This window comes from Notamacropus eugenii, chromosome 5, assembly GCF_028372415.1.
Source record: "Notamacropus eugenii isolate mMacEug1 chromosome 5, mMacEug1.pri_v2, whole genome shotgun sequence".
In the NCBI taxonomy this organism is placed as follows: domain Eukaryota; kingdom Metazoa; phylum Chordata; class Mammalia; order Diprotodontia; family Macropodidae; genus Notamacropus; species Notamacropus eugenii.
The window spans coordinates 67,546,437-67,690,615 of record NC_092876.1 but is presented as its reverse complement, the minus strand read 5'-3'; the positions used below and the strand labels follow the sequence as shown (position 1 = coordinate 67,690,615).

Here is a 144,179-nt window from a genome sequence, read left to right as displayed (position 1 = left end):
TCCAGCCATCCTGATGAATATCTGGTCACTGCATTCTGATGGCTCTGGAGGAGAAGTGAGGCTGGTGACCGGCACAGCACTCCCTCACTCAAAACAAAGTCAGGTGCAAGTCATGTCATTATTTCTCTGATGGCATGGTCTTCTTTGGCAATGAAGGATGAGCTCACACATAATTTATATATAACCTACATTTAATTATGCTTACATGTTATGTCCTTCAGTTTTACTAAGCTGCTTGAATCAAGGACTATCTCACTGTTGTTTCAGCCCATTGCTTGGTACATGGTATAGGCACTTTATAAATGTTTGTTGAATGATTGCAATTGCAGAGGCAAAAGGTATGATTAAGTAATGTGTGATGATTATAGGTGAAGGAGATGCCTAAAGACTTTCCAAAAGATAATTTCCAGCAGTGTATGTTAACTGGTGGTAAACAATAATTCCAAACAGATAAACTTATGTGATGGCAATAACAGTTCATAGACATTCTGTAGAATGCCAGTCAGAAGGAACTTTGGAACTTAGACTAGGTTCACAGAGATCATCAAATCTAGCCCTCGCATTTTACATATTGGAACTGGAAGGAAGCATCGGAGGTGGGATATTAGAACACAGAATCATTGAGTATTTGAGTTTAAAGAGAACTGGAAGATTCATTTTACAGATAAGGAAACTGAGGTACAGAAAGGTTATGCAACAATCTGGCGAGGTGGTTCACTTTGAGTGAAAGTACCACACAAAGAAAGCCAAACAGTGATAGGAGGCTTGACTACCCAGTGAACTGAACTTGCCCTGTGTGAAAGGAGCATAGGTCACTGATAGGACTTTGCATTTGGAGGAAGCTTTCTGCTAAATGAATAATCCATGGATAGTCACACTATCTTCTTCAAATAAAGAGAGGAAGCATTCTTGCAGGGAGCAGGAGGGAGACAGTGAAAGAAATATATAATTCACTGTGTGGAGACCTGAGAGACAGGCAGGTAGATGAGTATGTGATTGTATGGAGATCACACGATTGCAGATTTATAGCTAGAAGGGATTTAGGAGGCCATCTGCTAATTTTGCAGATGAGACCAAGGGCCCAGGGAGGTTGCCCTAAATCACACAGGAATAAAGAACAAAGGTGGAATTATGGTACCTTTGCCTTCAACATCTGAAGCTCTTTCCACTGTACCACACTGTCTTCTTTGATAGTTGTATTCCATTTGGAACCTAGGTAGCTTTTTGGATCCAAGAACTGGATGTAAAAATCCCTTGGTCTGATGTAAGAAAATAAATATCAAAATAATTTTCTTATGCATATTGGAGAAAGGCTTCCAGCATGTTAGAAGTATCCTCTGTAGTGAACTTTTGGGAGGGTATAGATAAGAGTGGCCCAGGATGGATAGGCATGGATGAATCTTGATTTGCCTTACCGTAGGGGACATTGATGAGATTGCAGATCCATTTATGTGTTTTTAAATTCTTATGATCCTATGTCATTTCAGCAAATCAGATATCAAGACTCAGGAGAAATAAACAACTGACCCACAAATAGGCAGTTTGGTGCAGTGGACAGGGCACTGCACTTGGGTTCAAATACAGCCTCAGATATTGACCGACTATGTGACCTTGGGCAAGTCACTTCTCTAGGCCTCCATTTTCTTACCTATAAAATGAGGGGATTAGGTCTCTAAGGTCCCTTTCAGCTCTAAATCTATGACTCTATGATTCTGTCTAAAATTGATATCCTAAAGTTCCTCCACAAAGTCCTGCTCCCATATCTCACTCTATTTACAGGGGACCCTGACTTCTCCAGGTATCTGCCGGTGGAACATAGGCTCTGGCAGGTTCTACCACCTTGGGAAGACTTGTGTAATATAGTGTTGGCAATCGATCAAGTTCACTTGCTGAAGACTAACCTCAGTGGTGAGAGGTTCATCACCGGCGGCTTGGCCTCTAGGTATGAATTTTTTGACCATGGCAACCCATGAACCGAAGGGATTAAGGCACAAGAGGGAGAGCCCATATCTCTCCATCTCAGTATTTCTGCTATTAACTCTGCAATATCAGAGTCCTAAATTATTATACAAGCAGAGAGGGGAGCCATGGTGACCATACTTATTCCCCTTTTCCTGTCCCCCACCCCCATCCTAGGCAGGTCAATGAAGGGAAGAGAGTTTGGGGCCTTCACAATTCACAGGGGAGAGGGGTTAGGAGGGAATGGCCAGTGCCCTTACTGCAAATGTGGAGTCAAAGATGCCCCAGCCCTGCTAGGCTCTGTTTTCCTCTTCATGCTTTAATCATTTTGACACCAAGCTGTACAAAAGTAATTTAAAATTAACATGACTGACACTTGGTAGATAGCAGAAGCTGATTCTGAGCCCCTCACCCTCTCTCCCAGCCAGTCAACAGGCCTTCATCCATTGGCTGCAGGTCCTGTGGCAGCTGATGAGAGGCCCAGGAAAACGAGTCAAACAATTAATTTGCTAATTTAGTTTTCTGTTTAATTTGAAACCAGAAAATTGTCAATCACCTGTCAGCCCATGAGCTCAGCTCTCTGGCTCAGCCAGGGGTTACTGCAACATCTTGCTCAGCAAACTGGGACACCCTGCAATAACCAGGGGAGGAGAACTTTGCTCCCTGCACCCAGCCAGGCTAGGCTGTTCTCATAGTGAGTGGCCTTTACAGTCACATTTTGCAGTGACTTTTATTAAGAGAATAGGAGACAAGGCATACACTTAACACTTGTAGCCCCAAAAAAACATAAAGTGTTCTAGGAATCCCAAGTTTGCCTCTGAACTTCTCTGGACCAAGGTGTGCTGACCACAGACAGCACTGCTGTGGAGTTGGTTCAGTCCTCTCTGACTTTGTCATTTCCTTCCCTAGCTCATTTTCCAGAAGAGGAAACTGAGGCTCTCCCCAATCCTTCACAGCAGACGACCTCTTACTTTAGTGAGAAAATAGAGACCATCTGTGATGAGCTCCATTCCCTTCTCCACTCTGTGTCTCAAAGTCCCTCATCATTTCTTGTTCCCTCCTTTACTCCAGTTTCTGAAGGACTTTCTTCTTGCCCAAACTCTGTATGCTTAGTCATTTTTCAGTCATTTCTGACTCTTTGTGACCCCCTTTTGGGGGTTTCTTGGCAAAGATACTAGAGTGGTTTGCCATTTTCTTCTCTAGCCCATCTTTACCCATGAGGAAACAGGCTTAAGTGACTTGCCCAGAGTCACACAGCTAGTAACTGTCTGAGGACACTTTGGAACTCAGGAAAATGAGTCTTCCTGACTCCAGGCCTGGCACTCTATCCATTATACTATCCACTGCTCCTTTTGCTTCTGCTAAAGCCAATCCTTCCATTTATTTCCTTCCACTTCTGCTAGTAGCTGGTTCCCTCAATCATTCCCTTACCCAGTCTTTGACTTCTCACTCTCCACTGGCTTCTTTCCTGCCACCTACAAATATGCCTTGGTTTCTTCCTTCCTTAGAATCCTGACATTCTTTCAAGTTATCCTACATGTTTTATGCCTTTCGTGGTCAAAGTCCTAGAATGAGTGGTCTGTATTGGTGGATCCCATTACTTTATTTCCTACTTACTTGTCAGTCCCTTGAAATCTGTTTTCTAAACCCACCATTCAATTGAATCTCTTCTTTCCAAGGTTACCAAGGATTATGTTAACTCCAGTGACCTTTTCTCAGGGCTTATTCTACCTGACTTCTTTGCACATTTTGATAGATAACCATGTATCCTCCTAAACATTCCTCTCTGTGGCATAAGGGGGAGAATTGGTCTTTAATGAGCAGATTTGTCCAAAAATCACAGACATAATGCAATATAACAGATATAATCTGTTATAACAGATTATACAAACAGATATAATATATAATTATATCTGTGATATAACAGATATAATCACAGACAATGAGGTTTTAATGTGTTAATGAAATATAAGCGCTCTTTATCCCTTTAGAAAGTATAAACATCTTTCTCTGATTGCCTAGGAGAACTTTGAGGCTGAGCTGCTCTGGTGGTAGGGGACACTGTATCCAAGTAGGGAATGGAGAGACACTTTCTAGGCAGATGAGGCAAATGTTTAAGCAGCTTCAAGGAGTGGGACCTCTGGCAGTGAAGAAGAGAGCTAGATATGAACTGAGGAGAGGATTGACCTGGGCAATTGAGAAGGAAGCCAAGGACAGGTGCAAACCTTGGGAATTCAGCAGAGACTGTGCCCAGAGGGAAAGCTTGAGTGCAGTAAGACCCTTTCAGTTCCTTTCCTCTCTGCCCTCGGTGAGCTCATCTACTCCCATGTCATTGACTGCTTAACTTCTATATCTCACCATAAGCTTTCTTTTCTGAACCACGGTCCCATATGACCACCTTTGTACTGGACATCCTCCATGGATGTCCTATGCCATTTTTGCATTCAGCCAAGTTGAAAATTCTTAGAGTCATTCTTGATTCTCACCTCCTCTCTCATCTTCCATATCCAATTATTTGTCATCACTTATTGTCTTTACAACATCTCCCACATCTACCCCCTTCTCTCCATCCTCCCTTCTTTCTTCTAGTTCAGGCCCTTATTATCTGTTACTGGAACTATTGCAGAAGCATCATATTTGGGGTCTCTGCCTTGGTCTTTTCTTTCTCCATTCCACCCTCCACATTGATGCCAAATTTCTATCCCTAGGATGCAGATTTGATCAAGTCACCACCCTTTCTGCCTCCCCCTCTTCTCCAATTCAGGCATCTTCAGTGGCTCTCAATAGTCTCTAGAATAAAATGCAAACCTCTCAGCTTGCCATTTAAAGCCTTCCACAGTCTGGATCCCACCTTCCTTTTCAGTTACATTTCATCCTTCTTGTCCTATATGCTTAGATTTCCATCTCCTGCCCCTGTGCTCCCCTACATCTGGAATGCTTCTTTCCTCTGCCTCCCTGGCATTCCTGGCTCCCTCCAAAGCATAGCTCAGGTACCAATTCTTACATAATATCTTTCCTTACCGTCCCTGGTTGTTAGTGTACTCTTCCCCCTTATTTAATTTTTGTACACCCAGCATAGTATTTTGCTCAATAATTATTACTGAATTGAAGAGCTCACAAGATTACAATAATAGATTTATTTTCACTAAGTCAACAAGACAGAATACCTCAGTTGAAAGCAGACATTGAATCAATTAGCTACTCAACTAGCTAAATGACAAAAGTCACCCTTCCTCAATCCTAGGGGTGTACTCTTCCATAGATTATAATAAAATCATACCTTTAGAGCTAAAATCCAATAAATGAACATTTATTAAGCACCTCCTGAGTGCAAGGCACTGCTCTAATCACTGAGGATACAAAAAGAGACAAAAGACAGTCTTTTCCCTTAAGGTGTTTACAATCCCATGGGGAAGACAGCATGCAAACAAACATATACAAAGCAAGCTATGCTCAGGATACATAGGAAATTATTAACAGAGGGAAGGCACTAGAATTAAGAGGGGTTAGGGAAGGCTTCCAGTAAAAGATGGGATTTCAGACATTAGAGGTCCTCTAGTGTCCTAATTTTACAAATAAGGAAACTGAGGCCCAGGGAAGTTAAATTGATTTGCCCAAGGTTGCACCACAGAATTCAAATTTGAACCCAGGTCCTCTGACTCAAAATTCAGCACACTTTCCATTCTACCATGTTGCCAGTGGAAAAATATGTACATGCAGAGAATGCGCATGACCCAGGAAACTGTAATAGAATAGGAAGTCATCATACTATTCTCTGCTGCTCCCTGCTGGTCATCATGTTGCCTTGATCTCTAGATGTGGTGTTCACTGAGCTGCTCTAAACTACCATGAGCTGATCTTCAGTTATTTGACCCCTTTTGGTCATCTGCTACTATATGTCGAGTTGTGGTGGCTAGTAAGCGAGTTAAAGCTCTTTTAGTTTGCATAGCCTAAGACCACTGCATCAGTAAGGCTACCTCCATAAATCAGCAGATGCCCTTAGACTAAATTCTCTCTTGCCTTCACACCAAGTCTCCAGCCACACCTTATGTCTGACTTGGGGTTAGAGAATTGCTTTAACTCCTGTGAGATCCCCACTTGTCAATGTGCAACCCTACAAACCTCCAACCCACAAATTAGTATAAAAGCTATATGAGGCAAGAGCAGGAGATTCTACTTAGTCTCATAATGCTTGTCAGGCAAGTGAACCTAGGGGCATGAGCAAAAAGGCTAAGCGAAGTTGGTTGGGATGGGGGAGGAGGGTGGCTTGTTAGCCTCTTTAGAATCTTTGTTCTGAATTCTTACTTTTGCATCCCTGCCAGTAACAAAATATTTGATCTTTGTTAAGCATTTTTGATAGGAATGGGGATAAATTGTTCAACTGCATAGAGACAAAAGGATGTGGAAAAATGGAAACATAGCTAGAGTTCTTGTCTGATTAGACAGAAGAGTGCTTAAAGGGGAAGAATGTGAAGTAAAGCTGGAAATGTGGTGAGAGCCTTAAATGCCAGGGGAAGAAATGTGTATTGTAGGGGGCCACTAAAGGTTTCTGTACATGGGAGTTAACAGTCAGACCCCCATACTAGGAAGATCATTTTGTCAGCTTTGTGAAGAAGAAATTGGAAAAAGGGAGACCATTATAATAATCAAGAAAAAGGCAATGAGGATTTGAACTGGGGTGGCTATTGAAAGGATAGGAAGGAGAGGACAGATGAAAAAAGCAGATTCTATAGGACTTGACAAAACAGTGGGCAGAGGAGTGAGAAAGAGAGAAGAGTCAAAGACTGCAGAATTGTCACCTCTAAGTGACTGGATGCTGGTGCCATTAACAGAAAAAGGAAAGCTGGAAGGAGAGGTAGATGTTGATATGCGAATGTTGCTTTAAACTCCATATGACCCAAGCTGAACTCTGGGTGAATATGTTCCATAGGCCATTGGAGATGCAGGATTAGAGCTCAGAAGATTGGGACTGAATATACCTGTATAGATTTTTTAAAATAAACTAAATAAATATTTATTAAGCACTTATTATATGCAAGATATTGTGCTAGGCCCTTGGAACATAAAGATAAGAAAATCATCCAGGTTCTGCCCTCCAGGAGCTTACATCCTACTAGGTGGGTAAACATGACCTATACGTAAAAAAGGTAAGTATAATGAGTGCAAAAGAGGGTTCTAGAAAAAAATACTCTTGGAAAACTGGAGGACAGAAAGAAGCTGTCAGCTTTTGGATTATATCTGGGAGGGATTTGTCCAGAGGCTATAATGAATTGTCAAGAGAGAAAGTACAGAGGGAGAAGAAAAAAGGGCAGAAGATAAATCTTTGGGGGACATCCATTCTTCAGGGAGTCAGAAGAGGTCAGTGAGCCCTTGAAGAGACTAAGAAGGATCAGCCCAACAGGCAGAAAGAGAACCAGGAGAAAGCAGTGTGATAGAAGCTAATGGATGAGAGTATATTAAGAAAGAAACAGGGGATGGGTAGCAAGCAAATCAGCTGCAGAAATGGCAGAGGATGAAGGCTGATAAAAAGGCCATTGGTGAACTCGCCATTGTACCACTTTTATAGTAGTAAAGAACCGGAAACAAGATCCTGTCAGTCAGAGAAAGGCTGAACAAGTAGGTAGTACATGAATGTAATGGAATATTACTGCTATGGAAGAAATGAATATGGGAAGATTTCTAGGAACTGACGCAAAGCGAAGTAAGCAGAACAAGGAAAACTATATACATATATATACACACATACACATATACATACGTACAAAGACTATAACGTAAATGGAAACAATGAAATGACTGCAAGTGACTGGTTTGAAATGATAATGACAGAACTTGGCCCTAAAAGAAGAGATCTAGTGACTGAATCTCCCCTCTTTGCAGAGGTTGGGAATGGATGTAGAACATTCCATATAATGTCAGACTTGGCTGATGTGTTAATTAGCTTTGTTGAACTACTCTCTCCTTTCCTGTGCCCTTTACTTTGTTCTTCCTTATTAGGGATGGCTTCTGGGAGGGATATATTGAAAATGAAGATGATATTTTTAAAAAAGATGTAAATAAAGATTGAAATTAAAACAAAGACAAAGAGGTCATGGGTGGCCTTGAGGAGAATTCAGGGGTACCCCAACAGAAAAGTGTCAAAGCATATGAGCTGGAAGTATTCAAAGGAGGAAATCCAAGTAAATCTGTCATAACTGAAGAAATGCAAACGTAAACAACTCTGAGGTCCCCTTTACACCCATCAGATTGACAAAGACGATAAAAAAAAAAAGAAAAAAGCAATTGTAAAGCAGCTGCAAGAAAATGGGTGCTCTGTTGCACTGTTCGGGGAGCTAGATGGTGCAGAGGATGGAATGCTCAGAAACTCAGGAAGACCTGAGTTCAGATTTGGTCTCAGACACTGTGCAAGTCCTTTCACCCTGTTTGTCTCAGTTTTCCCATCTGTAAAATGAGCTGGAGAGGGAAATGGCAAACCACTCCAATATCTCTGCAAGAAGACTCCCAATGGGGTCATGAAGAATTGGACATGACAGAAACAAGTGAATTACAACAGCGTTGCCTTGTTGATGGAGCTGTGAAAAATTGGTCAAGCTATTTTGGAAAGTAATATGGAATCATGCCCCAAAAGTCAGAGATACTATGGATAATATCCTTTGACCCACTGATACCACTACTAGACCTATACTCCAGGGAGATCAAATAAAGAAACAAAGAATTTATCTGTACAAAAATATTTATAGTAGTTCTTTCTGTAACAGCAAAGAACGGAAAATAAGCAAAATCAGTAGTACAGTTATACAATCATGACAACATTGCAAAGACAAATAACTTCCAGAGACTTAAGAATTCTGATCAATGCAATGACCAGTTACAACTTCAGAGGTCTGATGAGAAAGAATGTATTTTCTGACAGACAAGTGATAGACTCAAGAGGCAGAACACAATTTCAGACACAACCAATGTGGCAACAAGTTTTGCTTTCCTATGTGTTTTTTTTACATGGTTTTTACTTTTCTTCCATGTCCCCCATCTTCTCTCACTCCAGTTTGGAAGTGAAGTGGGGTACTAGAAATAGGGGAACCAAAAACAAAAAGAAAGGAAAAGAAAAGGTCATTGAAACATTTTTTTTAAATGCCTAGAACAGAAGGAAGGCCAGAAAAAATCACAGACAAGCAAGAAAGTTTTATGCTACATGTTTAGCTAATTATATATTTTAAAAGAAAAGCAAACTGGGATTAGTAGTTTCATGGACAGTTATCTGTTGTTTTATGCATGTGAAAATGTTTTATTTGATGTTGAGTTCAGAATATAAAAAAAAATTCAAGAGGTCAAGGATTGAGAGGCCAATCCTTCCAAGAAGATTTTAGGGAAGGAAAGACCATGGGATCATGGATTTAGAGCTGGAAAGGACCTTAGAGGTCATCTAATTCAACTCCCTTTTTTTATATGAAGAAACTGAGACCAACTTGGCAGAAAGGGCTTAAGGCTACCCAGGTAGAATGCTAGCTGGAGGAAATGGCAAGGTTAAGGAATGAATTCGTTGTTTTTTAGGTTAAAGGAGACCTGAGGATGTTTGTAGGCAAAGGGGGAAGGAGCCAGTAGAGAAGAGACTGGAAATGAACATATCACAGAGCATAGAGGTTTTATTCCAGGGTGCTATTGGGGGAGGGGTGGCTCTGTTTCCTTCCCCAGGGATCTCCCTCCTAGGGGTGGGAAGAGAGGGAGAGAGGGAGAAAAGAAGGAAGGGAAGAAAGGAAAAAGGAATGAGGAAAGGAAGGAGGGAGAGAAGAAAGATGGAAAGAAGGGAAGAAAGAGGGAGGAAAGGAGAAAAGAAGAGAAGGGAACAAGTATCTTTAAAGCACCTACTATGTGTCAGGCACTGTGCTGAACATTTTATAATATTTTCTCGCTCATTCTTCACAATCACCCTGGAAGGTAGCTGCCACCTATCACTGTGGTTAGCTGATGTTTGCAGTGGCACTCTTTCATTGTATCAACTTACCCCAAACCCCAGGAGCCCAGACAGAATCATAAGAACATGAACTCCTAGAGGGCAGGTGCTCCCTTTCTAGTTGTGTTCCTGGTGCTTACCATAGTGCTTTGCACATAATAAGTGCTTCATTTATTCATGGGGGGGGGGGGGCGGCAAGCTGTCTCCAGTCCTACTGTCACCAGGCCTACTGATCTGACTGCCCTCAGGACTGACTGTCCCTTGTGCGGCGAGCTCTAATTTTGGCTCTAGGAGAGAGTGAAGATGCAGGGAGGGAGGGCACGGAGGAAGAGGAATAGTGTATTACATGGGAAATGATATCAAGGTCATGGGCAGAGAGGTTGGCCTTGTCAAAGAGGAGAGTCCCCTTGAAAACAGGGAAACTGACATAACAGATGAATGGACAGAGGCAGGTTTTGAGGTATGGGGGGTGAATGAGAGAGGAAAGGACCTTTAGGGCAGTTAATCAAAAGAATGGAATACTGGTGTTTTTATGTCCTTGTCCAAAGGACTACTAGGTGGTTTAATTCCTGGATTCTTGCTACCTTGACAAAAGACTTGGATTAAATAAATTCCATGATTTTATGAGCAAAAAGGAAAGGAAGGAAAAAGACACTAAGAACATGGAACCAGCACTGGCTTCCCCTATTTAAGAACTAAAATTGGTTGTATCACAACTCAGGCAAGAAATATAATGACTCTTGTATTTCTTTCTCTCCTCCTTGTTGGTGCTACTTCTCACTAACCCTTCTTTGATGATTATAAATTCTTCTCCATTGGCCTCCCTGCTTGAGGTCTCAATGCTTGTTTAATTGAATCATGACTTTGGACAAGTCATGTAACATCTATGAGCCCCACTTTCCTCATATATAAAAAATGAGAGGTTGAACTAGATGACCTTTTAAAGACCCTTCTAATTCTATATCTTAATATTTCTTTTTATTTAAAAAATATTTTTTCTTTGAGCAAATATCTGCCTTCCTTCTCTCCCCTTCCAACCCAGTCCTTTTGCCTCCTCCAACTTCTAATTGAGAATGAAAGAGAAACCAAACCTCATTACAAACACGTCTAGTAAAGGAAAACAAACTTCCACATTGGCCACATGTAAAAAAATGTATATATGTTATTCTATACTCTGAGTCCTTCATCTTTATCAGGAGCATGTTTCTTCATCAATCGTCTGGAATTGTACTTGGTCATTATGTTGATCAGAGTCCCGAATTCTTTCAAAGTTGTATTTCTTTACCATGTTGGTTTTTGTTGTTGTATATTTTGCTCTCCTGGTTCTGTTCATTTCACTCTGCAAGAGTTCATATGTCTTCTCAGGTTTCTCTGAAACCACCCCCTTCAACATTTTTATAGATAATAGTATTCCATTCCATTTATATTGCTTGTTATATATACTTGCATTCACCCATTCCTCAGTTTGTAGTCACCCCCTCAGAATACGATTCTTTGCCACTTCAAGAAGAGCTATAAACATTTTTGTATACCCTTAGATTTCATTTTGCTTAGGACTAATCCCTCCTTTAAAGTACCCTTTCTCTAATTCCCTCTCCTTTATTCTCTCATTTCCCTCTGATATCCCTGTTGAATGAATTTTTGTACCCAACTGAATGTATGTGTATGTTTATTCTTGCCTCCTTTGACCCGTTCAGATGTCAGTGATATTGTATTCCAAGTTCCCCACTCCTTTATGGTAGTGGTTGCTAAATCATGTGTGATCCTTACTGTGGCTCCTCAGTACTTGAATTCTTTCTTTCTGGTGTTTTTCATTTGATCTAGAAGCTCTGGACTTTGGCTATGATGTTCTTGGGAATTTCTATTTTGTGGTTTCTTTTTATTTTATTTATTCTTGGTTTGCTTACTCTTCCAGCTTAATACTTAACTTCGGACTTGATGTTAGGGCCAGGCTCTGCACACTTCTGGAGGGAAGTTGTAGGCTTGTTGCTGCTTTCTTGGAGTTTTGAGCTTAGGGTTATTCCAGGCTCTCAAGGACAGCTAATACTGGGGATCTGCAAGCTTTCAGTATTCCCAAAGTGACCTGAGATAGGGCAAAATCTGATTGCTGTCTTCTGGTCTGAATTCTGCTAGGTCCTTCCTTGTGTCTGGGTCTGAATAACAGTGGATACTCTTGAACTCAGCCATTATTAGTCTCCTGGGAAGGTCTGCTAGTTCAGAGGAGAGAATTACAGGTTCACTTTTGGTGTGAGTTTCCTACCCTGGTTATTTCTCTACAACTTTCAGATGGGACTGCAAGCTAGACCTGAGATGCTGCTTTGCTCCTGGGGCTCTAAGCCACATAGTTGCTGCTTGTTTCTGTCATTGGTCCTTTTCATTTCCCAGGGACATCCACAACTCCTTATCCTGAACCCCACCCCTGGGATCAGGTTCCCTCCACAAGCCACCCTACATTTGTAACTTAGACCTGAGTAATGGGCAACCAAGCTGCCAGACTGCACCTGTTCCCATCATGGTGCCCTGGCATGGGTCTGAAATCTCCTCCTGCCCTTGAATACAGCCTTTCCCTGGGCAATGGAATGCTCTGCTGGCAGAGTATTCTGGGCCAGACTCTGTACCCAGTGTCTCAGTGTCTCCAGATCTCTAGAGCTGTCTCCCTATGCCCACCTGGGATGAAAAAATGAACCACTGTGACTTTTTCTTGGATTTTCCCCAACAGAATTTGGTCTGGTGCATTTTAAAAATCTGTTTGGAAGAGGGTTTTTTTTTGTTTTTGTTTTTGTTTTTAGGGGATGAAGGAGCCGGAGCTTGCTGTCCTGCTTCCTGCTACTTGGCATTGCTTCCTGTTACTCTGCCATTCTGGTTCCTCCTCCATCCCCTCTCTTTCAGCCAAATAAGAGTTTATTAATGTGGCCCATCTCTTTATATCTTTAACCTACCTCACAGGACTTCTGTGAGGATCAAAAGTAAAAAGTACTTAGGACAGTGTCTAACACATAGTAGGAGCTATATAAACGCTCCCTCCCCTTCCTTTAGCAGAGAATGTCAGAACTGTAAAGAGCCTTAGAAGGGGGAATGATAGAACCAGAAGGGATGAGGCCAGCTAATCTAATTTCTTCATTCCACATTTGAGGAAATGGAGGCTCAGAGCATGGAAGTGAGTTACCCAAGGTCATACAGCTAAATTGTTATAGGAATCATAGATTTAGATCTGGAAAGGAACTGAAAGTTCATTTAGTCTAACCTAATTATATAGATGAGGAAACTGAGGCCCAGAGAAGTGACAGAGCAGAGACTAGCACCCTGGTCCCCTGTCTTCCAGTCCTGTGCTTTTCCCAAATGTGCCACATTGCCCTATTTTTACTGGGAACAGTTGCCAGGTGGCCTCAAACTACACCTACTGATTGGTACTGGTGAAATGAAGCTCACCTGACTTCTGGACTGGATGCCCATGCAGAAGTAAAATGATTCTTGCTTTTTTCCTCTTGCTGGCCCACTCCCATTCTGCAGCATCTCCATATGCTCTGCCGTTTTGGAACATTCTTTCTTGGTCACTCAGGCAGTGGGGTGCTAGCTGGTGCCCTGTCTGTGGTTGGGAGTCTATAGAGGGAAAGTCAGGCAATTAAATCAGGATGAATTGAATTCTTAATTGACACAAATGAGACAGACAGACAGCTGGAGGAGTGGGGGGTGGAGAGGGAGCAGGTGTCCTGGATATGAGAGAGTGAAGAGAGAGAGAAATAAATCTAACCTAATGGGACTGAATTCAGTTCACTTATTATAGCACTGAATTGTAAGAGATGCAGACTTTCATACATGTTTGCTACAGCTTCCATAGTCCACAGGATGTCAGGGGTGTTAATTATAAGGGTAGTGCAACTGGTCCTTTCCAGTGGCCATTTATAGCCTTACTTACCTACTTACATCAGGTGAGGCTTCTAGGGGAATCACTCACTCATTCACTCACCCCCAGTTTTCCTGCTTAAAAATAAACCTATTGGATGATGTTAGCTTGGAAGAAAGTATCGATCTTTCTCCCTTACCCCTTCTTAGCCAAAAGGACCTCTACTTCATCTCCTGGCCTAATCTCAAGTACCATCCCACTTTCTACAAGAAACTTTTTCTGATCACCCCCTTTTTAAAGTCAATTTATTTATTTTTAGTTTCCAACATTCACTTCCATAAGTTCTAAATCTTCTCCATCTCCCTCCTCCCCCCAAGACAGTAAGCAATCTGATATAGGCTCTACATATACATTCCTATTAAACATATTTTCACATTAGTTTATATTGTAAAGAAGAATTAGAATGAATGAGAGAAATCATGAGAAAGAAAACAAAACAAAAAAATAGTCTGCTTCACTCTGCGTTCAGACTTCAAGTTCTTTCTCTGGATGTGGGTGGCATTTTCCATCATGAGTCCTTTGAAATTGTTTTAGGTCCTTGTATTGCTGAGAAGGGCTAAGTCTATCAAAATCAATCATCACACACTGTGGCTGTTACTGCGTACAATATTCTCCTGGTTCTGCTCCCTTCACTCAGCATCTGATCACCCTTGATGCAAGTTCCTTCACTTGTGATAAGCTCTAATTTTTCCTGTACATATCTTGTTTTTACATAATTCTTTGTATGTTGCCCCCATTAGATTGTGAACTTCTTGGGGACAAAAACTGTTTTTGCCTTTCTTTTGTAGCCCTGGTGCTTAGCACAGGGCCTGGTACGTAGCAAGCCCTAAATAAAGATTTGTTAACTTGACCTAGTATGGCAAGCTGAGATCCAGAGCATCCAGAGCATTCAGCAGAGTTGGAAGTACCTTGAGAACAGGGACTATTTGACCATCCTTGTCTTTGTATCCACAGTACCTTGAACATTCAGCAATTTAAACAATTGTTGGATTGAACTGGGGCCTCTGAGCATAGGTTTCAGATGGGGAAAGGAGAGGAAAGTGTTCAGAGATTAGAAACCCCTTGTCTGAAGCCATCAGATCAATAAGTGGCAGAGGCAGGAGTCATAGCTGGTGGGTTGTCTGCTCCACCATGCTGCCTTCTGCTGCTGAGACACGCAGGCTTGAAAATGAGAAAGAAAGGTGGTCTGCTGCATCTGCGTCAGCATCAGGAATAAGCAAAAACATAATGTCAGGCAAGTCTTCCATTTAACAAGCATCTACCATTAAATGTCGACCACGGGCTTTCTGCTGGGATTCCTCACCCAGCTTGCAGACTGGTGAGAATATAATAACCCATTCACAGATAACCTGTGATATACAACAATGCATTGTAATTGAACCAGAGAGGTGCAAAAGAGTGCTTTCTGAAAGGTCCAATGGGGAGACTGCTACTAACCAGGAAAGACTAGGGATGGAAGGGATTTTTAAAGGATGGATAGCAAGTCAAGAGGCTGGGTTCAAATCCTGGGTTCAAATCACGTGTTTACTATCTGGGGGTTCCTCATTCAGAGTTATTTAAATCATTTGCCTCATTCCTTCACTGTAAAATGGGGATAAAAATAGAACCTACTGCCCAGAGTGGCTGTGAGAATTAAACACGATGATCTTTGTAAAGCACAAAGCTTTTAAACTGTCATTATTATTATTAATGTGGAGAGAGTGGTACCAAATACTCTAGGTAGTTTTCTAGAATCAATCAGCAACCATTTATTAAGCAGCTCCTATATTCTGAACAACCAGAACACAGAAGCAAAAATGAAACAATTGCCCTTGAGGCATTTATATTCTATGAGGGGAAACAACATGTATACATAAGTGCATGCAAAATAAATACCGTGTAATTTGGGATCCCTTCCCCCACTAGCCAGGGGAGAAGAGGGCTGGAAATCAGGAAAAGGCTCATGGGAGCAGGTGGTGCTTGAGCTGAGCTTTCAAGGAAACGGGTTTCTAAGAGGTAGAGTTTCAGTAAGACAAGATGGACCCATTGTCCCTCCCCCACTGCCCAGCCCAAGTGAATTCTCTGATAGTTGATTCTAGGAAGGCTTTCTGGGGAAAGTATCCTTATCTGGATGCAGAGAGGATCATGGAATTTCATTCCAGCATGCTGGGGAGAGACAATATCCATTTTTGTTTTGACATCAAAGCAGCCTTTTACGTTTAACCAGATTCATTTTTGTTAGTGCAATAAAAAGGGAGGTCAGGGAACTTTTGCTGCCTGACAAAAAGGAAAACTGTTGTGCATTTCAAGTTCCCAACTGAAAAGCCTGCTTTTAAAGTAACTCACTGTGCTCCATCACGCCGGGATGTCAAATTTACTAGGAACAGAACGAATTATCTTCGAGTGCAGTGATCCCAAATATACACAGGTAGGACAAAGGGCTGCAGGGCAGCATTTCCCACCTGCTTTCAGGTCAAAGGTCATTGCTTTGCTGGCCTCAGCCTCTCCTCAGCTGCATTCAGATAATGGGGCAGAGAACCCTGAGGACCACCCAGGTGTAGCTGGAGAAGCACTGACTCTCAAGTCAACTGATCTGATTTCTCCAGTCTTATCTCCAACACTTACGACCTGTATAACCTTGAGCAAGTCACTTAACTGTGCCGTGCCTCAGTTTACTCACCTGTAAAATGAGAGACTTATGAGGGCCCTTCTAGCTCTAAATCGATAATCCCATCCATGGCTAAAAGCAAACTTGACATCTTTTTTCCATAGCAAGTATAGCATTGTGAAGGAGCAACTCTCTAGGCTAATATGTCAGAATTACAAAGTACCAGCGGGAACACACAAAGCCGGAGACAGAAAGAAGAGTCCTCAGAAGTTACTTAGGCAGATGGATGCAAGGCTTCATAGAGGCTTTCCACAAGAGGAGAAAGTAAGAGGGAGAGAAAATAATGTTTGTTAATTGAAAAATACATATATCACATACATAATAGATATTATTTATAAAAGAAGCTTAGCGGCCTAGAAACCAATAATAATAACAGAAACACTGAAACAGCAATCCAAGGCTTGCAAAAGACTTTAAATATCTCATCTGAGTTTGACCTCATAACACTCTATGAGACAGCCACTGTTATTATCCCATTTTAAAGATGGGCACTAAATGTGTTATGTTTTGTTTGGGTTTTTCTCATGGTTTCTCCCATTCATTTTAATTCTTCTATGCAACATGACTAATGTAGAAATGTGATTAATAAGAATGTATGTGTAGAACCCATAAAAGACTGCATGCCATCTAGGGGAGGGAGGGGGAGAAAAATCTAAGACTTACGGAAGTGATTGTAGAAAACAGAAAACAAATAAATTAATTTAAAAAATAAAGTAGTGACAAGAAAAAAAAAAAAGGTGGGCACTGAGGCTGAGAGATAACTGAACTAATGCAGGGCCACACTGCTAGTAAGTGTCCGGAGGGAGGATTCAAAGTGAGGTCATTCTCACTTCAAGTCTAGCACTCTAGAACCTGGAACCCCATATTTCCAATCCATGCCCTCTCTGCTATGTCATGTTATCACATTTTAGATTAAAACAGAGAGCTTCCAAGTTCAGTAAGGAGCCAAGTGTATAATCTGGTCTGTTCCAATCTCTGTCCATTTCAGTCCATTGTTAACTGTCCTGTCCAACTCTCCATGACCTCATTTGGGGTTTTCTTGGCAGAGATACTGAAGTGATTTGCCATTTCCTTCTCCAGGTCATTTTACAGATGAGGAAATTGAGGCAATCAGGGTAAGTGACTTGCCCAGGGTCATACAGCTAGTAAGTGTCATACAGATGAGTCTTCCTGACTCTAAGCCTGGCACCCTATCCACCATTACCACCTAGCTGCCCTATTTCAATCTGTAAGAAGGCAAGATTTTCCCCCGCTTCCCCAGAATTAATTTGGTTATATAGCAGAACTTTTCAGATACTGAAGAAAATCAACATAAAAACAATCCTGAGAAGCTGTATCCCCCAACTCCAAGTAACATCCATCCAATGATGGCTTTAGGGCGCCAGTTCTTCCCCTTTTTTGTCATGAGCTCCTTTGAAAGTCTGGTGACACCCATGGATTCCTCAGAACAATATCTGGGGCTTCCGCTGACAACGAAGTTGGTGGCAGTGAAGTCAGGAAGGCCTCAAAAGCTCACTAATTGTGTGATTTGCTACAGTTATTTAACCTCTGTCTAGAGGCTGCTGATGGACGGTGGACAGAGCTCTGGACCTGTAGTCAGGAAAATTTGATTTCAAATTCAGCATTAGACAGTTATTGGCTGTACAGCCATGAGCAAGTCACTTAACCTCTCTGTTTGCCTCAGTTTCCTCAACTGTGAAATGGGGGTGACAACAGCAATGTCCACTTTGCAGGGATATTTTAAGTATAAAATGAGATAGTATTTGTAAAGTGTTTTGCAAACCTTAAAATGATATATAAATGCTAGTCATTACTACGATTATTGCTAGATATTAATAAAAATGCTTAATTTCAGTTAGACATTAATGAAAATAAAGATTTGATTTTTTTTTTCTGACCCAAGTTCACAGTGAAAATTAGTCAGATCTGGGTGATACATGGACCTTAGGTTAGGAACCTCTCCCTAGTACTTCTGAGATAATCCTTGGGACTTTTCAAACATTCATGCTCCAAACATACAGCCTTTCTCAAAGGGCATCTGTTAAGAAACCAGGGAGAAAGCCAAACAGACTTTGTCAGGAGAGCCAGCTCACTTGGCAGTTGTGTGGGGAGCAGAGAGAGTAGTTTGGGAAAGAAGAGTGTGGGAGGAGGGAGGGAAAGCATTTAGAATCTCTGGACGATGCGTGTTAGTCACAAGTGTTTTGTTTTATTCTCAGACGGGAGGGAAGTAAGAGGGAGAGAAGGTAGATTTTTGTTCATTGAAAAAAATTAAATAAAAGACAATATAAACCTTTGTGTGATCTGGAAATCCCCACTCCCTCTTAACACTAACAATTATCATGGAGTGGGGGTGGGGGGAACTCTTTGCCTTTCTCTCTAGAAACTTTTTTTTTTCATTAAGTGGGGAAATCCAGAAAAAATGGAATTTTAAAAAAGCGATTCCTTCTCCTACTGGCTTCTCCCGACCCCATTCAGCAAAAAAACCAAAAAACCAAAAAACCAAAACCAAAACAAAACAAAATCCTCTTAGCTCACTTTGCATTAGTTTTCAATAGCTAATCCAGCCTTTATTTTTCCCACCTTGAAAATAGGAGTGCAGAAAGAAAGCAACCCATACTTGGAGCCCCATTTTCCATGTTCTCCCCAAATGACATTCTTTGCACAAAAGCTGCCTCTTCCATCCATCTCTCCCTTGCCAAGCAGGGGCAAATGACCCCTTGGCTGTTTACTTAAGGAAAGAAATACTTCCAGGGAAAGGACTTTCCTCTCTTCTCTCTCATTCCACCGATGCGCTTCCACCTGCTGTGGGCTTACACCACCATCTGCTGTTAAAAAGGAAGACAACAGCCCAGCTGAAGCACTAGCCTCCCTTCCAATCCACAGTGGATATCTTTTAGGTAGTAGATCATCTGAAAAGGGAGGGAAGGCGTGGTTGTATCTGGCGGCTTGGTTTAAGGTTACTAACGAGTTTGGTCAGAAGGAAGGGCTTGGCATAATGCACATGTTCCTTCTTTCAAGGATGTCAGTGAATCACTCTTTTTCCTTGAAATTAAGTGAAGGGAAATGGTGCTGTGTCATGGAAAGGGGTCTGGACCAGAAACCAGGAGACTTGATTTCAAAGTACCATTTGGCTTTGATCTAGATGGGCTGAATCAGGCCCTGCAACAACCCTGTTTGGTTTATAGAGTGAGTGTTTTTGATTCATTGGCTTAGGAAAGGGTTGAGAGAAGGGAAAGGCCAGAGCATCTGACTTACCAAAGATGACACAGATGCCAGAAGTTCTATGTAAACCCAGGTCATCCTGCCTGAAGACAGCCCATTATCCTCTCTACCTGTGCTGCTTTTTACAGTCGAGGAAACTGAGGCAAGGGCAATGTGTGGAAGTTACAAGGAAGCGTGTTTCTGTTTGACATGAAGAAAAACTACTGAGCTTTCCAAACATGAAAAGTAGAGCATGTCTCTGTGGATAAGTCACTTCTTGGTTTCCTCATCTGAAAAATGGGGAAAATAATGCATATTCTACCCACATCACAGGGAGGCTCAAAGGAGATAATGCATGTAAAGTGCTTTGTAAATGCCAGGAAACAATACTACCCTTTCCACCTAGATTCTTCCTTCCTTGGGGATTTTCCTGATAATTCTGACTCTACTTCTTATCTGACCTTTCCTTCTCTGTCATCTTTGTTGGATCCCCATCTACATCATACCCTTTAACTGGGGGTGTCCCTGGAGACTCTGTCCTAGGCCCTCTTCTGTTCTCTCAGCATTCACTTAATGACTTCTTTGGGTCCCATGAGTGGTTATCTCTATGTAGATGACTCCTAGGTTTCCTTATCCAGACCCAGTCTCCCTTCTGACTTCTAGCCCTACACAACCAACTAAATATTTTGAGTTAAATGTCCCAAAGGCATTTCTAACTCGCCATGCCTGAAACAAAATTCATTATGCCACTGAGTAGTGGCCTTTTCTAGGCTCCCCCTGCTGCTACTGTCTTGTCTTCTATAGCTACCTTCTACCTAATCTGTGTGCAGCTCGTATGTATATATTGTGTCTCTCGTTAAAGTATAAGCTCCTTGAGGGCAGGAGTTTACATATCCACAGCAGTTCCTGGAACCTAGTAAGCACTTAATATGGGATTAGGGTTGTTCAATGGTTTCCCAACTCCAACCCACCCCTCTTTAAACCTCCCTATATTTATCAAGGCTTCCACCATCTTTCCATAGGAATCCTGGTTGAAACCATAAAGGTATCCTCATTCATCACCATGGACAGCCACTTAGCTGCCAAGTGTCAATTCTTCTTCCTCCTCTATGATAGTAGCTCACATTTATATAGCACTTTTATGGGTTACAAAATGCTTTACAAATAGTATCCTATCTTATATTCACAACAACCCTGGGAGGGAAATGCTATTATTATCCTCATTTTATAGTGGAAGGGACTGAGGCAGATAGAGAGGTGAAGTGACTTGCCAAGTTTCACTCAGCTAGTAAGTGTCTGAGGCTGAATTTGAACTCAGATGGCTCAATCCACTTTGCCCCCAGCTGCCTCTCATTCACATGGTCACTACCTAGGTGTTGAAGCCACTCTTGCCTAACTATTGCAATAGCCTCCTAATTGGTCTCCCTGTCTTGTCTTTCCCCTCCACAAGTTACCAAAATGATGTTTCTAAAACACAGATCTGACCACATAGCTTCCCTGCTCAATAAATTCCAGTGACTCCCTAATATACATAGTATCAAATACAAACTACTATTTAATCTTTCAAATTTTTCACAACCTGATTCCAACCTACCTTTCTATTTTTTTATGTCTTACTTCCCTTCACACACACACACACACACACTCCAGTTAACTGAACTTTGTTAGTTAACATTTTTAAAAAAATAATTTTATTTACATTTTTGAGAAAGAAAAAGGAAACCTTTCTAACAAATAATCATAGTCAAGAAAAATGAATCTACACAGGGGTCATTTGCACAAACGTATGACTCTTTCTTCACCTTGGGTACATCAATCACCCCTCAGTCAGGAGGTGGATAATATGCTTTATCTCTGGTCCTCTGGAGACATAATTGATCAGAATCCTTATTTCTTCACTCCTCAGTTCAGGTATAACCTCTTCAGTGAAGGCTTTGTTAAGACCTCTCTCTCTCTGGTGCTGCATTTATTTGCGTGCATTAGAGAGACTATGGTGAAGTACATCAAGTCTGTTGTGTATGGAAGTCAAGAATCCCTTTTCAGACACTTATTAGCCATGAGAACCTGGGCAAGTCAGTTATTCTCTATCTGCCTCATCTTCCTCATCTGTAAAATGAGGATAACAACATCTGCCTTACAAGAGCATGGTAAGGATCTAATGAGATAGTCAGAGACATTATGGGTTAACTCTCCGGGAGAGATAGGGGAGAGATACTTGGAGAAATTATGGTGATTAAATAAAAACATTGATAAAAACTTATTTGAAACAAACAAAAGGATCCTTTCCCTTAACTGTAGCTGTAAAAGATACCTCATCTTGTTCTCTTCTAATTTTTTCTCACATTCAAGTTATATGTCCCTTTTAAGTTTACTGTTGCACATGGTGTAAGATGATGGTCTAAGCATAATTTCTGCCAAGATGCTTTTCAGTTTTCCTAGTTGTTCTTGCCAAATATGGAGTTATTTCTTGTGTGATTGTGTTTGCTACCAATCTCTATTTTACAGATGAGGGAACCGATGCCCCGAAGGGTGAAGTGATTTGCCCTTGTCATACAGGTAGTCACTGGCGAAAGAAGAATCTGAATCCCTGTCCTCTGACTCCCCACTTTGTTGTACCAGCTGGTACAGTAGAGCTCTAAGCTCAATCCTAGGCCTTTTGACTTTATTTAGAGTTATAGATTTTCTTCAGGCTTATCTCTCTCTACTGATATTTCCCCCTGGATCAGTGGGTAGGAATATGAAACCTCATTCTTATCCTCCTCTCTCCATGGGAAAAAATTCTGGAATGAATTTCACTGGCCGGTGTGCAAACCTGAAGAAAGCTGTGCTATGGGAGCTCAGGTTTTTGCTAGTTATCTGGAGAATTGGCCCTGTGCTAAATGTTACCCACTTTCATGAAAACTAGAGCTGAGTAAGTGGGGCGGGGTAGGCCAGGCTGATATCAGTTCAACTGGTCCCAAGCTGCCTAGCTCAGAAATATCAGAGTTGCCCTCAGACAGAGCTTGGGCAGGGAAGGAGGAGGTGGGTGGGGAGGGAGGGAATGTTCATCTTCCCTCTTGTGGCAATGACTAGAATTACAGCTACCTATTAACTCACAGTACAATTAAAAAGCAAGTCAGGCCACGGAGCTCAGGGCACTTTCTTGAGGGTGAGATCTAGGAATCTCTTGGTTGAGCTGAGTTATTTTGCTTCCAATGGGAGAGTTTCTTCACTCTGTGTCTGATATATATTCTATGTATACTTTCTTTGATTTCTATTTTGCTACTGATTTGGATAAATGGGTTTGCTTTGAAAAGAAAGAAAGGAAGAAGGAAGGAAGGAAGGAAGGAAGGAAGGAAGGAAGGAAGGAAGGAAGGAAGGAAGGGAGGGAGGGAGGGAGGGAGGAACCAGTGGAGGAGGTCAGAGATGGGCTCACCTATTGATCTCAGAACCTAGCCAGGAGTGGGAAACCTGTGGCCATAGGTTCCCCACCCCTGATTCCTAGACTGTGAGAGCTAAGAATGACATCAGAACCCAGAATGTCAGAGCTAGAAGGGATCTTGCAATGTAGACTATTAGAACTGGAAGGAATTATTGAGGATGAAGCAGGGATGCTTGACTATATTAATGTTTTTTTAAAATTCTTCATGAAATCAATGTAAAAAAAAGAAAAAAGTTTGGAAAAGTATTTATGTCGCAAACATGACAAAAACTCAACCTCTAAAATATAAGAAACCATTAAAAATCCAGAGTGGTAACTCCTAGTCAAAGGATATAAACAGGCAATTTTTAAAAGAGAAAACAAATCATTAATGATCACTTGAAAAAATAGTCTTATTAGTAATCAAAGTGTTGCAGATTCAAACAACTCTAAGATACTCCCTCATAACTTTCAAATTGGAAAAAAATAATTAAGAGCAATAAAATTTAAAGTTGGCAGGTTGAAAAGAACTGAGTGTGTTCTAAAACTGCCACCATGATCTATGCCCATAGAGCTATAAAACTGTCCATACCCTTTGATCTAACGATACCACTACTAGATATCTGTAATCCTAAAAGACAAAAAAGTGGTGGGGAAGGGACCTGTTTGTACAAAAATATTTATAGCAGCTCTTTTTGTGGTGACTAAGAATTAGAAATTGAGGGGATGCCTATCAGTTGGGAATGACTGAACAAGTTGTAGTATATGATTGTAACTGGGAATATTATTGCCCTAAAAGAAATGATGAGCAGGATTTCAGAAAAATCTAGAAAGACTTACAAACTGATGCAGAGTAAAGTGAGAAAAACCAGGAAAACATTGTACATGGTAATAGCAAATATTATGTGATGGTCAACTGTGAAAGACTTAGTTACTCTGATCAGTACAAAGATCCAAGGTAATTCCAAAAGACTCATGATGAAAAATGCTATCTGCCTCCAGAGGGAGAACTGACAGAAGCATGCTATTTTATATCTTCTTTCCTTCCTTCCTTCTCTCTTCTTTCTTTTTGAATTTTTTTTCCACAAAATGACTAATATGGAAATGTTTTACATGATGGCACATGTATACTCTATATCAGATTGCCCTGTCAGGGAAAGGGAAGGGGAGGGAAAGAAGATAGAATTTGGAACTCAGAACTTAACCCTGATGTTAACAATTGTTTTTACATGTAAATCTGGGGAAAATAGTATTAAAATTAAATAAATAAAACTGCCCCCACTCTGGTACAAGCCCTCATCATCTCATACCTGGAATACTACAATAGCTTGGTGGGTCTGCCTGCCTTAAGTCTCTCCCCACTCCAGTTCATCCTCCATTCTGCTACCAAAGTGATCATCCTAAAACACATATCTGACCATGTCACTTCCTTGCCTTCCTCCTCAGTAAACTTCAGTGGTTCCCTATGGCCTCCAGCCTCCAATACAAAATCTTCTGGTGTTCAAAACCCTTCATAACTTAGCCTACCCTGCCCTTTCCAGTCTTCTTACACCTGACATCCTCCTACTACTCTCTGATCTTGTGATACTGGCCTCCTAGCTATTTCACAAATAAGATACTCCATTTCTCAGCTCTGGGCATTTTGTCCGGTCGTCCCCTAGGCCTGGCACGTTCTTGCTCTTCATCTCAGCCTCCTGGTTTCCTTTGAGGCCCAGCTAAAATCCCACCTTCTGCAGGAAGCCTTTCCCACCTCCTCTTAATTTTAGTGCCTTCCCTCTGTTAATTATTTCCTATTTGGCTTATTTGTACATTGTTTGCTTGTTGTCTCCTCTACGGAACTGAGAACTCCTTGAGGGCTGGGACTGTTTCAATTTAAATGTATCTGGATAAATAAGTAATCATAAGCAGTCGCTTCAGTCATACCTACTACTTTCCTCCTTTGCTCCACACTGAGAAGTTAAGGTTGCCCTATTTACCGAGGACTGCTTGCCCTTCCACAGAATCATCTTCCCTTTGTCTCTTTAGCTTAACTAGGCTTCTTGCCTGCCTGCCTGTCTTCAAATGTGCCCAGATCCCCTCAACCCACCAAACCTACACACACACGCACACACACACACACGCACACACACACGCACACACACACACACCCCTTATATATTGTTGTCTTTTTCCGTTATTAACCTTTGTAGGAGGATTTAGATGCTGCCCCTTTGGGAAGTAGCTAAAAGAGCACTGGAGGTGCAGAACATGGGTCAGATAAGTTTCATTGCGGGGTATAGGTTAGTCATACATTTATAAGATGGTTTACCACTGTGTTAGGCCTGCCCACCACCTCTACTGGAGGATATGTGTGTGTGTGTGTGTGTGTGTGTGTGTGTGTGTGTGTGTGTGTGAGACCTAAGATGATTTTCCCAGGTAAAGACTGAGATTCAGAAGGTTCAGAATTTCCTTTGGAGCCTTAAAGACTCTCCTCCTTGATGCACCCAAAATCCCACCATTAACATTTAACGAGTTCCTTTGTCTCCCAAAGGAAGTCAGGCCAGATAGAAGAGGGAAGGGACAGTAGACCCAGAAGAGGAGGTTTTGCTGTGGAAAGGTGGAGAAGACTGGGAATCATTTCCTTTCAGTTTTTTCCATCCATAAGAAGAGGAATTAGACTAGATGGTCTCTAAGGTCCCTAGTAGCACCAACATTCTGGGTCTAAAACAATGAAAATAAAAGGGAAAAATTCAATCTAACTGAATTTGTCATAATTGTAATGAATTATAATATTCTTGCCCCTCTGCCCCTCTCTCCTATGCAACCATAGCATGGCACGTGGCTGCCTTTCTTCTCTTTCTTTTTCCTCTTTATTATGAGGAAAGGCTCTCTGAATAGGGGAGAAATACATTTAGAAAGGGTGATGACATAAAAACAAAAGGAAATCATTTTTTTATTACTCATCCTATGAGTCTATGAGATAGAAGTTCTAGACTTACCTTTTTGATAAATTGAATAAATTCAATTCAGCAAACATTTATTAAGTACTCAATATGGGTTACTTGAACAAGATTCTCATCCCCAGTCTTTGGGCATTTTCTCTGACTGTCCCCAATGCCTAGAATGTCTTCTTTTCTCTCCTGCCTCCTGGCTTTCCAGACTTCCTTCAAGTCCCAGCTTCTCAAGAAGCTTCTCACCTTCTACAAGAAGCCTTTTGTAATCCCCATTAATTATAGCGCCTTTTCTTCTGTTGAAATCTCCAATTTATCCTGTACATAGATTGTATTTGCCCAATTTGCGTGGTATCTCTGCAATTGAACTGTGTCCGTAGGGTTTTCTTGGTAGAGACACTGGAGTGGTTTGCCATTTCCTGTCATATAATAGGCCCTCAATAAATGTTTATTGGCTGACTGATAGGTTTCTGTGCTAGGTTCTGGAGGAGATACAAAGCCCACATGCTCTGCCCTAATGAAGCTGAAAGTAGACAAAAGCAAGGACGGGAAAGATGAGGAAACAGAACTAAATCAGGCTAAACTCCACTGACATTCCCAGAAACAAAGGGGAGACTTTTCTTTGTAAGATTTCTCTTTTCCCCATAACACACACACACATACACATTGATATCTTCTGTTTTTATATCACCCTAATTTCCAAATATATTCCTTCCTTCACCTCCACTGAAAGAGCTATTTCTTGTAACAAACAATGAGAAAGAAAGAGACAGAGACAGAGAGAGAGAGAGACAGAGAGACAGAGAGAGACAGAGAGAGAGAATGAGACAGATAGAGAGACAGAGAGAGAGACAGAGACAGAGAGACAGAGAGACAGAGAGAGAGAGAGAGAGACAGAGACAGAGAGACAGAGAGACAGAGAGAAGGGGAGGGACAGAAGAGTAGGGAGAACAGTTGAACAAACTAACCAAAACCTGAGCTGAATCTGACAATATTTGCACTTTTCCACAATAATAGTTCCCCACTCCAGGATAAAAGGAAGAGAGGTGAGTTTTTTCATCTTATAGTCAGGGACTAAGTTTGGTCTTTGTAATTATGGAGGATTCAGTTTTTCAAAATTATTTTCATTTAGATGCTAGAATCATGGCACACATTTTTGTAGTTCTACTTACTTCATTTTGCATCAGTTTGTTTAAGACAAGTCTTCCTATACTCCTTTTTTCATAATTATCTTTTTTTAATGGAGCAGTAACATTCTGTTATGTGTGTGTACCTTTGTTCGCCCATTCCCCCAACCATCAGCTCCAAGGAGGGAACCTATTTTGTTGCCTCTTTTTGCCTTTGCTTCTAGGATATTTAAGACTTGGAACTTTATAACTTTCCTCAGAGGAGTTACTTGGTCATCTATTCTGTCTTTCTATCCAGCAGTCAGAGGGAGGCAACACGGTGCAAAGGAGAGGACTTTGGCCAGTCAGAATCCTTGGGTTTGAATACCTACTCCTCCATGTTTTAAGCTACTGTGTAATTCTAGGCAAGTTATTTAACTTCCCTATTTCCCGGTCCATAAAGTGAGGATAATACCACTTGTACTTGGTCTTTCCTAGGCTCTAATTAGTCAATCAATAAATACTTATAAAGTGTCCACTATGTGCCAGACACTGTGCCTGCCCTCAAGGAGTTCACTGTTTAACTTGGGGAAACAACATGTATGATTATATACAAAATATGCAGAATTCATCCAAAGCGATGAGGCTGGGGTGGAAGCGCTAGCAGCCAGGGTGATCAAGACAGGCCTCAAGTAGGAGGTAACCCTTGAAGGAATGTAGGGGGTCTAAGTGCTGAGAGGGGGAGGGGGTGAATTCCAGGCCTGGGGAAAGCTTGTGAGGGGCATCAGAAGGGACTGTCACACGGATCCAATAGCTAAGGCATGTGAACTCTTATAATGCAAAAGTGCTCGATATATGTATTATTATTATTAGGGAAGAAAGTACCAGAATATGGGGGTTTGTAGGGGATTAGACAAGGGGATCAAACTTGCTGGCTGCCCCTTGGGCTCCAAAGTGATTCTATGAAAGTTTGTACCATTCGGGGGCCCCTGGGGAATCTCCTACAGGGAAACTTGGGTTTTCAGAGGACATAAACAGGACCCTGGATTCTAGGAGGGGAAAGAACACCCCAAGTGGAGCAAATAAGCATTAATTAAGCACCTACTGCAGACCAGGCATTGTGCAGACACTGGGGATACAAAAGAACCTCAGTAACCCTCAATAGCTTACATTCCCTTGGTGTGTATATAAATGACATGCACTCAGAAAATGAATATAGAAAATACATACAAAGTAAGTGGAGGGGGGTGGAGCTACACCTAAGTAAATTAGGTTAGGTTTCCTGTATAAGGTGGCACTTAGCTGGACTATGAAGGAAGCTAGGGATTCTATGAGACAGGGAGGAGTGGGGAGAGAACCTCTCTCTACAAGGCCTAGAGAAAGGGGATGGAGTGGTCTGTCTAGGGAATGACCAACTGCCCAGCTTTTTTGAAACTAAGAGCCAGTAAAGAAAAATGAGAAGTAATAAGCCTGGAAAGGTAGAGTGCCAGCATATTTCAAAAGGCTTTATATAAAAGGCAAATGGAAGAGTTTTTAGGGTATCCCAAAGACTTGTGGGATCACAGTTAGAATGGCGTTATGACTGATGAATTTTGGTAATTTGGTCATTTATGGTAAGACTGGAACAACTAAATATAAGGACAGCTGAACGAGTCCAACATGGCCTTTAAAAATTGTTTATTTTTAATAGACAAATATTGAATTTTCTCTTTCCCATCACCTCTCATTAAAAAAAGAGAAAGAGAAAATTCTTGTAACAAGTATACACAAACATGGACACATCAGCCATGTCAAAAACAGTCTAAAAAAAAAACCAGACAACTTCACAGGTACAAGATAGCTGAGGTGTGGTTAGACAGCAACTGACCTGAAAAACATCTTGAGGTTTTAGTGGACCACATGCAGAGGGTGAGTCAGCAAATATGGCAGCCAAAAAAATAATTTAAGCAATTTCAAAGTGCACCTGGAGAGGCATAGTTTCTAGGAAGAGGGAGGTTAGTTTTATGGTACTCCTTCCTTGTCAGGACTTATCTGGAGTATTGTGTTCAGCTTTGGGTCCCGCAGTTTAAAAGGGACATTGAAGAATTGGAAAGTATCTAAAAGAGGGCAACAAGCATGAGGTAGGGCCTTGGGTCCATGTTGCATGAGGATTAGTTATTATTATTACAGTTATTAATGCTATTGTACTGTAAAAAATAAAAAAGGGGTTAGTTTCAGAGAAAGCTGGGGAGATTTTTATGAACTGAGACAGAGTGAAGTGAGCAGACACAGGAGAACAATTTATACAACAGTAACAACACTATAAAGACAACTTTGACAAACTTAAGAACTGTGACCAATTCAATAACAGAGGACCAATAAGGAAGCCTGTTAGCTGCCTCTGGATGGAGAGGTGATGGGGTCAGGGTGTTGTTTGTCTAATGCCTCTAGGAGGGAAGATATCAAAACAACAGAAAAAAATCACAGAAATCATTACAACCCCAAAGAGGCAGTTGAGATGATATCAATAATGATCGGCTCATATGCCTCCTTTTTCATTTTTATAAGCCTTTATAATAATGGTCTACAAATTTAATGAAAAGATTCTTGATGAAAATATGAGATGGAAACAGTTCAGTTTTCATCACCAATTTTCTATGGCAGATCACATCTACATAGCTACACAACTGACTGAAAGGTACAGAAAATTTAAGATCCCACTGTCTTTACTGTTTGTTGATTTTTTTTTTAAAAAATGTATCCTAAATGGTTCTACTCCAACAGAGGATTCTTTCATACAAGATCATAGATGATTCCTTAGTATATGAAGTGCCTAAAATGACTCTTGTTCAATGACCTAATTATTAACATCAAATGAGTTAAAAAACAGCAATATGTGCTCACCAAAGGTGTTGGTCATATGGAGAGTGTCCTGCCCAGAATCCAAATCCAAGAAAGATTCTTTATATCTAGGGAAACTCTAGATTCTCCTGTTTGTAGATGACATTAGGCTGATTTCAAGAAGCCCAAGAACATCCAAGCATCTACTTAAGGAGATCCATGGTTACTCAAAAGAAACTGACCAAACAATGTCTACAGGAAAAACTAAATGGATGAAAAATGTGTATTTTCCAGACTCTGATGCAGGAAGGTCAATCCATTGAATTGACCCATCGGTAGACACAGCTTGAGCAGGCACAGAAGGTAAACCTTAAGTTAGGGGTAGAATTGAATTAGAGGGAGAAAGTTGGGCTGGATTGCATTTGGGAAATTCATCACTGCTCTTCATGATCCCATGCTGCTTCATGACTTAACATAAATGTTCTCTAGGTAATACTGTGTGGTCATAGATCTTGCAACAGCATGATTTCTGAAGAGTACTAGTTGTGAGTCACCTAAAGGTCAAGAAAGACGCTCACAGTGGCAAGAAGTAAGCTACAGGATACAGGGTTTCTCCCAAAGTCTTAATGTCAGTTTGAAGTTTGGCAGCTAAGACTTTTGGAACATCCTGTATTTCCAAGAATGACCTCCATTCAAGTAGGTGGCATAAGTATTCTCATCATTAGAATATGATCTAATTGATTTAAATACTCCCTCCAATGATGCAAATGACAACGCATCCATATCTGCCCACTCAGTGTCACTTTGAATCCTGTCCCACCATAAATCTACCAGAGGAGGTCTGTTCAGCATGCTGGAGGGCTTTTCTAGCACTTCTCCAAACATCATACTAATGCCAGTGGATTGTCTAAGCATTCATAAAACTAGCAGCCCGTCTTCTTTTCAAGTCTTGATGGCAGAAGAAATGCTATTCAAATCTGGTCTCAGATACTTACTTGCTACGTGACTTTGGATTTACAAGTTAAGTGACCTCACTTTTCCTCTGTTTGCCTCAGTTTCCACAACTGTCAAATGAAAATAATAATAATGCCTGCCTGTTACTATAATCCATCTCTTGGCTGTGGACATTTTCTCTGACTGTCCCTCATGCTTGGAATGCTCTCCCTCTTCAGGGAAGCCTTCCCTGACATTTTTCAAATCTCAACTAAAATCCTTTCTTCTACAGAAAGCCTTTCCTAGCCCCGCTTAATTCAGATGGCTCAGATGGAGAAAGGCTGGTGACCTTGCACAGCCCTCTCTCCCTCAAAACAAAGTCAAGTGCAAATCATGTCATCATTTCTCTGATGTCATGGTCTTCTTTGAAAATGAAAGATGAACACAACCTTAATTCTAATCCCTTCCTTATTTCAATCATTTTCTAACTACCTTGTATATAGCTTTTTTTGGACATACTGGTTTGTTGTCTCTCCCATTACACTGAGAGCTCCTTGGGGACAAGGACTGTCTTTTGTCTCTTTTCATATCCCCAGCATTTAGCACAGGGCCTGGCACATAGTAGATACTTAATAGATGTTTATTAACTGACTGACCTCTTAACCAACCGATCTAATAGTTTTATTTTTTTCTTTGACCTCTTTCAGGCCTTTGACAGCAGCTAGGTGGTGCTGAAGTGCATAGAGCTCTTGGCCGAAAGTCAGGAAGATCTGAGTTCAAATGTGGTCTCAGACACTTAGAGCTGGGCAAGTCACTGAATTCTGTTTGCCTCAATTTCTTCATCTGTAAAATGAGCTGGAGAAGGAAATGACAAACCACTACAGTGTCTTTGTCAAGAAAACCCCAAATGGGGTCATGAAGAGTCAGATACCACTGAAATGATAGATTAGCAAAAGCCTTTGACACTACTGACCAATCTGGTTTAGTGGGGATTTCCTGCCCCTTTCTCTTTCCCCTCAGCTTCAGAAATATATCAGTTTCCTGATTCTTCTCCTGCCTCTCCAGCTGAGTCCTCTGTCTGTTTCAATGGTTCTTCTTTCTCCAGACCCTTTAATGTGGATTTCCTTAAAAATCGTCAGGGGTTAATGAATTAATCTACAAATATTTACTAAGCACTTACCCTGTGCCAGGTCTTAGAAATGCAAGCTCAAGGAATAAAACAATCCCTACTCACAGGGAGTTAACATTCTATGATAAAAACAAGCACATAGAAAAATATAGAGATAACAAATATGAAGTAAGTAAATAGAAATATATGCAAAGTAGTTAAATACAAGGTAGTTTGAGAGGGAAGATGTCAGGAGTTGGAGGTATCAGGATACACTTCATGCAGAAGTTGCTTGAGCAGAGTCTTTAAGCAAGAGAGGGACTCTCTAAGGTGCAGGTAAGGAAAAAGTGCAATAAGTGCATACCAAGTGAAGTTCAGAGTCCTATGCCTGGCATTCAGTGCCCTTCCACAACCTAGTGCTACCCACAGAGTTTGTATCTCCAACTCCTAGAACAGTGGTTCTCACTGAGTGGTTCACAAAATCTATTCATGATAACAGTCAAAAGAGATCACATTAAAAATTCTTTAATGGTGTTTTAAATAGTAAAGATTTGTTCAATTACATTACAAATACATTTTTCCTCTTGACAACATTTTTTTTGAAGCATTATAGGTTTGTTTCTTCAAAACCATCATGATCGTATGTGCAATGATCTTGGTGTTCATATGGTTTATATCAAATGCTGGTCATTTCTGACCTTAAACACAAAATGTTCTGGAAGTTTTTCAACCTTTCTTCAAATTGTTTCCAAACTGCCACAAGGATTTGATATTCAAGAGCAAACCTATCTTCAAAGGATGATCAGATGTATGTAGGGGTTCTCATTTGCATTCTGTATATTGCACCAGAGCAGCTTCCTCATTCCATTCTGTTACCCTGTAATACTGTCTCATCAGTTGTGTAACGACATGGTCAAGATGTTATTAAAGTGTGCATTCTTGCAGCACAAATATCCAGTAGCGTGAAAGCCACGATCACCAGGCATGCACATCACAAGTTGTCTTGAAACCACAGACCATCACAAATGTTCAGCAGAAAAAGACCTTGTATTGTCTCTCTTTATTAAGACTTTTTTTTTTTTCCAATTTAAGCTTATTCTCTTTTTATGTTACTATTCTTTTCTTTGACAGATTTTTAATGAACTGTTTGGCACCACTTTCTGTGAGAGTAGCCCAGGTGCCAACAGTAGAAGAGAAGAAGGACACATCTGAAAAGATTCATTCCTTACAAAGGTTGGTTTATATAGGATAATTGTTTGAAAAACAAATAAACATGTAGCATATGAAATTGAACTTTAAGTATATTTGTCATTTCTTACAGTGCTTGTTACTAGGCAGTAGAAAAGTAAATATTTTATATTTCAACTAGCTTGCCTTTTTCACTGATTGTTTAAGTGGCTAAAAATTTTCCAATGAATTTCCTTCTCTCAGCAAGAGAACTTCTGAAATTCTCCTCTCCTTTTTCACACATATTTGGGCGAGCAAGCATTTTTACTTTATTCTTGTTTTAAATCAAAAGACAGAAAGAAACTCAACATGAAACCAGATTTATCTCTGTGGTTGTTTATGTTGAACCAAATTATAAATATTTATTCTGATAAAAAGTACATTGAAATGAAGTTTGTATATGATTATTATATTATATTAAACATATTCCAAATTGTAACCCTTCTGATCAAAATCTTATGTTCAACAAATTCTGTAAGATAAAGAAATGTAATATGAAGACTTGTCTTGCTGAATCGCTTTTTAAAATTCTTATACAATGTCCCATTTAAAATATTTATAATTATTTTGTAAGTAGAGTTCTAGAATTTTGTGCTTAACAGTTTTCATAGTTCTGAAGTAGAATAACATTTATATTTCATAATTAAAATATAATATAAATTTTAATTCAGAGCTTCTGGAGGCAAAATTATTATTGTAGTTATTGCAAGTACAATGAGGTTTGTTTTACTCATGTCCAGAAAACCCAACATGGAGGTCCTCACATGGGAGAAGGTAGGGACTGACTTCTCTGAAAGAAGACGTGCTGTGTTCACCTACCATGTGGGTGGAAACAACTTCTTTCTGTTGTCTGTGTAGCTAGAATAAGCTTCATCTTTATGATGACCAGATTGGGACAATCTCTCTTTTTCCAGCTGCATGCATCCAAGGAGTATGAAGGGCCTGTTCATCCACAGAATGAGCACCATGAACTAACCAGGTAAAGGAGAGGACTAGCTTCTTCCCTTATTTTTTTGGGTCCCATGACCTTGAGAAACAGGTTTGGAGTTTTGTTTGTTTTGTTTGTCCTTGTCAACTCTAGGGGCATGCAATAGAGCTCCTGGACCAAGAGCTTAAGCCATGGTGACCTTGGGGGCAGAATTCTAGGTCAGATGGATGTTGTTGTCAACCTGTCAGGGAAGCGCTGAGAGATGAGGTGCCTGGGAATTGAGTCTAATAGAAGCTTTGGACTTGAAACCTCCTGGGAACTATAAAGGAAGTGAGCTAAGCTGTGAACCTAGCCCTCCTCTCCTTCCTAGACATGGAAGTAATATGAGGGTAAGGAGTTAAGCCCCTCCAGGTGTTAGGAAAAGGTGATGTTTGGTATGTTTGCTCTTAAACATTCCTTTGTAAGAGCTAATCTGACTGTCAAGTGGTTACATGACACTGGAGTGTGGTGGACTCCCTAAAACCAAGGGAACACTGTTGGTGGGGCCTGGAGCCAATGGTAGATGGATGGGTACCAGAGATCCCTGGGGGAGAGGCAAAATGTTGCATACCTGGCCTTCAGGAGGTGGGGACCAGGGTGGCCACTGTTATATAAGGACTTAATGAATAATTCTGAACCATTATGATGTGTAGCATATTCAATTATCTTTGCGGGGGTCACAATACATTTATTTTTGTTGAAAGAGGTTTTTGGAACCAAAAACTTGGGAACCACTGATCTAGAATAATGCCCGGCACACAGTAGGTTAAAAAATGCTTTCTTGATTGACTCTTTCCAGCTTTATTTCATGTTCCTCCCATATACCCTTTGTACACTTGGCCTAAACTATGCCACTTTTTGTTCCTTGAATACCACTGTGGCTTTCTACCTCAGCATCTTTGCTCAGGTCATTTCCTATGCCTGGGATGCTCTCCTTCTCCCTCCCTACTGAATCTCTCCCCATCCTTTAAGACAGAACTTGAAGGCCACATCCTCCCAGGCTTCCTGAAACACTCAGTGTTGTTACGGCTTCTGTGTTGGTGTCTTAGCTTCCTTTGGCATTGAGAGCTGTGGAAGGCAGGGACCCATCTTATCTCAATTTTATATCTTCCCACCCACTACCCATTTTGGTGGTGGTTGCTGAGTCATTTCAGTCCAGTCCAACTCTTCATGACCCCATTTGGGGTTTTCTTGGCAGAGATACTGGAGTAGTTTGCCATTTCCTTCTCTAGCTCATTTTAGAGATGAGGAACTAAAGAAAACAGGGTGAAATGACTTGCCCAGGATCACCCAGCTAGCACCTGAAGCCCCACTTGAACTCAGGTCTTCTGGTCTCCAGACCCAGCCCTCTGTGCACTGCATCACTTAGCTGCCCCTGTGTTGGCAGTAGGTGAGGATAAATATTTAAAAGCTAAAGATCCAACTTCATCTATTTCCAGCCATTGCTCCTGGTTCTGCCTTCACTGGTCCAGCAGATCATCTGACTCACAGCAACTCTTCATGCATTTAAAGATCAGGAGCATGGCTCCTTCTCTTTGGTCTTCTTTTCTCAAGGTTCAACAGGCTGGATTCACAGGATCTGAGAGTTTAGATCTGGAAGGGACCATAGAGATCATCTTGTTCAATGCTCCATTTTACAGATGATGAAACTGAGGCCCTTAGAGATAAAAGGACTTGCCCAAGGGTCTCACAAGCAAGCTAAGTGTCAGAATTCAAACCCAGCACCTCTCACTTCCAGGTCAGAGATATTCCTCTTCACCACTGAAAGTGTGACTTCTTAACTCTCTGAGGCTCAGATTCCTGGGGAATAATCAGTCAATAAGGCTTTCTTAAATAACTACCCTGTGCCAGGCAATGTGCTCAGTGACCTCCCTCACAAAGATAGTAGAAGAGTTGTAGAGAAGCGGGAGCTGTTGTGGCCTGGTCAGTTCACAGTAAGGAACTGAGGACTTCACTAGCAGGTAGGGGTAGGGGTAGGTATTTGTGTTTGTATTAGGCCTTTATGGTGAAGGCTGGAATGTCAGCTAAAGTCTGGGTTTCTGTATCTTCTTCCACTCCTTAACCCACTTCTTCCCAGGATTTCTGGCTCCTTTTAGAGGATTTTCAAAATTCCCCTTAAAGAGAAAGCCTGGAAGGGTCAATCCAAAAAAAATCCCTAATGGTGGATTTTCAGACATGGGAATTTTTTCAGGGCAGGGGATCCTCAGAGGGTCCTTGCAGTCACATCCTATAGGTTGTTGTCTAAGGAACCACCAGCGGATGAGTGGACTCCATGCCTCTCCCCACCCCCTCCCATCTCCTTCCTCCTCAGGGCATCCGAACTTGGTGTGAACATAAGCCACAGATCTGTGGGAGGCAAATGGAAGGGTTGTAGAAGGGGAAACCCCCTCCTTTTGTTTTAAAGTTTCAGACTGAATTGCAAACATGAAAAGTAACCCAATAAGTAGGTGTTGGGGAAGACCAAGAGGTCCCCATTTTTTAGTTCATGGAAATCCCTTAGTGTCTTCTTTATGTTCTCCTCCCCTTCCCTAATTTCACTCCCATCCCTACCCTCCCATCTTTTACTCCCCATAGGCATTTTGCCTCACAAAAGTGCTTGGTAAAAATCAGGATGCTGCCTTCAATCTGTTATTCAATCAATCAGCAATTATTAAGTGCCTACTGTGTGCCAGGTGAGTCTCTGAGGGGTACAAGTACAAAGAAGGAAACAATCGCTATCTGGAAAGAGCTCACATTCAAATGCCTCATGAGAGACATCTCTCAAGGCTTTGAATCTGGTCCCTTTGAGGGCCTAGCTCCAGAGGAATGAGGCCAAGAAGCCAAAGGGAACAGGACCTTTAGGAATGGACAGACTGGGAAGAGGCAAGCTGAGGGAGCTGCCCCTTTCAGGGAAGAATGTGAGGAAAACGGTGGGGAGCAGTGATCTGAGAAGTGGGGCCCAGGATCAGACTGAGCTCCGAGAAGTCAGGGACCAGCCTCCACATTCTCTTTGAACCTCTCAGGAAAACCTGTGTGCACAGAAACACATGGGTGCGCATGCACACACACACACACACACACACACACACACACACACACACACACACACACACACACACACACACACACACCCCCAAACGGCAGAAACTCGGTGACATTTGTTGAGCAAAAGACAGCAGGCCCAAATGAGTGGGAGGGACCTTTAGCTCTTCATTTCAACAGTAAGATTTCTATTCTGGAGGGGAAGACAAGGGCAGTCTCATTCAGAGTTTCCTTGTACTGTGGTTTGCTAACTTTTAGGTTAAGACAGAAAGGCCAAGTAGAGTCAGCCAGCCTTTCTTTTCTTTTTTTAAACCCACAGAGGTCTTGTTTCTTGTTTTTACTTGCTGATGCCTCCTGGGAGACTCCAGTACTTTCTTCTGATTCCTCTGAGTCAAGGGGAACTCCCAACGTAGGGGAGTTAGTTACAGGGAAGGTAGATTTCAACGGTAGGGTTGTCAATCACACAGCAGTTTATCACAGCGGGCCACGAGCTCCTCCTTCCCTGGAAGTGGTTAAGTCAGGTCTAGCTGGCTGTGGGGTTATGGGCTGATGTATAGAGGGTGGACTAGGTGACCTCTGAGACCCCTTTCAGCTCTCAGATTCTACAGTTGTCCAAAATGAGGACAAATTATCAAGCGTGTTTGTATATGTGGGCTGGGCAAAGACCAGGTGGATTGATTAGTCATTTAACTGCCATGTCTTCACTCAGGAGGAGGTGGGGATGATCACTGGATAACAGACTGAGAGTTGGAAGGGTCCTTAGAGGTCCTGGATGAGGCATCAAGACCAACTCCTTTTAATAGATGAGAACACTGAGTCACTGAGTGTTTAAGTGATTTGCTCAAAGTCACCCAGGTGGAAAGTGCCCGACACCAAACCTAGGATTCTTAACATTAGATCAGGCTGACTCTTGAACGAGAAGCAAATGAACCTGATATTGTCAATCAGCCAGCCAACAAGCATTTATTAAGCACTTCCTTTGTGCCGGGCCCCGGGGATACAAAGAAACAACCCCTATGGACAAGTGTAGACTTCTCCTTGAAGGGAGTGTTAAGTTACTTCACTTAGTTGGGCCTCTTATCATGTGTTGGGAACAAAGACAGAAGACGCCTCTGAAATGGGGGAAGTAAGACAAGAAGAGCGAACGTTCATGTTTCAACACAGATTTTCAGGAAACTGACTCATGGCAGGGAGGCATTGGGGAGAAGTTGGTAGGAATCCTCTGAACTGTTCCCTCCCTGGTGGGAAACAAAGCCTTCCACAGAGCAGTTCCTTCCAAGAAAACTCCCTGAGCCTCTGTTGTCTGAGGCCAGTGCTCTTGCCAAGAGAGCAGAACTCCTGACCCAACTTAAACAAAAGTCTCTTGTCCTAGTAATAATCCCTATGTGGTCTCCTGGGTAGAGCAGTCAGAAAACCCTACATGTGAGAGGTAGGAGGAATATCAGGATGTGGAATGTTAGAACACAGGATGTCAGAGCTGGGAGAGGCCTTAAAACCCAGAATGTCAGAGTGGGGAGGGGGTCTTAGAACCCAGGATGTCAGAGCTGGGAGGGCCCTTAGAACACAATGTCAGAGCTGGAGGGGCCTTAGAACACAGGATGTGACAGCTGGCACATAGGAAGCACTTAATAAATACTTGATGTGTCTGTTTATCTATCTGTCTTGTCTATCCATCTATCCTTCTATCCAATTCATCTTTTCTACCTACCTATCTCTCTATCTATCCATCTCTCTGGTGTCTATTGCTTAGATATATTATGTATGTTGACACGGGATACCAAATTCAGTTTGAGGCAGGCATGAACATCTCTGTAATCTTGCCCACCCCTCTCCAAGGGAAACCTTAATCCTATTTGCTCTATTCTCCTGAAGAGAGGATTCGGGACAAGAAGTGTATCTCTCAGATGCCCCTCCCCCATATTGCTGATTTAGAGGTATGGGATTTTTTTAGATTCATGTTATTTTCCTGATTGATATTCCTTAGGAGGAGAAGAGGGTGACCCTAAGTATATACTCCTTCCCATTAAATGCTAGTTACACAACAGACTTATTCTGATTTTTCAGGATCCCATTTGGGGTTTTCTTGGCAAAAATACTGCATCAGTTAGCCATTTTTTTTTCCTAGTTCATTTTGCAGATGAGAAAACTGAGGCAAACAGGGTGAAGTGACTTGCCCAGGGTCCCCCGGCTGGTAAGTATCTGAGGCCAGATTTGAGCCTAGGTCTTCCTGACTCCAGGCCCAGTGCTCTATCCACTGTACCACATCGCTGCCCTCACAAGACACCACATGACAAATAGTAAACAAATCTATTTATCCAAGATGATAGCAAACAGAAATCAGAAAAATTACATAGATTAGAATATGCCAGAAAATACACCAAGTGAATGAGCTCTCTCACTGGTAATGCACCAATTCAACTCAACCATGAGGTACTCTCTGATGTCACCCAAGAAGAATTTCTCCAGCATCTCCGGGGAAGCATGACAAGCTACCACTTCCTCTATGTGTCTGCCATTTTCCAAAGTCTTTTCTCAATTTCCATAGATATCTTGCTCCCTGAAGCACCACAAGTGTCTTTGGAAACAGGAATGAGGAATGGCTTTACTCTCCAAAGCCCCAGCTCCTCCCCTCACTCATTCAGGTACGGAGTCTTGGATCTCTCCACTAAGGAGAAGAGACTTGTGCTTGAAACTGGGGTTGCATAGCTTAAAACAGAGAACATAAGTCTGGAGGAAGCTTAGAACATGGGATGTTAGCGAGGATAGAGAGTGTTGGAGCTGGGAGGGGCCTTAGAGCCCAGGGGGAGGCATCTCCTGGCAGCCCCTCCTGTACATCCTTGTCAACACTGGAGACCCTCAGATCTCTGCCCCTTGGAGCCCCAGCTTTCAAGGCTTGGCTCAGGCACCACCTCCTCCAGGAAGCCTTTCCTGATTTCCCCCAGTCATGTGTTCTTCCCTCACAAAATCAGAACTGAGGGGGATCTGAGAACATAGAGCATGAGGAAAACACAATGTCTCCAGACTTCTTTCTCCACCACATTCTCTTCCCTTCTCTTCTGGCTTGTTTCCAAGTCATCTTCATCTGAGAATGTAAGCCCTTGAGGGGCTTTATTTGCATCCTCAGTACTTAGCCTGGTGCCTGGCACATAGGAAAGCACTTGATAAATGTTTCTTGACTGTGGAACTGGGAGGGACCTTAAAGGTCATCATGTCCATGACCCTCATTTTACAGAAATGGAAACTGAGCCTGAGAGAAGTGACTTATTTGAAGGCATGAAACTAGTTTGTGGTGGAACCAAGACTAGACTCCAGCTTTCCAAACTCACAGTCCAGGGGACTCCCCACAGACCCTCAGCTCCCTTTTAAATGGTCCAAGTCTCTTGCGTACTATGTAGAGGACAGGTGGGACAGTAAAGAAGATCTGTGCTTATTGTTTGCATGGCAAACACCTGTGACTCTTGCCAGCTAATGATAACTCATGCACTTCTGCTGACTTATATGTTTAGAGAAGGGCTGTTAGAGAAGGGCTGGGCCTGTGATCTCACTAGTGCAGGGAAGTCCTTCTCCCTGGGTACAAAGGCACCCTCCCTGGGGTTTATAGTCTTGGAAGGTTGTCTGGGTGCCCTCAGATGTGGCTTGCTCAAGGTCACACAGCCACTAGAGTCTGGAACCTAGATCTTCTTGGCTTTAAGTTGGTACTGCATCCTTTACAGCTAGGTGGCACGGTGGATAGAGCGCACGCTAGACTGGGAGACAGGATGGTGATACTTATTAGCCTTGTGACCAGGGCTCAACCTCAAGTTTCCTTATCTGCAAAATGGGGACTACAGTCATACCTATCCCACAGAGTTGTTGTAAGAATCTGGAGAGATGACATATAAAGTGTCCTGCAGGTATTAATTCACTATATAAATGCTGGATGTTATTATTATTCTTAGAGCAGGAAGTTCTAGCATGTGCAATGGTCATACCTCAACAAACCATCTTGGCAGATGGGCTAAACTAAGTTGAGGGTAACCAACAGGCTTAGGTAACCAATCAGTGAGTCAGAGGGATGTCTACCCCAAGCATGTGAAGGCATTCTAGAGTAGAATGGGCGGGTAAAAACAATTTGTTCCAACTGCTATGAAGGGGAGTGCTTAGAACTTGGTCAAGACGTGGAAGATGCTAAGGTCATCCACTGAATCCTGAGCCATCCCAGTTATCCTGACTTTTGTCCTGCTAGTGGACTTCTCTGACTTTGGAGAAGAGAGAGAGGATAACGACTTTGTGCATCTCTGTCTCATTTAAATCCAATTGACAAACAAGTCAAGATATCAGGGTTAAGTGCCCAAGGTCACACAGCTTGTATCTGAGGCCAGATTTGAATTTGGAAAGATGAGTCCTTCTGACTCGAGGACCAGTACTCTAGGCACTATGGTGCCATTTAGTTGCCCTGTTTATTATGCGTCCTCTGGAACTGTGATTGGTCATTGTGTTTATTAGAGTTCCTAAGTCTTTTGAAGTTAGTCTTCAAAATACTGTTGCTATTTTATAAATTCTCCTCGTTCTGCTCACTTCACTTTGCATCAATTCATACAAGTCCTGGGTTTCTCTGAAACTATCTCCTTTTATTTCATATAGCACAAAAGAATTCCATCACATTCATATATCTTAACTTTTTAAACCATCATTCGATGATGTATACTCTTTCAATTTCCAGTTCTTTGTCACCATGAAAACCTTTATAAATATTTTTGTACACATGTCCTTTCCCTCTTTCTTTGATCTCTTGGGAATGTAGACATAGTAGCAATATCACTGGATCAAAGGGTATGCACAATTTAATTGTTTTGGGGTATAATTCCGAATTGCTTTCCAGAATGGTTGGACCAGTTCATGACTCCACCAACAAAGTATTAATGTACCTGCTTTCACACAGCTCTCCCAGCATTTGCTATTGACCAAAATATCAACTTTGCCAATCTGATGGGTAAGACATGGTGCCTTAGAGTTGTTTTAATATGCATTTCTCTAATTACTAACGATTTAGAGCATTTAAAAAATATGACTTTTTGGACATTTGGATTTCTTCCCCTGAAAACTGCCAATTTATATTTTTTGACAAAAAAACCCCCCCAAGCCCGTAGACATCCTATTTCAAGAAATCTTAAAAGAAAACTACCTAGATATCTTAAAACCAGAAGGCACTGGAAATAGAATCCTCTGGTGTCCTCTTGACATAAACCCCCAGGTGAAAACTCCCAGGAATATCATAGCCAAACTCTAGAGTGTCCAGGTCAAAAAAAAATACTGCAAGCAGTCAGAAAGAAAAAATTCACGGTCACATGATTTACCTCCTTCTCCCTTCTTAAGATCATCACAAAGTAATGGAACCACTCCCAGGCCTTGTCTAATGAGGCTCCCTCTATGATCATTAATGACAATGGGAATAATAGGGGCACATGTATCGTTTTCCCATATTTGAATCTAAGCAGTTCATTCCTGTTTAGCCCCCAATGATTGTTTAATCATCCTTATTATGTTTCTCTTAACTCCTGTGTTTGAATCTTAAAGTTTCTATTCAGCTCTGGTCTTTTCATCAGGAAGGCTTGGAAGTCTTCTGTTTCATTAAAGACCCATCTTTTCCCCCTGCAGGATTATACTCAGTTTTGCTGGGTGAATTATTCTTGGCCATAAGCCTAGATCCCTTGCCTTACAGAATACTGTATTCCTGACTCTCTGCTCCATAATAATAGTACCTTAAGGTTTGAAAAGTATCTTATATATGTTGTCTCATCTGACCTCCACAACAACCCTGGGAAGTATGTGCTGTTATTATACTCATTTTATAGCTGAGAAAACTGAGACAGAGAGAGGTTAAGTGACTTGCCCAGGGTCACACAACTAGTCTTTGTGATAGGATTCGAACTCAAGTTTTCCTGACTTCAAGTCTAATATTCTTTATCAATTGTGTCTTCTTTTTCTCTTTCTCCTTTTACTCAATGAGGATAGAGAAGGTGAGAGGGAGGAAAAATAAATACTTGTTAAATGAAAAATAATTTCTAAAAAAAAGCACCACCATAGAGCCCCAACTACTTTAGATACCACATCTCAGGCTCATTTCTAAAAGGATCACTGGTATAGAGAATTCAAAATCCAACAACAATCGTTGGGAGAATGAAGTTGTTGGGTGGCACAGAAGAGAGACCTGGTTGTAGAGTCATGGGGGGAAGTGTCAGAGAGAGATTCTCTCAATTCAGAAATAAGTTTATTAGAAAGCTTACAGACAGTTGAACCCTGAGTAACCAGCCAAGGAACAAATTTTAAAAAAACAAAGACAAAAACAAACCCCAAACTCTCTCTCCCCTTCCGTAAGCCCAACATATCCTCAAAATTATGTTTGGCTCTAGGGAGTTCTGTCCAGTGGTGAATCTCAAGTCATTCAAAAAGTGCTTTCATGATCCTGGCACCCCTGGTCTGGCAGGTGGTGGGGCAGGGCAGGTGGAGGGCTAAGTCAGCCCCTAAGCTGGACTGCTCCTGGCTCCACTGGCCACAGAAAGAGCTCAGTAACTTTTCTTAAAACTAGGCCCAAACTAGGCCCTGGGGAAAGAATCCCTTTATTGCAAGGCTGAGGGCACTGAAGTGAAGACGGGTAGCCAGATGCCTTTTACTTCTGGTCTGGAGAGGGGATCTGGAGGGGGCGTCCAGGGAGTAGAGACCCTTGAATCTCAGAAGCACCAAGGACAGATGTCTGTGCCCCCATCTAGTTGGACAAGTACAAGGCCCAGAAACAGCCTGAGCCCTTCCCCAGAGATGGAGGGTCCCTTTGTCTTGCTTTGTGACTCCTTCTGTCATAGTTAACGTTTCTCCCAACAAACAGATCCTGGAAAAAGGAATTGATCACCACCCCCACCCCCCCTTTTCTTCTTTTTTTAAAAAGAAGAGTTTGTACAGTGATTGATTTCAGTCAGGCAAGTCCCTGCCAAGAACGGTCTGTGCTTTGGGAGCAGAAAGGCACTTTGCAATCCTCCCTCCTCCATCCTCCAGGGGAGCCCATCCAAGCTGGCTGCTTGCCGGGAGGTCCCACCTGGCTGGCTCCCGGTTCCTTGCCCAGGCAGATCAAGTTTCCCCAGGAAACATGCAGAGTCTGTGGTGACAGTGTCGCCCTGCAGCCTGTGACATGCTCCCCAAACCTTCACAGTGTAGTGGAAGGTAGCTTTTTCACACGCCGCTGAGCCAGGATGGAAGTCTCGATAGGCTTGAGCTGTGGGGTGGGCTTGGAACTGTTGAGTGCGGAGTAGGTGGCAGCCATGGCGCCCTGTGGGGGGAAGGATCAGGAGACAAGGTTAACCCCAATCCATCAATCTATTAATAATCAGTTATAAAGCACCTAGTATGTGCTAGGCCCTGGGGATACAATGAGAGAAATGAAGCAGTGCCTGCCTTCATGGGCTCACATTCTACCAAAGGAGGGCTCTAATTCCTCCTGACGATGGGGTCTCGGGTGAGCCTGTGCCAGGGTTCCATGTCGTCTTGCTTCCCTCTGGGACCCCTGGCCTGGAAGGCAACAAGCAGTGCTTTGTGAGGAGGCTGTGATAATCAGCAGGGGAATGAGCTCCAGCAGCCAGGCCAGCTCCCTGGCCTCCCCACAAGGACAGTGTCTGGGGCCCAACAAATCCTTTGTGACTGCATAGACGTGTTATACAGGATAACATGCCCTGAGTCATACAGGCTGGGTCAGAGACTGGACTTGAACTCAGGTCTTCTTGGCCTTAACTAACCACTATACAACACTGCCTCTACTGGCCCCCCCTTTTCATGCCTGGTGGTGGAAGGCCAAAGCACTTGGAGTCACCAAAGACCTGGGTTCAAATGCTGGCTCAGTCACTTACACTGAACTCTTTCTTCCTCACCTATAAAATGAAGGAACTGGACCTGGCCACCTTGGAGGTCTATGGAGCTCTGACCATGTTTTCTGGCTATAATTCACGTAGCACTTCAGAGGCAGTGAGGTGGTGTCATAGTGCATAGCATGCTCGGCTTGGAGTTAGGAAGACATGAATTCAAATTTGCCCTCAGATACTCATAAACTGTGTGACACTGGGCAAGTCACCATACCCTGCTTGCCTCAGTTTTCCCCATCCCAGGGTTGTTGTGGAGATCAAATAAAATGATATTTGTAAAGTGCTTAGCACAGTACTCGGCACGTAGTGGGCATTTACTAGACCCTTCCTTCCTTTTCTGTCCTGTCTAATGTTTATATTTCCGTTTATAGGCTTAGACAAGGTGCTCCCCAAAGGCAGGGGCCGCACATGCCCTTCGAATGAAGTTCCTCCAAGACGGAAGTGGTTCCTCCAAGATGGAAGTGGTTCCTCCAAGACGGAAGTGGTAATCTTCTGTTTCTCCTGTATGCCACCCATGGCCTGGGGTAGAAGATAGGTAGTCCTCTTCATTGTAGGAGAGACCTGGGTTGAAGCCCTGCCTCTGCCTCTGACTAGTTGTGTGACCCTGGGGAAGTCACTTACACTCTCAACGCCTCTTTCAGATAAGCTGCAGGTGATTTCACACATAAAATTGATAGCATATTACTTCCTTCTCAATGGGTGGGGAGGGGAGGGAGGAAGGGATAGAATTTGGAACTCAAAATTTTAAGAAATGAATGTTAAGAATTTTTTACATGTTATTGGAAAATAGCCAACAGTCAATAAAAATATATTTTTAAAAAAAGACTGAAGTTGGAGAGAAAATATCAAATTGTATTGCTTGAGGGATTTTCTCTAGGCCTGGTTGGTAGAAGGCAGTTACTGTGTTGACAAGCATGTGTGAGAACACGGCACTGTTTGCTGCCATACAGGCCAGGGGCACCAGAGGGAACCAGGACTGAATGGAAAAGTGGCAGCAGTAGAAGCCAATTTCTCTGCATGGATGAGATCACAGCCTCTGGAGGCTCTCTGGAATCCCAGGTCAGTGAGGAGGATACAGATGCAGGAGCATCTCGGAGGGCAGCCTCACCTTCACTAACTGCACATCCTGATGGGACAGCTGGCTCTGGGGGAGCTTGTCCTTCTGCATGACCCACGGGTGCTGAAGAACCTGCTTGGCAGTCAGGCGCCGGTGGGGATCCACATGGAGCATCTTGGACACCAGATCCTGGAGGAGGCAGAAGGAGAAAGAGCTGATGTGAGAAGGGAAAGACCAGGGCTCACACCCAGGACCAGCTCCCCCAAGGGAGGCAGGGTCAAGGACCAAGCACTCCCAGGGGAACAACTGGGAATGACTTGGGAAGTCCCATCCAAGGGACAGCTGCCACACAGCCACAATTTCAGCAGGGCAGCCCTGGAAGGAAGAGGAGGGACAGAAATGGGATGTCTGGCTCGTCACTGTGATGGGACAAATAAGGCAGGGGGAGGCTTGCTTTTCTTTTCCTGAAAAGACCCTGCTGCTAGTGCCTTCCCTCTGAGACCACTTTCCATTTACTTGGCATGTATTGTATATGAACCTAATTATTTACATGTTGTTTCAACCGTTAGAATGGGGACTCTGAGTGAAGGGACCTGCTTCACTTTTCTTTGTATCTCCAGGAATTGGCACTATGCCTGGCCCTAAGGAGGGCTTAATGCATGCTTTTCAGCTGATGCCTGATTGACTAGTGGCCGAGCCTCCCCTAGAATGCTGCTTCGGGCCCTACAGCCTCACCTTGGCTGTTTCTGAAATCATGTTCCAGTTTCCGCCACTGAGAGTGAATTTTCCTCCCCCGATCCGAGTCAGAATCTCCTCTGGGGTATCACTGGGTCCATTTGCAAAGGGAGTGTATCTGGGGGAAAAAAATCAGTATCCTCATCATTCTGTCTCTTGTTTCTGTTACCTGTGGTCCAGGTAGAAACTACCCTTGTACACCAAGGGCTAGACCTGCTGGGAAGATCTGGCTGATGGACTTGGCTCCAAGAGGCCTAGGGAAACCTGAGGGGTGACTCCATGGTAGAGGGGAAGGAAGGGTGGGGTAGAGCCAGGGAGGCCTGAAATCCCAGAGACAAGAACTTTGGGCACTGGCTAGGCAAGGAGAGTCTTTCACTAGTACTGAGATAGGAAGGGAAATAGGGGCAACAGATACGTTCCCTTGAGAAGGCAAGTAAGTAATAAGATATCAATCATACGCATGAAGTCACCTGTGACTTAGTCTGAAAGAACTGCCCAGGGCCACTGAGAGTGTAAGTGACTTCCCAGGGTCATATGGCCAGTCTGTGTCAAAGGCAGGGGTGCAATCTTGAGAATAATCTCAGGAGAGAGAGGGAAGGAGCAGGATTCTGAGGATGGATCATTTGTCCTCTCTTCCAAATACCTTACAATCATTTTGTATATATTGTGTCCCAGAGTGTACACACACACACACACACACACACACACACACACACACACACACACACACACACACACACACACATACACACACACACAGAGTCCTAAAAGCCTTAGTATAGTTTTAAGATATTAAAGCTTAATATGTACATGTAATATTAATATATATGGTCTAAACTATTAAAGATTCATATTTAAGCTTTTAAAACTTGCCCACAACGCCCAGGTCTTTGTGCAGCAGGGAACAGGGATGATGTGGGTTCTGCCCCTGCCCTCTGGAGGCTCTCTGGAATCCCAGGTCAGGGAGGAGGCTTGCTTTTTTCTTCCTGAAGAACCTAAGACTTTTGGGACTCTGTGTGTGTGTGTGTGTGTGTGTGTGTGTGTGTGTGTGTGTGTGTGTGTGTGTATGTGTGCACATGGTGTTATATACACACACACAAACATAAACATGTATCTTACGGTAGAACGTAAGCTTCTTGGGGATCAGGTTTTGTTCCACCTTCGCCTTTGTATCCCCAATACTAAGCACAGAGTCTGGCACACAGCAAAAGCTTCATAAATGGTTGACTGATTAAAAATAGGCATAAATGGATTTTTTCCTTGAATCAATCAGAACCATATACCTAAAACCATTAGCAAGCATCATTTGTAATAGTGATAGACAAGAAGCCTTCCCAGTAAGATAAAGTTCGAAATAAGGATGCCTACTTCAGGAACAGGAATGAGAGGAAAGAGAAGCAGAAGGAACCACAATAAGAAATGAGGTCATAAGACTATCTCTTTTTGCAGATGGTAAGATAGACTTGGAGAATCCTAAAGTTTCAACTAAAAAGTTGGAAACAATAATTTTAACAAAGTAGCAGTATATCAAGTAAACTCATATAAATCATCAGCCTTTCTACATAGCACCAACAAAACCCTACAAGAAGAGACCCATTTAAAATAACTCTAGACAGTATAAAATACCTGGGAGTACACCTGCCAAAACACAACTATATGAACAAAAATTATAAAAATTATAAAATATAATATAAATAAAATCAGATCTAAGTAACTGGAGAAATACGAACTGTCCAAGGATAGGCAGGGCCAATATAATAAAAATGATAATCTTACTTAAATTAATGTGTTTATTCAATACCATCTCAATTAAATTATCAAAAAATTATTTTACCGAGTTAGAAAAAATAATAAGATTCATTTGGAAGAACAAAAGGTCAAGAACGTCAAAGGAACTAATAAAAAAATGTAAAGGAAGAGGTTTAGCAGTACCAGACCTTAAACTATATTATAAGGCAGTGATTATCGAAACTATCTGGTGCTGGCTAAGAAACTCAAAGGTGGAACAGTGGAGTAGGGTAGACATACAATATACAGCAGTAAATGATTATTAGTAACTTTGTGTTTGACATGTGTAAAGACTTCAATTTTGGGGATAAGAATTCCTTACTTGCTGAAAATTAATGGGAAAGCAGGAAAGCAGCCTGGCAGAAAGTGGGCATAGACCAACATTTTACACCATTTACCAAGATAAGGTCAAAATGGACATACGACTTAGATATAAAAGGAGATTTTACAAAAAAAAAGAAAAACATGGAACAGATTACCTATCAGACTTATGGACAGGCAAACAATTTATGAGCAAACAAGAGCTAGAGAATATTATGAATTGTAAAATGGATAATTTTGAGTACATCAAATTAAATAGCCAGTGTAGCCAAGATCAAAAGAAAGCAGAAAACTGGGGGAAAAGTTTTTATAGACAATTTCTCAGCTAAAGGTGTCCTATCTCAAATATACTAAAAAAACTTTGTCAAATCTATAAGAATACACATCAAATATATAAGAATATGAATTGACAAAATGGTCAAAGGATATGAACAGACAGTTGTTCAATGAAGAAATCAAAACAATTTACAGTCATATGGAAAAAATGCTCTAATCATTATTGATTAGAGAAATGCAAATTAAAAGAACTTTGAGGTATCACTTTACACCTATCAGACTGCTGAAGTGATAGCAGGGGAAAATGACAAATGTTGGAGGGGATGTGGACAAAATGGAACACTAATTCACTGTTGGTGGAACTATGAACTAATACAAGCATTTCGGAGAGCAATTTGGAATCATGCCCAAAGAATTATTAGACTATGTATCCCCTTTTACCTAGCAATACCTCTATTAGGTCTGTTTCCCAAGATGATTAGGGAAAAACATAAAGAACCTATATGTTCTAAAATATTTATAGCAGCTCTCTTTGTGGCGGCTAAGAACTGGGAATTGAGGGGATGCCCATCAGCTGGGGAATGGCTAAATAAGCTGTGGTATATGGTTGGAATGGAATACTACTGTGCTATAAGAAATGATGAGCAGAAGGTTCATTTTAGAAAAACAAGAAAAAACTTGCATGAAATAACGAGTGAGCAGAGATGAGCGAATGCTGTATACAGTATTAGCAATATTATTTTAAGAACCACTGAACAACTAAGTTATTTTGAGTGTTGTAAATACCCAAATTAATTACAAAGGATCTGTGAAGGAAGATGCTATCTGCTTCCAGAGAGAGAACTGATAAACAGAAGTATGTATAGTATGGTTTTCCATATATACATATTTGTGTCTAATGGTAGCCATGTCTGGGCAGGGGGTGGGGGGAAGAAGGGAAAAATTATAAAAAATGCACAGCAGAGAATAAAAGAAAATGTAGAAGGAAGGATAGTAGCTTTGAAAATGACAAGTACTACTTATATAGTTTTTTTTAAAGTAAACAGTGCAGAATGTAAATTCATGGTTTTATAGTGAATCCTCTTTTTAGGTTGTGCTGTGAAAATGGAAACTTTTTTTTGTCTTTATGTATTTGTGAGAAATGATTATTAATAACCAATATCTTGGGGAGACTCAGAGCTGTCTTCTTCCAAATTCCTGATTTTAAAAAATCCAGTCTCTGGAAGGACATTATGGATAATAAGACTGAATGAACTCTCCAGCTCTCGGTCAAACCCCACCCAACTTTACAAGGAAATTAATCTATGGTGGAGGAAGCTCGTTGTGTTCTACTCAAGCTTAGACTGAGACAGATCCTTTGGTCTAGATAGCCCAAGGCTGTGGGTGATCTGAGTATAGAGAGAATTTCTCGGTCCAAGGGAAACTGATGCCACCATCAGCCCCTCATTGAACGCCTACTATATAAATTGTGAACCCTGCCTCCATTATGGTCTTTGGTTTAAGAGAGATAGCCAAATGACCATCCTTTTATTAATAAATTGCTGGCCTTATCAGAAACTATGTCTCATGAATCTTTTAATCATTATATTTTTAAGTTCAAAATGAATTAAATAATAATAAAAAAAGATGGGCTCCCACACCCATAACTAGGGGACTGAGCTGAAGCAGCAAATTTTCCCCAAGGACTGAGACAAGGGCAAGTCTATAACAAGAAAACTGAGTGAATGTGATGAGAATAGCCAGGTTGGTGATTAGGCCAGGAGAAGCCCAGAATGGCTGAAAGGCTGGCAGCCTGAGCTGAGGGGCCAGGATCAAGTTAGAAAGAACTTTGCAACTTGGGAAGGTCAGAGACCTTTAGAGCCAAAAGGGCCCTTTGGGGAATCTGCTGAGGGACCAGAAGCAGCCTGCCCAAGGGGTGAGTGCCAGAGCTGAGAGGTTTCCCTGACGCCGAATCTAGGCCTCCTCCTTCCTCTCTTGCTCAGACCACTTCAGCAGTCTGACAGATTATCCCATCTCCATTTTTGGCTCCCTTCAGTTTGTCCTACATGTTGCTGCTCACATAAGTTTTCTTATTCTTAGCATCTTGGTAAAGATGGCACCAATAATGATAGCTAACATTTTAACAGATATATACACATTATGTGTATGTATACATATGTGTATATATGTATATGTGTGTATGTATAGCAGCTAGGTGGCTCATTGGATAGAGCGCTGAGCCTGGAGTCAGTAAGACCTCAGTTCAAATCTGGCCTCCTGACGTACCAGTTGTGTGACCCTGGGCAAGTCACTTAATCCTGTTTGCCTTAATCCACTGGAGAAGGAAATGCCAAATCCCTCCAGTATCTTTGCCAAGAAAACCCCCAAGGACAGTATTATGCACAGGGTCACAAAGAGACACAACTGTACACACACACACACATTATATATATATTAGACACACACACACACGTACATACGCACCAGACACACACGTACACTATATACACATATGCACACTACATATACACATATATACTATATACATATATACACATATGCCTACATACAACATATATAATGCTCTAAGATTTCTAAAGCACGCTAAGCCTACTATCTCTTTTGGAGGCTTTCATGTGGGGTTTTTGAGTTCACAAAGAGCTTCTGTTCCTACCAGACTCACTGGACTGTTTCAAGGATTTCTATCCCCATTTTACATATGAGGAAACTGAGGACCAGAGAGATGAAGTGATCTGCCCCAAGGTCCCATGAGTTGTAACTGGCAGACAGGGAACTTCAACCCTGCCCCTCTGCTCCTGATACTGAGTGCTGCCCACTCTACCACCTCTCCAGTGATCAAAGAATCTGCCCCTTTCCATTACTTCCACTTCCCTGGCAATAAATAAACACTTGAAAGCTTCCTGAGCCATTCTGGGGGAGGAGATGCTGAGAGCTCCACCCCTCAGGGGTCTTGGGAGGAGGAAACCCAAGAGAGATCCTACCCATCCTCCAGGGTAGGGGCAGGTTACTTACCCAGCCAGCATGGTATAGAGAAGGATGCCCAGGCTCCAGATGTCACAGCCTTCATCATAGCCCTGGCGCCTCAGAACCTGGGCAAGAAGAGTAATATTCACAAATGATTCCTGGCATCTATAAGATGTGTGACGTAGTTTATAGGCATTATTTCATTTGCTTCTCACTGCAATCCCATGAGGCAGCAAGAGGAGGCCTCTCAGAGTCTGGCATGCCACATCCCATGCCGCCATGCTTGCCTCCAGCTGACGTGGGGCTAAATCTCCTGGTGCCACAGGCACAGTGACCCAGTGAAAGGTGGGTTCAACTCACAGCATCATAGATTTAGAATCAGAAAGGGCCCTAGCAACCATGAAGCTAAAGGATTTGCCCAAGGTTACGCAGCTAGTCAGTGTCTGAGACATAACTTGAACCCAGGTCATGGGATCACATTCAGTGCTGGAAGGAACCTTAGAGGCCATCCAGGGTAACCCCCTCATTTTACAGATGGGGAAACTCAGTTCAATTCCATTCAGATGAACAAGTCTTTATTAAATGCTGCACTAGGGGATAGTGATACAAAGACAAAGTTAACCAGCCCTTGGTTACAAGGTGCTTCCATTCGATCTGGCCAAACATTGACACAGACAACTATGTCCAGGTGCCTCAGTAGGCTACCTGACCTGGTTTAATAAAAATATCCACCTGGAATAAGTAAAAAGCAAAGATTAAGTCTCTATAACCATTTGTTAAGCACAGAAGAAGCGTTCCAGGTGACACCATGGAAAGGAGAGGGACACAGGCAGGATGGGACTGACCTGGGCGGCCACAGGGGAGTGCTCAGTGCAAGTTCCTTGTCCCTTTAAATTAAACAGATGCTATTTCTTCTTCCACGCTGCGCACCCCCTCAGTGGCCAATCAGGAGCTGGTCCTAGGAGTGGGAAGGGCCAGACTAGGCCTCAGCCCCAGGACCCAGACCCTATCCTCCTGGTGGGTAACCCCAGGGCAGAGGGGGAAGGGGACAGGGACTCTGCTCACCTCTGGAGCTACGAAATTGGCAGTATAGCAGGGGGTCATGAGGAGCCCATTCTCTGCTCGAAGCTGCTTGGCAAAGCCGAAGTCACAGATTCGGATGCTCTCAGGGTTCCCGGACTCATCCACATAAAGGATGTTACTGGGCTTCAGGTCCCTGTGCACTACCTGGGGGACAAACAAGGACTCTCAGGTCAGCCCCTCGGGAGGCGGGATGGGGAAAAGGGACAAAGCATTCTGGTGCCAGCTAACTGAGGGGCTTAGCAAGAACCCCCAGGGGTTGGAGAATGGGAAAGAATGGGAAATGGAGGGCAGGCAATCAAGCAATCAACAAGCATTTATTAAACACCTACTGTGTGCTGGATAGGGAGAATACGATGTAGGTGAGTGAATGAAGAGGTACAGGAAAATCCATTCTGGGGTCAGAGGCTAAAGGGAGACCCTTGGGATTAGGGGTTATTAGGAGTAAAGTGGGAGGGAAGAGGAAAATGCATCTTAGGCTCTGGATGTAGGAAGGGGAGGAAGATAGGATCAAGGTTACTCAATGACATGGCAGAAGGAGAACTGTGCCTGGCACTTAGAGACAGAGGGGAGAATGAATGTTCTAAGGTCAGCTGCAGGGGGAGGGAGGAAGGGAAGCAGGGAGATGATCCTACTGGGATCAGCCACTGGAAGGCAGACCAACGGGGCAGGGGCAGTGTGCTAGAGGGGCAGCCATTGGTAACAGGAGAAGGACAAAGACACATCCTTGGTCTTTTAACTGGATAGAATGTGAAGCCCCTAGAAGGAAGGAACTAGTTCCACTTTTCTCTTAGGAGGTAGCTAGGGGCACAGTGGATACAGTGCAGGACGGAGTCAGGAGTTCAAATCCAACCATAGACACTTATCTCTATGACCCTAAATAAATCATTTAAATTGTCTGCTTTGGTTTCCCCATCTATAAAATGGGAATAGTAACAGAATCTACCTCCCAGGATAAAGTGGTACCATATCTGTAAAGCTCTTTGTAAACCTTAAAGCGCTATATAAATCCTCGTTATTATCCCCAGTGACTACCATAGTGCCTGGCATACAGTAGGTGCTCAATAAATGCTTGTTGCCTGGCTGGTTAGTCAATGAACATTCATTAAGGGTCTTGCAGATGCCAGGAAAGGTGCTCAGGTCTGGCCATACTTGCTGCTCACTCTTGGATTGTGATTTATACAGAGAAGAACCTGAAGGGTGAAGGGTGGGACAAAGGGAGAGGAGGCAGTCATCTTTAAAAGGGTCGTTGAAATGAATATCACATTAAAAAGAGAATTTAAAGCTAGATTGGGGTTCAATAATCCCATTAGTCTAGAGGGCCCTATGGGGCCATGAGCAGGGCTCGGGAGAAGGAAAAGTAAGGGTGTGGCTGAGGTCTCCCATCCCACACTGTCTGCACCACACAAGTTAGCGATTCACCAGCCTCTGTTTCATGTACCTGTGCGTTCACTGAGGGCAAGGGTTGTGCCTTACACCTGTGCTAGAACCTAGCACACCCACCAGGTACCAAGTAAATATCTGTTAAAGAACAGAAGGAGAAGCCAAAGGGAGAACCAGAGAGATGGGCCCCCAAAGCTATCAGACTGTGTATATATACAGATACGGCTACTGGATCTATCCTCTAAAGAGATCAAAGAAAGAGGAAAAGGGTTTATGTGCACAAAAATATTTACAGCAGCTCTTTTTGTGGTAGCAAAGAATTGGAAACTGAGGGAAGGCCCAACAATTGAGAAATGGCTGAACAAGCTATGGTGAACAACCACTGGGCTATAAGAGATGGTGAAGGAGATCGTTTCAGAAAAACTGAGAAAGACTTGTATGAACTGATACAAAGTGAAGTGAGCAACAAAGAAGAACAACGTATACATTGAACAGCAATACTGCAAATGCAATCAAGAAAAGGAAGACTTAGTTACTCTGATCAACACAACGACCAACCACAATTCCAAAGAACTCGTGAGGATAGCTTTAGAGTACAGACTGAAGCATATTTGCTTTTTTTTTTCTTCTTCCATTTTTTTTGGGAGGGGGGATATGGCTAATGCAGAAATTTGTTTTACATGTCTATACATGTTTGTAATGGGTTTTATTTCTCCTGCCTTTTCAATGGGTGTAGGGGTGGAGAGAGAGAATTTGAAACTAAAAATAAAATTGAAATTCTTTTTTAAAAAAGTAATCTCAGCAGATCCTTTTCCCTGACCAATCAGCTTTCCTAAAACAGATCTCATTACATCACTCCCCTACTCAAATATCTTCAATTACTTTCTGTAACCTCTAGGATAAAACACAGAATTCTCAGCCTGGCATTTAAAGTCCTCCACAATTTGGGTGCTACACACCTTTTCAGGCTGTTTCTGCTACACGCTGTTTGACCTTGGGCAGAGTTGGGGGTCACAGTATCCATTTACAGGATAGGTCTCTAAGGTCTAAATTTCCACTTCTAAATTCTATGACCCTATAAACCACACCTGACTACTGCCAGGATCAAAGGGAACTCACCACTGGACTTCTTTAGCAACGATAAACCTGTACATCTCTAGAGCTAGGAGGGTCTTCCAAGGGACCACCTTATCACCTTCCTTGAGAAGGGGGGAACATAATATTTGAGTAGGCGAAAGAGAGGTTAATTCTGAGAAGCTAAGATGAATAGAGACTCCTCAGATCATACATCTCTGAGCTAGGAGGGACCTCTGAGGTCATTTGGCCTAACCACTTCTTAACACAGGAATTTTCATTATCTGCAACATCCCCAACAATCTAGTCTCTGATTGGGAAGGAAGAAAGGAAGGAAGGAAGGAAGGAAGGAAGGAAGGAAGGAAGGAAGGAAGGAAGGAAGGAAGGAAGGAAAGAAGGAAGGAAGGAAAGAAAGAAGGAAAGATGGAAGGAAGGAATGAAGGGAGGAAAGAGGAAGGGAGGGAAGGAAGGAGAAAGGAAGGGTGCATACTCTGTGTCAGGCATTCTGCAAAGCATTTTGCATTTGATCCTCACAATAACCCTGCTATTATCCCCATTTCAACTGAGAAAACTGAGGCAGACAGTGATTGAGATTCCAATAGCTGGTAAGTGTCTGAGGCTAGATACAGGATGCTATCCATTGAGCCACCTAGTTGTCTCTAGAGACAGAGAAATCACTACCTCCTGAGGCAGCCCATGCTACTTTTGGAGACCTATAGACATTAAATAATATGTCCTCATACAAGCCCCAAATCTGCCTCTTTCTATAAGTTCTACCCCACTGCTCCTCATTCTGTCCTCTAGGGTGATGGAGAGCAAGTCTTCCACCAATAAAATTAACTACTTAGCCTGGAATTCAAGGCCCCCTTCTGAATATCCAGCCTTATTTCTCATAGCTTTCTTGACAAAGAACAAATCCTTTCCAACAAGTTAGCCTATCAAATACTGAAGACCAGGAATACCCAAGTGTTCTCTGCTGCAGGTTAAACTTCACCCAATTCTGGCCCCAGTCTCTGCTGATCACTCCATGACCTCTGAGAAGAGGCTTCATTTTTTTTTTCTGGGACTGTTTTTTCTTCTATAAATTGAGGGGCTGGTGGGTGGTGCTCATCTAGATCCCTGGGAGTCCTATCCAGGTCTAATGCCCAACATCTGATGGTTCTAACCTAGGAAGATCTTCCTGGATCCCAATTCTGTCCTGATATATTAGCCCTTTTTGCAGAATGCTTCCAAAAGGTTAGTGCTGGACACACCAACAGGGCTCAATTTGACATAGCCCCAGGAGGGATCACTTAGCCTGGCACTGCTCTTCCTGAAAGAATTGAGACTCTGTGACCCCTTGTTATCCTCCGACATCCACCATCCATGTTAGTCTCTATGATTTGCTTTAAAGCTCAGTCCTTTTGTCTCCTTTGCCAGCCTCCCTTGGCTTAGGAGGTTCTGAGCTGCCCAGAGCACAAAGCAAAAGGTTATGCTGCTTGATGACTATTTGACCCAAACTATAGGTCCTTCAAACCCACCCACCCTACCTACTCATGCAGTTAAGGCAGACGATCATTCTTCCCCTGGTACCTGGCAGCCTCCAACTGCCCCCTGCATGGAAAGACCAGTCCAACAGCCTAACATACCACTGAGATCACCTCACACCCCTGCTCAGAAACCTCTGATGATTCCCTAGTGCCTGTAGAGGTTCATGGGAAAGAGGAAAACATGCTGCATTTGGAGTCATGAGGACCTGAGATCAGATTCTACTCTGCCACTTTTTAGCTGTATCATCTTGGGCAAGTCATTTCACTTCCAAAGCCTCAGTCTCCTCATCTGTAAAAGGAGGACTTGGTCTAAACGGTCCCTACGATCCCTGTATACCCATGGCCTCTGAATAATGTCTAAGTGATCCCTGAGACGCTGTTTTGATGACTTACCCTTAGCTTTGGCTACTCTCTCATTCAGAGCCTTCCAGTCCAGGCTGGTTCATCTCCCAAGATCACTCCGGCTTCCAGGCCTCCACCCACCCCCTTCTAAATATTCCCTGACCTTGTTCCTCCCCATTTTGTTTAAATTCCTCCCAGCCACAGGATCTACAGCTAGAAAGAGCTTAAGGAAATCCACTCCCCTCAATGATAGAAATGAAATTGAGGCCCAAGAGAGAGTAAATGACTGGTCCAAGGTAGCACAGGCAGTAAACACCCAGTTCAGTCCCCACGATTTATTCCCATCCTCATTGCCTGCCCTTTTCTCTGAACTATCATCCTGCTAAGGTAGCTAGGTGATGTCATGGTGCATAGAATGCCAGGCCTGAAGTCAGGAAGACTTATCTTCCCAAGTTCAAATCCAGCCTCGGACCCTTACTAGCTGTGTGACCCAGGACAAGTCACTTCACCGTCTGCCTCAGTTTCCTCATCTGTCAAATGAGCTAGAGAAGGAGATGGCAAACCACTCCGGTATCTTTGCCAAGAAAACCCTGAATGGGTTTTTCAGACATGAGTGGAATGAAACAACAACAAGAAAATAATCTTACTAGCATTTATCAAGAGGCTGCTACGAGCAGGGCTGAGGATAGAAAAAGATGTATATCACTGTTGTAGCCCTGAGGAGCTCAAAGGGGTTAGGGAGGCAGGTCAGGGAGATACTCTACGGCTCAGTGAGGAATACAGACTAGAAGCATTCCAAGAGTTCAAAGGACAGAGTGATGCCTGAGCTGGTGCGATCAAGGGAGGCCTCTGGAAGGATGACAGGCGTGGCTGGACTTGGAAGGAGGAAAGAGGTTATTTCAAATGGGGAGAATGATGTATACAATGGGTTCATGAGACCTAGTGCTAGAAGTACCTTAGAAGACCCCTCTTTACAGATGAGAAAACTCTGGCCCAGAGAGATTAGGTCACACAGGCAGGAATTGAGCTCAGGTCTACCAGACTCCACGTACCATACATAGCTCATGGCCAAAGATGTGATAAGGTTCCTCCCCCTCCCCCCAGCCATTGGGCCCCCAGGGATGACTCACCCCCTGGGAGTGTAGGTACTCCATGGTCCGGCAGAGTGTGTGCAGGACAGAGCTGGCCTCACGTTCCGAGAAGAACTTTTGCCGAAGGATCTTGTCCAGGAGCTCTCCGCCCCGCATCAGCTCTGTCACCAGGTACACATGCTTACTGTCCTCATATACCTGAAGTGGCAGAAGAGGAAGATATAGGTACAGCTGCCTTTCAGCTGGTGGGCATAGAAACCCACCTCTGAACCTTCCCAGTGTCACTGGATCACAGAGCTAAAGCTGGTCCTCCCAGGTCACTGGGGAAGCTGAGACTCAAGGGGGCTTAGTAACCCAGGTTTGCACAGATAAGCAGTGGTGGACCTGAGACGTGAACAACACAAGCCAGCGGAAACATCTGAGCACAGATTCAGAGCTGGGAGGGACCTAGGGCCATCTACTCCAATTCCCCATTTTTTTGTAAAAGAAGAAACTGAGAAAGTTAACATCCAGGTAGCTTTGTCAGGCAACCCTCATTCTTCTCCAAGTTGGAAGGCAAAGTGGTATGGCACCAGCCCTGGAGTCAGTAGATCCAGGTTCCACACCTACCTCCAAGGCTTTTATTACTTATGTGACTATGGGCAAGTCATTGTCTTCCCTAGGCCTCAGTTTCCCCTGAAAAATGAGTGGGTTGGTTTCTGAGGATTCTTCTGGATTTCGATCTAAGATCCCATCTATGACTGTAAGGCCTAGTACTTTGCATTGGGGTTAAGAAGATGAAACAACATGGTTCCTGGCCTCCAGGACAAATAGAAGCGATGTAAGCCAACACACAATTAAGCATGATTCCAAGGCAGAGCATGGTAGGAGCAAAGGAGAGATCCAGAAAAAGGGCTTCAGAAAATTCACAGAAGGGGAGAGGCTTCTATCATGGCAGGTTGAGGAGGGAGGGAGGAGAGATCAGGGAAAGCTTCTGAGCCTTGGAGGAGGAGCAGGATTTCAAGAGCTGCAGAGGAGAAAGGAGTGTGCTCCTGGCATGTGGCAAAAGGCAGAAAGAGTTGAAAGGGTAGGACGAGAGCAGGAAACCAAGAAGTGGCCAGGTGCTCTGGGCTACATCAAGTGTGCAGAGTCGGCTTGGGAAACCTGGCTGGAGAGGGAAAAAGAAGCCACACTAAATGTCAAGCTGAATTTTCTTGGGCTGAAAATTGGAAACAATAGAGATATGATGGAATATGAATGTACAATGATGAGGAATTCTAAGAAGCCTGAAAAGAGTTTTCTGAACTGAGGCAGAGTGAAGTAGGGAGAACCAAAAACCATAATGCAAAGAGAGAGAACAAGAAATCCCAAACTGAACCCTGAATAACTATGGTGATCACACCTGGCTCCCAGGAAGAGCTGAGGAAATGCACCTCCCTCCCTTTGGGGGAAGATGGGGGACTAGGCTTGTGGAATACTGATACTGTCAGACATAGTGGCTGGCTTTGCCAAACTGTTTTTTCTTTTATAACCTCGATTATGTGGGTTGGCCTCATAGGTGGGTAGGTGAGGGAGAGATTTAGAAACAAATTAATATAAAAACAACAAGGTGCCAATAAAAATGAGAGGGAATGTGGCATAATGAGTAGAGAACTGGGCACAACACCAGTAAGATCTGGGTTCAAAGTCTGCCTTTCCCAGTGTTCTAGGTCACTCTCTAAGATTCTGAGTTAGAGAGGTGTTGACTCACATTGGGAGAGGGAGGTTCCTCATCTGGGAATTCCTTTTACCCATGAGATAACAGTCCAATCCCTATCTCTAGCCTATCAATAAAAATCAGATTACGGCCCATGGAGCCTAAATAACAGAAATATTAAATCCCCTATACAAAATTTTAATATGGGCCAAAGTTAACTCCACAGGCATGGATTTTTTTCTTATTGTTTAAATAGTTACAATTTTGTAAAATAAATAAAAAATAAAAATCAGATTAATTTTTTTTTAATTGCTAGGTTGAAGTTGTAAGGTTGTATTTTGTCTTAAATGCAATGAGGACTATAAGTTTATCTAGGGGAGAGGGAATTGCTGTTTCTTTTTTTGTCTTTGTACCCCCTTTCTGGCACCTCCAGTCTATTAAAATACAATTGAGTTAATCAAACAGAAAATCCTTTGCAGGAAGTTATCTACAAACATGAGACTCCGCTGTATGGAGCCACATTCTAGGCCTTGTAGACCCCGAGCTTGCACATGGCATAGGAGAGGACTCCGGTGGCCTCCACCTTCACAGTGTAATCTCAGCAGTAGGCACTGGACAAAGGTTTGTTTAAATACTGAATCCCTGTATCAGGAGGAATGTTTTGGCATCTGGGTGCTGGAATAGAGGCTGGGAGCAGAAAAGCCAGGTAGGAAATCAACTCAAGATATGATGAATGCCTGAACAAAGATTGTGATGACAGCATGAGGTGGGAAGGGACCAATTCAGTTGATAAACACTTATTCAATGAACATTTATTAAGCGCCTACTATGTGCCGGCACTGTACTAAGCGCTGGGGATACAAAAAGAGGCAAATGCTTATTGTTTCATGGGGGAGACAACGGGCAAACAAATGTGTACCTAGCACCAGTTTGGATATTGAGAGATGGGTCAGGAAGGTGAAGGAAAGGGAAGAGTCAATGCTGACTGAGATTTGTGGGACTAGGAAGAAGATTTGAGGGGTCCCTAGGAAAGGGATTGGGTAGATTTAGATAACGGGTGGATGCTGGGCATAAATAAGGAACCATGTCTGACCTGCCCCTATTTAAAGGCAGGATGTGTGACCTGCGCCTATTTAAAGGCAGGCTGTGTGACCCTAGAGGCAAAGAGCTCTAGGTTGGTAGCCTGGTGACCTGGGTTCTTACCTCAACTTCATCTTTCATCACTGTGACTGTGTGACCTCTTTTAGAGCCTCTATTTTCTCATCTGTAAAATGGAGGCCATGACTTAAGAGAAACCCTTAACCAAGCCAGTGTGGGAGCTGGAGTGCTGCCGAGGCTCTGCCCCTGCCCATAGATAGCCTGCCTCCTTTTCTCTGGGGCCTCTTCTCCTTGAATCTCCCTGCTTTCTTTCCCCACTACTCACATCTTTCAGGGTGATGATATTGGGGTGTTGGCCATAGCGCAGAAGGATCTCTATCTCCTCCGAGGGGTCCCTCTTGCTCTTGTCAATGACCTGGGAGAGAAGAAAGAGGGGAGATTAGGAGGAAATGAGGAAGCCAGGTCACTAGGAGAAGGGTAATCGGGTATGAGGGTCAGGTATCCCCTAGGGTGCTGAGCCTACTTTTAAAGGAGGAACTCATCCCAGGGTTAACAAATCACCTCCCCCCTCCCAGCTGTAGCCTCCCATGCCATATCCATGCTCAGTACAGGGATCCTGGGAGTGAGGGAGCTACAGGGTGATCCCCACCTTGACCGCATACTCCATATTGGTGGCCTTGTGGATACAGCGCTTACACACGGAGTAAGAGCCAACTCCAATGGTCTCCTTCACGATGTAGCCATCGCTGAAAACCAAGCTCTTCCCATGAAGTTGCTGGGGGGTGGGTGGGGAGGAGATAAGGAGAGAAGTTTCAGAGACTGACCCCCTCATTCTTTCCTCTTCCAGTCCCATCCTTCAGGTGCTTGTCTCTCAAAGCCTTGGCAGGAAGAGGCAGGAGTCTAGAACTATTTGTGGTACCACTAAGGATTCACACTCAAGAACAGAAAGTGCTAAGTTAGGTGCTGGGTGGGAGCATCCGGGCTCAAAGTGTTCAGGGGTAGGGGCTGTTGTCAGCAATGTGCCTTCTCACCTAGGAGTAAGACTCTGATATCCAAGTGAGGGGTAGAGCTGAAAGACCAATGAACCAGGAATCACGAGACTTAGGCTTTAGTCCTGGGCTCTATTGCTCATTCCCTGTGTGACCTCAATTTCCTCATCTGTCAAATGGGGACAATAATCCTTGTCCTATCTGCCTCAGAGGATTATCGTGCACCTCTGAGACACTAGATAGATATGAAATGACTGACTAATACGAAGTCCTATACAGATACAATAACAAATATTATTATTAGATGGATTTTCACCTCAGCTGAAAGGAAGAACTAACACCTAGGATGGTCTAAGAGTGGAACAGGCTGCCTCTGGACAGGGAGGGAGTTCTCCTTCAGTGGAAGCATTTAAGCACCTGGATGACCACTTGTTGGGTCTCCTGTTCACAAAGTTCACTGTGATGCTGTTAGTAAGGGCAACTCCCAGACAGGAAACTCCCTCCACCCACAGAGGTTGGCATCTTCTCTGTGATTTGAGGGCTGCTTAGAGCCCTGAGAGGCTGACTTGTCCAAAGTTAAGCAGCCAGCAGAGGTCAGAGGAGGTCAGTCTCTAAGGCCAGGTGTCTGGCCATTACGCTTTCCTGTTCACATACGGGATACACTTGATTACTTCTCTCTGCTTCTGTCTCTGTCTCTCTCCTTCCTCTGGCTCATCCTGGTGCTCATCCTGGGAGGCCCAGAAGTCTCCTATACCCTAGGTCTGCCCTTAGCAATGAGCTTTGGCCAAGTTCTGGTCAAACTACCCTGAGGACCAGGCAACCATTCTGATCCAGCCCCGCTTTTCAGAGGCTGGGTGGAAAGTTTCCATCTAAGCTGTCTTCCCCACCAGGACTAGCTCAGGCCTTGTACCTGGACCACTGTGTGCAGTGGGGCCTGTGGGGCCCGGACTTTGCCGTCATCCTCCATCAAGCCTGTAGCCACGAAGCTGAAGCCCCGGAAGAGCTGGTGGGCCCCGGCACTGGGGGGGATGCCTGGTGAGTCTGGGAGAGAAAAGAAAGGAATGTTGAACAGCCAAAGCTACAGACTAGGTAAGGCTCAGCTGCTTCTTTCTCTCTGCTCAGTGAGGCCAAACCCCACAGTCCCCTGGATCTATAGGGATAACATGGTATAAGAGTCAGCTGTATCATTTAGGATCTTGTGACCTTAGGATTGCTGAAGTTCTCTGAGCCTGTTTCCTTAAGTGGAAAATAGAAATAATATTTGTCACAAAATAATTCTGAGGATTAAATGAGAGAATGCAAAGTCTCAAGGAGTGTGAGTTGTGAGGAGTCTGTCCTTCCCAATGCAACAACCCAAAGGACATAGACACAGTGCAGAAACAAGGCTGGGGAATTGTGACTTCAGAACACCGGTAGTTAAGCAGGCCTCCTACCTCTCATAGGAAAGGTGGTGGAATACAGGTGTGGAATGAGGCATACATGAGCTGACACGGACAAAGTTTTAATTTATTTTGCTTAACTGGTATTTTGTTGCCAGGAAGGGCTCTATATGGGGTAAGGTTGAGGACAGGAGTCACTGAGAAATGAGATTAACTTTTTAAAATATGCAACAAAATATTTAAAAGTTTTTTTTGATTTTTATATTTTAAAAATGTTTTATGATTTTTTTAAAAAAAGAAATGAGATGACCAATATAGAAATACGTTTTACATGATTGCACATACATAACCTTTAACAAATTGATTACCATCTTAGGGAGGAGGGAGGGAGAAAATTTGGAACTCAAAATTTTATTTAAAAAATGTTAAAAATTGTTTTGGCATGTAATTGGAAAAAATAAAACACTTTTTTTTAAAAAAAGAAAAAGAAGTGAAAACATTAACAAAATATTTTTTTAAATAAGTTTGGAAGGGGGGCACAAATGAGCAATTTCATTACTACATTATAAAATTTACTATTTCTTTAAAAATGAACTCTATATAACAGTTCACAATTTCTCATCCATCCTCTTCTTTTTAAAAATGAAATGCTTGTGTTTGCTGATGGTAAAGTTCACAAAAAAGGGGGAATTTTCTTTTAAAAGGGAAATGAATCTGGTCTTAGGAGAAAACAGGCTCTGGGCTCCTCAGTAAGGGAAGCTACATTCCCCATCAGCAGACCATTGCCCCACTGTTACCTGAGAGCCCATTCACGTCCCTCCTCCTACAAAACACAGCAGGCCCAGAAAGCCTCCCCTGACTAGCCCCTCCCTGTAGGGATCACTCCTTTCCCAGGCAGCTCCATTCTCAGAATCACAGAATCAGGGGCCTTAGAGTACAGCATAGGAGCTGAATGAGCCTGGGAAAAGCAATAGAGAAAGAAAAAAGCTAGACTTTGGCTCTTCTCCTAGTTGTTAGCTGTATGACGCTGGGCAAGTCTCTTCTCCCTGGGCCTCAGTTTCCTCATCTGTAAAATGGGGGAAGGGTTGGCCTAGATCAGGTGTTCTCCAATTAGGGTCCACAAATCTGGTATTTAAAAAAATTGATAACTATTTGAACAGAATTGGTTTTCTTTATTATCCTGTGTATTTCATTTTATGCATTGTGAAACATGATTCTAAGAAGAGGCTTCCTTCCCAGGCTTCCTCGGATGACCAAAGGGATCCTGGACACACAAAGAAGTTAAGAATTTTCTGATCTATATGGCCTTGAAGGCCCCTCCCAGATCTAAATCTGTGATCACTCTATAGATGAGGAAACTGTGTCCCAGGGAGAGGAAATGACTTGTTCAGGGTCACACAGGTAATAAGCGCCAGGATCATAGATACAGAGCAAAGAGGAAACTTTGAGACTATCTGACCTAACCTCTTCCTTTTAGAGGTGAGGAAATTGAGGCCCTCAGAGACTTGACCAAGCTAATAAATGGCAAAGGTGCAATACAAAGCCAGGCCATTGGACTCCAGGGACTGGTGCCCTCTCCCCTCTATAGGTCTCATGTTCGTCATCTCTTCAAAAATAGACTTTAACGTATACATCGTGGTCTCCCCCCAGGGGTTCCAGCCCTGTGACCCAGGACTCGCAGGGGAAAAGGAGCTCAGTGCAGGGGTCACCTTCTCCATGAGGCCTTTCTTGATCCCCTACGGGTAGTACCATCCCCACTCCAATCACCCTGTTCGTGTCTCTGTCGTACAGACTTTGTATGTAGCTACACAGGTACATGCTCTGTTCTCATCCAACAGAATGTAATCTTGATGGAAGGGGCTGTCTTTAGGTCACTGTGCTAGGCACATAGGAGTCTCCTAGTAACTACTTATTGACTGACCAACATCACGTTAATTTACCTACCCTTCGGTGTTCGGGAAGTGAATTCTGTGTCAAAGTAGAAGGTGTCATCGGGTTGGGCGACCGCAGGCTTGAAGGGAGGTTTGATCTCACGACGAAACAGTTTCTGGAAACACAGTCCCAGTCTCACAGGTGGCCTTGGACACTCCCACACTCCAAAGCAGAGGAAGGGATGAGGGGGAGAGGGAAATGACTTGGCCCGGGCAGCTGTTCCACAGCCCCAGGGAGGTCTGGGGACTTGAATAACATCTGCTGTTCCCAGATGGACTAGGAGGCCTTCTCCCTAAGCCCTGAGCAGGTGATGCCCAATGGCCAGAAGGGCAGGGCTCTGCAGGGCAGTGGAATCCTGGCTCTTTGCCTCTTCTAACCTGTGGGGCTACAGGCAAGCTACTTTTCTGGGCCTCAGTTTCCTGTTCTGTAAAATGAGGGAGGTAGACTAGATGGTCTCCAATTTAAACTCTGTGATCATGTGGTTCAAAGCCTGATGGCTACTTCCTTGACACTGTAACAGGGCTGTGATTCTGTGGCTCAGAGGCATCAAGGAGGTCAACCTCCTGCGGCACCTTTCTTTGACCATGTGGATGCCAAATCCCCAGCCTCTGGGCTGCCAAGAGCCAGAGCTCTCTCTGGGGCACCTTCCACCCCTTCTGCCTAAACTACCTTCACACTGCCCCAGAGCAAGGCAGGATTTCAGGGGCTGATGAGACCACTCCCCCATGTCCTATACTATCTCTTCCCCCAAGCTCCAGGGCCCCTATCAGAAGAGGGAGGAAGTCCTAGGCCCAACTAGGGGGTGCTGGTTGTGATGAACATATGTTCTCCCCCAGAGCCTTCTCAACAAGGGCCCCCAGACTCTTGGACAAATAGAGCAGGAAGCAGCCCAAGAGGAAACAACTTTAAGTCTATCGATTGTGGGAGGGTGAGGAGTGGGAGGAAGGCATTTGGGAAGGCACTTGAAGCCTCCGGGAAACTTTACTGGATAGAAATCTTTCTTCTTCTTTGCCCTATCTCCTACCCTCAAATTTTCCCAGGGAAGGTGAAGTCAGGGGTGGAGAGGTGCACTACAGGGAAGGGGAGAGGGAAAGCAGCTGGGGGTAGGGGAAGGACAACTCACATTCCAGTCTATGGTGGAGTAGAAGGTGTGCCTCTTGATCTCTTCGGCCCCATCGGTACCAGATCCTGAAATATTAACATGGTTACTCTGTGGTGCCTGTGAGCATGATCTCTTAATCCCGGGCTGATGTTCTCACAGTGAGCCCAGCCCCCCAAAGGCTACATGAGCCCCATGAAGCTGTCAGAGCTTCAAGTTTGGGCTCACCCAGTAACAGCCCCCCCTGCCAAGGCTGCTCTTTGAGGACCAGCTGAGCTGAGTGTGGGTCACCACCAGAAGGCCCTTTGTAGTTTGGCTCTGACCTCTCTTTCCAGGCTGATTATGCATTACTTAAGCTCTCTACTTCAATCAAACCGGCCTTCTCAGGGTTCCCTGAACACAGTACTTCATCTCCTGCCTCTGCACCTTTAACTGGAGGTCCCCCACGCCTGGAATGCACTCCCTGTTCACCACTATCTCTTCATATCTTACCAGGTTTAGCTTGCAGACCGCCTTTCAGGACTCCTTGGTGGTTGACCCAATCTCCTACCTCCTTAAACTATCACAATTATACTTATGTATTTACTTGTCATATCCACTTCTGTCATCCCCCAACTCCACATCAGGGACTGTTTTTCATCTTGCCTTTATGTGCTCAGAGCCTGATATACAGCAGGCACTTAATAAATCCATTTTGGTTTGGATAAGCTATAGGGATGGACAGAACAGTAGGTAAAAGGAAGTCCTGAAGAATGATCCTCTTAATGTGCTTTCCCATACACCCTTTGGCTGTCTAGGACTTGTGGAGAGCAGGTGGTATTTTTCATCTTGGTGACTGGCTCCAAATTGCACAGTTGAGGTAAGGGGCTGAGCCAACCTCCTACCCTCGGCCTCAGGATGTCCTGGGTTCACTGTCCAGAGGGTCTCTCCTCTCTGTTGCCATCACCCTGAGTGCCACTCTCTGGCCTTGGTGGAACAGAGTCTTTTACAGCCACCCCTGACTCCAGACAAGAGCTGAATTTGCTAGAGTAAAAAAAAAGACCTGAGTTCGAGTTCCATCCTAACAAGGTGACCTTGAGCAAGTCATGTCTCTTAACTGTGGCTCCTACTGACTCAGCTGGCAAATGAGGGGGCCAGACTAGGCAGTGTGACCTCATGGTCAGAATACTGGACTTGGAATCAGGAAACCTGAGTTTGAATCTCGCCTCAGATACTGGCTAGCTAGCTGTATGATCCTGTGCAAGTCAGTGAACATATCTGAGCCTCAGCTTTCTTGTCTCTAAAATGGGGACCATGACAGCACCACCTTCCCCCTCCTGGGGTTGTGCATGCAGAGTGCTTTGTAAACCCTAGAATACAACACAAAAGTGCTACTCATCTCGTTCCTGTCTTTCCTGACAAAGTTCAGACTGAAATGATCCTGAGCCCAGTGCTACTGTTAACTATTATTATTATTTCCAAGGTCTGATAGGCTGTGATCCTGGAAGTGGCTGAGCAGCTGCAGGAACCAAAGGCCACATAGAGGACACTGAGGGAGTGTGGATGACACGGTGCCACAATCCCCACTGTCAGCAAACTGAACCCAAAGCACAGGAATGGGCACCCAAGAATCATGACTGCCTTCATGTGGTGGCCATTGTCTGCTCCTGGCACACAGGACAATGCCTGCCTTTCAGGCTCAGCCGGGAGGGGCGGGAGGACCAGGGAGGGGCAGGCCTCTGACCTGGCCTGGCCTGCACAGGACCCATCTCCCCACAGCTGCAAGACACCCTCCCCTGCACTGCCCTCGGGGACAGGACATTACCCAGCCTGTTGGCAGGATTCCTCTTGAACAGGGCTCGAAGGAGGCTTTGTGCTTCAGTGCTCAGAAACTGGGGCATGCCCAGCTTTGCCCTGAAAATACAATGACAGGGCATGGTCAGGGCTGGGACAGGATGAGTCCCTGTTCCCTGGGCTGGCCAGCCTGGGCTTCCCAGCCTGGGCTTCCCATGCCTTTGCCTCCAGTCATCTAGGCTGATACCATCACACTCTGTGTGGCTATGTCCAAACTACCAGTCAGGGCTTGGGGAAGCCACTGGACCCCACAAGGAGCAAGAGAGGGGAGAGGTAGAAGGGAAGGGCTGGGAGGCAGCCTGGCTTAGGGGATGGAGCCTAGACAGGGAGCCAGGAGACCCTGACATAAACCCACAGCATGACCCCGGAGGAAGCTATTTAATCTCTCTGTTTCCTTATCTATCTAGAAAAAGAGGTGGAATAAGCAACCTGTAAAATTCTCTGTCAGGCCTAACATTCTGGGTCATAAGGACCCTCCTAGCTCTGATACTCTGTGCTCTCATATTCCATGTTCTAAGGCCCCTCCGAGATCTGACATCCTGTGTTCTAAGGCCCTTCCCAGCTTTGACATTTTCTATTCCAAGGGCCCTCTTCCCAGTTCTGACATTCTGGGTTCCAAGGTCCCTCCCACCTCTGACATCCTGTGTTCTAAGGCCTTCCCAGATTCGACATCCCATGTTCTAAAGCTGCTCCTAGCTTAGACAATCTAGATCTTCTGGGGGATGCTCACTTGAGTATCAGTGTCATGGTCTCCTTCCGGTCTTTCCCCTGGAAGGGCAGGGAGCCCGTTAGCATCTCAAACTGCAGAGAACAAGGGATGCATTCAGACTGGTGCCAGACCCTGGGTTCCCGCCTTCATATCCACCCTACCCTGGTCATTCCCTGGATTCAAGAAATTCTTTCCCTCCTTGGTGGTCCTTCCCCAGAGCCCACCACCACCCCCTCCACTCCAGGCCTCTGGACTCAGTGTCCAAGGAGGGCTCAGACTTCTCCTGTCCTTCCACACAGCCCCTCCCCCCCATTCTGGGTGGCCACTGAAATATGTTCCAGGCACTCCAGGGTCCCTCCTGCCTTGGGCTGGCCTTGCCAACCCCTCCTCCTCTCCTCTTCCCCCTCCCCCCAGCTTTCTGACCTCCGAGGCCAGCTCCCAGACACCACTAGGTGGCAGTACCGGAGCTGCCCAGTAGGGCTGCCCCAGGGCAGCGATGGTGGCAAGTCTTTTTTTGCCTCTAACTTGTTTGACCTTGGGAAAGTCATCTCTGTTCCCTGACCCTCATTTTTCTCCTTTTCATAATCAGAAGGTTTTGAGATGAGAAAATGCATCTCTCTCCTCTCATTTATGATGCGGAGTAAGGGTGGGAGAACTTGGGGTTCCGAGTGCAAAATACATCATAAACTGTTGACCTTGGTTGATTTGTTTGTCAGTTTTGCTGAATAGTTTCATCGTTTGCCCCTTCTCTTTTTGCTTAGTTTTTTGTTAGAAGGGATGGCTATATTGGGCAGGGGAGAAAAGAGGAATGGATTTAGAAATAGAGGTGGTACAAAAAAAATCCCAAAGGTATGAAAACAAACTAGGGCTGGGCCATGCAGCAGGCAGGGCACTGGGCAGGAAGACAAGTTCTGGCTCTGATACCTCCTAAGAGTGTGACCCTCGGCTAGTCACAACTGCTTTGGGCCTCAGCTTTCTCTTCTGTAAAATGGGGATAGCAACCACCACCAACACTTAGAGCTTACGATGTGCTGGGCATTATGTTAAGCACTTTACAATTATTACCTCAGTAAATGCTCACAATAACCCTGGGAGGTAGGGGCTATTATCATCCCCATTTTACAGATGAGGAAACAGAGGCAAACAGAGGTGGAGCGACTTGCCCAAGGTCACACAGCTAGAAAATGTCTGAAACCAGATTTGAACTTAAGTCTTCCTGACTCTGGGGCTGGCGTTCTATCCATGAAGCATCTACCTCCCAAGGGATGTAGTGAGGATCCAATGAGTGAACATATGTTGCAAATCTTAATGTGCTACATAAATCCTAGCTATTATCATTATTATTTTTAAAAATAAGATGAGTTTAGAACTTCCTGGCCTTTTCATTTTTCTGTTTCTCATGCCCCTTGGCTTTCAGTAATCCTTCCTATACCTCCTAGTCAATAGGGGAATGGAGGAAATAAATCCTAGTGTTTATTCTGCACGTAAGAAATAAAATGAATCGATTATTTGGAATCTTGTTTAAACATCTGCAATGGCAGGAGGTTGTATAAATCAATTTAAACAGAATTTTGTAATTCAAAAAAATGAAATCAAAATATTCCCTTTATCCTTGTGGACATGGCCCAGCCTGGGCACCCAGAGGCCAACTGGTCATTTAGGGTCCTGGCAGCTCTACCAGCTGATGCTCAGTGGTCTTTTCCAGCCCCCACATTCTACTGAGGCATCCCACTGCCCTGTGCTCTCACCATCAGCACCCCGTAGGACCACCAGTCGGCGCTGTGGGTGTGGCCCTGGCGGTTGACGACCTCGGGTGCCATGTACTCCACCGTCCCACAGAAGGAATAGGCTTTCTTCTCATGGTCGATAGCCTCCTTGCTCAGGCCAAAATCTGCAGCCAGGAGAGGCAGGAGAGTGGAGTTGGCATCACTGCCCCAAGACTCAGCGAAATCTTCCCATCGCCCGTGAGAGGTGTCCCTGGACAGGGCCAAGGCTGGGGCCGCTTACCTGTGAGCTTGATGTGTCCTTCTTCATCCAGAAGGATGCTGTAGGGATGAGGGACAGGAGGAGGACAAGTCAGTACCAGAAGAGGCAGGAACCCTGAATTCTGCCTGCTGTGCTGACCCCAACCCTCAGCCATTCTCATTTTGATTTTTTTAAATGTTATTTTTGGGGCAGCTAGGTGCTGCAGTGGATAAGGCAACAGCCCTGGAATCAAGAAGGATGTGAGTTCAAATTTGACTTCAGATACTTACTAGCTGTATGACCCTGGGTAAGTCACTTAACCTTGATTGCTTCCAAAAAAATTAGTTTTATTGAAAGTTTTTGTTTTCACATTACTTTCATTTTCTCCAGGTTCTGAATTCAATTTTACTATATTTTCAGTTCCTAAATCTCTCCCTCCTTCATGCATTGAGAAGGCAGAAAAACAAAATCCATGGTGAATATGTATAGTCATACAAAAGAAATATCTTCATTAGCCATCGTCTTCCTTTTACAGTTAAGAAATGAAGGGAGTTCCAGGAGCCCAGAGTAAGCACTGGAAGTGGAAATGGAATGCAGGTGCCCTGACTCGAGCATCAATGCACTTTCTCTATCTCAAACAAGGCTTCTCGATCTCTTTCTTCTGTGCTCCAGCTGGATTGAACCACACAGGGCTCCCTAACCAGGGGATTTTGTTCAAGCTGCTCCTGGGCAAAGTGCCCTCACTACCCATCCTTAACAGCCCAACCCAAATGCCACCTCCTCCAGGAAGCTGCCCTTATCCCTTTAAGCAGTACCAGGTCCTGCCTATCTTGGATTTCATCAAACACTTTGCTTACAGCTTCCCTACCAGATTTAGGTCTGGCTAATGTTTCTATTGACCTGTGCTATACCTTATCACACTACTAAGCTCTTTGAAGGTCAGGGGGAGGGAAAAAGAGAGAAGTACCTTGCTTAGTTCCAGCATAAAGATGAAAAGGAAATATAATGTGCCTCGAGATCCTTAAGACTCAAAAGAATGAGACACATACTCCACCATCTTTAGAATTTACTCTGGAATGGCAGGATCTCTCAAGGGATGAGTGGGGGTGATGGAGGGGCATCAGTCACTTGCCCTGACCTCCAAATGGGAATGTGCTGGCTGCTAGGCTGCCCCTGGCTTCCTGCCCTCCTCAGCCAGTCTCTCTGAATCCACAACTACCTTTCCTTTTCACTTCCCAAATCAGATAGCTTCCTCTGAGGGATTTAGCACGGTACAGACTTGGGATCAAGAATAGTGAGGTAGCGCAGTGTACCAGGCCTGGAGTCAGGAAGACCTAGGTTCAAATCTTGCCTTACTAGACGCTTCTAAGCTGGGTGATTGTGGGCAGATTACTTTATCCTGTCTGCCTCGGTCTTCTCATCTATAAAATGAACTGGAGGAGGAAATGGCAAACCACTCTAGTATCTTTGCCAAGAGAACCCCAAATGGTATCATAAAGAGTTGGACACAACAAAACTCAGGCTCAGATCTCACCTCTACCGTTTATTACCTGTGTGACCCTGGGCAAATCATTTTATCTAAGACTCAGTTTCCTCACCTGTTAAATGAGGGTGCTAGACTAGACAGCCTTAGAGATCCTTTCTAGTTATCAACCTATGCTCCTCTGGGCCTTTTTTTGGTGCAATTAACTTAGAAGATACACCAGTTCAAACGAAGGTATCACACTAAGGTGATAATTCCTAAATCACTATCATCAACAAGCATTTATTAAGTGCCTAAAATGGTCCATAATATACCCCACCCAGAGGTACATCTGAACACATTAAATAATTATAGAATGCGAACATTAGGACAAAGGCAAGAATTAGACTGGACCTTAGAGTTTGGTCCACTTTAATCTGAACAAGGAAAAAACTTAGACCCAGAAAGGTTATGACACTTGCTTAAAGTTCAACAGTAAATTAGTGATAGAACTAAACAAGAATTCAGGCCCCTGTCCCAGGCACTTTTCATTGCCTCACACTGATTCTTCCCATATGAAAAAGGGGAAAAAATTTAAAATAAATTTTTAAAAAAGGAGCCTGGAGAGGGCAATGATTAGACCAAAGGAATGGCTCATTAATGGTGGAATTTCAGGCATTGTGCTAGTGCCAAGCTGAGGAAGAGGCTATTTTGGGGCCATTCTGAAAACCCTAAGACTGAATCCTGTCTCAGATATGGGGCTGATCTGCTCAGAGGAGGGGCCCACCCCCATCCTTGCCATCTCACACATACTTCTCAGGTTTGAGGTCTCTGTAAATGATCCCCAGTTTGTGCAGGTGATCCAGGCCCAGTGCCAGCTCAGCCAAGTAGAATTTTACATCTTCTTCTGTGAACATGACCTGGGGATGGACAGGGTCAATAAGCTCCATTACCCACAATGCTCAGCTTCTCTGAGCTCACCCCCACCAAACTCAAGAGCAAGGACAGGCGAGCTCCAGGGGCAGAAGGAGACTGAGCTAACCCACCTCACCCATCAGGAGGGCCATTGCCCCCTCTTACTGTCCCCCTGGACTCTGGGACTCTGTTATTCTTGGGAAAGGCAATGGTTTCTTAGAGGCACTCCAGGCCCCTCTTCTAGAGTGTTTCTGGATTCCCCAACCCTTCTTGGCCCGCCTAAAGGCCTGGCCATTTAGGCTCACAGCTGAGGCTCCCCTGGGGATCTCCTTAACACCTCTTCTCAGACTGGCAGAATTTCCAGGAGCCCCGGGCCGGACAGGAAGAGACTCACCTCTTTGGAGAGGCGAGTGAAGAGGTCTCCTCCCCGGAGAAAGTCCAAGATGAGATAGAGCTTCCCCTCCGTCTGGAAGGCTGAGGCAGAGGAAACAGGGGTCATGGGCTGCATGCCACTGCTCCCAAGGCTGACAACTTGGGAGGACTTGGAGAGGGGCATATGTTGCCTCCCTCTGCCAGTGGGGAGGTGGGAGGAAGGGGCAGTGGCCACTAAGCCACACTGAGTGTTGTGACAACCAAGAGAACCTCCTTGGATTTATTAAATGCCTATTATGTTTCAGGCCCTGTGCTAAGCTCTGGGATATAAAAGGGGGCAAAAGCTAATCCCTACCCTCAGGAAATTTAACAATTTAATGAGACAGAGGGGAATGGGACTAATTTTTTCTTATTAGTGGGAGGAGGCTGCCTGGTCCTCTGAGACAGAGAGGGATACATGTAGGGGGACAACATGCCACTGAATCCCTGGCTGGGGTAGAGACTAAGCTCTTCCATTCCCCTCCCCCCACCCCAGGGCAGTCAAGGGCTGATGAGACATGGAGGTGAGCACACATACACACACACATACATGCACATGCACACACACACACACAGAGCAGAGTCAAACTGCCAAATAGGGTACCCCGAAGTTTGCCATGGGAGAGGCTTTGGTCAGCCTGGGGTTCCTGGGATGGTTCTTTGTTTATGATGGAGGTAGGGAAGGGGTTGGGGATTGCTCACCATAGTGAAGCTTTACCACAAATGGATGGTTGACGTCGGCTAGGATGTCTCTCTCCATCTTGGTCCTAACTCGATCCCGAACTTTCATGGGTGGGTAAAGAAAGGCCAAGTCACTGGGTGCTCCCTTCCCAGGGACCAGGAGGTTGCGGCTCTCCTCCAGCCTTATGCACTGACTCACACTGTCTGCCTCATCCTTTTCCCTCTGGTCTAGCTCATCCCTTCTCTCCTCAGTTTTGACCCCAGTTCTGCCCTTCTCCCTTCCACCCTCCAACTCAGACACCAGAAGCCTGATCCCAGCTCCCAAGGCATCGAGGATAGACTGTCTTCTAGGAGTCCTTGCTGACTAACTCCACCTCCTTCTGCGTCCTTTAGGCACTACTCTCAGCCTGTTCTCCAGTACCCAGTCAAATAGGCTAACTTGCTATTTATTCTCCATTCTCCCACCCCATACCCATCTCCCTCCTCACCTCAGCCTCGTTAACTTCCTCCAGGGCTCAGCTCACGATCCACCTACCAACCCTTTCCTCATCTTGCCCAACCCTGACCCTCCTGAAGTGACTCACTCTACATTCTGTATTCAATGATCTATCTACATGATGCTTCCTCTCAAAGGAACATCAGCTCCTTGAGAGCAAGGACTGATTCATTTTTGGTCTTGCATCCCTGGCACCAAGCACAGTGCTGGCCCACGGGAGGCACTTTGTACATGTTCACTGAATGAATGAATGACTGCCTTCACTCCAGTCTCACTCCTTCCCTCTGCTGCTGACTTTGCTATCACATTTTTTTTCACACCTGCTGCCTCCATTTCCTCATCACCCACTTAAGCCCCTGCTGCCTGACCTGTCCCTACTCTGACTTCTCCAGGAACCTCCCAAGTGACAAATGCTACAGCCTCTGCTTGGTTGCAGTCTCCTTGACCTCTCTCAGTACTGTCAGTAACAGCCAGCCCTGTCCTTTTGGAGATCACTCCTCCATTGGCTTCTGCCACACTGCCCTCTCCTCCTTCTTTGACCACTCCTCCTTTGTTTCTTTCTCTAGAAATCCTCCTCTCCTCCTTCCTGTTACCTCCCTAACCCTCAAACTATGGCCATTCACAGCATAATAGGAAAACCAGATAGTGGAAGAGGAGTCGTGCCAAGTCTCCAAGGCCTCCCCTACCTCTAAGATCCAGTCCTTCATTCACTACTGCCTGCAGGAAACCTCCCCCTGGATGTCACTAACTCCTCCAGCCCCACATATCCCAAAGCAAGCTCAGGATTTCTCTTCCTAAGCCAGATGCCCCTCCCAGTTTTCCTGTCTATGAAATCTCCATCTGACCTAGATCTAAAACCCAGAGATGTCCTCCAGACCTCCAACCTGTCCAGAGCAGGAGTTCTTAACTTTCTGTGTGCTATGGAGCTCCCTAGAAGCCTGCTGAAGACCTTCCATCATATTCTTAAATGACTGAAGGAAATACCAAATTTCAGTTAAGGGCTGGTGAAAACAAAGCTGCCATTTTTTCCTATCCGGGTTCTTGACACCCCTGAAATCTACCTATGCCTCACCTGGAATCTCTCACATCCATCCTTCTTCCCAGTCCTATGGCCACCAGCCTTAATCAGGACTCATCACATCAACCCTGAACAACACGATGAGCTGGAGCTGCTCTCTTTGACTCTCCCTCATCCGTTCTCACAGATCATTGGACTCATTCTTTTAACACACAGCTCAGAACACAAAATGAAGGGAACAGACTAAATTATGTCTATGGGCCTTCAGCTGTAGTACCATATGCATATTCTTGTATTCTATGTTGTAAAGTTCCTCCCGTGTGGGACATATATTCTAAGGATCCCCCCTGGCTCTAACAGTCTCTGTCCTAGGGCCCTTCCCACTTCAGGCATCCTAAGTTCTAATGTCCCTTCCAGCTCTGACATTCTGTGTTCTACATTCCCTCCCAGTTTCAACATCCCAGGTTCCAAGGTCTCTCCCAGCTCTGATATCCCATGATCTAAGGTCCCTCCCATCTCTGACATTCCATGTTCCAAGGTTCCTCCCAGCTCCAAACTTCCAGGTTCTAACATTCTATGTTCTAAGGTGTTTTCTAGTTCTGACATCCTATGGTCAAAGGTTCCTTCTGGCTCTTATACTCTGTGTTCCAAGGTCCCCTCTAGTGCTGACTTTCTATGTTCTGATGTTCCTCCCAGTTCTAATCTTCCATGTTCTGACATTCTATGTTCTAAGATCTCTTCCAGCTCTGACATTCTATACCTAACATGCTACCAATCACTCAACAAGTATTTACGAAGTATTTACTGCTTCCAGGCTCTGTGCTAGGGTTACGAAGCCAAAAAGTAAGCCAGATGGTCTCTGCCCTCAGTCTACTGGGGGAATGGAAAGGGAGATACAATATGTTTACAGAAAAATAACTATGGGATATACACAATATAATTACGAATTTCAGGGCTGTGTGGAGCTAATAACTAGAGGAATTGGGGAAAGGTCTCCTGAAGGAGCTGGTCTGTGAACTGAGCCTTGAAGAAAGCCAATGGTAGCAAGAGACAGGGCTGGGGAAGCTGAGCATTCTGGGAATGAGGCCGAGTCTCTGGGAAGGGCCTGAGATGAGGTATGACCTGTTGGTCACTGCAGAGGGAATGACAAACGGGCTGGTTTGGCTGAAGTCCATAGTTCATGAGAGTGTAACAAGCTTAGAGAAATGTGCTCCTTGGCTAGGGGAGTGGCTGGCTCATCAGATGTGAGCTACAGAGACGTCAGGTCAGCCCCAGTGACAAATGAGGAAGGGAAAGATGGGAGGCTGGGGGACAAACGAGGGTGTTCCAATAGCCCAGGCAAGAGGTGGTGAGGAATTGAATTAGGATGGATGGACTGCGACAAGAGAAAAGTGGAGGGATGTGAAGGGATGTCCAGGCAAAGTTGACAAGACAATTAACTAATTAGTTACTTTGAAAAATATCTTTTTCCTCTCTAACATTTTGGGATCCTATGCTACTCTTCTTATCAAGAACCTGAGACAGTTGCTTACTGACTGTTTGATGAAGGTCCAACTTCTGGTTCTGGCATTCAAGGCCCCACCCTACCCTGGCTCAGCCTTATCTCCCTCTGCTCACTCACATACATACCCTAACTTTAATGTCCTTAAGTCTGTCTCTAGAGATGGGCCCTATCTCTTCATACTGAGGACTCTTCTAGGGTGGGGCTTTGTCTCTCCCATCAGAACCAGGGTTTCCAAAGGCTTGTGCCCTGGTTACACAGAACTAGCAGCCAGCCCACCAGCCCCCTTACCTTTCAAGGTTGCTTTCTTTAGCACCTTCATGGCATAGAGGTGCCCATTGTCTGGGCGGGTGATCTTCCTCACCAGAAAGACCTAGGAAACAGGGGAGAAGAGGGTGTCAAGGACAGGAAAAGCAGGGGGGAAATGGAGATTGGGGGTAAAGAAGAGGATAGAAGGAGGATAATGAGGGAGAGATACTGGAAGCAGGAAGTTAGGAAAGGGAAGATTGATGGGAAGAAGGACTGAAAGGACCAAAGCCTAGAACAATTTGAGAATTCAATCTTTTTGCCAAAGTAGGAGCCTGGTGTGGCCTTCTTCCCTCCCAGCCCCAACTTCAGTACTTGGACATCAAGACCAATTGCCTGGCCACAGCTCCCAAGCCACTGACCTGGCACCAGTGCCAGGTCCTCCTAACAGCCAGAATACTCACTTTGCCAAAGGAACCCTGGCCCAGGACCTTTAGCAGCTCAAACTGGGATGGGTCAGCCTTTTCTGAGCCCTCCTTAACATGGTGCGTAATGGAGATCTCTTTGACGATGCCTTCATCCTGGTGGTGGGGGAGAGAACACAGTGCTAGCTGCTGAATGGAGGCCATAGGGGATGAGTGGATGAGGCAAGGCTTGTGGGGGGGAGCTCTGGGAATAAACAATGGGCAGGGTTCTGTCATAGACTGAGCTCACATGATCCCTCATCCTAAGCCCATTTCCACAAAGTCCATCCCTTAGGCAGACCAGGTATCCCCATAGAACCATAGAATGCCACACCTAGGAGAGACCTCAGAAAACAATGTCAGGACCAGAAGGGCCCTTAGAACAGAGAATGTCAATGCTGAGAGGACCTTTAGAACAGAAAATGTGGGAGTTGGGAGGGCCCTTAGAACACAGGATGTCAGAGCTGGGAGGGGCCTTAGAACACAGGATGTCAGAGTGGGGAGGGCCCTTAGAACACAGTATGTCAGAGCGGGGAGGGCCCTTAGAACACAGGATGTCAGAACTGGGAGGATCACAGAATTACAGATTTAGAGCTGGAAGGGAATTCAGAGATCATCTAATCCAATTCCCTAATTTTACAGATAAAGAAACTGAGGCCCAGAGAAAGGCAGTGACCTCCTCAAGGTCACACATTATTTCAGTGGCAGAGCCAATTCTGACTCCCAGGGCAGTTTTTTCCATTATAACATGCCCGAGGTTGCTCCCAGGAGTTCAGGTAGGCACTGCCAGGTGGTTGCCTGGCAGAGCACTCCTGTTCAACAAAGCTAACTGCCAGAAGAAAAAGAAGCTAAAGAGGGGGTGTTAGCATCTTTCACTACTTCCTCCCCCACCAAACTTGGGCATCAGCAAAGGTAACAGTTGGGTGCCCTCATTTCATTGGCACAACAAGTGGAGGCTGCTGGCCAACATGGGCATCACCCATCTGCCAAGCTGCCTGGGCCCCTTGTGCATGGCCAGTACCAGTCCCCAGAGCTTCAGTGCCCTGGCATAGATTCAGCTCCCCAGCTGGAGCTTGGGGAGGGGGGACCCAAGGCGGGGCAGCGACCCCTCTGCTGGATCACACATGTGATTACCCTGCCCCATCTGCTTTGTTCCTCCCCTCTCCAAAGAAGGGCTTGGAGGGGGGGGGGAGGGAGAAGAAGGTTCAGGACAGCTTTTGTTTTGGCCACAATAGGAAGTGAGGTTCCTTCTCTCTGTCCTCCTTCCCTTACACCCACTCTATCTGCCTTAAGAGGCCTCTGTTTGCCTCTCTGCCAAGAGCCCCAAGTCTTGGCTGTGTTAACAGTCACTCTCCCCAGTCTTGCCTCGCCCAGGAGTCCAGAAGCTTTCAGGGATAGTGGCAACAGCATCGAGGGTCCTTCTGAAATGGGGGGTACACTTAACATGCTAACAGCTTCCACATGGGAAGGAAGCACTTAGAGAGCCCTTGGGGGTGAGTGCCAACAATCCCAGGGCCCTGACTTAAATGGGGGACACATTGAGTAAACCGCAGTCAGACTGCCTACACATGCCCATCCTCTACCACAATTTCTTAGAGTTTCTACCCATGGTGCACTTCAATTCCCCCACAAACATGCTCCCTTCCAAGGCCAAAGATCTACTAGACTCCCCTGCAGCTTCTGTAAGTCCCCTCATGTACACACACTGTCAGTCTCCCCTCCTATGGCCCTATCTATCCTCAGGCTGCTTGCCTCAGCCTCTCTGTCATCCACACCTGGCACCGGATGGCTCCACAAGACCCTGGGATATCAGCTGCAGGCATTTTCCCTGGATGAGACTCAGGCTGGAGCAGGAGACCGGAGGAGATCAAATGCTCCTCCAGACCTTGCTGGGGCTGGATCCAAGCCACAATGAGATGCAGTGAGGATGGGAATAGGTCACTTCCACTAGGCCCTGCCCCAGACACACACACACACACACACACACACACACCACATACACAGTTGTCCTAAGAACACCTGCTCTAGAAGACGGATGACGAACCAAAGTCCCAAAAGAAAGGAAGTCCTTCCTGGCCTTTCTTCCCCAGCAACCTTTCCTCCCCTCCCTGGCCTCTCCTTCCTGAGCATCTCCCCCGCCCCTACCCTTCCTTCTGGCTGCTCCCACACCTCTCCCTCCTCGCCATCACTAACCGTGTCTTGGCTCAGGCTGGGGCCCAGGGTGGGCACTGGTGTCCCACCAGGCCTTGCCCGCTGTTTCCTGGGCAGCCAGAGGCTGAATAAGGCCCGGAAGCGGGGTGGCTTCGGATCCCGTTCCATCCTCCCATCCCACAGACTCTGCTCCATCCACCTGTTGGGGCTACCCGCTGCCCCGGCACCATGGCAGGTGGTGGGCCTGGCAGGCCACCACTCAAGGGGAGGCCCGGCTGGCGGGCGGATGTTCAGGGCGGGGGCCGGACCAGCCTGAGCTGAGCCCAGCACCAATCACTCATGGCCTGTGGTTTCCCCACTCTGAACTTGCACCCTGCCTTCACTCAATTGCCTGTTACCCTTCGAAATACAGGAAGCGCTGCCTGCCTGATCTCATGCCCCTCCCCGTGGCCCAAAGCTGATGTCGCCTCACACAGATTGAGGGGAAGCCCCGTACCAACCCCAGGAAAGGTGAGCCAGGAGAGGCAGGCTGAGCTACCTGAGGGAACCACTCCAGAACCCAGAATCAGAATGCTTGAGGCCCTGGAGCTATTCCAAATCCCCAGGGGGTTGGGAATCCAAGGAGCCAGGTCCAAATCCCCTCACTGCAATTTGCTATTTTTAGCAAGTTCCTTTACCTCTGGTTCTGAGTGTCCTACTTTGGTGGATAGTGCTGGACATGGAGTCAGGAAGACCTGAGTTCAGTTCCTGCCTGAGAGACTTACTGGAGGTATGACGCTGAACAAATCAGCTATCACCCAATTAATGTTAATGTTAGCTATTATCCTCTCCATAGGTAATTCAAGTAGACTAAAAGGAGAAAAAGGGACCTGCCTTCAAATCTTCGCTAGTCAATCACTCCCTGTGTGCCCTGGGGCAGTAACTTCCTTTCTCCATTTCTCAGCCTCAGTTTCCTTTTCTAGAGCATGAGAAGGCTGGACTAGATGGCTTCTGAGGTTTCTATCTATGACCTTGATTTGAAATTGGTCTAAACATAAGGGAAGAGTGAGGAGGGAAGTGGAGAGCCTAGTGAGTTCTGAGGCAGTTCTGGGGTATCTGTTGAGGCTGACATGGAGAGAAGGCCTCTGGCTGGGCTTCAGGGTCCAAAAAGTAAGGACTGTGGGGCTCCCCTTGGCAGACCTGGTACTAGCAGACTAGACAGGGTTGAGGGGGCTACACCTGGAATCAGAGGCCCTGGGTTCACATCTCAGTTCTGTGGCTTAGTGCCTGTCTGACCTTAAGCAAAACATTTAACCTCAGGGCCTTAGTTTCTTCATGTGTCAAATAAAGGGGCTGGACTCAATCCCCTCTAAGGGTCCTCCCAGTTCAAATAAATGATCTGATGAGCCTCTGAGATGATCAGCAACTCTCCTCTCACCCAGCTTGGTTTTCCAAACTTAGCTTTCCAAGACCTAATCCTGGTTCTTTTCTCCTCCCCCTGCTGACTGATGGAATAGTTTGCTTAGGGTGGGACTGGGATGTGGGGGTGGGGAGGAGGGGGACAGGGGATACAAGGCAGCCTGGGTCTGAGGCTGGGGGCAGAGGACCAGTCATGACTTCAGCCTCTGGGGGAGTAACATTGAGGCTGGCCTGGGGGCAGGGAAACAGGGCTCCAGGTGCCAGGAAGACAGAGCTCGGGCTGTGGGCTCTGGGGGAAGCAGGTGGGGGAATGATTATGGGCCGATGCTGGGAGCCACATCCTGTCCAGCTCACAGCACTGCCTCTCTCCCCTGGGGTAGGTTTAGGGGCTTCCCACTCTGCTAGCCCAAATCTCTTGGGTAGCTCCTCCCCTGACAGGCATGGAACAAGCATGGACCCCTTCCCCTCTAGCCCCTAATCCCCAAGTTAGGGCAGACAGTGGGATTCAGAGCAAGTAGCGACCATCCCCCTGGGGATCCACCCCCAGGATGCAGATTGGGGAGATAGCCCAGCCCCCAGCTCTCCCAGGGGACATGGGGCCAGACTCCCCCCAGAACATCAGCCACTCCCCTGTTAGGCTCTTACCTTCTGGGTGCAGGAGGCCGAGTCTCTCTCTGTCCAGGGGACATCAGTGGAGGCCTGCATAGTGGAAGAGTGTGTCAGTGCAGAGGGAGCTTGAGGGCCCCACTTACTTCTGCTTTTTCAGCCTCCTTGAGGAAGGAAGGGGGAGTGTAGCATGGGGTCTTGGGTGCCTCCCCACCTTTCACACTTCCCCCTTTGGAAAGGAGAAGGGAAAGGAAGTAGAATCCTGGGACTGTATATAGCTGTATGACTTTGGATAAGTCACTAACCTCTCCGGGTCTGTTTTTTCTTCTTGTAAAGTGAGAGGGTTGGGGATGATAATCTCTAAGGTCTAAGATCTTCCAGCTGCAACATTCTGTTTCAGGGTCCCTCCCAGTTCTGACATTGTATTCCAAGGGCCTTCCCACCTCTGAGATTCTGTGTCCTAAGGGCCCTCCCAGCTCTGACACTCTGTGTCATAAGGGTCCTCTCAGCTCTGACATTCTGTGTTCTAAGGGCCCTCCCAGCTCTGACATTCTGTGTTCTAAGGGTCCTCTCAGCTCTGACATTCTGTGTTCTAAGGGCCCTCCCAGCTCTGACATTCTGTGTTCTAAGGGCTGACTTAAACATGAATATACAGCCAGGTCCTTTCCATGCCAGACCTCAAGCAGGTCTCTTCTGGTTCAGTCCTTTGATTGTAACAATGCCTCACCTAACCTGTTCCCTCTGAACTGACACACTAGCTTTGGGGCTCAATCTTGACAAAGAGACCATGTGCCATATGCCCTGATAGCCTTCTCTCTTCTCTCTCTCTCTCCCCCCGCCCCCCACTTCCATAGAGTATAATCTCTTGGACGGCAGGTCTCTGGGTCTCTAGCGCTGAGCACGTGCCTGACCCACATACAGCAGGTGCGTTAAGAAATGTTGGTTGGATTGAATTGCATTGAATCGTAAATAGGTAAGGCAGATGTACCCCACCCTTGTCCCAAGCTCTAGGGTCTCACAAAGCTACAGAATGTCCAGAGTTGGAAGGGGCCTTAGGGGACTATTTGGTCCAATGTTCTCATTTTACAAATAAGGAAACTGAGGCTTAAAGAAATGAAGTAACTGACTCCATGGCTCACAGTACAGCCAACAGCTCTAATAAGGCTTTGAGGCTCATGGAGGAGAGTTAGAGGCCTTGAAACCACAAATCCCTGGTTTCAGTCCCACTTCTGAGGTGTGATATGGCCTTGGGCTTCTAAACCTCTCAGTGCTCTAAGACTATGGAAGCTGCTGACAAGATACTGACCTGCATGGGTAGAGGGGGATTTCCTCAAATGGACGTCCCCTATACCAACGAAATCACAGGCCCAAAGCCTGCATTGTTCCTGTATAAGGTTTGCAAAATGCTCTGTAAGTTTTGTTCGAGCCTCACAACCACTCAGTATGAGAGGCGGTTTTTATTATTCCCCTTTTACAGATGAGGAAATTGAGGCTCAGAGAAGTCCAATGGTGCTGGCATGTAAGTTCTTAAGGCAGGATCTGAACCCAGGTTTTCCCATCTCCAAGTCCAGAGGTTTATTCACTAGACCATTCATAGTAAGTTAGTGGCAGGGTCCAGACTAGAACATGGGTCCCCTGACTTAATCAAGTTTGGAGGAAAGGAGATCTCAGTTTAGTGGTGGTGCATTTTTTGCCCTCCTGCCACAGGGCATTGGCTCAGCCCCCTCCTCAGTATAACTACCCTCTTCTGCATTACACAGTGAATGTTACCAGCTAGCAGTGGGATGCAGGAGTCTCCTGCCTCTGCTCTCCTCCCTCCTACAATGTCAAGTCCATAAGAAGGCTTGGAGATGCCCAGACAGCAGGAGGGACCTCCTCAAGGGCACCAGGCCTGGATGTGGGGAGTCATTCCTATTGGCCCTTCCCTAGAAGAGGAGGAGGGTGGAAGGGGGAGGGAACAGGTGCAGCAGACCCCAGATACTCTGCCCCATCCCCCCCCAGGGCCCAGGACCAACCAGGCCAGCTCCCTGACCCGTCTAGGACCTGAGAGGAGACGCCTGCTGTCACATTCTGCTGAGAGTGGGAATAGGAGGGATCAGGGTTTCATAAACAGGAAGAGAAAGAGTGGGGGGTTGGGGGAAGAGAATGATTCTGAAAATAGACAGCTGTAGCCAGCTTCAAAGAGGGATCACACCAGGAGATGGAAGGAACCATGTGTTGACCCAGGCCTAGGGTTAGATGTCTCTATCCCAGAGGAGACTGGGGCATTCTGGGTCCCTGACCCAGGAGGCCCAAAACCTCCTGCTCACATGCAGCTGCATCCAAGGCAGTCCTGCATTAAGGGAGGGCCAGAGGTGGTCAAGAAAGCCCTTGCCCCAATTCCTATGGTCAGTTACCCAAAGAACCTTGATTTCTGACCCATCTTTTTCTGCCTGGAGGGTCCTTTGCCAATCAAAACCTCATCCATCCTCCAAGATGCAGTTCCAATGCCACCTTCCCGATAATGCCACCCCCCTGCCCCAATCGATTCAACTGCTCAAAACACTAAGAGCCTGGGTGCCAGGCACTATGCTAGACAGTGAGGATAAATAGACAAAAACAACCCTTATCCTTGAGATTACATTTTATGGTCAGTCTTGGGGGGGAGAACACATGTGTGCAAATATGAGACAATGTGCAGGACAGACCACTAACTACTTGAGTCACAGAGGAAGAAAATCTAAGGGCTTCATTGAAATGGCCCCTGAGTTGAACCTTGGGGAAAAATAAGGACTTCTTCCTCTGGTGGACACTAGGTGGCGCCATAGTGCAAGACCTGAGTTCAAATTTGATATCAATACACTTATTAACTGAGTGACCCTGGGCAAGTCACTTCACCCTGTCTGTCTCAGCCTCCTCATCTGTAAAATGAGCTGGAGGAGAAAATGGCAAACTACTCTGGTTATCTTTGCCAAGAAAACTCTAAATGGAGTCACGAAGAGTCAGAAAAAGACTGAACAACTCACACCAACATCACAAAAAGGATTGTATTTGGAGTCACAAGTCCTGGGTTCAAATCCTATCTCTGCCACACTCGTGTGATGGTGGACAATTCAGCATCCTCTTCTGTAAATGGGACTCGAGGCCCCTTCTAACTCTCCATCTCTGATACCAAAGAACTCACTCAACCCCAACCTGGATCCTTACTAGTTGTGTGACTGTGGGCAACCAATAAGGGAATCAATCGGTATTTAATAAAAACCATTTGCCATGTGCCAGGCCCTGGTGAACCAATGACTGCCCTCAGGGAGCTGATATTCTAGGGAGGGAGACAACATGCCCTGTTGTGGATGGATGCCGGATATGAGGATCCACAAGGTTGTTTGGGGGAGGTGGGAGAGGGGCATGAGGAGGAAAGGTCTTAGAGAAAGTGGGATTTGATTTGACCTTTGAGGGAAAATAGGGATTCTAAGAGATAAAGAGAGAGTCCCTTCTAGGCATGGAGGACAGTCAGTGGGAGTGCTCCCAGAGGGGTTAAGTGAAGGAGGGAGGAGAAAGGGAGAAAGTGGAAAAGGGAAGGAAGGAGACAAGGACTGGCAAGGAGATATACAGGGGAGAGAGGGGAGGAATTTGTTCCTCTCTAAGGGGGCAGTTTGGTATGATACAACAAGGCAATTTTCTTCTTAAAGTCTCGATTTCCTCATCTGTAAAATGGGTACAATGGCATACTGCCTTCGCCACTTTCTTCTCCACCTCACAAGGACCTTGTCTGATCCTACTTTACCTGGGGAGTGGTTTGCATTCATTCCTCTCCATTCATTTCTTTACCCACCTATTCCCTCCCCCCAGGAGCATCTAAGCCTAGCAGGGCAAGGGGCAGGCTGGTCTCCTGTATTTTAGCTGGCACTGTAGAGCAGGCACTCCGGAAATGACTGCAGCCTGAATGAACTCTCTGCGTTTCAGATCTGCACCCTCATCTCACCCCACTCTCTCGAAAGAAGAGGAGGAAAAACCCCCATAGACAGGAAGCCACATCACAGTGAAAATAGGGGCTCTGGGATCAGGGACAACCCCCTGCAGGAAGGAGGTGGGGTGGGGGAGCCAAAGGGTGGGGGGTTCTGACATCTGATGCTCCCCTTCTGAGCCTCCCCCATCATCACTCCCCCATCCCCATTCCATCCCATCCATCTTCTCCAACAGACAGATGTGAAGGCTGTGCTTAATGAGAGGGACAAAGGAACCTGGGAGGTGCCATTGAGCTCAGTCCACCTCTTTTACCCACTGGAATTTTACAGAGGAGGAAACTGAGCCCAGAGGAGGTGAAGGCAGTTTCTCAAAGTCTCACTGGTTGAGGGAGCAAGGAGGGATTTGAACTCACGTCCTGTGACTAGATTCTTGCCTCTGAGGTCTGTTAGAATAGTTGTGTCAAACTCAAATAGAAAAGGGACCTAAACAGTACATGAAGACCCCTACAGGTCACAAACTGACCTAGAAAACCACATATTAGCATTATCTATGTCTGGATCTGTATTTATTTTGTTAAATATTTCCCAATTACATTTTTAGCTGATTTTTGCTTCACTCAAGAGTCTTGCAAGCCATGAATTTAACACCTCTGCCCTTCAGTTCTAGATTCATGATTCCAGGACTCTTGAGCCTGGGTTCTTTTCACTGTACCAGTCATTTTCTATAGCTTTAGAAAAAGGAAGCAGGGAAGGCCCTTCGAGCAGTGAATATCAGGGCTGAGAGGGCCCTTAGAACACAAGATGTCAGAGCTGGCAGGGGCCTTAGGACACTGAATGTCAGAGCTGGGAGGGCCCTTAGAATACAGAACGTTGATGCTGAAAGGGAAACAATGAGAACAAAATGTTAGAGGTAAAAAAGAATTGAGAATGCTGTGAAGTGGTGGACAGAGAGCTGACCTCAGACTCATTAACTGGCTGTGTGTGATCTTGGGCAGTCACTCCCCTCTCTCATCCCAGGTAATTCTTTAAGGCCACATTGCCAGAGGAGGTTTGAATCCACTTTAGTAGGGAGAGTTCCTCACCAGGAGCTTCCTCTCCACAGGGAAGGTACAATAAAAACAAATAGATCTGGTCCAATCCCCCCATTTTACAGATGAGGAAACTGAGGTTTTGGGATGAAGTAACTTAAGGTCACACAGTTATTCGGTAGGAGAGCTAGGATTTGAACCCAGGGCCTCTGACTCCAGAGCTAGGCCCTTTCCACTGTGTTATACTACCTTCCCAGCCTCTTGGAGGAGATATACCCCCCCACATTTAGAAACCCCTTTTTAAGCTGAGGAAAATCAAATAGGAAATAGGTGGAGAACATTCTCAAAATAATCAATCCCTAGGAGAACCACTTCTAGCTATCAAATTCTTTAGGCTGGCATTCAAGGCCCCCTGCCTACCATGTGATCTCTGGAGAGCTCCCCTACCTTATTTCCCATTATTTCCCCAGGAGGAATAACGTACTCTAACCCGAATGCTCGCTCCCCTGACTTCTCCACCCCTCCACCCCACCCCTTCCAAGCCAGCCTTCTTCAGCCTCCAGGCCTGGCTCATTGTCACGTCAGAACACACACCACCTGAGCTGGAGGGGTCCTTACGACCCAGAATGCTAGAGGTCCCAGAGTGCTCTGACAACATGTGCTCCAGTCCTCTCATTTGTAAAATAAGGAGACCAAGGACCAGAGCGAAGCAACGGGGTCTACTTCTGCTAGTCGATCAATATCCTCCCTTGGACAATATACTTTGCTATTCTAGGCCTTAGTTTTCTCACCAACAGATAACTAATCAGTAGACAAGCATTTATTAAGTGCTTGCTGTATGCCAAAGCCTGCCATACAGGTGGCACAGTGGATAGAGCATGCCTTTTCCAGACCTGGCCAATGCAGGAATTTGGTTGTTATGTTAAAACATGTTCGTCACAAGGATTTCTCCCTTTATGGGCAGGGGACCCCTTCAGATCTATCCATATACCCCTAGGGGATCCAAGAATACTATATTATGTCCAAAAATCATCAAGCATTTATTAAGTACCTACTATGTGTCAGGCAAAAAATAGTCCTTTCCCTTAAGGAGCTCCCAACCTAATGAGTGACAACATGCAAACAACAGTGTACAAACAAGATATATGCAGGAAAGATTGAGGATGCTCTCGGAGGGAAGGACTGGCATTAAGGGTGATCTGGCAGAAAGAGAGATTTTAGCTGGGACTTGAAAGAAGCCAAGAGATGAAGATGAGGAGGGAGAGAAAGAATTCCAGGCATTGGGGGGCAGCCAATGAAAATGGCCTCTTAAGGACCCCCAACATAAAGCTTTAAAGACTGCAAAATGTTCAGATAAACATCTCATCTAAGTCTTCTTACAGCCCCTGGACGGAGGTGCTACCATGATTCCCAGTTTAGAGATGAGGAACTTTGTATGTGAGCAGAAGAAAACTGTCTTTTTGTTCACTGAAAAAAATTGAATTTTTGAAAAAGGCATTGTGAACTACTAACTCACAGAACTACCATCTTATCACAAAACAATCTTTATGAGAAAGACCACACGGCATGGCCAAGATGTCTGTGGTAAAAACAGACGACAGGAACAAGTAGGGCTTCACAAATCCTATTCCATGGTAGGCCAGTCGGTCACACCTGGCTGAAGTGGGTAGAGAATATTAGATTCACTTTGCCTTCTGTTTGTTTGTTATGAAAAAGACATTTGACCCAACGTTGTAAATTTGGCATAAAGGCTCTCTGCCAACAGGGTGCCTCCCGTGCACATGTTAAGGTCGAGTGATATTCCCTGAGAGAAATGGCGCCGAAGAAATAACTCTGTTCAATGATTGATCATATCAAGTGAAACATGAAATAAGGAGGTATATGTTTGCCACTGGTGTGGAAAGTGTTTGGTATGCAAGGGGAATGAAAGAGGGATTCCCTAGAGATGGGGAGGTCTCATCTAGGTTGTTCCTATCTGTGGGGGACATTTCTACAGAAGCCCTGCAGGGAGGTCTACAATCACCCACTCTGGCAAGAAGGTGGCCCGACGTTCCACCCTTGGAATTACTAAGTGCATGAAGGATGTCTGCTGTTCAGATGATGAGATGTCTCTAGACGGATGGGAGTCCACTGGGCTGGTTCAACTGGGGGCACCTCTTAGATAGAAACGAATAGGAGGATGACAGGGGACTGAATACAATTTGGGGAAATGCCTAGCACTTCCAGTGAGCCCAAGCTGTTCCCTGAAAACAACCCCCAAAAATCCAATATTTGTGATCTCAGTGTTCTGATGCTGATGCTACAAATCAGGGAACTGCATCATTTCTGAAGAATTAAAACTGCAAGATAGCAAGGGAAAAAACTGGTGCCCATGAGAGGGCACCAGCAATGACTTGTTTATGAGAAGTGACATTAAACAATATTATCTAGGAGAGACAGCACTGGAAAAGATAGCAGGGGACGCAAGATTCACAAGGAAAGGGCAACCCATGGATAGCACAAGTGTCACGGTACCATATCATTGATGATAAAGATGGAAAAGAAAAACATTTATTAAGCACTTACTGTGTGCCAGGAACGTGCTAAGCACTTTGTAACTACTATCTCATTTGATCTGCAGTCTGGTGAAGCCTATGGATCTCTTCTCAGAATAATGCTTTTTTACAAAGAAAATAGAGAATGTTCCAAAAGTCTTAGATAAGTTTTGAGCTAACTTAAAACTATATTGAGACTTTTGAGACACCCTGTATGTAGGATTACAAAGGAAGTCAATTATACTGGAGTATAGTTATCAAAATGTTAAAAACAAAAATAGATTCATAGAGCACTCAGAAATCCATCCAAGGATGCCTTGGGGATCGATGGACCCTCAAGTCAAGAACCCCTAATATAGAGCTGGCACAGTGGACAGAGCACTGGACCTGAAGTCAAGAAGACTCATCTTCCTGAATTCAAATCTGGCCTCAGACACTTACTATCTGTGTGACCCTGGACAAGTCACTTAACCCTCTTTGCCTCAGTTTCCTCATCTATAAAATGAGCTGGAGAAGGAAATAACAAACCACTCTAGTATCTTTGCCAAGAAAACCCCAAATGGGTTTATGAAGAGTTAGACACAACTGAAAAATGATGAAACAACAAAAGGTTGCAGGGTTACAAACATTATCTCATTTGAGCTTACAACAGTCCTAGGCAGCAGTTACTACTGTTAGTCCAGAGATGAGGAAACTTTTAAGACTCCAAGAGGCTGGCTGACATAAGGTCACATAGCGGGTAAACAAGAGAGTGGAGACTGGAAGCCAGGATTTGCTGCTTCCAAGTTCAACAGTCTGGACATTATGGTGTGTGGTCTCTAGTCTAATCCTGAGGGAAAGTGATGGGACGGGAGAGACAAGAGTAGCAAAGGCTGAGCCTGGTTGTGGCCCATGGTCCCCTCTGCAGGGAGTTCCTGCATCCAGAAGGTCACCAATCCACTCCAGGATAGGCAGAACACCCCCAGTCCCACCCTGTAATCAGAAAGCTTCCCAAGAAAATCAAGGATTATAGAGTAGACCCATGAACTCAGGCAGAAACGTCCAGAGGGGCTGGGTGGGAGAGGGTAGGACAAGTAGATTCCAGGACAAAGATGCCACCCTGATATGAGAAAACAATCAAAGAAAAATCACAACAGCCATAACAGTGAGCTAGCATTTATACAGCGCTTTGGGGATGACAAGACTCTTTATAAACAACCGTAATAACGAGAGCTAGCATTTACTCAGGGCTTACTATGTACCAAGCCTTGGGCTAAGGGTTTTACAAACATTATCTCATTTGATCCTCACAACCACCATGGCAGGTAGGTGCTGTTATTATCCCCTTTTTACAGATGAGGAAATTGAGGCAGAGGTTAAGTGACTTGACTAGGGTGACACAGCTTCTAAGTGTCTAAGGCAAGATTCAAACTCAGATTTTCCCAAGCCCAAAGAGAATTATGGACCCTGAAAAGAGCTACAGATCCTAGCTGGGAGGGGGTAGTTTTATTATGCGTATCTCCCATGAAGTATGCTTGGGTTTTTTTTTTGTTTGTTTGTTTAATTGATGCCTTTTCTATCACGTAGGATTGTCAGGCAAGGATAGGTAGGGATCTTCGTCATTGGAGATGATAATGATAACATTTCTACTGCACCTACTATGCGCCAGGCATTAACAATTATTATCTCATTTGATCTTCATCATGCCCATTTTACAGATGAAGAAACTAAGGCAAAGAGGTAAAGTGACTTGCCCATGGTCACATGGTTAGTAAATGTCTGAAGTGAAATTTGAACTCAGGTCTGTTTCCAGGCCCAATATTCTATCCACCAAGCTACTGGCTGCCTCAGCCATAGAATGCCCATGTCTCAAAGTGTCAGCCCCGGACAGTGGAGAGAATTTTAGATTTGACATCAGAGGCCCTGGGTACAACTGCCACCTTGGATGAAGTATTTCGTTTCTTGGACCTCAGTCCCCTCACTTGGAGGAAAACGAGGTAGTTGGGCCTGGCTTCTAAGATCCCTGCCAGTTCTAAGTACCAAATCCTGTGAAATCACTGATCAAATGGACATTTACATATTTACAAAGGAAAGGAGAATATACAAATTCTGTTCTTAGCAGGCAGTTATGGTCTCATCTTCAGCAGCCCTGCAGAAAGAAACTTTGACAGAGGGGCCAGCTAAGCAGCATCAATCAGGACTCGAACTCAGGACTTTTGACTTTGAATCCAGATGGCCTCTCTGCTCTGGGTGGGAAGTGGCTGCTAGTGCTTTCTCTCCCTACTCAAATAATCAGGTATCTGGTTGCTGTCATAACCCCCACCGAGACACTGGGGCCACCCTAAGGGTAGGGTCAGCTCTGTACCCTGGGGCTTTGCACATATAAAGGTAGGCACTTAATATATGAGGGTTGGACTAGACTGGGGGGGCCCCACCCTCTCCAAACACCTTGGGCAGGAGATACCTGCCAAGAAATAGTTCTGTGGGCCCTTCTGCCACACCCAGGCCTCGCCTTCCATCTGGGTAGCAGGAGAAGCAAAGTCCATCTGAGATTGTTCACACACAGCTGGGTAGCTCTCCATCTTTGGGATTGGGGTGAAATTGAGCCAGGCAAGAGCAGACAGCTGGGCAAAGGGATGGAGAGAGGGCATGGACAGGTGATAACTGACATCTTGGACTTCCCATAGAAGGGTATGGCTCCACCCAAAATGAAGGTAACATTTTCATAGTACTGCTCTACTCACTAAGCACCTCCCTCTCCACATCCCTAGGAGTCTCTTTATTCCCATTTTACAGCTAGGAAAACTGAGACTCAGAACCAAGGAAGTGACTCACCCACAGTTTTCTCCTTAGTGATGCTGTATGGACTTGTACCCAGGTCTTTCTTCTGACTCAGAACCCGGGGATCACTCTGTTTCTGACTGTGGGCAGGCTCACTGACCTACTCCCAGATCATGTGCTCTCAACTACCACCACCACATCCTAGGAGATGTCTCCTTCCCCCAGGAGTGCGTAGCTGTGCTAGGTCGTAGGAGGCTTCTCTCAGGTTTGGTCCCCACTCATTCCTCATCTTCTCTCTTGGAGAAGTCTGAATCTACTTTCCTGAGGAGAGAGGAGACCAGCCTGCTCCTGGAAGTGCAGGCACTGGGAGAGAAGAATACTTGGTATCTTCAGTCCCGATCTTTCCTCCCTGTAGAAGGGGGCCTGTTCTCTTCAGTTCTAAGAAAAAGAAAGTTTGTGAGCATCACAGTATCCTAAACCTAGAAATCTTGGGCAAGTCATTTTACCCTGTCTGCCTCAGTTTCCTCATCTGTAAAGTGAGCTGGATAAGGAAATGGCAAACCACTCCAGTGTCTTTGCCAAGAAAACCCCGCAATGAGGTCACAGACAGTTGGACACAATTGAAACGGCTCCACAACAACAAAAATTGTTTCATTTACCATTCCTGCAACTTTCCAGACCAAAAAACCTTTCCCTATCCTCTACTCCCCGGAAGTGTTCTCTTCCCTGATTAGAATATAAGCTTACTGAGGTCAGGTACCATTTCCTAAAAACAATTAAAATTTTAAAAAGGGAAACCATCTGGTCCAACCCCCTCATTTTAGAGATGAGGGAACTGAGGCATGAGGAGAGTAAGTGCTTTGCCCAGAGTGCCACAGGTAATAAGCATGAATGGGATCTGAACCCAGGGCCAGGGCTCTTTCCCTTGTACCAAAGGAAGTTTCCTCATCTGTAAAATGGGGGCAGTACTAACAAAGATCCAATATCTCCCTTTGTGACAGCCAAGAACTAGAATCAAAGTGGGTGCCTCTCGGTGTGAGGGATGGCAGGACAAATGGTGGCAGTGGGACATCTGTATGATGAAGTATCAATGTGCTGATAAAAATGGACAAATATGAGGAATTCTGGGAAATATGAAAAGATCTCTATCCATAGTGACTACAACCATGAAAACATAAGGATCCCTAAAAACCAAATACTGAGGAAGCAAATAAGCCATGTGGGTACCAGAGACCAAATCAAGATCTCTTTCTCTGTCTCTGTCTCTCTGTCTCTCTCTCGTTTCTCCCATACTCCATAGCAGGCAGGCAGGGGACTGCTTGGACAGAGTGCTGAATACACAGTTACACTAGGCATAGCACTCTTCCAGGGGTGGAGGATTAGGACTAAGAGTCATCAGGCCTCACAAATGTCACACTGTGGACCTCAGCTGCTTTATCCCTCGAGGGCTTTGGTTTCTCCAGGATGAGGCTAGCTCTGTTCAAGGCATCTTGCCAAGATGGTGAAGCATTCCATGCTAGGCTACGTCCCCCACCTGCCCTGGGGCCCAGACCCCATATCCCTCACCCTGGCCTAGCACCTCCTGTTCCTCAGTAGCCAACCAGATGGTGGTGGGCAGTTCACTGGCTACCAGGGTCACTCCACCCAAGGCTAGAGTCCAGCAGGAGGCATGGATGCCCCATGGGAGCAGAGGCATTGTTTCTTTTGCCCCCTCCCTCTCTTATTTCCTTCTCTGGTCTGGCTTTCCTCAGTTGCTCCCTACTCCCATTCTAGGCCTTAGTGACTACCATGGAGTTACCCCAGCAGCTACCAGTCCCTCTGGAGAGCTGGGCCTGCTGCTGACCCAGGGGTCTCCATTCCCATTCTAGGGCAGCATCACAGCTCACACAATGGTCATCACTACTGAGCCTCTCCCTATCCCAGGGAACTTTCACTATTACCCTCCCCCCAATCTATTATTACAACAGGGGAAATGGGGCCAGACCCTGGGTCCCAAAGGTCTCCTTTATGATCCAGCCTGTGGGTACAGAAGGAGGGTAGCAGAAACAAAGAGAGGGTCACCAAATCCCAGAGGAGAGGAGAGGGCTAGGCACGAAGGTGGGACTCTGGAGGCCCAGAGGAAACGACAGACCCAGTGGAATGACTAATTGAAAGGCAGAGCACCTGGGCTCAAGTCCTGACTATGATGCTTCCCACTTGCCTGACCTTGACCTTCCCTTCCTCTGGGCCTCAGTTTTTTGGAAGGGAGTAAAATGAGTGGAGTACACTTGTGAACAAGAAGTTCTAAAATCTAAGGTTGGGTCCAAGCCTACAGCAAGGATTTTGTCTCCTCGAGCCCACAACATAGGAGTGACCACAGTGAGCTCAGCAAACCACAGAAAAGGCCCCTGACCCTCTGCCCTCAGACCAGCCTCGGTTACTGATCAAAAGCCTGTCCTTCACCCCTCTGGGCCTCAGTTTCCCTATCTGTCTAATGCAGACAGTGTGTCCTATCCCTATGCCCTCATGGAGAAGGATCATGAGTCTGCCAGACTGGAGAGCTGGTGATCCAAACCCTCTGAGGAGCATGGAAGGACAAGAACCTTGGATTAATGGGGTTGGGGGCAGGAGAGAAGCTGGCAGAGAGCCTGGTTCCTAACAGTGACTCGACCCTGACTGATAAAACGCCGAACTTTAAATAGATCACTTTTTCTCTACTGCTGGACCTGTCAAATGAAGGGCTTGCCGAGAGGGAAGTGTGAGCTTCCTGGACCTCACACAGTTCTAAGGTCTTTGCCAACGCTGACATTCTGCATCCTCATACACCTTCCAGCTCTGATGTTGTATGTTCTAATGCCCCACTCGTATCTAAGCAACTAGGTGGCACAGTGGATACCGTGCTGGACCAGGACTCAGGAAGACCCAAGTTCAAATCCAGCCTCAGATACTCACTAGCTGTGTGACCCTGGCCAAATCACTTAATCTGTTTGCCTCAGTTTCCCTCACACTGTAAAATGGGAATAATGATAACATCTAACTCCTAGGGTTGTGGTCAAACGAGACAAAACTTCTAAAGCACTTGGTGCCTGATACTTAATAAATCCTTCCTTCTTTCCTTCCTGGTTCTACGTCCTTCCTTCCTTTCTTCCTCCTTTGTTCTTCTTCCTTCCACGTCTTTCTTCTTTCCTTCCTCCCTCCTTTGTCTTCCTTCCCTTCCTTCCTCCCTCCTTTGTCTTTCCTTCCTCCCTCCCTCCCACCCTCCCTCCTTCCCTCCTTCCTTCCTTCCTTTCCTTCCTCCTTCCTTCCTTCCTTCCTTCCTTCCTTCCTTCCTTCCTTCCTTCCTTCCTTCCTTCCTTCCTTCCTTCCTTCCTTCTTTTTCTAGAGGAGATGCTACTTTCAGGGTGGAACACAGGTGTGACCACAGCCTCAGATTCTGCCTGGGAGGCTTGAGACCTGCCCTCTCCTCACTCAAGCCTAAAGTCTCCCCTCCCCCATACCCCTCCACTCCAAAACCAGGCCCCTTGATTCTCACCTTAGAGGAATGTCTTCCAGTGTCTTCTCCAGGAATTTGCCCATTCTAGAAAAAAAAGATGGAGGAGAACCTGTCATATTTGACTGGGATGCACAGCTTAATGACAAAGGGATGCCAAAACAGAAGGAGGGGAACCTTGGGAGTTAATCTGTCTCTTCTGAAACATCAATGTAGTCCCCTGGGATCCTGAGTACAGAGGATGAGAATAGGCATCATGGGGGGGGATTCACATTTTTGATCTAACCTAATGCCTTCATTTTACAAACAAGGAAACTGAGGTACCCTGAAGGGATGGGGTTTTCCCCAAGGTCATGCCTGCCCAGGAGAAGAGGGAGAGTTTTGGGAGCAGGGGCTTCTGTTGTCCTCTTTTAGGTTGGCCCATATGAGAAGGATGAGGCAGGTCTGGATCCTAGATCCACCAAAATACTGCTGTGTGATCCAATAAACAGAAGATCAGACTGAGAGTCGGGAGACCCTGGGTTAGATACCAGCACCAACATTCCTGGTGACCATGGGCAAGCGTCCAATCCTGAGTCTCAGTTTCTTTGTCTACATAATGGGAATAGTACTTATGGTGCCTACCTCCTGTGATTGTTGTCAAGAATGAATACACTTTCCATGCCTTACAGAACCACAAGAACAATTATGGGAGGTGTTATCCTTCTTAAGAACCCTGCCTGGGAAGTCACATATGTGAGTTCTAGTCTGGCCAGTGTCTTGGAGTAGCTATGAGGTCCTGGGCAAATCACTTTCCTTCCTTAGGGTCACAGAATTGTAGCTGGAAGGGAGCTCAGAGGTCATTCAGTTGGACTTGTGAAGTGATTTACCTATGACCACAGAGTCAGGATTTGAACCCACATCCACCAGGGCCTTTCCATAGCCTTCTCTGTTTCATGGTGGTGGTGTGAGCTGGGGGTGGGAGGTTGGATTAAAAGGTTTCTAAGGGTCTCCCAACTCTTATAATCTCTGTTCTGAGGCCCCTCCCAAGTTCCAATACCCCATGTTCTAAGGGCCCTTCCAGTGCCAAAATTCTGGACCCTGAAATCTCCTTCCAGTTCCAATACTTTGTGTTCTAAGGGCCTTGCTACCTCTAGCATTTCATGCTTTAAGGCCTTTCCCAGCTCTAACATCCTCTGTTCTAAGGTCCCTCCCTATTCTGAGCTGTGAGGGAAACGTGACTCAGTTGCTTTAGTCCCTTCAGCCCCAGGATTCAGGCATCTTCCAGAAGGCCTCAAGCTCCCACACCTCAGGCTATCATGGACACTGAGCCAAAGATAAGGAGCTGGTCCTGGGGAAAGCATCCAGCCCAGCCTGGGCCAAGGGGACCGATTCATCTATCCCTCCTTTGTTTTCAGATCCAAGGAATCTGGGCCATTCTCAGGAACAGCCAGGGCATCTTCAATATCCTCCCAGATTCAAAGAGCAGTCCCCAAACTTAGTCTCAGGTACAGACAGGTGGCATAGTGGATAGAGCACTGAGCCTGGAATCGGTAACTCATCTTTGTGAGCTCAAATCCAGCCTCAGACACTTAATAGCTGCGTGACTCTGGGCCAGTCACTTACCCATATTTGCCTCAGTTTCCTCATCTGTGGCAAACCACTCTAGTATCTCTGCCAAGAAAAACCCAAATGGGGTCACAGAGAGTTGGACACAGCTGAACAACAAACTCAATTTCACCTATGCACTATGTGACTTGGGGGAGCTGATAACCCCAACTTTGGGCCTAAGTTCCCTGCCTTAGGAGGCTGGGTAGGAGTATAAGTCTTTCAGGCAGAGACCAAGGTTCATGGCGCTTCAGTGGCCTTACTTGCATCTTCCCCTGCCTGTCCTCCTCCCTGGTCCCAGGCAGCAGCCAGCAAAGCCATGCCCTGTTACATAACCCCTCCCTTCCTCTTCTCCCCTGGGACATCCCTCCTTCCAAACCTTTTAATTCCCCTAATCCTCCCCAGAACAGAGTTCAACTGTCTATTCCCCTCCCCCTCTGAATCCCCAGCTTGATCCAATCCTCACACTCTATGCTGAGGCCCAGTAGAGAGCTTGTGCAGGCTGGAACCCAGCATGCTACAGTCTATATCCCCTCCCCAGGCCTAGTTTCTCCTTCTGGAACACTGCACAAGAGAAAGAAGGACAGGCTGACATGCTCATGATAATAACATGATAATAATAGCACTTTAAGGTTTGCAGACTGTTAACAAGTATGATCTCATCTGATCCTCACAACAACTCAGTGAGGTAGGTGTTATTATTATGCCCATTTTACAGATGAGTAAGCTAAAGCGGACAGAGGTTAAGGTGACTTGCTCACCCAAGGATGTAGGGAAGGGATAGGAAGGGCACAAGAAAGGTGCCCACTTGGATAATCCAAAAACCATTCCCTTGAAATAAATTGCCTAAATAAACTAGCAAAGCTTTTAACTAACTTCCTTTTTCCACCTGTGTCCAATTCAATGACTGCAGGGTCAAATTCCGCCTGCCTGCCTTTTAATAAGGGCCTCGGATGCTTTCCTCACTAACACAGACTCATTATATCTCAGAGAGCATCCCTGCCGGCTGGCACTCATGCCATCTGGGGCAGAGACCCTCGGTCTCTGTCTAAGCCAGAGCTTTCTCTAGCAAAGTAAATCAAGTCTCCTCTGACTTAAGAAGATGCCATGGTACAAGTGGAATCAGACTTGGGTCCCAATCCTGCCTTCAATATTTATTACCCGCAAGACTTTAGGAAAAGTCAATGAGCCTCCTTAGGTCTCAGTTCCCTCATCTGTAACATGAGGGGGTTGAACTGAGTCCCCTTGGAATTCTGGAATGGTGACACTCTCAGTTTCCTTCCAGAAGCACACTTGACTCAAAGGGAGCCCCCAGAACAAAAGGACAGGAAAAAGGATCTGGTGAGGATGAACAAACTAGGGAGTGGAGTCCTGCAGCCCCCTAGCATAGGCAGAGTGAGCCCCAGCCTCCTTGGTGGACTTGATAGTGGTTTCCGATGGGTGTCTCAGACCCACCCCTTCTGTCCCCCACCAAAGCACAAGAACTGGTTTGGGGTAGGGGGAAGGGCAAGTTTGACTTCCTGTGAAACTGAGGAGCAGATGGAGGAAGAAAACACTGGCCACCACAGAGACAGGAAGTGGCCAGCCTGGGGCACCAGGTTCAGATGCCAGCCTTGGCATCCAGCAGCCCTGCTCCCTGCTGGTCACCCTGGGGCTGCATGCCAGGGCTGATCACCATGCCCACCCCTTGGCTGAGGCGTAGGCACAGGAAAGGGGGAAGAAGGTGTGTAGGGACTGTTGCCTGGCTCAGAATACCCCCTTCCTTGGGGACTCCTTTGTTTGTCATTTAAAGCCCTCCACACTGCGCCTCCTGCCTACCTTTCCAGGCATACTGCACACTACTCTTCCTCATGGGGGCTACAGTTCGGTCAAACTGGCCTGCTTGCTGTTTGTCTTACAGCACAACTCTTTCCATCTCTCACCTCAGTGCCTTTGCACAGGTGGTTCCACATTCCTGGAGTGCTCTCTCCTCAATTGACTCAAGTGCCACTTCTTAAAGGAGGCCTCCAGGATCCTGTTGTTGAGAGTATCCACCCTCCCAGAAATTACTTTGTATCTATCTCATTTATTTGTATACTTGTGGTTTCCCCTGAATAGAATTTAAGTTCTATGAAGATAGGGATTGTTTCTTTGTATCCCTGGCATATAGGAAGCACTGATAATTGTAGATTTAGGGACCTTAGAGATCTGGTCTAACCTTCTTATTTTATTGTTGAGGAAACTTTAGCTCGGAGGGAAGTGAGTTGATTAAGGTTCTTCAGCTAGTAAGTGGCAGAGCTGGGTCTAGCAGAGTTAACTCAGGTCTCCAGCCTCTCCTTTAATTTCTTGCCCCATGATCCCAGTCTATATAGGGCCCAGCCTGATTATGGCTTGGCTGTATCGCTTCGCCCCCTCCCCCAGTTCTATGAAGCCACAGCAGCAACTCATATTTCTCAGAAACAAAGCACTTTCTTCACAACAGTCCTCTGAAAATAATCAGACCCATTTTACAGAGGAAGGGACTGAGGCCAAGAGGGCCATGACTTGCCTAAGATACATACATAGCAAATTAGTAGTACAGATGGGACCAGCCCAACCTCTGGCTAAGAATGTCCCCTCTAACAGCTGTGACTATGACCATCTTAGGCAGGAAGGGGTGGGGTGAGGCCTGACTCCCTGTGACCCCCTTCCTGTGCCCCTCCCCCACAATGCCCAGGCTGATTCAGTCCAGGAGCCTCAGTGGCGGCAGCACCTATACCTGGAGGTCAGGTTGACTATCGGTTACATGTCACTGGGGCTGAAAGCAGACACGGTGTTCCGGGGAGAACAGCAGGGCCCCTGTTCTCTCGTGAGAACAGCCCAACCCTCTGGGGCCGGCTTCAGCCACCCGCCCGCCCCACAGCTCCTGTTACCCAAACAATAACATGCACTCAGTCGTCTGGCACCTTCTATGGAGTCAGTGAGCCCACTTCGGGAGGTAGGGGAAGGAGGGCCAGGATGGGTGCCTTTGTCCCAAGGCCGGCCCCATATCTGACTGGGATGGCCATCCCTAATGCTCCTGAGAGAAGGTGAGAAGAGGGGTCCTGGCCTTGGCTGATAAGACCCCAACCCTCTCAAAAGAAACAGAAACAGAAGCAGAGTGACTGGCTGAAGATTACCTTGTGCATTAAAGAGAAAGTGAGAAAGAGAACCCAAGTTATAAAACTGTTGATAATAAAACTGGCAGGGCTCAAGCCCTTGATTCTATACAGGGGGAAAGCAAAGCCCAGAAAAATGACTTGGTAGTGGAATCACAGACTGAGATCAGCAAGAGGCCCTGGAAGTCACCTAGTCCAATGCCCTCATTTTATAGATGAGGAAGCAGGATTTGAATGAAGGTCCTTTGTTATATTCATCACCCCTCAATAGCGAGATAATCTAGTTATTGGCAGAGTTGGCATTAGGACCCAAGTCTCCTAACTCACTGTAGGGCTATCTCCTAGCTCCCCCCACCAATTCTACATGAATTCTCCACTCCGCCTTTTCCCTACCACCACTCAATGTATGGGGATGCAGGGAGAGAGTCCCTGCACCCAAAGGGATGGCTAACTCTGCCACCATTTTGCCCATGTTACTCCCCTTTCAAAGCAAGCCATCCCCAAGTTGGGACCTTAACGTGGAGTTTCTGGCAAGAGCTTGATCTCTGAGCAAGATTCCTTAAAGAAGTTAGAGTGGGGGATGGGGGTGGAAAGCTTGAGCCCTGTGCTGAGACCAGGAGCCCTTCCCTGCCAGCACAACCTCAAGGCTAGACACTGTGCCATCTCCCCCTCTTAGCCAGTCCTTGTCCTTCCCCTGTCCCTGAAAGTGAATGTAAAGGGCTTCCCTTTATATATGTCAGGACTCCTGGGTCCCTTAGGAGAAGTACAAAGATCAATCCGAGGCAGGAACCTTATCCATCTCCCTTGGCCTGGCGTGCCCCACCCTGGCACCTCTGCTCCCTGGGACCTGTTCCCCTCCCCCCAGCATGGTGAGAGAAAGGAGCAGAAACAAGGCCAGCCCCAGCTCCTCACCTCTCCTCAGGAGCCGGTGAGTCAGCGGGACGGTGATACTGGGCCTGTAAAACTTCATGGCAAGAATCCCAGGACAATTTACTTCAAATTGCTCCTTCAGGGCTGTTACCTAATCCCCCTACAAGGCCCACCCCCAAATCTCTTGCCACCCCCTTTAAAGGCCCAGCAGCAGCCAGCCACACTGGGGGCCAAGGGACCCCTCTGGATGACCTGGGGGGGGGCACTCAGCACTTCCCTCAGGCCTAGACCTGAACTCGAAGAACTAGGGATCATACCTGCTAAGGTGCCCACTGAAGTACATGCAGGGATAGGCAGGTGATCTGGGCCCCTGGGCCCTACGTGCCAGGGCAGCAGCCAGGAGGATATCTCTTCCTGCTCCGCTCTTTTGGGAATTAGGGCCCAGGGCCTGTTCACCCAGCTTCCCCAGAGCATCAAGCTTGGTGGTGATCCAGTTCTTAGCCTGAGCCCAGCTAGGCAACAGTACCTGGGGACTAAGGCTTTGGTGCCCAAGTCCTCTCCAAGTTGGGCTAACCTCTAGCAGAAGGACTGGGACAAAAGCTGCCTCTTAAGTTGGGAAGAGGGGAAGGAGAGATACCCCAGGAAAGCCTGCCTTTTTTCCAGAAACAGGAGGGAGGGGTAGAAGCCAATACTGTGCCCTCAGGTAAGGGTGGTGGTGGTAGTAGAAAGGCTATATTCCTAGTTCTGGACCTAAGATCTTATGTTTTACTAGCCCTGGGTGTTCTTCTCCTCAGCCCTCACTTACCCCAGCCCTAGAGAAGCACAGATCGTGTCCAAATTGAGCTCTCAAAAGTCACCTTAAAGGGGCCCAAGGACTTCATCTCCCCTACTCTGGAAGATAGAGTAAGTTGGAGGTAAAACTTAGAAACAAGGTGCCCTCCTCCCTGAGGTGACAGGTCTCTAAATCTGGCCCCTGCAGGGAGGATCATAGGAACCACTGGCCGGAAACAGGCACTGGCAATGTTCCTGGGACCCATAAGGACATCCCCTGGTTCAGGGGGGACTTAATTGGAGCAGCCTTGCCAAGAGGAGTAGCCTGATATGGCAGAGATCAGGCGCCTCCCCAGGATGGGGAGAACAAGCCCTTGGGCGGCCAGCTGCAGCCGGGAACGAGTAGAATAGAGACCTGTTTGGGAACAGGCTAAAGCCAGAAGAGTAAAACTACTGGATCGACGGTTCCATAGCTCATGCCAGCACTCTGGCATCCGGGCATTCCTACTCCTACCTGGTGGTACTGGGGGAGTTCAGGAGAGCTCCTGCTGGAGCGACGCCCCCCTCCCCCAAAGTGTGTGAGTATGAGGGGTGGGGCAGGTCTCCCAGGACTCGATCAGCTCTCTCACAGCCCTCCCCTCCCCAACACACATAGAAGGCTCAAACTCCAGCTCTGGGCACCCCTTCTCCTCTCTTCCCTCACCTGGCCCCAGGGAGCCGCCCAGACGGACTCTCCCCTGGACTCTCTGGCCGGGGGAGCCGCACGGGATGGAGGGGCGTGTCTTAAGGGCAGATTTCTCCCCTTAGCTCTGGGTTTCTCCGGGAGAGGGCAGCTCCGGGTGGCTCGTGAGGTGCGGAGGGAAGAGCGATGCTGCTTGAGTGGGGGGTCGGGGGGAGGGGTCAGGGGGAGATCCAGCTGTTCCTCCCCCTGCCCCAGCTGCAGCGCCGTCTTTGTCTGCCCCTGGCTGGGGGCTCCCATTGTAGCCTGCCCAGCCCAGGCCGGATCCCGGGAGGTCCCGCCCGCCGCAGCCCCGGGACACAAGAGTCCGGGACACCCAGCCCCGCTCACCTCGGGATCCAGTGGAAGCAGCTCGGTGAGCGGCCAGGGCTCCCCGAGCTGGGCGAGCGGCATCGTGCCGGCGGCCCTCCGGGCTGGCGCGGCTCCGGTTCCGGCTCCCGCGCCCCGCGCCCCGAGCCCAGTACCCCACGCACCGCTCCTGCACTTCTTACTCCCTCCGTCCGCGCTGCCCCAGGGGGCGGGGCGCCGCCGCCGCCGCCGGACCCGCCGCTCCATTGGCTACCTGCGGCCGCGGGGAGCTTGGGCCACGCCCTCGCCCCTCCCCCTCCGCCGCTTCCCCCCATCCCCACCCGGGCGCCGCATTCCCGGAGTGATCTTCCCCTCCCACTCCCATGCACGTTCCCGGTCCCTCTCGGCCCTGGCCCCTGCTCCTTTGGGGGTCCCCAGATCGCTCTCCTCCTTCACCACCACAGCCCCATTAACCCTTGCACTGCCCCGCCTCTGGGGCCATTCTCTCCCCTCCCCCCTTCAGCATATCTGGGGAGCTTCTGTTCCAGATGTGGACGCTTTTGTCCAAGGGCCCCCCATCAAAAAGCTCTCAGGCCAAGAGTGAGGTTGGGGAACCCAGATAAGAGTCTGAGACTGGGATCTTGGGTGTCATCCCTCCTTTCACCCATCCTGTCCCTGAAGTGACTCCTTTCCTCGGAGAGGGGTCCACAAGTTGTCCTGTTCAGAGAAGTCTGTGGCCTCTGTGGTAGAGGAGCAGTAGGGATTCAGGGTTCACCCCTGCCCCCACCCTCCCTACTAGTCCTGGTATATAATCTCTCCTGGGGGACAATCCTTCCCCTACTCCCCTGGTAAAAAATTGGCAAGACCTGCATCTTTCCTCAAGACTGGGTGAGGTGGAGGATGAGAGAGAGTGGGTACTTATTCCAAGTCTTAAAACATCCCACCATTAAAACATAGCCTGTTAGAATTGGATGGGATCTTAGAACAAAGAATGTCCAAGCTATAGGGGACATTATTAGAACATGGAACTTTCCAGCAGGAAAGAACTTTAGAACATAAAAGAGTACCAAAGACAGGGTCATTAATGAGCACAAAGAATACTTGACCTGGAAGGTACCTTAATTGAAAGTTAAAGTGGACAGAGTCCCTTTAAAGTCCCTGTCAGGTACTGGTTTTGGAGTCAAAGACCTGAAGTCCAATTACAACTCTACTTTGGACAAGTCATTTGACCTCTTTGGTTTTCATTTCCTCATTCGTAAAATGAAGAGGGTCGAGCCCCCTTTGACTCTAAACCTACTCCCTTCTGGAATGTGAGAGCAGGAATTAGAACCCTAGCACACACATAGAAGGTCAGAAAGGAGAGTGGTAATGCTAAGCCATCCTCTGACCCTGTATATTGCACATAGAATACCATTTACAAATGTCTAGCTGAATTAAAGGGATCTTAAAATCTGGACCCTGACAAGGGCAGGAAGAGACCTTTGAAATGAGCTAACCCAACATCTTACAGATGAAACTGAAGAGAGTTGAAACAATTTGATCAAGGTCATACAACAAGGCAAGAAAAGGGGTGGGACTAGAATCCAGATCCCTGGATTCCCTGTCCAGTATCCTCACTGCTCATTATATCCTATCACACTCAGTTCCAAAAGCCAGAGAGAAAAGTTAGCTCTTAGTCATCTTCCCAGGAGCCTCCTCCCCTCCCAGAAACAATGTGTTGTCTTCTCACAGTGATGGCCTCAGATGTATTTTTTTTTTAAGCTACAGGAAACTGTGATTTCTCTTTGTGACTTAGAAGATTCATTTGAGGAGGGGACAGTGAGGATTCTGGTCTTAGCCTGGCAACAAAATGACAGCACTTTCGATTCTGACATTCTGTGTTCTAACGATCTGTATTCTAAGTGTCCTCTGAGTCTGACATATTTCTCTTCTAAAATCTCTTCCAGCTCTGGTTCTAGGTTCTAAAGTCCCTTCTAGCTTTGGCCTTCTATATTCTAACATTCTATGTTCCAAGGGTCCCTTTAGTTCTGATATGTTATGTTCTAAGGTCTCTCCCTTCATGAAGATTTTATGTTCCATTGTCTAGGTTCAGAGTTCCCTGTAAACTTGGATATACCATATTCTGAAGTCCATTCCTCAGGGTTGACGTTCAATTCTAAGAGCCCCTCTAATTCTAGAATCATTAGGGCATAATGGATAGAGTTCTGGACTTTGGAAGCCCTGCATCCAAATCTTGTCTCAGATACTGGGCAACCGTGGGTAAGTCGTTTCCTCATCTGAGGATCAGGTCTGATAATGTCTGCCAAACACTATATACATATCAGCTTTTATTATCTTCTATGGTTGCTTCCAAATTATTATTCTGTATTCTAAGGTCCCTTCCAGCTTTGACATTCTGTGTTCCAAAGTTGTTTCTAGCTCTGACAGTCTATGTTCTAGGATCTCTTCCAGCTCTGAAAGTCTGTGTTCTAAAGTTCCTTCTAGCTTTGACAATCTGTGTTCTAAAATCCCTGTCAGGTATGACATTCTAGAATTCTCCTTTTCATCCTCCTCTTCCTTCTCCTTCATCTCCTCCCCCTCCTTCTTGTTGATGAGATGAGGGGAGAATAGGGACTTTTAGTTCTTTCAGCTAGCTCCCCTTGCAATATCTCTGTGCTGGTTGGTCTCCGACAAGCATCTGGGACCATGATTGCTTCTGCTCATGGCACACCAAGTTACTTTGGGAAGTCCCTGATTAGAGTCTACTTGGCTTGACTTTAAGGGAAGAGGCCATGTTGCTGAGGGTAAGGAAAAAGGGAAGGATGGAGCCTCTTTGTGGGATCATCCTGGCTTTCTCCTAAAATGATCTTGAAGCAGCCATTTATCCCCTAGTTAGGATAAGACATATGTAATCTTAGGGTCAAGGCAGTTTCCCTGATAAAAGGATATGGGTACTATTTCTAGGGGTTTTCCAAATGTAATTTCTCTGGCTTATATCCCCTTCAAAGAAATCCTGAAAATGTCAGTCTCTGGCTCATTTTGATTTCCCCCAAAGGCCCTTAGCTCCTCTGAAAGCACTTAGGCTAACAACATCAAATACTGAAAAGATTTTATTTTTACATCAAAAATACAGAAAGAGCTAATACCTGCCCTCATAAATAAGCAAACATCTCTCTCGGGGGAAAGAATTTGAGGATGCTAGGGAATCTTTCTTCCCACCTACCCCCAAATTTATATAGTTCAGATGATTGGAATAGATCTGGATTGTTCCCCAAGTGCACATTTTCTTGCCTATGCTACTCTTTCTACCCTGGTTCTCCGCCACACTGCTTTCATCCAGGGTTCATCCCTTCAGGGTCTGAGGGATGCAATACCCTACAGGACTCACTCTCCCCATGTGACTCCATCAGGGTCTCAGGGTCTCAGTCACATACTGGCTCCTCAAGGCCCATGGCTGTCTGTAGGGGACACCTAGATGTGCAGGATTTTCAGCAGGTCTCCATGCAACCCTGGTATCTCCAGCTCTCCTCCTCAGGGTCCATGTATTCCCTCTTATATCTGGAACCAGCTCCTGGGAATCCCCTATGAATGAATTGAAAGGGAGAGGGAAAGACTTACCTCCAAACCTGTATACATACATTCTCCTCAAGCCAGGAGAAGTACTACTGGATTTGGAATCAGAGAACACAAGTTCTAATTATGACTTTGCTACTTACTACCTGTAGGACTTTAAGCAACCTGCTCATCCCCTGTGAGTCTTAAGTTTGAGGAGGAATGGAAGCCAACAAGAGGAAAGGAAGATCAGGTCATTGATGGAAGAAGCAACTGGAGAGGCTGATGGATGAAACTGACAAATGCCAGTCTTTGGGATATAAAGTGCAAATGAGCACATGGAGAGGAAAGGGAGCATGAGCAGACTTCCACCCCACAAAAGGGGCAAAGAAGCTGCCATCTTTTCCTTCCTCCATCTGGCCCAAAGGTTAATAGAATCCTGTGGTGTAGCGTTTAGAGTGTTAGACTTGGAAGCAAAGCCGGTTCAAAATACCAACTCTACTATGCACCAAGCACTAACATTCTACTCCCTTCACCCCTCACACCTCCCTTCAATTATCTCATATATGTTTTATATAGAGAGGCAGCATGGTATAGTGGATAGAGAGCTGGCCTTAGAGTCCTGAGGATCTGAGTTCAAATTCTGTCTCTGATATATATTGCCTGTGTGATCCTGGGCAAGTCAGTTAATTAGCATTTAAGTATCTACTAAGTGCTGGGGATACAAAGAAAGGCAAAAGACAGTCTGCCACAATCTAATGAGGAAGACAGAAAAGAAAAAAAAAAAGTACAAACAAGCTATACACAGGGTAGATAAGATTGCTTTTGTTGTCATTTGCCCTTTGTTGTCAGAGGGCCATGACATCAGGAAGGTGATACCATGACCTGCAAGTGAATTGGATTTAAGTGGAGCAGGGCTGTGCAGAGTCACCAGCCTCACTTTTTCCTCCAGAGCCTTCTGTGTCTAATGGCTAGATATAGATCAGTCCCACTGGAGAAGGTCCCAGGATAGATAAGAAATAATTGATAGAAAAAAGGAACTTCCTGTAAAAAATGAGATTTTAGTTGAGATTTAAAGGAAGCCAGAGGAGCCAACAGGCAGAGTTGAGAAGGGAAAGCAGTCCAGATGCAGGAGCCAGCCCGCAAAAATGCTCAGAGCCAAGAGATGGGGTGTCTTGTTCATAGAATGGTAGACACCAGTGTCACTGGATTGAAAAATACGTGACAGGAAATAAGGTGTTAGAGAAGACTGGAAGGGAAGGGGTGGGAGAAGGTTATGAAAGGATTCTAGACACCTCTGAATAGAAGATTTATATTTGATCCTAGAGGTGATAGGAAATCATTGGCATTTATTGAGTAGGGGGTTGAGGAGGTGTGACATGGTCAGAACTGAGCTTTAAGAAAATCACTTTAGTGGTTGAATGCAGGATGGATTGGAGTGAGGAGAGACTGGAGGCAGGCAGACCCACCAGCAGCTATTGTAAATAGTTCAGGTGTTTGAGGATGATGTCCCAGTGGGGTGGCGGGATTAGAGGCATGAAGATTATACTTTGCATTGAAGGTGCCAACCTGCATGGGTAGGAGTTCCTGGATCATTGCAATGGATGCCAGAAGTCTGTCCCCACTTCAGTCCATCGTTTGTGCTGCTGCCAAAATGACTAGCAAGCTCCTCAGTTTAGCTTTTAAAGCCCTTCTGAAGCTAGCCATTCCAACCTTAAGGAATGTGACTCTTCCTCCAGCACTCTGCAATCTAGCCAGACTGGCCTTTTCTCTGATTTTCTTCCAGGATGCCCCATCCCCAGGCACTGCACCTTGGCACTGACTATCCTCCATGCCTGGAAACTCCTCTCCTTATCTCTGCCTCATAGACTTGCTCTCCCTCTTCTTTCAAAATACAGCTCAGACTTCTGCTGAAGTCTTTCCTGATTGGCTTCATACTAGAGCCCACCATCCCAAACCGCCTTGTATTCACCTTGTATTTATAGATATTCATACATCTTAGCTTTCCTCATCCCAGTTTCAATACATTGAGGGTTGGCATAGGAAAATAAATGCAAAGGCAATCAGACCACCCAGAGCATGTGACCAAATACTTAGCCCAAATTTTACAATGAGGTACTATAAGCATTTCCTGAAAGAAAAAAAATCAGACTTCCCTGGTATAAAGGGAAGGTTAAAAAATTGTACTTGGATTTTCCAGATCTTAGGGGCATCGTGTCCCTAACACCCATGATGTGGAAGGGATATTTTCTTAATTATTCTGTATGTACATAAACACACATTTTTTTTTATGTCTTCTATTGTCTCCTCTGTTGGAATGTAAGGCCCTTGTGAGTAGGGATTATTTCATTATATTTGTTCAATTGGGATAGGTAGGTGGCTCATTGGATAGAGTGCTGACCCTAGGGCCAGGAAGACCTGCATTCAAATGTGGCCTGAGACACTTACTAGCTGTATGACACTGTTTAATTCTGTTTGCCTCAGTTTCCTTATCTGTAAAATGAACTGGAGATGGAAATGGCAAACCACTCCAGTATCTCTGCCAGGAAAACACCAAATGGGGCCATAACTGAAATGACTGGACAGTAAAAAATTTGTTCAGCTACACAGTTACTCTTGAATCATGTTTTCCCCTTGTCTTAATGGTACTCATGCTTTGGCAAACCCCAGCCTTGTATCACCTTCTTCCCATATGCGCTCTCAGCCCTTAGCACAGTGCCTAGCATACAGGTGTTTAATAATCATGTATTGATTAATTACTTGAATTCAAAGCACTGAGTACAGTGCCAGGCACACAGTAGGTATTTTAACAAATGCTTGCTCGTTGATCGGTTGTGCGTGCATGTTGTTTCTCCTAATAGAGTGTAAGCAACTTGAGGTCAGGAACTATCTGAAGTTTGTCTTTGTATTCACAGTCCTTCGCATAGTGTCTAGCACACAGTAGGTACTTCACAAATTGTTGATCGCTTATTTGTGTAACTTTGGGCAAGTCAATTCACTTTCCTCTGTAAAATAAAGGAGTTTGAATGAAATGATTTCGAAAGCATCTTCCATATGAACTGATCCATCCAACCACTTCTGGAAAGCAATTTGAACTGTGCCAAAGAGCAGTCAAAATGTGCACCCTCCTTAACTCAGCAATACCACTTCTAGGTCTGTATCCCAAAAAGATCAGAAAAAAGGGAAAAGGACCCACATGTACAAAAGTATTTGTAGCAGCTCTTTCTGTGGTTGCAGTGAATTAGAAACTGAAGGGATGACCTTCCATTGGGGAATGGCTGAACAAGTTGTGGTAGACAAATGTCTTGGAATACTATTGTGCTAAGTCATCTTCCAACTCTAAATCTCTGTTCATAGGCAAGAACTGGTCCTTTTTTTGCCCCAAGAATGCTATAAACCTATGAAGGAAGAAGATGACAATGAGAAGCTTAGTAGAGGAGTGGTGGTTGAATATACCAGAAGGACTCTAGCTATATGGCTGAATAACATGTGGCCCAGCCTCAAAATGGCGCCCCCTGCCTCTAGGGTTTGAAAAATTGGTTTGTGCACCAAGCCAGGGAGAGAAGTAAGCCCTCTCCTTGCCCCTCATTACCACTTCCTCAGCCTCTGTCATTCAGCACTGGAGGCTCCTCCTTTGAAGTATGTCCTATCCAGCTGGATCACCCTATCCAAAGCCTGATAGCAGTCACCTACTGGCCCCCAGGTCATTCTCCTTTATTCTCAAGGAGTTTGGCACTTTGCATACAGTTTTTTTTGCCACCTCAAGCCCAACCTTTATACCTTGGACTTCAATGGACAAATTGCTGTCCCCTCAAATTCTCTGTTGAAATTCATCAACCTACTCAACTCCCATGACTTTTACTTTGATGCCTCTTCAGCCCAAAGTCCATTAACTCGTTTTGTTTTTAATATTTTGATAACTGTATTTCAATGTAATTGATTTACTTTGGAATCTTATCAATTTTATTTTGTTTAGAAACATGATTCTGAGAAGGGGTCTATAAACTTCACAATACTGTTGCCAGAAGGGTCCAGTACTCTTAAAAAGGTTAAGAACCCTTGCCCTAGAGACAACCTAGAGGTTGAGATAGTGGATAGAAGTGGTTAGAAGGCTAGAGTTGGGAAGACCTGAGTTCAAATCCTACCTCAGACACTTACTAGCTGTGTGACCCTGAGCAACTCACTGTTTGCCTCAGCTTCCTCATCCGTAAAACAGGGATAAGAAGAGTACTTATCCCCTAGAGTTGTTATGAGGATCAAATAATATTTGTAAAGTGCTTTGCAAATCTTTAAGTGCTATATAAATGTGCTATGTTACTCTTATCACCCTTGGTCTCACTCAAGTGCTTTACCTCCATGATCACGACCTCTCAAATTCCTCTGATCACAGTCCTATAGCCTTCCACTTTTCCCTAGACCTCACTCCTTCTAAATCTATTCCTCTCATTCAATGAGATGATCAGTCATTTTATCCCTTTCTGTTTCCCTGGCTTCACATTCTCTTCTTGAAGAGACACATAACAAATCAATATATGGTTTGTTTGTTTATTTTTGGTGTTATTCAGTCATTTTCAGTCATGTCTAACTCTTCATGACCTCATTTGGGGTTTTCTTAGCAAAGACTCTGGACTGGTTTGCCATTTCTTTCTCCAGTTCATTTTACAGATGAGGAAACTGAGACAAACAGGATGAAATGACTTGCCCAGGGTCACACATGTAGTAAGTGTCTGAGACTGGATTTGAACTCAGGAAGCTGAGTCTTCCTGACTCCAGGCCTGGCACTTGGTTCCACTATAATGCATTTCAAAAACTCAAATTTGTTCCAATGTGACTGATATAATACAGATCACTTTTGAGCAGGATTCCAGTTTAGAATTTGATTTTGTTTGCTTTTTTCCTCTAGAAACATCGAGAATGCACAAAACAGTACGACTTCACAGTAACTCACGGTCTGCAGTTGATGTTACCTCACCTTGGTTGGGCCCTCACTTCCATATGGCAATCCTCTTGTTCTCCCCACAGAGACTGTTCTAAACTTTCTCTTCTCTCCTAAAGCCTATTCCAGCATCTCTTCTCCCCTTCCTATCAGCAGAGGACTTTGCCTGCTACTTTACTGAGAAAATAAAGTTCTGCCCCCTAAAATCCCTCTACCCCATAACTCATTTTCTTCCACAAACACTTACGTCCTCCACACTTGCCTATTTCTATTAAGGACACCTTGACACAATGAATGGAGTGCTGGGCCTGGAGCCAGGAGTTAAAATCCAGCCTCAGACACTTACTGTCTGTGTGACCCTAGGAAAATCACTTAACTTCTTTCTGCCTCACTTTCCCCATCTGTAAAAAAAGGATGATAATAGTGTTTCCCTGCCAGTGTTGTTGTGAGAATAAGTGAGCTAATATTTGTAAAGTTCACTGTAAATGATAGTTATTGTTACTAGTTACCTAGCTTTGAAATGTTGACATCCTGGATTCTTGCTTCTCTCACATCCTCCCTCTGAATCAGTCTTAAAGTCTTGTTAATTCTTCCTCCACAACATCTCCCACATCTGTGACCTTCTCTCCACTCACAGAGCCATCATGACGGAGCAGGTGTTTATCACCACCTCTCGCTTGGACTTTTGCAGTAACCCTGATTGGACTCTGGACTTCATCTCCCTTCCTGCCTGCACAGTCACTGAAATAGTCTTCCTCTGCTTTTTTCAAATGATTTTTAAAAATTTTAAACTTTAATACAAAATGAGAAAAGAGAAAAAAATTCCATGTACACAGCAGATCATAGGGGAGGATTCAATATAAAACAATGAATTCCTATTTCAAGAAAACCTATATAATGAATGCTACACATTGCTTTCAAAGCTGTTCACCTTTTCTTTGCTTCCTTGTTGGTTTTCTTTCGTTCTCTGATGTGCACTTTTTACTTTATTTTTCCCCCTCTCTCTCCCCTATCACCCTAAGGAAGGCTACAATTAAGCATGTATATATATACATACATATATACACACACACACACGTATATATACACATATACATGTACATGGATATCTATAAACATACACAAACATACTCATGCACATATATGTAAGACTGTAGTATGTTTATTTCCACCTGTCATCTTTTTCCTTGAAGGTGGATAGCACCTTCCTTCATAGGTTCAAATCTTTCCATGTTTTTCTTAATCAACCAGCTCATTATTCCCTACACTGCAGCAATATTCCAACCCAATCACATCCTACCGGAGAGATTGTTTATGAAAGGTTTCCCCCAGTTTTCTGCATTCCTTCTATGCTTGGCTACATAGGTTTTATTTATACAAGAGAATCTCAATTTACAATAATCAGAATTATCTTTTTTATACATCAACAATGCTCTCCGTTATAATAAAGCTTAAGGTCTGATACTGCTGAATCTACTTCCTTTACATCTTTTCTGCCTGGTTTCTTTGAAGTTCCTGACCTTTTGCTCTTCCAAATGAACTGTTATTATATTTTCTAACTCAGTAAATAATTTTTAGTAATTTAATTTGGATGACATTCAATACATAGACTAGTTAGGTAAAATTGTCATTTAAAAAGTTATATTGGCTTTACCTATCCATGAACAAAAAATATTACTTGAATTATTTAGATCTGAGTTTATTTGTGTAAAAAGTATTTTATGTTTATGTTCATATAGTTCCTGTGTCTGTTTTGGTAGGTATATACTCAGGTATTTTATACTGTCTAGGTTTAAATGGTCTAAAACAATACTAAATAATATTGCTGACACATAGTGTAGTTTCTCTATTTTTCACTTTTGATTAAATCTATTTTAATTTTAACTTTGTCTGAGATCATGACTACCATCCCTGCTTTTTGACAAAATAAATTCCACTACTGCTCTTTATTTTATCTTTGTGTATATCTCTTATTTTTGTAATGTTTCCCGAAAGCAACATATTGTTGGATTGAAATTTTTAATCTGCTATCCGTTTCCATTTTATGGGTAAATTCATCCCCTTCACATTCTAAGCTATAATTAATTTTGCATTTTCCTCCTTTCTATTTCTCCTCACTATCCTTCTCACCCTATTTACCCTATCCCTCCTCACTCCTCTGCTTTACTGCTCCTTGTTACCTTGCTCTCCTATTCCTTAACCTACCCACCCCTCGAAGAGTCCCTCCCTTATTCTTTTCCCCCACTCTATCCCGTTGCCCTCATTTCTTTCTGATTTTAGAAGACTTTTTTACCTTTCTAGATATAAATATATTGTTCCCTCTTTAATCTATTCCGAATGAGAGCAGGGTTCCAGAATTACCCACTCTTCCCCTACTAGCTTCTGTATCATTTTTTCCTTTTATACCTCATTTGTATGAGGTAATTATTCCTTTTTGTCTCTCTCTACACAGATCTATTTTTTTTTTAGAATCACCCTGTCATACTCACCTCAGCTCACATCTTTCTTTCAAACTACCTAAATAATGATGACAATCCTAAGAGTACTGATAATATTTTCACATACAGGAAGTGCACAATTTGACCTTATTGAGTGCCTTATAATTGTCTTTAATGTTTACCTTATATTTCTCCTGGATGTTCTAAGTCATGTTTTCCCTTAAGTTCTGGGAGTTTTATCACAAAAAACCTGAAATTCTTTCAGTTCATTAAATGTGCATTTGTTTTCATTACGGATTATAATTAACTTTGCTTGATTGTAACCCTAGCCCATTTTCTCTATGCATATAGCATTCCAAGACCTACAGAACTTCAACATAATAGCTGCGAGGTCTTATGTATTCTTAATTGTAGCTCCATGACATTTAAATTGTTTTGTTTTCTTGTTGCTTCCAATATTTTCTCCTTAAGCTGGAAACTTTGAAATTTGGCTATGATATTTCTGTAAGTTTTCCTCCTGTGATTTCTTTCGAGTGGTGATCAGTACTCTTCTATAAAATGAGGGGGCTGGATTCAGTGATCTCCAAGGTCCCTTCCTGCTCTAAATCTATGACTTATGACTGACCTATATTACATCCCTGCAAGTTACATCCCTGAAGCTCTTTAAGGGCAAGGATAGTATTTCATTTTGTCTTTGAAGATCCAATGCCTAGTACAGTTCCTTCATTTCAACAGGTGCTTAATAAATACTTATTGGATTGGAGTAGATTCAATTTCCGACATTCCATCTTTAGAGCTTTATTCCTTTGGATCTGGCAGTGTACATATTCCTGGCAGAAGAATGGTTCACACTTTTATTAACATAAGACTGAGGTGAGAGGGAACCTTTGTTCAATTGTTCCTGACTCTTCCTGACCCATTTGGAGTTTTCTTTGCAGAGACACTGCAGTATTTCTCCAGTTCATTTTACATAAGAGGAAACTAAGGCAAAAAGGATTGAGAGACTTGCCCAGGGTCACATAGCTAGTGAGTGTCTGAGGTCAAACTTGAACTCAGGTCTTCCTGCCCCTAGTCTTGATGCTGTATCCACTACACCCCCTAGTTGTCCTGTAGAGGAAATTAGTTAACAACTAATGAAAAGTAAGAACTTCCAGGTCACAGGAAGGGCCACTGGCTCTTCAGAAACAGCTTGAGAGGGAAAGAATCTTCTGAAACAAATTCAGCCTCCTTCCCCGAGCTCCAGATTCTGAACCTTTCCTAGAAAAAAGAGCCCCAGGTTGAGTCTACACTGGTTTTGGTTATCTGCTGTCTGGCCTTGGGCAAATCACTTGACTTTACGGTGAGTCTCTGTCCCCTCATCTATCAATTGGGGAGAGTGATCCTTTCCTTCCTCCCTCACAGGGCTCTGCTGAGAATCAGATGGGAAAGTGTTTGGAAGATAATTGGGAGGGGTAGTTATCCTGTTATAACGTGCCAGAAGGGCAAGACCTTCCTCCCCTATGGCCCTGACAACACATACCCCATTACCCTCAGAGGAGACTCTTTGAGGGAACGATGTTGACCAAGATGTCAAGAGGATTTCCTACAAGACTGTAATCTCCTCCAGAGGTTACCTCCCCAACCCCAAGCCCAAGCATAGAGATCCTGCACACAACAGGAGATTAATTAAAATGATCTCCTTCACCATCTTAGGACCAGCCTTGTCTTGAGGATGGGTTCCTAGAGTTGGGAGAGAGTGATGCTAAAAACTGAGATGAACCCAATGCAACCAAAATTAAGAGGGAAGCAGAAAATTGGGAAAGAATTTTTGCAACTAATGTCTGTGATTAAAGGCCTCATTTCTAAAACATGCAGAGAATTGAGCCAAATGTATAAGAATACAAGTCATTCCCCAACTGATAAATGCTCAAAGGATATGAACAGACAATTTTCAAGGGAAGAAATTAATGCTATCTATAGTTATATGAAAAAATGTTCTAAATCACTATTGATTAGAGAGATGCAAATCAAAACAACTCTGAGGTACCACATCACCCCTGTCAGATTGGCTAACATGACAAAAGAGGAAGATGATAAATGTTGGAGAAGATGTGGGAGAGTTGGAACGTTAATTCATTGTTGGTAGAACTGTGAATTTATCCAGCCATTCTGGAGAGCCATTTGGAACTATGCCCAAAGGGCTACAAAAATGTGCAGACCCAGCAATACAGCTTCTAGGACTGTATCCCCAAGAGATCATAAAAATGGGAAAGGGTACCACATGCAAAAAAATATTTATAGCAGCTCTCTTTGTGGTGGCCAAAAACTGGAAATCAAGGGGATGCCCATCAATTGGGGAATGGCTGAATAAATTGTGGTATATGAATGTAATGGAATACTATTGCGCCATAAGAAATGACGAACAAGAAAACTTCAGGGAGGCCTGGAAGGACTTATATGTACTGACGCTGAGTGAAAGGAACAGATCCAGGAGAACTTTGTACACAGCAACAGCCACAGTGTGCAAGGAATTTTTCTGATAGACTAAGTACTTCATTGCAATGCAAGGACTCAAAAAATTCCCAATGGACTCTTGAGGCAAAATGCTTTCCACATCCAGAGAAAGAAACTCTAGAATTTGATTGCAGAATGAAGCAGACCACTTTCTTTTGTACTATGTTTTGTTTTATGATTTCTCCCATTCATTTTTATTCTTCTAAGCAACATGATAAAGTGAAAATGTATTTATTAGGAATGTATGTGTAGAACCTATATAAATTATATAATATCTCAGGGAGGGAGGGAGGAAGGAGGGGAGGGAGGGGAAAAATCTAAGATATATGGAAGTGATTGTAGAACAAAGAAAACAAATAAAATAATTTAATTTTAAAAACTGAGATGAGGTTGTTGGGGTGTTTGGTTAGGGCTTTTTAGGGGGGATAAAGTATGGAAATACTAAATTGAAAAAAGTTGAAAATGTTCCCAGTTCTTAAGGTGGGGTATTCAGTGAAGGGATGGGGGCTCAGTGAGGGGACTCTCTGTGGGGACAGGAGTTCAGCGAGAATGATGAGAACTCCGTGAGGTATAAAAGTCTGAGAATTCAGTTTCAGGGACACTGCAAGAAGGGGTTTGGGTTAGATCCAAGAAAGGCCTTTGAGGTCAACAGGTCTGGGGATATTGATATTTCTTTCTAATAATCATGGAAGGGCCTGTCCATTGGGTAAGAATTAATTTAGTTAAAGTAGATAGTGCATCTGTAAATCCATTTAACCAGGCACATGGAAATGCCAATATGTCCCAAAACACTGAATGAAGGAGTGAAATCTTTTTTTATTTTTTTTTTATTTAACTTATAACATTTATTTTCACAAAATTTTGGGTTACAAATTTTCTCCCCTTTTCTCCCCTCCCCCCCCCAAACCCAAGCATTCTAATTGCCCCTGTGATCAATCTGCTCTCTCTTCTATCCTCCCTCTCTGCCCTTGTCTCCGTCTTCTCTTTTGTCCTGTAGGGCCAGATAGCTTTCTTTACCCCTTAACCTGTATTTCTTATTTCCTAGTGGTAAGAACATTACAGTTGATCCTAACACTTTGAGTTCCAACTTCTTTAGCTCCCTCCCTCTCCACCCCTTCCCTTTGGAAGACAAGCAATTCAATATAGGCCAAATCTGTGTAGTTTTGCAAATGATTTCCATACTAGTTGTGTTGTATAGGACTAACTATATTCCCCTCCATCCTATCCTGTCCCCCATTACTTCTATTCTCTTATGATCCTTTCCCTCCCCATGAGTGTCGACCTTGGATTGCATTCTCCTCCCCATGTCCTCCCCTCTATCCTCCCCCCCACCCTGCTTGTGCCCTTGTCCCCCACTCTCCTGTATTGTGAGATAGGTTTTCCTATCAAAATGAGTGTGTATTTTGTTCTTTCCTTTAGTGGAATGTGATGAGAGTAGACCTCATGTTTTTCTCTCACCTCCCCTCTTTATCCCTCCACTAATAAGTCTTTTGCTTGCCTCTTTTATGAGAGATAATTTGCCCCATTCAATTTCTCCCTTTCTCCAATATATTTCTCTCTCACTGCTTGATTTCATTTTTTTTTAAGATATGATCCCATCCTCTTCAATTCACTCTGTGCACTCTGTCTCTATGTAAGTGTGCGTGTGTGCATGTGTGTGTGTGTACTCCCACCCAGTACCCAGATACTGAAATGTTTCAAGAGTTACAAATGTAAACAGTTCAACTTTAGTAAGTCCCTTATGACTTATCCTTGCTGTTCACCTTTTCATGGTTCTCTTCATTCTTGTGTTTGAAAGTCAAATTTTCTTTTCAGCTCTGGTCTTTTCATCAAGAAAATTTGAAAATCCTCTATTTCATTGAATGACCATTTTTTCTCCTGAAGTATTATACTCAGTTTTGCTGGGTAGGTGATTCTTGGTTTTAGTCCTAGTTCCTTTGACTTCTGGAATATCCTATTCCATTCTCTTCGATCCCTTAATGTAGAGGGTGCTAGATCTTGTGTTATCCTGATTGTATTTCCACAATACTTGAATTGTTTCTTTCTAGCTGCTTGCAATATTTTCTCTTTCACCTGGGAATTCTGGAATTTGGCCACAATGTTCCTAGGAGTTTCTCTTTTTGGATCTCTTTCATGTGGTGTTCTGTGGATTCCTTGAATATTTATTTTGCCCTCTGGTTCTAGAATCTCAGGGCAGTTTTCCTTGATAATTTCATGGAAGATGATATCTAGGCTCTTCTTTAGATCATGGTTTTCAGGTAGTCCCAGAATTTTTACATTGTCTCTCCTGAGTCTATTTTCCAGGTCAGTTGTTTTTCTTTTTTTTTTTTTTTTTTTTTTATAGATTGAATATTTATTTATTTATTTATTTATTTTTTTTAATTTAGCTTTTAACATTCATTTTCACAAAATTTTGGGTTACAAATTTTTCCCCTTTTCTCCCCTCCCCCCCCAAACGCCAAGCATTCTAATTGCCCCTATGACCAATCTGCTCTCTCTTCTATCATCCCTCTCTGCCCTTGTCTCCGTCTTCTCTTTTGTCCTGTAGGGCCAGATAGCTTTCTATACCCCTTTACCTGTATTTCTTATTTCCTAGTGGTAAGAACATTACAGTTGATCCTAACACTTTGAGTTCCAACTTCTTTAGCTCCCTCCCTCTCCACCCCTTCCCTTTGGAAGGCAAGCAATTCAATATAGGCCAAATCTGTGTAGTTTTGCAAATGACTTCCATAATAGTTGTGTTGTATAGGACTAACTATATTTCCCTCCATCCTATCCTGTCCCCCATTACTTCTATTCTCTTTTGATCCTATCCCTCCCCATGAGTGTTGACCTCAAATTGTACTCTCCTCCCCATGCCCTCCCTTCTATCATCCCCCCCCACTCTGCTTATCCCCTTATCCTCCACTTTCCTGTATTGTAAGATAGGTTTTCATACCAAGATGAGTAGGCATTTTATTCTTTCCTTTAGTGGAATGTGATGAGAGTAGACTTCATGTTTTTCTCTCACCTCCCCTCTTTATCCCTCCACTAATGAGTCTTTTGCTTGCCTCTTTTATGAGAGATAATTTGCCCCATTCAATTCTCCCTTTCTCCTCCCAATATCTTTCTCTCTCACTGCTTGATTTCATTTTTTTTTAAGATATGATCCCATCCTCTTCAATTCACTCTGTGCACTCTGTCTCTATGTGTGTGTGCGTGTGTGCATGTGTGTGTGTGTAATCCCACCCAGTACCCAGATACTGAAATGTTTCAAGAGTTACAAATATTGTCTTTCCATGTAGGAATGTAAACAGTTCAACTTTAGTAAGTCCCTTATGACTTCTCTTTGCTGTTCACCTTTTCATGGTTCTCTTCATTCTTGTGTTTGGAAGTCAAATTTTCTTTTCAGCTCTGGTCTTTTCATCAAGAATGCTTGAAAATCCTCTATTTCATTGAAAGACCAATTTTTCCCCTGAAGTATTATACTCAGTTTTGCTGGGTAGGTGATTCTTGGTTTTAGTCCTAGTTCCTTTGACTTCTGGAATATCCTATTCCATGCCCTTCGATCCCTTAATGTAGAAGCTGCTAGATCTTGTGTTATCCTGATTGTATTTCCAAAATACTTGAATTGTTTCTTTCTAGCTGCTTGCAATATTTTCTCTTTCACCTGGGAGTTCTGGAATTTGGCCACAATGTTCCTAGGAGTTTCTCTTTTTGGATCTCTTTCAGGCGGTGTTCTGTGGATTCCTTGAATATTTATTTTGCCCTCTGGTTCTAGAATCTCAGGGCAGTTTTCATTGATAATTTCATGAAAGATGATGTCTAGGCTCTTTTTCTGATCATGGCTTTCAGGTAGGCCCATAATTTTTAAATTGTCTCTCCTGGCTCTATTTTCCAGGTCAGTTGTTTTTCCAACGAGATATTTCACATTATCTTCCATTTTTTCATTCTTTTGGTTTTGTTTTGTGATTTCTTGGTTTCTCATAAAGTCATTAGCCTCCATCTGTTCCATTCTAATTTTGAAAGAACTATTTTCTTCAGTGAGCTTTTGAATCTCCTTTTCCATTTGGCTAATTCTGCTTTTGTAAGCATTCTTCTCCTCATTGGCTTTTTGAACCTCTTTTGCCAATTGAATTAGGCTAGTTTTCAAGGTGTTATTTTCTTCAACATTTTTTTGGGTCTCCTTTAGCAGGGAGCTGATTTGCTGTTCATGCTTTGACTTCATGTCTCTCATTTCTCTTCCCAGCTTTTCCTCCACCTCTCTAACTTGATTTTCAAAATTCTTTTTGAGCTCTTCCATGGCCTGAGCCCATTGAGTGGGCTGGGACACAGAAGCCTTGATTTCTGTGTCTTTGCCTGATGGTAAGCATTGTTCTTCCTCATCAGAAAGGAAGGGAGGAAATGCCTGTTCACCAAGAAAGTAACCTTCTATAGTCTTATTTCGTTTCCCTTTTCTGGGCATTTTCCCAGCCAGTGACTTGACCTCTGAATATTTTCCTCACACCCACCTCACCTCCTGATCCTCCCAGCCAGTGTTTGGGGTCTGAGATTCAAATGCTGCTTCCAGCCTCAGGGCTTTGGGCGGGGGCAGGGCTGCTATTCAGTGTGAGATTAAATTCAGATGCTCAGGTGAGGGCAGGGCTGCCTCTCAGGCTCAGTTCCCTCAGGGAGTTTATGCACAGACCTTCAACAATGGATCCAGGCTCCTGCCTGCTTGGGGAGCCCTGGTCTGCCGCTGCCCCTCAGCTTCTGTCTCCCGAGGGGGCCCGAGCCATGGGGGCACCCCACTCCCCCCTTGACCCACCAAAGGGACTCTCTCACAGACCCCCGTCACCTGTGGGTGGAGGTACTTGTGCGGCCGCTGGAGATCCCGTCCCTGAAGCCTGCTCGGATCTGTTCCTCTCGGTGCTGCGGCCACGGCAGGGCTGTACTCAGCTCCCAGTCCCGGCGCCCAGTCCGCAGCACGAAGGACCTTTTACGAGAGGTTTGCAGGTCTCTCTGGAACAGAAATCTCCCTCGCTCCAATGTTCTGTGGCCTCTGGGTGCAGAATTCGCCGTGAGTTACTTCTTTGTAGTTGTTCTATGGGTTGTGGGTTCGGAGCTATGTGTATGTGCGTCTTTCTACTACGCCATCTTGGCTCCGCCTCTCAGTTGTTTTTCCAATAAGATATTTCACATTATCTTCCATTTTTCCAATCTTCTCACTATGTTCTGTGATATCTGTCTTTCTCACAAAGTCCTTAGCGTCCATCTGTGCCATTCTAGTTTTGAAAGAACTATTTTCTTCAGTGAGCTTTTGAATCTCCTTTTCCATTTGGCTGATTCTGCTTTTGAAAGCATTCTTCTCCTCATTGGCTTTTTGAACCTCTTTTGCCAATTGAGTTAGGCTAGTTTTCAAGGTGTTAATTTCTTCAACATTTTTTTGGTTCTCCTTTAGCAGGGAGCTGATCTGCTTTTCATGCTTTTCTTTCATCCCTCTCATTTCTCTTCCCAGTTTTTCCTCCACCTCTCTAACTTGATTTTCAAAATTCTTTTTGAGCTCTTCCATGGCCTGAGCCCATTGGGTGGGCTGGGACACAGAATCCTTGATTTCTGTGTCTTTGCCTGATGGTAAGCATTGTTCTTCCTCATCAGAAAGGAAGGGAGGAAATGTCTGTTCTCCAAGAAAGTAGCCTTCAATAGTTTTATTTCTTTTCCCTTTTCTGGGCATTCTCCCCAGCTAGTGACTTGACCTCTGAATATTCTCCTCACACCCACCTCGCCTCCTGGTCCTCCCAGCCAGCGTTTGGGGACTGAGATTCAAATGCTGCTTCCCGCCTTAGGGCTTTTGGCGGGGGCAGGGCTGCTATTCAGTGTGAGAATTAAGTTCAGGTGGTCAGGTCGGGGCAGGGCCACCTCTCAGGCTCAGTTCCCTCAGGGGGTTTATGTACAGACCTTCCACAATAGATCCAGGCTCCCGCCCGCTTGGGGAGCCCCTGTCTGCAGCTGCCTCTCAGCTTCTATCTCCCGGGGGGGGCCAAGCCATGGGGGCACCCCACTCCCCTCTCGACCCGCCAAAGAGACTCTCTCACTGACCCCTGTCACCTGTGGGTGGAGGGGCTTGTGACGCCGCTGGAGATCCCGTCCCCGTAGACCGCTCGGATCTTTTCCTCATGGTGTCGCGGCCGCTGCAGGGCTGCCCTCTGCTCCCAGTCCCGGCGCCCAGTCCGCAGCGCGAAGGACCCCCCGTGAGAGGTTTGCAGGTCTCTCCGGAACAGAAATCTCCCTCGCCCCAATATTCCATGGCATCTGGGTGCAGAATTCACCGTGAGTTGGTCCCCTCTAGCCATTCTGTGGGTTGTGGGTTCGGAGCTATGTGTATGTGCGTCTTTCTACTCCGTCATCTTGGCTCCGCCCCCCAGGAGTGAAATCTTTATTCTCAGTCCCCCAACTTTGTGGACCTCTCACTATTTCCTCAGAGGTCACTTTCCATTCTAGGACAAAAATATCCCTGGAGTCAGGGGCCTAGGCAGAATGACCTTGAGGAACCCTTTCTGTTGACCTCATCTGGGATTCCCTAAATGGGGCCTCTTTCCATAAACACTTCTGAACATTTACAATGTGCCAGGCCCTGCAAGGAGACCATGAGCTCAAAGCCATAGCTCTCTTGCATGTACTGTGTACATAGAGAGGCAGGAGATCAGTAAATAAATAGTGAATGACAAGAAATATTACCAGGCTGTATGTGATTAAAGCAAAGGTCTCAAAAGTGGTACAATTCTATGCGATGGTGGGAAAGGCTATTAGAGTGAGAGAACACACTATTAGGATAGTTATACTCATTTTTATCTTTAAAAGAAAGAAATCAAGCTTTTCTAATACTTAATATTTGGATTGACACTGAGCCATCTCTGTTCTAAATATTAGAAAGCCATTTGTCAAATATCCACAAAGTGATGGGAACGATAGTTAAATGTTCACTCCTTCATTCAGCGTTTTGGGACATATTGCCATTCCTCTGTGCCCTCTTCATCAGATTTATATATTATACCTTGTAGTTTTAGCTAAAATAACTCTCACCAAATGGAGAAGCCATTTGATTCTAGAAACAGAGCGAGGGGAAGCAGGCCATCACTACTTTCTGTGCTGATTTCAGGGAAAGGAGTGATAAGTATGAAATATTGTGAACAGGAAGGTTTCCTGGAGGAGGGCATATTTATGGTAGATCATAATATAGTCATTCAACAAACATGGGGTCATAGATCTAGAAGGGACTCCAGAGGCCATCTAGTGCAACCTGCTCACTGTACAGATGTGGAAACTGAGGTCCAGGGAGATTAAGAAACTTGTCCAAGGTCGCACAGATAATAAGATTTGAACTCAGGTCTTCTGACTCCAGGGCTAATGTTCTTCCCATTATTTCAAGGGAGGTATTTGGATAGGTGCAAAGAAGAAGGAAAGGTATTCTAAGTGGTGGACAATGATGAGATCAGAAGTATGGAGGCAGGAATGAGCATGCCTGGGTTGGGGTAAACATTGAGTTCCATCTGCTTGGGTGGGAAGGTTCAAGTCAGCTAGGATGGAGAAGCTGGAAGGGGCCAAATCACAGAGGGCCTTGGATGCTAGGCTAGACTTTATCCTATAGGTCAAGTGGGAAGATGAACTAATCCTGTCATTCAAAACCCCTCACAATATGGTTCCATCCTACTTTCCTAGAATGTGATAGAACAAAGGAGAGCCAGACAAAGTGAAGTATGAAGAGGGAAAGATCTCTCTCACCTGAGTAGGTCAGGAAAGACTTCTCAGGGGAAGTGGCATTGGAGTTGGGATCATAGATTGAAAGCTGACGTTGACCTCAGAGGTCATCTTATCTCATACCACACCCTTTCCAGATAGGATGTTCCAGGCAAATGGAACTATCTTCCATCACCCATTCTTGCTCTCCCCTTTTCTATCTCCTGACTTTTGCTCATGTTGTACTACATGCTTGGAACAGACATCTCTTTCCTTCATCTGCTGAAGTCTCTCTTTTTCTTCAAGGGAAGCAGCATGGTACAATAGGAAGGACACTAGTCCTGTAGTCTAAGGACCTGAGTTCAATCCGTGGTTAAGAACTGGAAATTGAGTAACCAACAATTGGACAAATTGTGGCATATGAATGTGATGGCTACAAGATATGAAGGGGATGGTTTCAGAGAAACCTCAGAAGACTTATATGAGCCGATGCAACTGAAGTGAAGTGAGCAGAACCAGGAGAAAAATTTATACCGTAACAACAATATTACAAAGATAAACAACTTTGAAAACCTTAGGAAATCTGGTCAATACAACAGCCAATCACAATTCCAAAGGACTAATGATGAAACATGTCACTCACTGCCTGACAGAGAGCTGATGGGCACAAAGGTTGATTGAAGCATATATTTTTTTGGACATGGCTAATACAGGAATTTATTTTGCTCAGCTATATATAATTGTAACAGATTTTGTTTTTATAGCCTCTTTAGTGGGGGGACAAGGAAGGTGAGAAGGAGAGAATTTAGAAGTAAAAATAAAATAAAACTGAATTTTAAAAAAGAGAAAAAGAAAAAAAAAATACTTGTTAACTTGACTTCTCCCATACCCTACCCTCCTGGTTCCTCCACTTCTTCATTCTTTATGATCTAAAGAGTCACCCAATTTCAACCACCTACAGGAATGAGGAAGGAAATTAGCATTTATGAAGCACCTTAAGCACTTTACAAATATTATCTCATTTGATCCTTACAACTCTGGGAGGGAGATATTATCTCCTTAGAGGCAGCTGGTGGTACAGTGGGTAGAGTACTGGGCCTGGAGTCAGGAAGTCCTGAGTTCAAATTTGACTGGGTACTTATTAGCTGGTACATGTAAAGTGTAAAATGAAAATATTAATAGCATTTACCTTGTGAGGTTGTTGTGAGGATCAAAGGAGAAATCACTATATAAGTGCTTATTCCCTTCTCATTTTACATTTGAGGAAACTGAGGCAAACAGAAGTTAAGTGACTTGCTCAGGGTCACATAGCTAGCAAGTGTCTGAGGCCAAATTTGAACCCAGAGCTTCCTGATTTCCAGGCCTAGTGTTTTATCTACTTCAGATGACCCCATCTTAGATTTCAACATGATCCATAATTGTGTTCCCACCATGATCTCTAAAGTTAAATTCCTTTTCCTGATGGTAACCTCTTGCTCTTCCATATTTTCTTCTGCCTGAGCCTTCAGGCCCTTTATCTCTCCTTGTTCTCCCAATCTATCATTCCATACTCTATGGTGACCAGTCCAGCTATGCTCTTTCCTCTTCCTCTTTTGTCTTGTTATAGCTCAGGCCTTGCCAAAGACCAACCCTGGTGAGACTCCCTTTTCCATTGGTGTGTTGCTAAATACTTCTCAAGAAAACCATGCAACCATGTGTTCATTACAGAGCTATGTTTGCTTATTTCAGCGGGGCCCTCACTGCTGCATGGCCATTCTTTTGGTCTTCTTTGATTGTCTTTCTCTCATAACCTCTATAACGCTTACTCCCAGCCTTCTCTACTCCCCTCATGCTCCTTCTACACCACTCAATTCCCTCTCCACAGAAGACCTCACTTTCTATTTTACTGAGAAAATAGATGTCTCTGTCATGATTTCTCTCCCTTCTCATCTCTCCACGTCTCTAGATCTTATCTATTCCCTCTTCCTTTGCACCAGTTTCTTAAGAGGAAATAACCTTCTTCTTGCTAAAACCAAGTGTTTCCTGGGCTTTTGATTTCATCCTCTCCTGAATCTCATGGCAATCTTCTCCTGAAACCATTCCTTCTCACTTATATCTTCAATCTTTCTTCATTTACTAGTTCCTCCAAAGGTGCTCAGGTGTCTCCTGTTGTTAAAAAAAATGATCATTTGGTCTTGATGTCTCCCCCAAATGTCATCCTAGATCTGTTTTTTCATTCAAAGCCAACCTTCTGGAAGGAAATTAGTCTCCTCTCCTTACCAACATTTCCTCATCTGCCACTCTTCGACTTTGAGTCTCACTGTTCAATTGAAACTGCTCCCCTCAAGGTACAAACTACCTCTTAACTGATAAATACAGTCTTCTCAGGCCACATCCCACTTGACCTCCGAAGCTTCTGACACCTTTGCCCATCCCTCTTCCTGAGTAGTCTCTCCTCCCTTGGCTTCTGTGACTAAACTCTCTCTTGGTTCTCCTCTGATCAGTCTGACCACTTGTTGGTCATCTCCTGGTCACTAAGGGCACTCATCCTCCAGCTCCCTTCTGGGCCCTCCTCTCTTTTTTTTCTCTACACACTCAGTCATCTCATCAGCTCCAAGAGGCTCAATTGTCACCTCGTAAGGAGGTGACATCTATATATTCAGACAGTCAGGTAGCACAGCAAATAAACAGTTGACCTTGAAGGAAGAAAGGTTGAAGTTCAACTGCAACCTCAGAGATTTACTAGCTTTATGATCCTGGGCAAATCACTTAACTTCTGTCAGCCTCGGTTTCCTCATCTGTAAAATGGGGATAGGTCCTATGAGGATAAAATGAGATACTATTTGTAAAGTCCTTTGCAAACCTCAAAGTGATATATAAATGCTTGTTACTGTTACTACTATACTACATCCATCTCTCTATCTACTTATCTATATTCATCCTTCCCTCAAATTCCAGTTTCACATCACCTCTACTTCATTGACCTATCAGCATCTAAACATGTCCCATGAACTTATCCTCACCTCCCTCCTCCAAACTTTTCCATTTCTGCTTGAAGGCATTACCAATCCATGCTGAGTCACACAGAGTCAGTTTGGACTCTTCTCTTTCCCTTATCCCCCATATCTAATCAGTTGACAAGATCAGGTCTTTCAATAACCTCCTAATCGGCTTTCCTGATTTGAGTCTCTCCCCTTTCCAATCCATCCTCAACCTAGCTGCCAAAAGAGCATTGCTAAGGCACACAATCTATGTTACTCCCATGTTCAATAATCTTCAGTGGCTCCCCATTCTTTTAGGATAAAATAGGAATATCTCATCTTGGCACATAACCCTCTCTCTACAATCTGCCTCATATATCTTTCCAGAATTATTTCACATTACTTTCCTTCACATCTGCTATGTTCTAGTCACAGTTTAAGAAGCACTGAGAAGTCATGAGTGGAAAAAGTTTAAGAAGCCCTGATTCTAGACAATTTGCTGTTCTTAACTTGACATGGTATCTCCTTCCTCTATATCTTTGCATCGCTATAACCCCTGCCTAGAGTACACTTGCCCTTTCTTTACCTCTGCCTTGTAGAATCCTTATCTTCATTCAGGGCTCAGTTCAGGTGCTAGCTTCCAAGAGGAGACTTTCCTTGATTCCTTGAAACAGAGGCACCTACCAGAGTACTTTAGGAAGATCAGAAATCTAGTACATGCTTATTATTGAATTATTATTATTCGTGGTAGAGGAGACTGGCTTTCCCTGATGGGGCTTTGCTTTAGCCATGGTCACTTTCTGTGAGGGTCATCTCCACCTTGCCCTACCGTGCCCTAGACACCTCCTAGGAAGGTGCCACTTTCAGCTGTGACATATCACATCAGTGTGAGAGAGAACTAGGACAAGAGAGATTGGGTCCCTTCTTGGCTGGAAGTAAGGCAAGTGGACGTACCCCTAAGGCAGGATGGATTTTGAGTGGTCACATTGTACATCTTGCATTTATTTAGGGGCCTCTAGGTAACCAGGGCTCTCCAGAGGTCATTACTTCTACACTCTAGCCCTGGGCTAATAGGTTATATCTTCTTCCTGAAAGAGATTTCAGACAAGGGGACCGCCAGGGTGTGGGTTGGGGATTGAGGTCACTCTCCTGGGGTCCACCAGTTGACTCCACTATTATTAACAGATATCCCATGAAGTGCCAGATCCCAGTGACCTCACCTATGCTCTATGTGTGATCAGCCTATTCGGAATCACCTGAGTGGGGGGGTGAGGTGGGGAAGTGATACCAAGAATTACAGATAGGAGATCAAGAGATGCATGTTTGGATCCTCCTGGCTCTTCGCTGCATGGCTATAGTCTGGCTCTATAGTCTACATTCTAACTTTCTATTAAATCTATGACCCAGGACTGCCCAAGACTCTGAACTCACAGAAACTGAATCTATTCTTGGGAATTTATCCCAAGAGATCAACCCTTTCTAGGTGTTTGCCCCTGGAGTTACTTCAAAGAATCTCCAAAATACTGCTCATGCACAGTTTCATCAAAGTTGGATAAAGGGAGTCCCCAGATCCTATATAAGTATTCAAGGTAATACATAAAAACTGGGCATAGGACAGCTTTGATTTTGTCCTACAAAAAGACTCACAGGAACCCGTGAAGAGATGCAGAAACACTTGGAGCACTCAAATAACCTATCAGCTCCCCCCAGAAGGGAAATGGACTTGGAGTTTCTGTCAAGGTAACCCTTTTGTATTCCATTGAGTCCCTCTTTCTCAGTGTTACTTAGTCCCCCTAAAATACATGCTACCACCCTGTAACTTAGAGTTGACCTAGAAGGTAAGCATACTTTGTATACAGCTGAACAATCTCATTCCCATCAGACACACATTGACTGAGAAGCTCATAGAAGTAGCATGTGGTGACTTTTGAACCAGAGAACCAGGGAAGGCAAAGGCAGAAAGAAAATTCCATGTACACTAAAATATTCATAGAGGTATTTTTCTTCCTGCAAAGAACTCCAGCAAAGAACTGGATGAAAAGTAGACCAACTGAGGAATAGCCCCCATTATATGGTATGAGAATGCAATGGATTATAAATTGTGTCGTAAGACATGATGAACATGAACAATACAGAGAATCGTGATAGATGTGTGGACTCATGGGAAATGGGAGAAGCATGACCAAGAAAGCAATAGATGTGATAGTGACAACAATGGAAAAGAATAACCAAAGAGGGAAACTGAGCAAGGGGTAATTATAAACACCACTCGGACCCAGAGAAGAAATGAGATAATTCAAATACCTCTGTTTCCTTGGAAAGGTTGGGTACCATGGGTATGGAGATGGCATACACTGGCAGACTCAATGGATATGTTGGTTAGTTTTGTTTTTTCATTCTTTGTTACAAAGGATATCTCTGCAAAGGCAGGGTGCTATGGTGGAAAGATTATGGCTTCTGGAGTCAGAGGAGCTGGCTTCAAATCCTGCTTCTGACCCCAAGGAAAGTCACATAACCATCTTCAGTCTCAGTGGCCCTATATGTAAAATGGATATGTGTTGGACTAGATGTTTTCTGAAGTGGTTGGAGGGATTATATCTATAAATGAAGGTTATATAAAACCAAAAGATGTCAATCCTTTTTTTTTTTTTCAGTTGTGTGGGTAATGGTGGTAAGATTCAGACATTTCCCTCACAAGTATTGTGTGACTTTGGTTCTTCGACTTTAGATGCCACACTGGTGACCCTCTTCCTTCTCATGAAGCACGCTGCTGATGGAGTCTTACCTTCCTAGAAGGCTGGGGCCCAAATGCTCAAACCTAGGAACCCTTGAACTCGGGATCGTGCACATGGCACCTCTCAGCACAGTTATCTTCTTCTCTAGGCTCAAGGAGGTCTGCACATATCCTCCCTACTAGCTGTAGTATTCCTCAGTAGGAAATCTTTCACTGACCTGGCTGCTACTATCTTTTGAGCTAGAAGATGTCCCTCTCAGGCTTTCTTTTCTCAGACCCATTGTAAGCATGTGAACCTCTGGCATGCACTTTTGCAAAAACTCAGTCAATAAGTATTCTGACTGCAGCCATCTCTCGGGATGGGAATGTCCCCTCTCAGATTTGTGCTTTGGACTGGCTTGTGGTCCAAACCAAAGGCACCCTTACTGGAGGAGGGGGGTGGGAGGAAGGTGGCATAGGAAGAGAAGAATTTCCTCTCCCATTCAATTATACCCCCAGAAAAAAAGGCTAAAGCAAAGGGTGATGAAGTCCAGGAGACACAGCGCGTGTCTGCCAACTTGCTTTTAGAGATCCTGAAGCTCCCCAGAAGAGGCCATTCTCTCTAGCCCCAGAAGCCCTCTTCTTAACAAGGTGCTACTGGGCATTTATTTGTCCAGTCCATGGACAAGTATCTTGTAGAGGTCTGCAGATGAAAACCAGAGTTCTGAAATCTCATCAGATTAATTAGGGAGCTCCTCAGATTGATCAAAGACTCCCATGGCTAGCCCCCCTTACTTTATGTTCTAAGGACCCTCTCAGCTCTGACATCCTGTGTTCCAAGGGTCCTCCCAGCTCTGACATCCTGTGTTTTAAGGACCCTCCCAGCTCTGATAGTCTGTGTTCTAAGGATCCTCCCAGAATTGACATTCTGTGTTTTAAGGACCCTCCCAGCTCTGATAGTCTGTGTTCTAAGGATCCTCCCAGAATTGACATTCTGTGTTCTAAGGGCTTCCCAGCTCTGACATTCTGTGTTCTAAGGACTCTCCCAGTTCTGATATTCTACGTACTTTTATTCAGATTCTCTAAGTTTCTTCTCAACTAATAAATAAGGAAAGAGGAAGGCAGGAGAGGAAGAGAAAAATCCCCAAAATCTCCCTCAAAATTAAGAAAAATTGAATTAAGTTCTTGGATTGCAAGAAGTTAACCAATAGGTCTCGGGCTTAGATTGAAATCTATCCCTCCCCCCCACTACAAACTTCCCCCCACTCTCCCCCACCTCCATTTCCTTCTTAATCAAGGCCCAGGATAGTTGGGGAGGAAAGTCAGCTGGGCCGGGCCCCTCCTTTGTCCTGGGCAGGGCCCTGCAGGGAACAGGAACCAGCGTCTCCAGGGGTTACCAGCCTCAGCCAGGGTTCATAACACGGTTACAAAGGCAGGTGAGGTGAGGAGTCAGAGAGAAAAAGGGGAAAGTGGTTTCCCTCTAGCAGCAGTTATAAAGAAGGTCCTTAGGATTTGAAGTTTGCCCAGCTCTACCTGCTCTGCCATGGTCCCACATAGAAGCTCTCTGGGATAACCTCACCTTTCCCTTGCCCCTCATCTTACCTGAAAGAAAGAGGGAGGGAGAGAGGGGCAGGGCCCAGGGTCACTTCTTTCGGCCTATCTCTCTTTTCCTTCCTCTGCCCCATGGGGTGTAAGAGAAGGGGGGGCGCAGTTCAGAGCCAAGTGCCCCATGGTTCTTCCATCCTGGGCAGGTCTGGGCAGTCCCTGGAATGTTAGTGGAGGTGGGGCAAGGGGAGAAAAGAGGAAGGCAGTCAGTTCCCAGCCTGTGAGCTATGACATATAGGGCCCCCCTATCATCTGGTTGCTATGAGAACCATCGCCCTCTTCCCCCTTCCAATCTACCCCTAGATCAGTACTCTTGGTTTCCTGGCTGTTTCCAGGAACCCCTGGTGTGTGTGACGAACAGGTGGTGGGGGGAATGAGCAGATCCCACAATCTGTAGGTCCCTCTTCCCCCAGCTTCTGACTTCTTGACCCTTTTGACCCCTTGCCTGTCTGTACTGTGCCCCTCGGGCTGGGGGTGCCTCAGGTGCCTTCCCTGCCAGGTACTTGTGCCCACCTGAGGCCTCACGGGGTGGGTGGAGGGGCAGTACTGAAAGGAGAACAACATGGCCTACCTTATGGAACAGTGGAAAAAAATTAATGAATTTGGAATCAAAAGACGACTCTGAATCCTGACTCTGCCACTTAACCAGCTGAGTGACCTTGGGACCATACCTGGGATTTAGTTTCCACCTCTGTGAAATGGTTCAGGACTAGATGTTTTTCCTGCTTGAAGTTGTGACCTTCCATTTTCCTGCCTGTCTCAGAACTTCCCTTAATCCTGACCTGGCTGTTGCCCCTCCCCAGTCCTGATGGACCTCCACCCCTACCTGAGACAGGCCCAGAGGCAGTCACGCTCAGCCCCCCTGACAGCTAGGTCCTGAGCACTGCTCCCTATTCCCCCAACACACCCAGGGCCCATTAGATTTCTTCCAGGAATTGTCCCTGCTGAGGGCCAGCGTCTCTTCCTGCACCCCCTTCTAGCCCAGTCCCAAGATGCTGTTCCCCCATATGCCTCAAAGAAGTCACCCAGATGATTGAAAGATGGGGATGGAGAGAGAGAGAGAAAAGCCAAAGAGATTGCGGAAAAGATAACCAGATCTCCCCCTACCCGGGTGAATAAGATCCAGGGTGAGGAGATCTTACCCTGAGAAACAGCACAATGCAGCCAAATGAGTGCAGGCTTGTGGGACAGAGGACCTGAGTTCAAATCTCACTGAGGAGTAATACATAATATAGTATCTACAATGTGCCAAGCACTCTACTTTGTGTACACTTTATGAATGTTGTCTCATTTGACCCTTACAACAACCTTGGGAGGTACCTAACTATATCTGATCTAATGGGTACATTGATCACCTTTCTGGAAGGACCGATGATGAATCCTTCTGAGGAAGATGCTAGGCATGCATCAACTGAAAGCTGTGTTATAGACTTTGAGCCCAGAACTCAGCTCTGGGGGTAGGGACATGGTGAGCCAGGCAGTATGAAAAGAACCTTACTCTTCTCTCAGGGTTAGACTCCTCCAGGGTGCCAGAGGTGGAAAGAGGCAAGGGGCCACTATCTTAGCCCCAGGTATATAAAAGTCTTATGGAAGAAGGAGTTTTGCACACACAAACCTCTCCAGTTCCTGAAAGAGGGTCCATGCCTAGGAACAGTGTCAGCTTAGGGAAGTAAGAATGAGGTTGGGAGAAGGTATCTTACTGAGAAAAGTTGGATCCCTTACGTAGAGCTAGTATTCAGGGGCTCTTGTTCGTCCCATCTTCCAAAAGGCCAACGGGCCAGTGTCTGCTGAGGCAGGTAGGTGGTGTAGTCTATAGAATGCTAGGCCTAAAGTCAAGATAGACCTGAGTTCAAATCTGGCACCAGAAATTTACTAGCTGTGTGACCCTGTGTGAGTCATTTAACTGCTAACTGCCTCAGTTTTCTCATCTGTAAAATGGGGATAAAAGTAGTCATTACCTTCCAGAGTTGTTAAGAGGTTAAAATGAGATAATACTTATACAGTACTTGATAAACCTTAAAATGCTGTATAAACACTTATTATTACTGAAACCTCAATGGAAAAGAAATGGGGGGAGATTATTACCGTTTCCTGCAGAGGAAAGAAGGTGCATTATATGATCACAGAATGTCTGAGCTGGACAGCGTAAAATGTACAGTGCTTAGTAAATTGAGTTTACCCTCACATATGCTAACTTGTAGGATATTCAGACCACTTAGATCTCTACGTCCTAATGCATGCAAAAAACCCTTATTGATTGAAGTACACAATCAATACCCTCAAAGACAAACCATCAACCCGCCATTTTAGACCTTCCAACATGTTTCTTTTGTACCTAACTCAACAAGGTTCCCTCTCTGCTCAGTCAGACAGGAGAGGTCTCTGGCAAGTCTGAAATTTCCATCAACCAGTCAGCACTTTCTTGAACCAACAAGAGTGTGGGGAGGAAATGCATAGGGGAGACCTAGGAGGGATCTGATGTCTGGGTCTCTGGTGGGTTTTTTTATGTTTTTAGCTATAGCTGTTTCCTTCCTAACTTAATCAGTAGCTTACTCCAAAAGTGAGCAGTTAAGTGGCACAGTGGATAGAGCTATGACCTGGGAGTTAGGAGGACTTGAGTTCAAATCTGTCTTCACATACTTCCTAGCTTTGTGTGACCCTCGGCAAGTCCACTTAACCCTGTTTGCCTCAGTTTCCCCATCTCTAAAATGAGCTGGAGAAGAAAATGGTAAACCCCTCCAGTGTTGTTGCCAATTAAACCACTCAACAACGAATTATTTCAAATTTACTGAGAAAGTTATTTTGCAATATTTTTTTATTGGTGGTTGGTTTTATCACAGGGTTCACATGTGCTTATCAGTTGTTTAAGAATATATATATGTTGCCTGTGATGTCATAGCCTGCAAATATCTATGTTATTAGTGAAAACGATCACAATTCAATCACAAAAATCACACAAAAATATGGAGCTGGTTGTGCCAAGTTGATTTGTCATTCAGTCCTGTTTGAATTTTTGGGGCCCCATTTGGGGTTTTCTTGGCAGAGATACTACATTATCATTTTACAGATGAGGAACCGGAGGCAAACGGGGTTAAGTGACTTGCCTAGGGTCACACAGCCAGTAAATGTTTGAGGCCAGATTTGAACATGTCTTCCTGACTCTAGGCCCCTCACTCTGCTGCTCTACCTAGCTGCCCCCTGCTAAGTTGATAAACCATCTTATTATGGTAATAGAACTTATTCTCAAGAAATTATCAGCTATACTAAACTGATGGATTTATTCCTACTATCTTATTGAGGTAGCGAAATTTAATTTCACTACAGACAGTGCCTCAAACATCCTCTAAACAGGGCCTTGCTCACAGTCCGCATGCTTGTAGAGTTGAATCAACATCCTTCTATATCCCTGATGGTAAATCAGCCTATGCTTGGAGATCTAAGAGACTGGGAGCTACCTCATCATTACCTCTTGGCTGCTCTCTGGCTTCTGTAGATGACTCCTAATAAACCCCTCGCTCCTGGGCTGTGAGCAGAGGTGGGCAGCTCCCACCCCAATCTTCAAGAGGGTGGCAGAGAGAGCAGCTGTGTGGTCACAGCTCTGGCCTTCAGAAGGCAAAAATAGTCTTCAGTGTGGATGCCCTTGAGGAGACTGGGCTCCAGCCCTGGCTGTCTCACAGATTTGCTGTGCAGTCACTTCCCTCTGGGTCTGTTTCTGTCTCTGGCAAATGAAGGGGTGGAAGAAAGGGTCTCTAACGTGCCTTCTGAGGGACTCTAAGGGGCCAGTCCTGCTCTGACATACTGTATCTGTGCTTCAGAATCCTAAGGGAAAGGCCTTGGGGTGCAGGAAGAGTTACATAAGAGCAGGGGTGGGGCTGGTCGAGGCTGGGCCCCAGGTGTGCAGTCAGGACCAAACTGGCAAGGCAGTGGGCGGGGCTTCTGGCCAGTCTGAGCCCTTGGGGTGTGAGTCACGTGGTGAGGGAAGGGCACAGAGGACTCCACACCCTGGGAGGAGGCTGGTTAAGGCACCCACTGGGGGAGGGGACAGAGCCCCAGGGAAAAGAATCTCAGTTCATTGAATGTCAGAGCCGTAGGGGCCGTAGAACATGGGTTAGTTAGAACCTGGAATGGTAAGAATTGGAAAGGACTGTAGAATATGAAATGTCAGAGCTGGGAGGGGTCTTAGAACACACAATGCCAGAACAGAAAGGAAGTTTGGAGATCATTTTACATATGGCGAAACTGAGATCCAGAGAGGGATAAGTCCATAAGATAGTGGCAGAAATGGAACTGGACCTTAATCCTTTGCCTTCTAGCCCATGAGCAACAGGAAGGCCTAAAGAGAACCAGCACTTTAGAAATATGTCCTACTTGGGAAGGGGTGGGGCTGGGTGTTGGTGGGTATACTCAATCCTGTCCTGTTTTTGATACCTGAAGGGCTGAATGGAAATCACACACACCTAGGTTCTGGGTGTGTCACCAGCCCTCACCTTTCCTTCTCTGGGAGGGTAGTTTGGCTTTGGAACCCCACCTTGTGGCCAAAACTGGAACAGCACCTTGGATAGGGGACTGGGGAGACCTCAGAGAAATCCTGCACTGGTTAAGTGGGAAACTTAAGTGCGTGGAGGCAGCCAGGACATTTAGAATGGTGGCCTTGGAACCAGGAATAAGTGGGTTCAGATCTCTCCTCAGACACTTACTAGTTACTGTGACCTTGGGCAAGTCCCATAACCTTCCCTGAGCCTCAGTTTCTTCAGCTGTAAAATGAAAGTGTTGGACTCAATGACCTCTCTCTAAGGGCCTTTCCAGTTCCAAATCTATATCCATGTATTTAATCCTATGATCTAGTGAGTCAGGGCAAAAGGAATGAGAGGTAGAGATAGAATTGTCCCATGACTTATAAAGTCCTTTCTGATTTAGATTCCAGGATTCTTTGAATTGATGATACCAGGTTGTGGGTGCTCACTCCCCAGCCGGGGCATACAATAGAGTTCAGAGGTCAGAGTATTCATCGTGCACTGTCTGGGTGAGAGGTAGGTGGAGGAGAGGAGAGACGTCTTCTTGCAGGAGGTGTGAATTACACTGGGCCTTGGAGGATGATAGAAGTTATGTTCCCAACTATAATCCTGCTGCAGAAATCTTCGCTCTCATTTCCTTTTAGATATGAGTTCAAATCTTATCTTAGATGTGTCTGTGTGGCCCTAGGCAAGCCACTTAACCTGTATCTGCCTTAATTTCCTTATCTTCCCAGGACTAACTCCACGGACCAAAATGAGAATGAGATCCTCCTCCTCCTCTTCATCACCACTATCATTATCGTATCATGCAACTTGATGATATCCAATCAATATTATTTATCAAACCTATTTTATGAATGGGAATTAATATAGCACCAACCTCTCAGGATTGTTGTGAGAATCAAATAATATATTTATAAAGGGCTTTGCAAAGTTTAAAATGCTATAAAAGTGCTAGCTATAATGATACTTACCGCTGCAGAAACAAAGGGAGGAAAGAGTATTAAGACACCTGGAGTGGTCCACAGCATCCAGTGAGATAAGGAGGTACACAGAGGAGGGATCCTGGGAAAATGAGTGAGGAGAAAGTCACTAGTGAGCCAGGAGAAAGCAGCAGAAGGGAGATGGCCGAGAACGGAGGAATGAGTAGAAGTGAGAGCTGGTGGTGGGGAAACAGAGGAAGCCAAGATAGATGGTGTTCTTCCCGGGTATTTAGCTGTAAAGGGGAGCAGAGAGATGAGTCAGTAATTTGAGGGAGTTTTAGGGTAGAGAGAAGACTCCTCAGAACGGGGAGCCTGGAGCTAATTTGTAGGCTGATGGTAGTGAGCTGGTAGATAAGGAGAGGTTGAAGGTAAGAGAGATGGTTGAGTGATGCAGCAAGGTCACAGAAGAGACAGGAGGGCACAGATGGAAAGGTTAGCATTGACCAGCTGAGAGTGTTAGTGAATAACACGCAATATCTGCAAAGTTGAGTCTGTTATCAGGAAGGCTTGAGTTCAAATCCAGCCTTAGCTTTGTGGCCTTGGGCAAGTCAGTTGACCGGTTTGCCTCAGTTTCCTCAACTGTAAAATGGAGATAATAATAGCACCTACCTTGCAAAGTTGCTGTGAGGATCACATCATGAGATAATAATTGTAAAGGGCTTAACGTAGTGCCTGGCACATAGTAGGCACACATCAATGCTAGCTGTTAATATTATAAGTAATACTAATGATGTAATAGTAATAGTAAGCATTAAGTGGTCACTATGTGCCAGGCAATGTGCTAAGTGCTAGGGACATAAAGAGAGGCAAAAGCATGCTCTCTGACCTCAAGAAGCTCCTTCTAATGGTGGAGATAACATTGAAATAACAAAGGAAGTACAAGATCTATACAGAGTCAATGAAAGGTCATTGAAGAGGGAAGCCTCTAGCAGTGGGAGGGACCAGAAATTTTCCTGCAGAAGATGGGATCTGAGCTGAGCCTTATAGGAAACTACACAAGAAGGTAGAGAGTTCTGGGTATGGAGCCTGAGCCAGGCAGGAACAGAAAGAAGACCAAGGGCATCACCCCGCTCACTAGCGGTGGACAGACAACCAGGGAGAGGTGGCCGAGGCTCAGCTACTTCCTACCTATGTCTCCTCAGTCTGCTTTCTGCCTCATAGCACTGCTGTTACATTTTCTGACCTTCTTCCTATCAGTTGGTTCACAAGGATTTACTCAGTGCCAGGCATCATGCTAAAATCTGGGGCTACAAAGAAGGACAAAAACCTTCAAGGAACTTATGATTGAATGAGAGAAACAACACGCAAATAACTCAGGATGCCCAAGATGAATTCAGCAAAAATGGAACAGAAGATTCCCAGACTCAACTTTCCCCCAACCCAACACTTGGGCGCTGATGTTACTATACGGACTTATTTCATTGGCTTCCTGTGATTTCCTTGACTTTGGCCTGGGTATGAATTGGAGATAATAAGAGGGACTTGGATGCACGGAGCTGGCTGAGGCCTAGAAGTCAGTGCAGACATGTATTTTTTTTTGTTGGTAGGGGGAGGTACCTCTGGGAAAGAGTGTGTACATACTCCTGAGGAGGAACATCCAGACCCAGCAAAAGTTCTACAACCCAGTCACAGAGCAACCCTTGGTCAAGAGTGTGGAATATTGTCAACCTACATTATAATCATCAGCCCAGATATATCTTCTCTCATTAGAGTGTTAGCCTGTCTTTCTACCTGTATTTGTATTACTAGAGCTTAGAGCAGCATCTGGCACATAGTAAGCACTTTATGAATACTGTGTTGACTGACTGACATTGATCTGTAAAACACTTAAGAACAATGTTTTTAATTTGTTGTCTGGTCATCTTTTTCCTCATGACCCCATTTGAGGTTTTCTTGGCAAAGATGCTAGAGTGGTTTGCCATTTCCTTCTCCAGCTCATTTTACAGATGAGGAAATTGAGGCAAACAGGGTTAAGTGTCTTGCCCAGTTCCACTTAGCTAGTGAGTGTCTGAGGTCGGATTTGAACTCAGGTCTTTCTGACTCCAGGTCTGGTATGCTATCCACTGAGCCATCTAGCTTGCCTTTGATGCCTTCAATAGAAGTTGCCATAATGGGTACTTGTGTTCTCCAAGCCCCATGGAATGGAAAACTCTCACAGTATAATTCTGGAAGAAATTAAGTCCCTGTAGGAACAGGATAAAGTGTAACCCAACCTGTCTGCTACTGGAAGTTTTCCAGAGATGTTTCTCGTTGACTCTAGAGGTGAACTAGTATCCCAATATTTTATTCAATTACAAAAAGTAATTATTTTACAGTAATCACATAAAGCATTTATAATAGTTTGTAAAACACATGGCGTAATGACTTATCCCAGGACCATTTCTATGTAACTCTATTGAGTAAGATAAGAAAGAGATGATAATAATAATATTATTTAATATTATCATGCAAATTGGTAATATCCAAGCAATTACCAAGTCCTATCAATTCTACCTCTCCCATCCACCCATCCATCCATCCATCCACCCATCCATCCATTTACTCATTCATCCACCCACCCATCCATCCATCCATCCCCTTCTCTCTAGTCTATTCATAGCCACTTAAGGTGGAGTGACTTCATTACCTGGTTTATTATAACAGTATTTACTCTATTGTAACTAGTCTTCCAGCACCCCACCTCTCCTCTCTCACAGCCATTTTCCATATCTCTGCTAAATTACTGTTCCCAAAGAACAAGTCTGACTATGTCACTCCCTTGTTCAAGAAACCTCAGTGGCTCCCAATTACCTCTAAGATGAAATACCAACTTCTGTGTTTGGCATTTTAAACCCCTGACAGTCTGATTCCAGCTTCTCTTTCTAAGCTGATTGCCCATGATTCTTCACTAATACACATGATTGTACTACACCCTCCAGCCAAACTGGCAGGCCTGTTGTTCTGGGTGCCAGAGAATTCATTCTCTGCCCTGACTTTTGCGAGGCTGACCCTGTGCCTGGACTGTGCCTGGACTGCTCTCCTTTCTCACCTCGGCCCCCAGTCAAGGATTCTCTGCTTCCAGAGAACTTTCTTTAATTTTCCTGAGTTCCCAGTGACTGGGTATTGATTTTTATTTACATTCTGCATTTGCTTCTTTGTGAATATATAGATATGTATATGTATACATGTGTATGTGTGTAGATGTTTGTACATGTGTATTGTATGTATATAAGTGAGTGTATGTGGGTGTATATGTAGGTACATGGGTATGTATATATAGTTATAGACTGTCTTGTGTACATATGTATGTGTATATATGTGTATACCGATATGTGTATGTATAAATATACACGCTCCTTGAAGGCAGGGACTGCCTCAGTTTAGTATTTCTATCCCCAGCCATGTGCGCTGGCACACATGTGCCAGCTCCTTAATAAATGCTTATTAATTGATAAAACTTTGGATTAAGAAGAAGTGTGGCACAGTGGATAGCCGTTATGCCAGCTCAAATTAATAGCCAATAATAATATTAGCTAGCATTTATATAATACCTGCGATGGGCCAGGCATTGTGCTTTTTTAAAAATAAATGTTATCTTATTTAATCCTCACAACAACCCTGCCCGCATTTTCGAGTTGAGGAAACTGAGGCAGACAGACATTAAGTGACTTACCGAGGTCATATAACTAGTAAGTGTCTGAAGTCATGTTGAACTCAGTCTTGGTGACATTAGGCCCAGTGCTGCAGCTTCTATTCAGCTATTATAAATTCACTGTTACGGTCTCGCTTTCTGTAGCAGTAATACTACCAGAGAGACAGCATGGGGTGAAGGACAGAAGGGATGGCCAATATGAGTTAGGAAGATGGGGTTCAGAGCCTGCCTTTGGCAATTTTTGGTCATTTAACTGCTAAGTGCTCCCAGGAAATTCTCTGAGCCTAAAAGTGACAGAAGAAATGCTCCCTGCTTTGGGGGAGGAAGTTTTCACACTGGAAGTTCCCTAAATTGATGGAATCAAAGGCTTAGACCAAAAACAGAACTTCCCATTTTGGACCAAACGAATTCATTAAATAATTCATTGCTAATCTACAGCTCCAACCTTCCTGCTACACACACTTAACCACCTATTCCCCCAATCTTCATCAGTCTCCCTCCTCCCCCACCCCCCCAGCCAAGGATTTGCCATGACCTTTTGACCTTTTCCCCATTTGGGGCAGCAAAAAGCAGTGAAGCCAGCATTTTACTCTGGGTCTCCTGACATGCCCTGCTAAATCTGTTCTCATTTATTGTTTGACCTCAAGACCTGGTGTGATGATACCTTGAGGACAAAGACACAAGACTGGCCTGGCTTTGCTTAAGCTCACCAAGGCCTTGCCTGTCCCTCCCCATCCCTAGGACAGCCCCAAAGGCTGCTCACCAGCAGATGAAGCTGGGGAGGATACCTCCCCTTTCTTGGCCCTGAGGAATTAACCCTTTCAGCACTGCAGTGCCACTGGCCTGATTGGTGAGGGTCTCAGAGGGTCCACAGACCCTGCCTGCCACAGCAGTGCTTCGCTTCCCTCCCAGTGCATCGTGTCATCCATTGCCTGATGGCCAGTTCTCTGTCCAGCCCAGAAGTAGGATTAACTTAGTCTGGCCAGGACCACTGCAGCGGGCAGGGCAGTGCTAAGCCCTCTGGCTCCACTCGCCATTCCAGTTAACTTTCCAAAGGAAAATGGTTAATATTTATTAGAATGTTAAGCTCCTTAAAGGCAGAGATTATCTGTGCTCTTGGTTTATAGCGCTGTTGTCCACCAGAGTGTTTAGAACATAGTAAACGTTTAATAAATATTTTTTCTTTCATCCCCATCTTTCTTCCTTCCTCCTGTCCTCCTTCATTCCCTTCCTCTCTCCCTCCCTCTCTCTTTCCCTCCCTCCATCCCTCCCTTCCTTCCTTCCTTCCTTCTTTCCTCCCTCCCTCCCTCCCTCCCTCCCTTCCTTCCTTCCTTCCTTCCTTCCTTCCTTCCTTCCTTCCTTCCTTCCTTCCTTCTCTACCCCCACTCTCAGACACTTTCAACCATTCTTTTTGTACTGGAAGCAAGAAGAGAAATATCTTTTGAGATTTGTCCATGAGACTTCAGGGAACCTATTGGCAATAGTTCATACTAGAAACCAGACCAGAAACAGAAATAGGGGTAGAATGTGGGACATTCCAGGCTCTGAGAGCAGCCAAGTGGGGACCAGTGTAGGGAGACAAGTCTGGCTGCGGCTACTGAGACCCGCAGCTTCTGAAAACCCCAACCAAAGGCTTCTCCCCCATTTACACTCTTGCAGTCCAAGACCTGGGGCTGGGCACACACCATTTCCGATCCTCTTCCCTCCTTTCCATAGTCTGAATATAGAAGAGGAGGTTCTGGGTTACAGCTAGACCAAGTACTTATGTCGGAGCACTGCCATTTTTCCCCTTGCAAGTTCAGTATGTTGAACAAACCTGTACATATGGAGGGCAGAGACTGAACTATGAAATTTCCCATGTTTGAGGCAGAGGCTCTTTAGCTCAAGATGTTTGTATTTTAGCAACATTAGTCTAATTCCCATTAAAACTGAATTCTCTGAGAGCAGGAACTGTCTTTTTTTTTGTATTCCCAGCACTTAGCTCACTGACTGGCACTCAGTAGACACAATCAATGTTTGTGCCAGCCTCCAGGCTAGAATCCAGAACCCACTCAGCAGGAGTTTCTTTCTTTCCGGGTTATTGGGTTTGGCAGATTGGGGGTCTGGTGTACGCTGGTCAGAGAGGTTCCTCTGAGTAGGAGTCACACGGACTTTGAGGAGACCATGGATGTGGTAGTTTGGGAATGGTGCCACCTGGTGGATGAATGGTATATTGTACTCCCTCTTTAATTCAATATGCGATTACTCATTAAGCGATTAACATCTCTCTGTAGGTTTACAATTCATGAACTGGATTGGACTGATCATAACTTTACAGTGCCTCAAGTATTACGTGGGATACCCACCAAGGACATAATACATATGTTAATGCCTTGATATAATCATGGATAGTAGCTTGGTATAGTAGGGAAAATACGACATTGAAGTCAGAGAACTTGGGTTCAAATTCCAGTTATTATCTGTATGACCTTGGACGAATCACTATGCCAAGAGAGATAGAGCATTGATTAAGTACTTACTATCTACCAGGCACCATGATGAACATTAGGGGAACAAACAGAAACAAATAAGGCAGTTCCCACACTGTTTACCTTCTTCCCTCTCTACCCCTTTCAGTTTCTTTCCCCATAGATTTGTGAGCTCATCTAGGGCAGGGATTGACTTTTGCCTTTCTTTGAAACCCGTCCTTAGCCCAGTGCCTGGAACACAGTAGGTGCTTAATAATTGTTTATTAACTGAATGAAGAGGTAGATAAGTCCATAGAGTGAGTCTAGTGTAGAATGAAGTGGCCATGGCTAGAGAAAAGGTGGTCCAGGCTAGTGACTCCCCCAGTCAGGAGAGTGGGC

The 144,179-nt window shown here is 44.8% G+C and overlaps 1 protein-coding gene across 3 annotated transcripts; it reads right to left on the bottom strand.

Moving 5' to 3' along the window:
- Window positions 1-43,402: 43,402 nt before the first annotated feature.
- On the bottom strand, window positions 43,403-104,039 carry RPS6KA1 (ribosomal protein S6 kinase A1). Of its 3 annotated transcripts, XM_072609468.1 has the most exons (23): window positions 103,877-104,039; window positions 96,506-96,550; window positions 82,768-82,821; window positions 78,574-78,690; window positions 78,155-78,236; window positions 74,870-74,950; window positions 74,151-74,230; window positions 73,655-73,761; window positions 71,422-71,459; window positions 71,163-71,305; window positions 69,436-69,506; window positions 68,677-68,765; window positions 66,897-66,961; window positions 65,786-65,888; window positions 63,373-63,503; window positions 62,123-62,248; window positions 61,799-61,888; window positions 58,740-58,898; window positions 53,267-53,428; window positions 52,250-52,326; window positions 46,853-46,970; window positions 46,169-46,306; window positions 43,403-44,474 (listed from the first exon to the last, which is right to left on the bottom strand). In XM_072609468.1, the coding sequence occupies exons 1-23, from the start codon at window positions 103,937-103,939 to the stop codon at window positions 44,352-44,354; spliced, it is 2,262 nt and encodes a 753-aa protein (XP_072465569.1). In that variant the 5' UTR covers window positions 103,940-104,039; the 3' UTR covers window positions 43,403-44,351. The 3 variants fall into 3 exon arrangements, with proteins under 3 accessions (XP_072465569.1, XP_072465571.1, XP_072465570.1); XM_072609470.1 differs by lacking the exon at window positions 82,768-82,821; XM_072609469.1 differs by lacking the exons at window positions 82,768-82,821; window positions 96,506-96,550; window positions 103,877-104,039 and adding an exon at window positions 80,767-81,030.
- Window positions 104,040-144,179: the final 40,140 nt, after the last annotated feature.

What these genes read in the sequence shown, in the direction of transcription:
- RPS6KA1 (XM_072609468.1), bottom strand. Translation starts at nt 103,939, where the DNA reads ATGCCGCTCGCCCAGCTCGGGGAGCCCTGGCCGCTCACCGAGCTGCTT. An exon ending in ATATCATCACCCTGAAAGAT is followed by an intron (nt 58,899 to 61,798) that starts GTGAGTAGTGGG and finishes CTGCCACTTCAG; the next exon opens with GTATATGAGGACAGTAAGCA. An exon ending in AGGATGTGCAGTTAGTGAAG is followed by an intron (nt 44,475 to 46,168) that starts GTGAGGCTGCCC and finishes TTCCCCCCACAG; the next exon opens with GGCGCCATGGCTGCCACCTA.